The following is a 144,179-nucleotide window of genomic DNA, read 5'->3' on the forward strand; positions in this document are numbered from 1 at the left end:
CTCATGAACCAATCAGTTCACCTCCGAACATTCCTGCTTTAACACAGAAGTTTTGGAGGGACACCTTATAACCAAACCATAACACCCAGCTCTTCTTTCCACTCCCTACATGCAGATAGGTCACAAGTGTACTGAGTGTACTTTTCATCTGTGCATCTTGTCATTGCTGTCACCACTGCTCTGTGGGGTCTCACTGTTCACTGTCCATGTGTCATCTCACCTAGAGGTTTCATAGCCAACTACAACCTAACATTCAAAATGGAACTCTCGAGTCCAAAGCTCCTGTGCCCCCAGCTCATGTTCCCCAGGCTTTCTCATCTCAGTAAATGACCCAGTACAAACTCATTGCTCAACCTGGTCATCCTTGATATCTGCCGCTCTCTTGAGAGCCACATCTTTATGGGGTATTTTCAGGAGAATCCAGGCTAAGTTTCAAACTAGTCTCCTCACCACAGTCAACTATAGGCATTGCTCAGCTATTGAGGTAAATAGTTGCCAATTGGTAAATAGTTGCTTCCCTGAGACCTATCACTACTCCTTGTCTCCATCATCTCAGTTCTTCTGGCCTCTCTACCAATATTCCCTGAACCTCCCCAGGATTTTGGCAACTGAAAGGTTGATGCCTGGTAGTACGGGGGACCTCCAGGACCTGGCTCTGGCAGGTCAAGCACTGGTATTATTCTAATTGGCCAGTACTTGGGTCTTAAGAGTTGTTACCTATCTTAAAGACAAACCCCAATGTTACTTATTTTGAGGAAGTGGAAACTGACATAGGAGAGGTTTATTAATTTCCCCAGTTTCTTGGAGTTCATCTGGTTCCAAAGCCTACTGTCTTTCCAAGATATTTAGTAATAACTCTCTCACTGGTCCCCTTGCCCAAGAGCAATCTTCCAAAGCCCAGTTGTCATACAGTTTCTTTGTTTAGAAACTTCCTGGGGCTCCCAGCCCTTATGGAGGTAAGTTCAAGTTCTTAAACCTGGGATTCAAGGATCCCTCATAATCCAAACTACTCAGTCAGCCTCAGGACAGAACCCCTGCCATTGCATTCCTGAATGTGTGCCACAGTAAGCCCTGCACCACTTCCTCCTCCAGGAACACCCTTCCTGAGTTGCTCCACACCTTTTGAAACCTTGACCTATTTGGATTCATGACTGCCTCAAATGCCAACTCCTCCAGGAAGCAACTCTTCCTTGTCCTCCACTTCCTCCTTGGAACTCCTGCAGCACTTGGTTCAAGTTCAGTGACTCCAAGCCCAGCCTGCCCGTGGTATTGACCATATATTCTTCCTTATAGAGTAGTTTTACTATTCACGTCAGCACACTGACAAAGAGTTTGCACACATTTTCACACACCTTGTATTGTAGATGCTACTGACTCATTTATTGAGTCTACAACCATCAGGAGGTAGAAGTTATGTTTTGCTCCCTCAGTAACCACTGTCTAGCAGAGGCCTAGGAACAAGACGTGTGCTCAGTGTACATCAAGGAACAAATGCACAAGTCACACCTTTGAGGCCTAGCGGGGAAAGTGACTGACACATTTTCTAGCAGTAGTTCCTTTTAGTCAGGATGCCAGGACCCTTGCTCTCTCTTTTTTGTGCTCCCAGCTTATTGGGCTTCTTTGAAGAATTTTTAAAATTTATTTACTTATTAATTTATTGGTACTGGAGATGGAACCCAGGGTGCTTTATCACTGAGCCATATCCCTAATCCTTTAATTTTTTTACTCTGAGACAGGATCTCACTAAGTTGCTTAGGGCCCTGCTGAATTGCTGAGGCTGGCTTCAGACTTGTGATCGTCCTGCCTCAGCTTTCTAAGTCCCTGGGATTACAGGCATGCACCATTTGCATCCATCTCAAAATAATTTTTAAATCAAAGTAGGACATTTAGATTTTTTTTTTTAAAGGATGAGATAAGGTATGGTGGTGCATGTCTATAATTCCAGTGACTCAGGAGGCTGAAGCAGGAGGATTGCAAGTCAAATCCAGCCTCAACAATTTAGCAACACCCAAAGAAATTTAAGGAGACCTTGTATCAAAAGAAAAAATAAAAAGGATTGGGAATGTGACTCAGTGGTAAAGCACCCTTGGGTTCACTCCCTGGTACCAAAAAAAAAAAGAATGCAGAGAAGTCTTATAATAAAAAGTCTTACCCGCTACCAACCAAGTTCTGCTGGAAGGAATCCCTTTAACTACCTCTTGAGACCAGCTGTTTCATGTACAGATCCTCCTTCTGCTTATGGAGGTGAGAGGAAAGGATAGATTGATGTTTTGTCTATAGATTTTTTAAAAATCTGAAATATTGAAATTTGCCTTATAAACTTCAACTCTCTCTTCTTTGTCATAATTTCATCTACAGAATAATTTTAACAATAGTCAAATAATTATTGAATACTCTTCACCCAGCTATTCCAAATATTGATCTTTTGCCCCATTTGCTTGCCCTGTGTATCTATGTTCTATTCATTATTTCTCCCAGAACTGTCTGTAGATGTTATTCAGATTTTGCCAATGGTCCCAATAATGTAGTTTAGAGCATAAGAAAATCCCAGATCATCTGTTGTATCCAATTGTCTTGACTTTTTGGTCTTCTTTTTATGGAATAAAATAATGATAATGAGGTTTTTGAAGAGTACAGTCTAGCTTTTGCTTTTCTTTTTGTTTTTGCTTTTGGATTTGGATGTGTCCTCTTGATTAGCTTCAGATCACACATATCTGCAGGAACATCACAGAAGTGATACTCTGTTCTCATTGCATACTATTAGGAGGTTAAATGTGTCAATTTCTTCCATTACTGGTGACCTTAAATTTTTTCACTTGGCAATGGTGATATCAGTCAGGTTTTTCCATGTGAAGTTACTATTTTCTCCTTTATTTTTAATTATCATTTTGTGGGGGAATACTTTGAGACCATGTAAATATCTAGTTATTCCTAAAACTTTTGACCAGGAGTTTTAGCATTCATTGATGATTTTTTGCTTGAATCAGTGATTAATAAGATAATTGCCAAATTGTGATTTTTTTATTTCTGTCAATCTACATTTCTTAAAGGTTGCTTCCTACTGCAAAGCCAACTTTCCCTTCTCCTTGTTTGTTATATCAGCATGGACTCACAGATTCTTATTTTATTCAATGGATTATAATCCTTTACTATCATTAATTATTTTGATGTCCATATTGTCTCAGATTTGGTCAGTGGGAGATCCTTCAAGTGGTCCTGTGTCCTCTTGATACATGTTCAGAATTTTTTTTTTTTTTTTGATATCAAGATTGAACCCAGGGGCACTTAAACACTGAGCTACATCTCACGCATGCACTTTTTAAATGTTTTATTTAGAGACAGGGTCTTGCTGAGTCGCTTAGGGCCTCGATAAGTTGCTGAGGCTGGCTTTGAACTGTGATCCTTCTGCCTCAGCCTCCTGGGCTGCTGGGCTTACAGGTGTGTACCACCTTGCCCAGTCAGAATGTTTATTTTGTGGCACAATAAGATGCTGAATTCATCTTGTACTGTGCCTGTCCAAACCCTAGAATAAGCCACTTCTGCAAAGATCTTGATTTCTTTTTACTGGAAAACGATATTTATAAGCCAAATCTGGGTGTAAAGTCTACTCTTTTCTATTGGAGCATTCTTATTTCCAGGCCTTCTGAGTGACCAGAGATAGAATGAATTAGAGATATTATGAATGTTTATGTATACACAACAAATACGTGCATACATCATCTATGCATGAGTGTGAATGCGTATCCAGATGGTCCCTGAATTATGAGGTTCAGTTTAATGATTTTTGTACTTCACAATGGTTCTAAAGCAATACACTTATCCAGTAGAAACTATAGTATGAATTTAAAATGTTGATCTTTTCCTGGGTTGGCAATATGCAGTGTCAGGTGCTGGGCATTGGCCATGGGTCACAGCTTCCAGCAAGCCACACAAACACCGGGGTAAATAGTCTTTAATGCTCTAATAGTCTAAATAGTCTCTAATAGTCTCTAATAGTTTTATGAACTATTCCACATTTTATTATACAATAGACTGTTGGCTGACCTTTTTCCAACTGTAGGCCAAGTAAGTGTTCTGAGAACTTAGAACAAGCGAGGCTGAGAGATGAGGTTTGGTAGGTAAAGCATATTAAATACATTTTCTTTCTTTTTTCAATATCATTGATTTTTTAAAAAATTTATTTGTTCTTTTTAGTTATACATGATAGTAGAATGTATTTTGATATATACATGGAGTATAACTTCCCATTCTTATGGTTGTACATGATCTGGAATTACATTGGTTATATATTCATATATGAACACAGGAAAGTTATATCCAATTCATTCTACTGTCTTTCCCATTCCCATCCCATCCCCCTCCCTTCCCTTCATTCCTCTTTGTCTAATCCAAAGTACTTCTATTCTTTCCTCCCCTCCCCACTTCTTGTGAATCAGCATCTGCATATCAGAGAGAACATTCAGCCTTTGGTTTTTTGGGATTGGTTTATTTCACTTAGCATAGTAGTCTCCAGTTCCATCCATTTACCAGCAAATGCCGTCATTAAATGCATTTTCAACTAGTACTTTCAACTTATAATAAGTTTATTGGGACACGATGCCACTGTAAGGAGCCTCTGTGTGTGCACACCGACATACGTGTCTCTCTACCTGCCTACCTACCTTCTGTGTTCTGCCTAGTCCACTGCAGTACCTACAACTGCAGCACAACTCTGCATGATTTAGCCTATTTTCTCCCCTTTTCATATTAGACAGTGAAAAACTTGGCTCTCATTATCCATTTCTAATTTGTTCCATCCTAGAATGTACAGAAAACATTTCAGAATTGCTATCCCATGTGTCTATGAAAAAGAAATCTACTCGATATTTATTTACAGTTCTTTTTTACTTTAACCCGAGGACCTCTAGCCTAAATATAATGCAAAAGTTACTTGGATTAATTCCTTTTTTGTCCCTTCTGTCCATAAATCTTGCACTGTCCAATCTGTGTGTGTCTCCAGAGCTCATTCCTGTCCTTCTTACACCTGTTTTTTCAAGGCTGGAGGCTCTCAGGGTCTCCAGGCTGGTGAGATGTCCTCTAGGCTCTTGCCCTCTCTGTGTCCAGGGCGAGGCCATCTCCTCCCTACTCATTTGCTCACCCTCCCTTCCCCTGCCAGCTTCCAGAGATGCTCCCCTGCCTCCCGTTCTTTTTTGTGACTAAAGATTTATTTCTTTTTAAGATGCCCTTTGCTTTCATTTTAACAGGATCACGGGAGGGAGAGGGAGGCACCTTCCTTGTAGGAGGGAGAAGGAGACTGAGAACCTATGTTCCCAGTCTGCTGCCTCAAACTTGTCACCCGGGGACTCAGGAGGCAGAAAGATCTGCTTTACAAACTGTGAGATACTGGCAAGCTCATTGTCCTGTCCAAGTCCCAATTTCCTCATCTCGGAAGTAGGGGTGAAGAGCCCCACATTACGTGGCTCTGGCAAGGACAGCGTCAGACCACAGATGTAAAGTGGGTGACATGATGCCTGGCACCGCATTCAGTGAATGGCATCTGTGATTGTTGCCTGCATGCCATTTCTGCTGATTGGCCTCTTATTTGTCCATGTCTTCACTCAGGCCCACCAAGAGCCAAGCACCTCACGGAGTCCCTATGTATAAAGGGGCAGGGAAGTCAAAGCTCCCAATGAGGCCATTCCAGCAATCAGCTGGAGCTGGCAGTGCGCTAGGCAAGGGCTGCGTCCCCTTCCCTGCCTCCCTCGGTCCTGGGCTATGCTTTTTGCCTGGGACTTTAAAACTTCTTGCCTGGCCCTGGTTCAGCAGCCGCTGAGAGCCTCCCCCAATTGTGTGCCAGTATGCCTCTGCTGGTCTGTGGCTTTTAAGCCCAGGACACATGATTGTTCCTGATGGGATGAGTGATGAGCTGAAGATTTTGGTAGAGCGAGGCCAAATCCCCATGTGGCTCCAGGAACAAGGATAAATATAGCAGAATAATTGCTCATGCTCTTTTAAGGATTAAAAGTCAGCTTTCAGGCAAGCTGTGAAGCTCTATGACCAGGACAGCAAGGGACAGTTCCTTTTTTAGAGCCATGGTCAACACTCCCGTGCATTACTGAGTCCCAAGCCTCTGTGCTGCTACTCTCACTTGACTATAGGGTCGCACTCCACCATGAGGGTAGGTGGGGGTCGAGGTGTTCCCACTGCACTACGCCTGGCTCATACAGGTGCTCAGAGAACACTTCTACATGAATGAGTGAGCTGGGAGAAGCTTATATTTTAAAAATAACTTTTAGAATAAGATTGATAGTCTAGTTGACAGTAATGTCCCAATGCCAATTTCTTGGTTTTGAAGTACATTGTATAATAGCAATATAAGATGTCATCAGTGAGGGAAGCCGAGTGAAGGGTACATGGGCCTCTGTACTATTTTTGCAACTTCCTGTGTGCCTGTAATTATTCCAAAATAAAAGGTTAAAAAAAACCCACCAGTAATCTTTAGTTAGGATCGTCCAACACTCTTGACAGTTGGAGGAAGCAGTGCCAGAGATGAATTGATTATATCCCTGCATCCCTGCTTACAGCAATGTTTTTGTTTTATTTTTACTGTTATTATTAAATGTAGACATGTGATTTATTTACATGGTCCATGATGTTAAATGATAAATAAGCTACACAGTGTATTCAGTGAATAGTGTACCCAAACCCCTTAGTTCCCCTGCCCATGAGCAACCATTGTAAATGTGGTTCATTCTAGCACTAATTTTAATGATATTCTATGCACCTACAAATTGTGAGTGAATATAAGTATATTTGTGTGTACACACATATGTAAATATGTGCACACACAGTTTTTTCGCTCAACTGGTAGCATTTGATAGACCTCATTCTTTTCTTGGATTTTTTCCACATAACAATATATTTCGGAGGCTTGTCATACCAGTACACCAAGAGCTTCCTTGTCCTTTGTTGTGGTTACACCCCATCTTCTTTTATGACCCCTCAATTAGTGAACATTTATGTCATTTCTAAGCCTCTTGCTTTTATAAACAATGCTGCAATGAATAATCGTGTTCATCTGTCATTTCCCAAGTGTGGGAGTGTGTTTGTAGAATAAATTCCTAGAAGTAGAATTGGGTCAAAGGGTATAAGCTTTGCAATCTTGATAGTGCTAAATTATCCTCTATAGAGTTCATTCCATTTTACACACCCACAAGTCATGTGTTTTATAAAATGTGTGTTTAAAGCAGCAATTTTTTAAAAAAATTACTTGGTGACCTCTTTGTGAATCTGACAAAAGTTATTGGCCTCTACCCAAGAAAAACACAATCACGCAATGTTTGCATACAATTTCAGTTGGCTCAGAGACCCATGAAGGCCACTGATGGATCCCAGGTTAAAAAATGTGACAGAAAGGGCAGCAGTATGAGAAAGAGGAAAGAGTTTTAGGACTAAACCGTCTAAATTCACATATCAGTTCTTATACTCAAGGCTGCAGAAAATTAGCCAAGTCATTCTACTTTGACCTTCAGCTTCTTTTTTGAAGGGAAGATATAGTAATTCTATTTCTTAAGACACTTGTGAGCTACACACATTCTTTTATGTAAAGCATGTAATATGGTGCTATGAGTTTAATATATGGTTTTGCACACATACATACATGTGCACACACTCACACACACCAAAAGCCTTCAGTTCCATTTCAACCTCTGGTAGTAACTACAACTGGATTCATAAGATCAACCTTTGCAGCAACATTTCCCAAAGTAGGGTTCTTGAACCAACCATATGAGAATTGCTCCGTGGCCATAATTCAAGGGCAGATTCCAGGGTCCCACTCTGGTTCAAGGAATTAGAAGTTTTGGAAGAGGAGTCTAAGGACCTTTCACACTTGGGGATTCCAGTGCACACTGAGGTTGGTAAAGTGTGCTAAAGAGCTTGGCAAATCCCTTCCAGGCCCTATGTTTGCACTTCTAGTAGTTCCCACCATGTGGCTCTGCCAGCTGGAACCTGTACCAGCAAATGGACAGATGTGAACACCGAGAGAAAGCTTGGCTGGTACCCAAGGTATCATCCCCCACCCCAGTTTCATCTACAAAAACACAGTTACTCACGAGGGTAACAGGCAGAATGACTCCACCCCTACCAGGATCTCTTTCATAACACCCAGCAAGGGAGACAATCCAAGACTACACATAGAAGGGAGGCCTGGGATGGAGGCCTGGAGGGCCAGGCTCGGTGGATAATGCCTGCTATCGTGGGGGTGACCATTCCATGTCCATGGATGGGCTGTGCAGGTCCTGGCAGACTTCACCAGGAGCGCTTGACGCTGCAGGCCTGGGAGCTCCCATCACTATGCTCTTGTCTACCACTGGTGAATGCTCTCTGCGGTGACAAGGGATGGCCCAGGGATAGGATTCCCTGATTTAGCAAATAAAAATACAGGGTGCCCTGTTAAATTTGAACTTCTGATGAAAAACACACAGTCTTAATACAAACATATCCCATGCATTCTTGGGACATACTTACACTGAAATAATTATGTGCTGTTCCTGAGAGATTCAAATTTAAGGGGGTGTCCTGTAATTATCTGGCAACCTGACCCAGGGCTTCTCAGTGTTTCTTCTAACCCCAGGAAGGACTGGAGCCCCCATGCGGTCATTTTAAGTTTGGTGCGCTCCGATCTTGGCTTTGGGTGGGAATGCACCCGAGGAGGGTGAAGAGGGAGTGCGGAAGGCTTGTGAATGCAGTCCCTCCACACCTGTGCTCAGCCAGGGGCAGGCAGCCCATCCATGCAGCTGTCGCACGTGTGAGATGCTGGCACAGCAAAGCTCTCGAACATGTCTCATTTCGTGACCCTGTGAGCCAGTGAGTTAGGCATTTTCACTATTACTCCCACTTTAGAGATGAGGAGACTGAGGACCCATGATGTTAAGATCACAGGGCTGTTAAGTGGAGGAGTAGGGACTGGCCCCTGGGGCCTATGCCAGGTCTGAATTTAGCAGAATCTCCTAGTCCCTTCTCTCTGGTAATCCCAAGGGTTTAAGGTAGGAACAGCCCCCGCTCCCAAATTCCTGGGACAGGAAACATTCTCAGTTTCTCCTGGCACTGGGCCAGGGTCTTATCCCAGCTCACATGCTTGCTGGAGAATTCGGGCTGGGAGGCGGGTCTGCAGAGTCCCCTTCATCCCTATCTGACCAGGACAGAACCAACCGCATGAACTGCCCATAGGCATTGCCATCTGCCGTGTGGGTGCCATGGGAGAGGTCTGGGGTTAGCGGCTACCTCACAGGCCCTGCCTGCCCTGAGCCCTGAGGCAGAAGGGTGGGCTTCCTCTGCCTGTAGACCCCCGGAGCCAGGCTGCAGAGGAGCTCTGCCTCCAAGTCCCAGCCCCTCTCAGAGGAGGCGGGCGGCCCTCTGCAGCCAGAGGCTTCTCAGCTCGGAGCTCCAGAGCCAGATGTAACATTGACCTTAAATGGTAAAAGCTCCCCAGAGTGAAGAGAGGCTGGCCAGAGGAGGAAAGGGGAATAACTCAGTTTTAGGTAAGTCATTGCTATATCCTAGAATAACCTGCCTCTTCAGCTGAGAGGGAAGCAGAGGGAAACTTCTCCTCCTTAAAGGTACAGGGTGCTGGGAGGGGATGCTTAACTTGGACTTTCCAGGGGAGCTGGCTTTGTCGGGTGGCATTTCAACTGAGTGTTTTTATTGTTGCTGTCTTAAGTTTTAAATAAGAAGTGAACTTTGCTGGTACTAACTTAACTAAATCATGCCCCTTTTGTTTGCTGTTGGAAAACATGCACATGTTGGGGTGAAGATGTGGCTTCTTACTAGAGATCCCCACCCTAAGCTTTCGTGTGGGCCCTTTGTGGCAATAGAGGGGTCCTGAGATTATGCAACTGCCAGGCAGGGTTTTCTCGCTGTTTTTCCTGTGTCTCTCCTTCTGTTCCCCTTTGCCTCTGTGTGTGAATCCTGTGCTGGTCCATCCTATCTCCATCCTTGGCCCTGAGGCTATTTCGGTCCCTGACCCTCCTTGTCCTTTGTTCTGGTCACTGCCCCTGCTTTTATCTCTGCCCCATCTCTCCTTTGGTCTCCAACTATCCCCACCTCCTGTGCCCTTTCCCTGCTCCTTAGAGAGGTACATGTGTCTGGGCCTGAGCCCTGGCCCTGCTCCCTTCCTATTCCTAGAGTGAACTGCATTCAGACTGACTTTCTGCAAAGGGAAAGCCTGGTGAAGCCAGAAGCCAGAGAGAGGCCCAGCTGCCCCATCCCTCCTGCGCAGTAAACAGTTGTAAAAGCTGGAGAGGCTCTGCAGTTTGCGTAAACAGCAGCGCAGGTCCTGGACCCCTGGCTGGCTCTCCTGCCTGCCAGAGTTCCAGCTGCTGTTCTCTTACACTCTTCAGGCAGCTCTCTGGAGTGGCAGGGGGAAATGAAGCAGCCCCAGGGCTTGTCTGAGCTGGGTGTTCTGCAGGGAAAGGAGAAAGCTGCCCAGGTCTGCTAGGCTGGGGGCACGAGGGAGGCAGAACCTGCCAAGAATTGTGTTGCCCTTATCAGGGGGTGATGACGAACCTGTGAGGCAGGTGGAGGTTCCCACCTCTCATCTCAACACTTTTACAAAGAAATAAACTCAGGTTAAGTGACTTAACCAAGGTCATACCACCGAAAAGAGCAGTGAGAACTTGAACTTTGGTCTATGTGACTCCAATTCCAGGGCTCCTGACCTTCAGCACAACTGAGAGTCTCCAACAGTGTATCGTAATTTTTGACCTAAAAGACAAAACAGTTGTCATTGTCATGTTTGTTTGGTCTATGAATCAGTGGCATGTGTGTGTGTGCGTGCACTCGTGTGTGCATGCATGCGTGAGTGATTATACATGCTTTGGGGAGGGGCTGTTTGTATTCACAACTGAGGTCCTTTTCTCTACAGTTGGTGGTAAGCGAGGTGTTTCTATGTACCCTCTAAGATCATCTGGGAAGGATAACTGTTCTAATTGCTATGGCATAATCAATTATCCCCATAAGCATATTGTTTTCAGGGAGCGGAAGCAAACATGCAGTTTTTACTATGCAGTGGACATTGTTCTGAGCCTTTCCCACACACCATTCCCACAACCCTACAAGGCAGGGATTATTATCACCATTCTCACAGCACAGAGAGGTCACACAGTGGGCATGTGACCTCAGGCAGCCCGTCTCTGGAGGTTCTAGTCTTGACCACCTCAGCTCTGTTCACCTCTGCTTGGTTCCATTTCTGAGAGGACAGCGAGAGAAGGACAGACGCTTCCAACATGCTGCATCTGAGGCTGTCACAGGTGGAGCCATGTGCCCCTTACCGCAAGGCTAGCAGAGATGAATCTTTACCTCAGTTTTGCTGAGGACACTGGGGCTGGAGGGTGTGAAGTGACTTTTCCAAGCTCACCCAGGCACCAGGCTAAATAGCATCTTGGGTTGAGTTTATTTAGGGCCACATGACACCTTCTACTTGAAATTGAATCCCCAAGGGGCCCCAGGGGTCTTTTGAGTGAGGGTTTCTGCAAATATGTGAGGGAAAGCTAGACGCCTTACCTGAGCTGCACAGATGGTTCTCAGTTTTCCAAACAGCTTGCATTTCTTTCCTCTGAGCCTTCACAATGAAGATGGATGACACCCCCGTGCCACCAGCAGGAGCTTATAAGTGCTTGGGATCAATTATTTTGGGTTTGAATAGACACATGCTCATAAAATGTGTCCTGGTTAAAGAAGGTCCTGAGTTTATTAAGCATATGTTCCTGAGATCAGATTCTTGTAGCCTGGTTTGAAAGAATGCAAGGTGGGGGTCTCTAGCTATCCATCCCACCCTGCCACCTCTCCTTCGTAGCCCCACAGAACCACTGCCTGCCTCTCAGCCATCCTCCCTGTGGTTTGTGGGTAGCAAGATTCTGTTTGATGCCCAAAGAGGAGCAGAGGCCCATGTGGATGAGGAGAGGAGAGAGCTTGGAGCCACAAGACTCTGCCCCTGAACCTTCAGGAGCTATGTGAGTGAGGAGGAAGGAGATGGAGAACTGAGTTCTAGTGTAGTGAATACAAAAGGAAAGAGGGGAGAAAACTGATATGAATTGAGCTCCTACTTTGTGGCAAGATCTTTTATTTAATTTAATCCTCGGGTTAGAGTCCAGGATGTCGTGGTTCAAAGAGAGGCACGCAGCTGCTGGTGGTGAGCAGGAATTCCAGCTCAGGCTGCCTTGGCTGGCACTTTCTGCATTAGATGTCACACTCTAATTAGGGACTTGGGTCCCAGAGGCAGTTATTGAGTATCACAGTCCAGATCATGCAAGAAGCAAGAACAGAGGGAAAGGGGATATCATGAGTTCAGGACAGCCTCATCTGATGAAACTTCAGACCCAGACTTCACAGGGATGACACTGCTGTGACCTTGGAAGCCCCCACCATCTCTGCCAGGGCCTTCTCTGAGGGAGATAGAAAGCAGGTGACGGTAAATTAGACAGACAGAAAACCTTTTCCAGACAGCAACAGATGTCAAAATGTTTGTTAAGGTTAGGCTTAGTCAGCGCTATTACATTCTTTCTAGTACTTTTTTTTTAATTCCAATTTTTATTCAAAATATTTTTTTGGTACCAGGGATTGAACCAAAAATTTTTTTAATTCTAAAATGCAATCCCTGGTACCAAAATATTTTTTTTTGGAATAAAAAATTAACCACTTAACCACTGAGCCACATCCTCAGCCCTTTTTAATATTTTATTTAGAGACAGGGTCTTGCTAAGTTGCTGAGGCTGGCTTTGAACTCACAATCTTCCTGCTGCAGCCTCCCTAGCTGGTGGGATTGTAGGTGTGTACCACTGTGCCCAGCTCAAACAAAAATTTTTTGGTCATAAAAATAACACATATTCCTTGCTAAACATTCTTGGAAAACATAGAAATGATATGAATAAGAAATTCAAAGCAAATATGAAGATTTAAACTTTCCAGAAAAATCCCATAACTCTTAAAAATATTCTTAATATAGTGTGTTTCTTTCTTTAGATTTCTCTATACAAAACTAAGGTTTCATTGGCAATGTGATTTTATAGTGTGCTTTTTTTTAAACTAAGCTTATAATAATAATAATAATTTTTCCACATCATTAAAGGTTCTTCCAAGCATGAGTTTGCAATAGTTGTATAATATAGAGTAATTTTAGCCATGTAACAGTTTGATCATCCTTCCTGTGGTTGGCATTTACAAATGTGGGTTTCCTTTGAGGACTATCTTACTGACACACACAATTTGACAGCTTCCCAATATGTTTGCAGTATTTGGGGACCTGGTTCTCAGAGGTGGGCTTCTCCCTTGTGGCCATGATGTGGGCTTGTTCTGAAAGATGATTATCAGTGAGACACTGGCCCAGTCTCACACACCCAAAAGAACATGTTGAGTTTTATTACCGTGTTATTTTGTTTAAGTTTTCAGTCCTTCCCGTCAAGGGTGAATTCTCTATTGGAGGTCCAGTAACCAGCTGTCCAGTTTTTTCTGGGAATGAGAGTTGCCCCAAACTTCCAATGCTTAAAAAAAAAAAAAAAAAGACAGCCTAAACAGACTGGGAAGTTAGTTGCCCGCCCCCGAGTCCAATGCGCTTAACAACCTTCTGATACTTGCTTGTCTTCCTTCTTGACAGGAGGAGGGCCAGTCTTGGCATGTAGTCTGGTAGGCAATAGCAAGAATTTAATAACTGTTTTCATTACATTTATTTTTACCGTAACTCTCTATTTGTGGTAAGTGGTACTGATTTTTCCATGTAAGAAAGGGACATAAAGTTTCCTTTTTTTTCCCCTTGGTGCTGGGGATTAAACCAAAGGCTTTGCACATGCTAGGCAAAGACTTCTACCAACATGCTGCACATCCAGCCCAAAGTTTCCCTTTCAAATCAAGGTAGCGGTGATGTTAGCTAATACTTATTGAATGCCTGCTGTGTTGCTAGATGCTGTTCTAATGTTTCACCTGCAATAGGTCATCTAACCTCAAAGCAACCCTCAGAAGTAGTTACCAGCATTGCCCACAGTATACAGATAAACTGAGGCATAGACAGGGTAAGGGACTTGCCCAACAACATGAAGCTGGTAAATGACAGAGCCAGGATTTGACTCTTGGCTTTTAGGCCCCATGCTAGTGAAATTAAAGAATATTAAATAAATAAGTATGTAGGTGGAACACAGATGTGACAAAAATTGTGAGAGCTGTGTGTAAATGACTGGAGTCTAGGACACATGGCTTGATGGAATTGGCACATCAGTGAGAGCAGGTGAGGGAAAAGCTGATCTGTACCAGTAAAACCAAGGGAAAGTTAGGGACCCAAGGGCCAGTGGGACAGGTGGGCAGGGACGAGGCCACACATGGCTCACAGCTCAGCTAGAAGAGCAGCATGTGGTCTCCAGAATGACTTTGCTGCTAAGGGGCACACCGAAGCTGTAGATAGTTCTGCTGCTGACACATCAGCAAGGAGGATGTTTCCAGAGAACCCCAGACCCCTGGTTCATCAGGAGAAAGCCTGAAGATGCCCTTGGCTTTGCTTACCCAGGTGAGGTCAAAGACACACTGGAGCAGAGTGGGAAGACGGGCTCAGTGTTGACCAGCTCTTCCCTTACCTCATACTGGAGCCTCACAGTACCCTGGTGTAAAGTGTGGGCCCTGGACGGACCATGTCACTCCATCGCTGACCAGCTACATACCTCCAGCTGTACCAATCTCTCTGAGCCTCAATGAGGACAGAATCTACTTTGCAGGGTTAAATCCCTTAGTCCAGTATTTATTCTTGGCACCCAGTATACATCAACTATACATATTTCTCGCATTCCTCTGTCCCCTGCCAGAGTTTCAATCAAGAAGACTCCTCACTGGCTTTGAGATACTGATCATCCATAATCTCAGGCCCTACTGGCACCTCAATAGACACCCAAGTAGAATGGGGAACTTATTTACTAGATGATTGATCTTTGGTACCTGGTGGAGTCTTTAAAGAGGTCCAATAAATAATCTCTATACTTCCCTTACGTTTTGAAGCCTATTGAGATTCTGAGAACAATATCCCCACATAACTGATAAAGTGGGATTGAGAAAGTGGGTCACATTGGTAGGCAAGCAGGCTTTCTAACCGTGTATTAAGCAGACTTACCCCCATTCCTCTGTGGTGCCCTGTGGTGGAGGCAGGACCTTTTGGTTGGAGCATGGAGGAACAGAACAGATGTTGTGTTCCCTGTGTGTACTCATTCCCTGTGGAAAAGGCCAAGCAGCTCATGCTCACATGCCCAGGGCTCAGATCCATCCCTCTGGGTGGAGCTGGGACACTCTTGGGAAGTACAGTAAAGACCTGGTCCAAGCTTGTCCTCTCAAGTGACAAGCACCTGGTGAGACTTGTGCCATTCCCTAGTGAGAGATAGGAAGGGGTGAGGTCACAGGGGCCACCATGTGGAGCCCCAGCTCCTGCCCTTCCCACCTGAAGGAAACTTACCCTTTCTCCTCTGGAGATGCTGCTGGGGTGGGAGTGGGTCGACTGGTGCAGGGCTTCCCAGACCACACAAGCTCCAAACTGGAAGGATCTGGAATGATTTATTTATTTTTTTCACAGAAGTTCCATTTCCAGTCAAGGAAGCAAATGGTCTTTTAAGCCCCTCCTTCTGGGTTACTTTATACAGGTAGACGAGAGGGGACAGAAAAACAGAACTACAATTATCTGAGCAAAATGTATGTGCCAGGCATTTTAGATAAAATAATACACTAAATCCATATGTTAGCCAACTAAGGGAGATGTCCATGAGCAAACTGACTCCAGGAGGTTAGGTCACTTATCCAAGATCACTAACAAGTAACCAGTAAGTGAAGAACGGGGAGTTAAACCAAAAATCATCAGGCTTGCAAATCCCCAACTCTTTGTGGCTTACACAATGGGCCACAGAACAGAGTGAGTGTATCTGGCCCTTTGGTCCTGCTCCTACAGGAACAAGTCCAGGAGGCCCCAGTGCTGCTCAGAACACAGGCCCTGAGCTCTTGTGGCAGCTGCCCCGCAAGACATGCTCTGCTTTGCTTCTTTCTTTTGTCTTCTTTCATTCAGTATGTGACAGTCTTCATCAGGTCTCATAAACTTGTTCATGAATAAGCTCCTTCCTCTATTGAGAAGGAAAACACACATCTAGATTCATGAACTTTCTACTGACAAGAAATGCCATGCCCTACATCATGAGTCCGGAATCACTGTCTGTGGCTCACCAAGGTTTTTGTGCTAAAAGTTCATAGATATTGTGAAGGTCACCTGAGGCAGTCAGGAGTAGTGGTTGAGATGGGTTCAAATCCCTGCTTCACAACTTACTAGTGAATGATGATCTAACCTCTCTGTGTCTTACTACCCTTACCTTTAAAGTAGGGTTGATGATAGTACTATGACTGTTCCAAGGGTCCTCATGAAGATGGAATGGATCACTGTAGGAAAAGCACTTGCACAAGTGTAAGTGCTCAGTAAATAATAATAATAATTATTGGGGTCTGGATGAACACCAAGTGTATGGACCCCAGATGGTCAGGTTTCCCCTAGTTGTCTTGTCTTGATAGTTTCAATCTCTTTGGAGATTGGCTCCCTGGGAGAAAGAATGCAATATCCTCCTGGACTTCCCCAGCTGAGGTCCAACTGGTCCTAACATAGGTTGGAAGACAATGATCATGAGGCTGGGGGTTGTCAGGAGGAACCTGGCTACTCAGCTTTAAAAAAGTCTCCCTAAGGAGCATCATCAGTCCTAAGCATCTATGTGCCAATGTATTGTGGGAGATAACCCTGCCCGTAACCAAAAAGCCCAGGAGATGGAGATGGAGATTTCAGTTGGAGGCAGACAGTTCTGATCAGCCATTTCTACCCACATCAGAGAGACACCTGCAAAGCCTAAGACAAGTATATCTCTTCTTGGAAGTATAGATGAGAATTTTTTTCTTTTTGTTTTTGCTGTAGGAAAATACTCTAGAATTTATTTGGTGGTACCTACAGGGCCCTTCCCAGGTAGGACACAAGAAATTTATCAGATTCTACCTTTGTTGGTTAAAACTCTTTGGCTACCAAGTATCAGGAACCTATGCTGGCTAACTCAAGAGAAAGTTTTGATTTTTGGAAGGTATTCCCAAGACTTCAAGAATGAAGTAGTCAGCCAAGCTTCAGGAAGGCAGGACCTGGTGAAGCTTGACCTGCCATGGGAAGTTGCCAACCTTTTCTCTGGAGCAGAGAGTTGCAAGTTTGGGGTTTTTTAAAAGTTGTGCAACTTATTAGTTTAAAAAAATTTAATCATGCACTTCAAACTTATGTATATTTGTTTCAATTTATAAAATATTTTATAAAACAGAATTTTTTATAGAATGAGAAAAATGGAATAATATGGAAAATCATGATTATTTTTTTCCAAACAGTGCCAATAAATTTTCTACTTTGCCCAAAGCAAGAGATGTGATTGATCCTGCTTTATTATTTTGAAAATCTTTGTTTGGGACTTTGGATAACCCCTGGTTTTAATAACTGTCATGACTGAAAGAGACACTTTGTCAGTCAAGTTCCCAGTATGGAACCAAATCCAAGTCAGATGGTTCAAGAGACTTTAATAGACAGTTGATGGAAGTGTGAGAGCCCACAAGAGATGGTACCCAGAGACACAAAACTAGCAACAGCAGGAAGTCATTTCCAGCGCAACTGGGAGGGCAAGAGAAAAACACTGTATTACCAGAAGTCAGTGAGTTCTGGAGCCAGGGAAGAGGGTTTCTCTAAAATAAACTGTGGTTATGGAAGAATACAAGCCCCCAGACCCTCCTGCCAGAGAGGTAGCAAGGAGGGGCAGCAGGAAAGCTTCAACTTCTCTCTCCTTCAATCCTGTTGGTCCACTGATCAAACTCAGATGGCAAGCAAAGAAGGCCAGGGGATACATCCACAGGTGTCATCCTGGAGCCTGGAGTAGGGATGGCTCCCCAACAGGGCAGGCAGAGAGAGAGGGAGGGAGGGCAGAGAAAAACCAGCTCATAAGGAAGAGAAATATGGTTACTTCCTGAATGAGATGTTAATATTTCAATTTTATCTACCCATTTGCAAAAAATTTTTGTAAATAAGTCATATGTAGTTTTAGCACCAGCAGCAATATCTTCACTCCCCTGTTTTTGCAGGAGTCTTCTAAGCACATGCCTGTTATGGTGGTTGGTTTGGTTAAAACTAGGTAAATATATTTCACTAATCCACTCATTTACATACGAGCTGTGTCACCCTACACTAAAAGCAAATGAATACATAGGTGCTATGTCCGTGGTTCCACTGTGGAATTCCCTCTGAGCCGTTAGAGTGTCTCATGAACTGGACATGAAAGTGACCTTTCAACATATAGACTGAATAAGGGCGCCATTGCCAATGTGTTCATTTAATATTAAGCAAGTTTACTTTTTAGTAGAAATAGCAGTTTTAAATTTCTTCCTGTATTTCATTGAACCATCTTGAATTCCTTGGCATGTAAACTCTGCTATGAAGACCACTGCTCAGGGGCACAAGCTAGCTTAAGCAGCCTCCTAATTTCTGTCCTTGTTCTCAGGAGAAAGATCCTGAGAGGCCCAGCTTGGGATCAATAGCCATGGTTAGTGGTCAGTATCACAGGAGACAGATGTGGCCATGGGGTTCATTCCTGGTATATAGGGGTTTCTTCTAAGAAAGGGAAATTTCTAAAAGCAAAAGTGTCTTCAAATTATATCATGACCTTGTAACAGCCCTTCTGACCTGCCTCCTGGAGGTCCAGCAAGACACCCAACTCCTCAGCACATACATAGAAAACCTCTTGTGTTATTTCAACAAATAACCCATGGTGTCCACTTGTGTGTGGGTTTTCCACCTGTGAATGCACTGAAGAGCAGCCTTATTTCCCTGTGGTTGTTCCCATGTATAACCAACATTCCCAACAGGTCTGGGGTTCATAGGATTTTTCCTAACTTGAAGGCAGACTGCTTCTCAGGCCTGATGGGTCTGGTAGAGGAACACGGGTTGCTGATGGACTTCAAGCATCTGGTACATTAGACCCCCAAACACGTGGTAAATTGTCCCTATATCACAGTTTCTACACTTTGGAAAACACAAAAGTTACTCAGGCACAAAGAAAGAAAGACTAATTTTTTAAAGGCCTGCAAGGGAATGTTCCACTTGCTGAAATCTGTAGGGACTTGTTTCACATGACAATAACAAGAGTAATAATACTGTATTTATTATTGTTATTATAAGAGCTACCTTTATGGAGCACCAGCTAAACAACATGTTAAGTGCTTTGCATTTATTATCTCATATGTTTGCAACATCCTCAGAGATAGGCAATAATAATATCTCTGTTTTACTAATAAGAAAAATCAAGTCTTTGTGAGGTCCAGCAGTTCACTTGGGATTACATAGTTGGAAAGTTCCAGAACCAAAGGCTTCTTTTTTAAAAAAAATTATATATTTATATATATTTTACATATTATATATATTTATATATCTAAATATATATATATATACATATATATATATATATATATATATATATATATATATAGTTTTCAATGGACCTTTATTTTACTTATTTTTATGTGGTGCTGAGGATCAAACCCAGTGCCTCACACATGCTAAGCAAGCGCTCTACCACTGAGCCACAACCCCAGCCCCCAAGGCCTTATTGAATTTGGTGCAGAGTGCAAGAGAAATTCGAACTTGGGAGTTTACCAGGCCACAAGGGAGTAGAGGCTGGGCCAGTAAGATTTCAAAAAATTAACTCATGATAGGTTTACAGAGAGGTATTAAGGGAAGCCAGCAGCTTGGCAGTGGTTCCGAACTCTAGACCTGGCTCTGCCTCCAACTCATGCTGTGACTTCAGCATATCAATTCTGCTTTCTGAGACCTCAGTTTCCTCATCTGTGAAACATTCACTCTTGAAGGCCCAGGAATTCACCCCAACAATCACATAACTGAGGTCATTCCCAAGAAAGAACTTCACCAGACACTGGATCTGTGACAAGGAGGGGACTGCAGGTGTGTCAAAAGAGTCGCTGTAATTGTTCATTCTCCAGAAGCCACTGCAGTGTCTTGGGGACAGTGGGAACTGACCTCAGGTCCAAAGCAAATGGAAGACTTTGCTTTTAAGAAAGCATTTCTTGCTGAAGGGAATGTCTACTCATTCTCTTTTTTGTTAAAACAAGAGTCTCTTGACTCTCGCTTTAGATATTTACTGTTTAGATCAGAAATGATGGTCTCATTTTTGTCACTAACAAAGGCAGCTGCTAAAACCTGGTCCCTCTTCCCTTGTGTTATAGGACCAGCTGCTCCAAGTCTCCAGCTCTGGGAGCAGATGGGAGTGCCTTCTGGAGTAGATGGTGGGGACATTGACAGGGAGGGTCTGTGTCTTAGAAGGGATAAACATCATTGGCGTCATAATTTGTGGGGAGGGGGCTTCAGGAGTCCTGGGTGTCCCTTTGGAACTCCCTAGGTAGAGGAAGTCTGGTGAATGTGAGGAAATTCAGGAAACTGCTAAAACAGCTCACCAAAAGTGCATAGCACTTTCTCTGATTCCTCCCCAAGGACCATGGAGCCTGGTAGCTACGTAGCCTTTCAAAAATTCTCTGGATTTTACAGTTTTTTTAAAAAAATATTTTATTTTATTTTTTTAGTTGTAAGTGGACAAAATACCTTTATTTTATTTATTTTTACGTGATGCTGAGGATCAAACCCAGTGCCTCACATATGCTAGGTGAGTGCTGTACCACTGAGCCACAATCCCAGCCCTGGACTCCACAGTTTTGTGCACTGTAAATAGCATAACCACCCCCTGCTCCATCCCCAGACTCCCACTAGCATTCTTGTGCGCCCCGGGTACTTTTGCCTTCATGGGTCCCTTCCTCCTTATGAAAATATTAGAATTTATATTTTATGACTCTGCTAGTGGAAAGATAAATATGCTACCATTACCTATTAAAATGTTTTCTTTGACCTAAAAGCTTGCTTTTTTCTTCAAATTTTGGAATTGAAACATTTTCACAGGCCCTCATCCCAGTTCCTACTGCACAATGGATTTTCAGCCCTGTCCCTGCCACTTTACTTTCCAGAATGTGGTCTAGGGACCAGCAGCATCAACATTACCTGAAAGCTGTTAGAGATGCACAATTCTTAGAGCTGCCTCAGACCTACTGCATCACACCCTGCACCTTAACCAGACCCCAGCTGACCATCTGCACCCTATAGCTGGGGATGCACTGCCTATGCACTGGCCCTGGACTACCGGGAATGCCTGAATCACAGGACACAGACTGCTCCCCAAAATTATAGCAAGAAGTTTCATGATAGAGAGTCCTATATGGGAGACATGGCCATCATTAAACGGCTATATAAATGCCAAGACTTCCTGTCTCCCTTAACCCTTCTCTCCCCTTCCCCAGCCAGTGCTGTCCCTGTTCCCCCAACCCCAGGGGAAAAGTGAGATCCAGGGGAAGGAGCTAATTCCCCTCCTAGCTAATATTTCAGTTTTTCTATAAAACACGTGGCCTTCAGAGCTATCTCTGCAGAGAAGAGGGATGCAGGAGGCACCAGCCTCAGGGTTTCCACTCAGAGGTCACATGGACTATTATCTAGAATTAGTCATGTGACTCCAAGCTATGACCACTCTGCCTTCTCACCTCTTGATGTCCTCCAACCCTAAAGGGTTTAGGGCACCCCAGACTAATCTCCATGTTGTCTACTCCTTGAAAAAACATGTCTGGTCAAATAAGGTTGGAAAACATTGTATCTTGTTGCTCCTTCCTGGAGATTTGTATTGCACATTTCCTTCTTAAAGGCTCTGAGATGTCCTGCAGGGCAGAACCCTGCCTCACAGTGATATCTCCAAATGCAGTGACATACACAACCTTTCTTTTTATGGCTCTTAACAACATCACCAGAACTAGGGTTGTATAGAACGTGCTTTGACAAAAGCTAACTGGGGCATTTGTGCTTGAGTGGATGTAGGGTGGGTCTCACAGCATCTAGGGAGTCCCCCCCCCCCTTGCCAAACTGCCAAGGAGTATCTAAGTGGGTGAGGTCAGCCCAGAAAGCTTCTCCCTGTGTGTCAGACTGTGGGCTGGAGTGGAGAAAGCATGGGCTCTGATGGTTTTCAGTCCCCACTTAGCTATCCATCAGTTCTGTTACTTTGGAGAAGATATAGCTTCTCATTGAGCCTCAGTTTCCCTATTTGCAAAATAACATCTACCTCGTAGGAAAGTGAGGGGATTGAGTAAATGTATCTGAAGTATCAGGCACACAGTGTGCCTTTGCTGAGTGGGAATGTTGTCTCTTTTGCTTATCTTATTCTTTACAATCTCCTGGTCCCAGGTTGAGGGGAGACAAGGATCAGAAACCTCCAATGGGCATGCTGGACACAGCTCCACCATGTCAGGTTTTTGTGCCTTTTTTCAACTCCAAAGAGGTCAAGGGTCTCCTTGGTCCAAGGGATAGTTTCCTCCTAAGAAGGGAAAGGGAACACTCTTGTGATGAATGAAAGAATGGGAGGAAATTCAGAGTTGAAGTTGAACTTAGGGGAAACATTTAGATTTCCCTTTCTACCGACATCAAAAGAAAAGCTTACCCCAGGATTCCAGAAAGTAACAGAAGACTCCCCAAAGGCAAAAGTGTCTTTACTTTGGCAGAATCTGCCCCAGGAAAAACATTTTGATTCTAAATGAGGTGCTAACAGAGTATATACAGAAGTCTTGACCAGTCATCCAGTAAGGGCCATTTTTCTTTCTTTTTTTTTTAGCATTAAATTTTTTAAAAATTTTTATTTTTACAGACTGCATTTTGATTCATTGTACACAAGTGGGGTACAGTTTTTCATTTCTATGGTTGTATACAATGTAGATTCACACCAGTCATGTAATCATACATATGCATAGGGTAATACTGTCTGTCTCAGCCCACTATCTTTCCTTCCCCGCAACACCTCCTGCCCCATTTTCCTCTACACCATCCAAAGTTCCTCCATTCTCCTCTTGCCCCGCCCCGCCAACCTCTAACCACCCCCCGTTATGTATCATCATCCTTTTATCAGAGAAAACATTCAGCAGCAAGATCCATTTCTAAGTAATGGTGGATCCTAGAATAAATTTCCAAAGGTGGTCATTTTCAAATGACCTTGAACAGAGAGGCAAATAGAGAGAAGGCCCCTGTGGTACTGTGGAAAGGGCACAGGTTGGGATATCAATCTTGGTTGGACCTCTAATGGCTGTGAGACCTTGCCAAGTCGCTTCACTCCACTGAATCTCAGCCTCTGTTTCGGAAAACAGACATAATAGTATGACCTGCAGGGCTGTTGTTGGAGTAAATTTAGTACTGGTTGTGAAGTATCTTGGGCCACGGAAAACTCTAAACAGCAAGAGGTTAGTGTCGAAGACCAGGAGCATCCTTTAAGGTGTACCAGGAGGGATGGCAATTAAGATGAAATAGCTCCCTTGGACCCTCCCAGGTGAAGTTAGCTAAGTGAACCCAGCATGTTGGTGAGAACTGGAGATCACAAGAATAAGCAACTTCCTGGTTAACAGAATTTCCATGTGATAACCCCACTCCTAGGTATATATCCCAAATAATTGGAAATATGGTCAAACAAAAACTTGTATAATAATGTTTACAGCAACATTATTCACAATAGCTAAAAGGTGGAAAGGACTCAAATGTCTAACCCCTGATGAATGGATAGGCAAAATGTGGTATCTCCATATCCACACAGCAGAATGTTATTCATCTATAAAAAGGAATGAAGTTCTGCTCCAATGTGCAAAGAAAATGGAAAAACATTATCTAAATGAAAGAAGCCAGACACACAAACAAAATCACATTTTGCATGACTTTATTTACATGAACTATCCAGAACAGTTCAATTGATATATACAAAGAAAGCAGAGGTTGCCAGGTACTGGGTGCCAGGAGAAGGGAGAGTGTATGCTTACTGGGCCTGAGGTTTCTATTTGGGCTGATGAGAAGGTTCTGGAACTGGATTGTGGTGATAGGTGCACAACATTGTGAGTAGTCTCAGTGCTGCTGGATTGTACATATTAAAAAGGTTGAAGTTATAAGTTCTGTGTCATGTGTATTTTGTCATAATTTTACAAAGAAGTTTCCTGGTAAAGAGAAAATATAAACCAAAGTGGTAGCTTCCACTGCTTGAGTGTGGTTAAGGGAATGGAGTGGGGGATGTAGAGTTTGTCAGCTAGAAGTTAAGGACTGTGCCAACAGATTCACCAAGGGACTATGTGGGCAAACCTAGTGCAAAGTCCCCAAGGGAATCTGGAACTGAGTTAGACATGCTTCTCAAGATGCATATAAACAACCCTCACATAGGACAGACCGAGTGGCACTGTATGTAAAGGAGAAAGTTCAAGACAGGGAGGCACTTTTTTTGCTCTGGGGTCATCTGCAAAATCCTCTAGAAGAGAGTTGAGTAGGTAGGTAAGAAAGAGGCGTAAGGTCTTTCAGGAAAAGGGCCAGGCATGAGAACATGGAGGGAGTGTTTCAGAATGGGAGAAGGTCTGTATAAATGGGGCTCAGGGTGTGTGGAGCTGACGGGCACGGTCATGGGAGAGAAACTCTTGGGGCAGTTAGGATCAGATTGTGGCAGGCATTGCAGGTGAAGCTGAGGAAGTCAGGACTTGATGTGTAGGCAGTCAGGAATCTGCCTAGATGGTGACTTTGCAGGTGAAGCTGAGGGAGTCAGGACTTGTCTAGGCAGTGGGGAATCAAGGAGTCCTCTAAGTCAATGTTTGAGAGCAAGCAGTGTGATAGAAGATGAACTGAGGAACAAAAGAAGGAGGACAAGGAGTTGAGCTGTGGTTTCATCTCTGTGGGGTTAAGGAGGGCCCCCCCAGGACAGCAGGAGTGGGGAAGGTAAAGCACCTCTATTGAACTACGCATTAGCCAGGATTCTTGTTTGCACGAACTAGAAACAAATGCAAATTTTATGAGAAAATTATCAGAATTTTCTGATAGTTGAGAACTCTAGGATAATTTCAGATCCTTGCAGCAAGAAGTGCCCCAAAATTTCCAACAAAAGTTACCAAATTGACCAAATTGCATTTGTTGATTTGTTGAATTGCTCTGAGTGACATGCTCATCCTTAATTAATCTGAATGGGGGGTCTGGGGTGTGCTGATGGACCAGTCCTGTGTCAGTGGGCACTCCCACAGTAGGCCAGCTGCCTCTGTCCAAGCACAAGAATGTTGAAGATGCTACGGATACCAGGAGGCAGACTGGAAACCAGATGGGCAAAAGCTGCAGCAGTCCCCACAATGCACCAGCTCTATGCCAAGCAGTTTACACATTTGATTCCTCCTCTCAGCCCACCTGAAATAGAGACTGTTACGTCCATTTTACAATGGAGCAAACAGGCATAGATTAGCTTGCCCCTCCCCTTGCTCCTCACATCCAGAACTTTCTATCCTGTGCTACTGGCATCTCTTAAGGAGGCAAAGTAAGGCCAATGAGTTGCAATACGAGGGACACAGCTAAGAAAATGAGAGCTGACACACATGGTCAAATCACTTTTCTTTAGGCTAGAGACACCCCAACTGCATTTAAATCAGAAAACCCACACTGGGGATATAAATCCCAAGCACTTCATTGTTAGAAAATTGGGGGTCAGTTTCCCAAGAGGTAGAGGGATGCTCTTCTGCATCTCTCCTGCCCTGTGGGCAAGGCAACCTTGGGGGATGGGGAGGAGGGGGAGTGTGAATCTCCGAGTATGCCCTGAACAAAGGTGTCTCCTCAAAAGTATTCACTGCAGATGAACTCAGGGATGTCTCAACTTCCCCACCCTTAGGAAGGCACTATACAAGAGGGCAAAGGGCACTGGTTAGTCGCGGGGAGGAAAGGACATTCTGCACACAGAGCACATCATGAACAGAGGCTCTGAGGCGTGTGTGGAGTGATATGTCTTCTTCGAGAGCAAAGATCCAGGGATCCCAGAGTAATTTATCAGAGAAAGACCAGAACCTGGGGCAATGGCTCCCTTTGGCATCCTGAGCAGGTCAGAGGCTCAGGGTTTCCCCAGGTGACTCTACTTCTCCAATCTTTATTTTTTCCTAATTTCTAGGAATTAAGTCACAACTCAGTGACAGAGCCACCCAGGCCACTTCTCCAAGGGCCTGTTTCTGCCCTTCTAAATCATGTGCTAGGTTAAAGGCCTCTGACTTGGTAATAACAGGCGGCAGGCATAAATCTCAAGAATTTCCCATTTGAGAAGCAGTGCACGTGATGCAGAGTAGAGAAGGACCAGGCAGGAGCAAACAGAACCAAGAGAGCACCATGGTGGCCCAGATGGAAGTGGAGGTCTGACACAGGCACACTGGGTAAACAGGGATGTCTTAGAAATGCTAGCATTCCCAGGGGACAGGCCCAGCCCACGATGGAAAGCAATTTTAGATGCTCTGACTACTATTTTTGGAGCCTGAATCACATTAATTCACTACTGCTCCAAATGGTGGGCAGCCAGGGAGACCTTCAGGAGCCCAAGGGCTGTTTCCCAGCCCAGCAGGGCTACAGCCTTCCCAGACCCTGCAGGCCAGGGTCCAGACCGTCCCCACCCAGGTCGCTGTGCATTTCTTATACATATGCTGGTCCCAGTGCCCAAGGTACCCTCCATCAACTGCTCCAAAGAGAATCCTTCCCTAGCTTATATGCAGGGGGTGAACTGCCATGTTAGGATGGGATTCCAGGCAATTTCAGGTTATCGTTCATCTTGGACTCTAAGTCTGCAGTTGGAAGAGGGACCAGAGTAAGAAATATTCAGAAACTTCCTTGGACTTCTCAGAGTTGGTTGAATTGGCAGGGAGCAGGCACCGTGAGGGAAGCCGAGTTACTTCTGAGCTGAAATTCCCTTTCACGTGCCCGTCAGCAGTAGAGGATCCACAAGGCAGAGAAAAGGGGGCAACATGTGATGTCCTTTCTGGGCTACATCTGGAGGGGATGAGAGGAACAGGGAACAGAATGTGTTCTGGGAATTTTCCAGCTGAAAGCCCAGAGGAGGAGCACTGGTGTGCTTGCGATAGGTCACATTCCTCTGTTTCCAGTCGAGTGCTCACTGATGAAGAAGAAAGCGCACTGGGAATCTCCAGATTGTGGGATGAATCCTGTCTTTGAGCCTCATTCTGTAGACACTCCGGGGTGAGAACTGCAGGATGCCATCCCCATTTTTACCCATACCTGTGAAAACACGACATCGACTTGAATGTCTTTGCTGGCAGAATTCTAAATGCCTCAGATGAGCAATGGTGCACCCCACAAAAATGACTTTGGTTTGGGGAGTGCTGCATCTGTGTGTGTGTGTGTGCCGCTGCAACGTCCTGAACTGCTGTGTGGCGGCTAGCACTGTACACGCCTGTACATACCTGTCACTGCTGCATCTCTTACCTCTGAGCTGAGCAGCCTCATCAGCCAGGTTTACTCCTGTGCACATTTTGTAGGTGGTCAGTAAATAGTTGCTAAATGCGAGAAAGGATAATTGATCTGCACCACGTAGTTTGTCTTTCTTTTCCAGTGAAGTGTTGTGTCCTTGAGTCCACGTGTCTGTCTCTCTGAGCCTGTGTCCCTTGTCCTTTCATTACTTACTAGTTCCTTTAGTCTTTTTCTTGTCTTCTCCTCCTTCCCTTCTCCCCCTCGTGACTCTATCCTAGACACAAACTCCAAATCTTTTCCTCATCTGTTCTCTTGCATTATGTATACTCAGAGATTTCAGAAATGTAAAGAAACTTAGAAATCATCTAGTATAATTTTCACCTTCTTTGTTTGAGAAAACAGTACCCAGTGACAATGTGGTAAGGAGGAATCCTAACTTCCTTCTCTCTCTCTCTCTTTCTCTCTCTCTCTGCTGGAAGCTTTATTTATTTTTTAAAAAGCCTGAGTTCAATCGCTGGTACCGCCCCTCAAACAAGCTTTATTAAAGGCTGCATTATGGCTTAGTGGTAGAGCACCTGCCTAGAATGATGTGTGAGACACTGGGTTCGATTCTTAGCACCATATAAAAACAAATAAATAACATAAAGGTAAAAAAAAAAAAGCTTATTAAGATGTAATTTATATATGGTACATCTCACCAATTTAAAGTGTAGAATCCACTGGTTTTTAGTATATTTGGAGGTTTGTGCAGCTATCATAACTATCTAAAACATATTCATCACGCAAACAGAAACCTCGAGTTATTGATAGCCATCCTCATACTCCCATCCCTCCAACCCTAAGCAGGCGCCGACTTGCTTTCTGTTTCTGTAGACTTCTCTATTCTGGACATTTCATGTAGATGGAATCATGCAACACATGGTCTTTTGTGACTGGCTTCTTTTACTTGGCATAAATTTCATCTTTTCATTCATTTTGAGGTTCATACCTTAGCAATACTGCATTCCTTTTTATGACTTTGTAATTCCACTGTAGGGATATACCACATTTTGTTCAGCTATTAATTACTTGATGGACATTTAGTTTGCATCCACTTTTTTTTCCATCATGAAAAATGTTGCTGTGCACACTTTATATGTGTCATTATGTGATCATGTATTTTCTTTTGTCTTGGGTATATACCTAGGAGAATCAGTGGATCATGTGGTAACCATTTAATCTTTTGAATTACTAGCAAACTGTTTTCTAAGGTGGCTGCACCATTTTACATTTCTATCAGCAATAGATAAGGGTTCTAGTTTCTCCATTTCCTTGTTGACACTTATAATCAGGTTTTTAAATTTTAGCCACCCTAATGGATGGTCTTTGTTTCTACTTATACTTCCTTCATGGCTACTGATGTGGAGCATCTTCTCATGTGCTTTTAACCATTCCTATGCGTTCTTTGGTAATAAGACTGTTCAAATCTTGCACTCATCTTTAAATTGAGTTGTCTTTTTATTACTTAGTTGTTAAGCTCTTTATTCTAGATGTTGGTCCCTTACTAAATGTACTTTTTGAAAATATTTTTTCCTATTAGTTGGGTTATCTTTTCACTTGCTTGATAATATCTTTTGCAGTGCAAGTTTTTTTTATTTTGATGAAGTCTGACTTATGTACTTTTTCTTTTGCTGCCTATGCTATGATTTTGTATCTAAGAAGGCATCATCTAACCCAAAGACACAAAGATTTACTCATATGCTTTTCTACAAAAATGTTTATAGTTTTGGCTCTTCCATTAGCATGTTTGATCTATTTGAAGTAAATATTTGTGAATGGCATTGGAAGGGATCCAACTTTATCCTTTTGGATCTAAAAATTTAGTTGTTCCAGAACCATCTATTGAAAAGGCTCTTCTCTTCTCACAGAATTATCTTGACACCCTTGTTGAAATCTATTGATTATACATGAAAGCATTTATTTATGGACTCTCAACTCTGTTCTATTGATCTATTACTATAGTAATATGTTACTATATCACTGTATTTTTATAGTAAGTTTTGAAATTGGGAGATACAAATCATCCGTTTGTCCTTTTTTTTTTTTTTTTTTTTTTTAGTTATTCTTGGTCCCTTATATTTCCATTTGAAATCAGAAAATTCTACTTGCCATTTTTTGCCAAAAAAATTTCAAACAAACAAACAAAAAAAGGAAGCTCAGATTTTAATTGGGATCATGTTGAATCTATAGATCAATTTGGAGAGTATTGCCATCTCAGCAGTATTGAGTCTTCTGAACACAGAATGACATTCCATGTATTTAGGTCTTCTTGACTTTCTTTCTGCATTTCTGTAGCTTTCACAGTATAATTTTTGTATATATTTTGTTGAGTATATTCCTAAGTAGTTTAGGCTTTTCAATGCTGTTTGGATGGAACTGTTTTCTTAATTTTATTTTCAGATTGTTCATTGCTAGTATATAGAAATATAATTGATTTTTGCTTATTAATTTTGTATCCTACAACCTTACTGAACTTGTTTATTAGTTATAGTTTTTGGGTGGATTCTATCATCCTATCATCTGCCAAAAGAGATAGTTTTACTTCTTCAAGGTAAAGTTCTTGGGGCGTAGTCTAGAGCATTCTGTCTATTTGGAAAAAGCCTAAAGAGCTTTGTTGTTAGCCTGGAAAAACACTAAAGCAGTTATTCTCCAAAATTCATTGATCTCAATTTCAAAGATTAGGTGCTTGAAACAGACTATAATTTTCATTTGATATGGCTGAGAAATTCTATCTATAGCTATATAGATTTGCTAGAACTGTCATAGCAAACACCATAGACCAAGTGGTTTAAGCAATAGGAATTTATTTTCTAATACTTTTGGAGAAGCCCAAGGTCAAAATGTCAGCAGGTGTGATTATTCCTGAGGCTCTCTCCTGGGCTTATCAATGGCCACCTTCTTGCTGTGTCTTCACATGGTCTTTTCTCTGTGAGTACATCCCTGGCATCTCTGGGCATCTAATTTTTCTCTTCTTAAAAGACAGTAGTCAGTGATCATTCTAATGACCTTGTTTTAACTTAATCATCTATTTAAAGGCCCTATCTTCAAATATAGTCATATTCTAAAGCACTGAGAGTTAGGGTTTCAACGTAAGAATTAGAGTAGAAGAAGCAAACTTCAACTCACAACAAAAATCTTCTAGTGTTCCTCTGAGATCTGAGCTCTGATTAGTTGCAGAATTTATTAAATAACACATTCACCATAACTGCCCAACAAGAGTGACCTGTAGCCACTGCTCTTGTCCCTGAGCTAAAGGATCCTCAGTCTGCTTTTGGTTTTGCATTTTCCTGGAGCTCTTTGAAGTCAGGGTCTACTCTAATGCCACATCAGGGAGAGCTGATGACCAGCCTTCAGATTCGAACATGCACGTGACAGCTGGAGACTCTATTTATACTGCCTGCTTTAAAAACCAAAGCAAAATCACCCCAGATCCTGTTGCGTAAACAGCCTGGGGACACACTTGTGCTTCTGTGATGGGAACTGTGAAGTTCAGAAATGCAAACTCTCACTCCAATTTTTCTCTTTTGAGCTAAGGGTCAGTTCCGGGGGTTAAAGATGCAAGTATTCTTGCTCTGCAATTCTTGTAGAAGTCAAAAGCAAATGCTGCTGATCTCAATTGGTTGTCAGCAGAACTGAGACTCCAGATTCCCCTCCAGTTCTAGAGCTCAGGAGTCATCCCACCTTAGCGTGGTGTTATTTCCCTTTTTCCTCTGCTCCCTCTTCCAACCATGATTTTTAATGTCTCTTGGCCTCCAAGTGTTTTTATTGACATATGGCCACAAGCCCTTTTAGGAAACAGGCAGTTATAAATCACCCCCAAGGAAATCGATAAAAGCCAGTTCAATCTATGGTAAAACTGATTTGCCCCCAGATAACCAGGACTTTGCAGGCTCAGGATTCGGGCCTGTGGGGGTTTCTGCAAGAGGGTGGAGGGTAAGGTGGGGGAGGGGGTGCTTCTGAAAAGGCAGAAGGCTACTGACTCCTGGAGGCAGAACAAAAAAATGGGCTTTGACCTCCCTCCATCCATGGCTTCTCATTCAGCCTCAGGGGAGAGCTCAGTGTTTGCATTTCATGCAGCTCAAAGTTTTCCACATCAGTGATTTCCTCATCTTCTGAGGATCTGCTTCAGACTAAAGTATCTTCTTTAAGCCTCAAGGAAGGACCATAGGAAGGAATCGCCACATTTCTGGGGCGGGCTGCAGTATATGACCACAGTGCAGAGGCACCGGAGAGGCAAGAATCTCTACCAAGCTGTTTGTTGTCAGACCACTGCCTGCAGTCACCAGGAGCTAGAGGAGACCAGTCCTTTGACCAGCACTTCAGGGAATCAAAAGTCTGAAAGTCATTGTACAGAAGCTAGAAGCGAGGCTCAGAGAGGGGTGTGACTAGCCAATGTCACAGAGTGGTTTCATAACCATCTCACGTAGAAATGGTCTCATTGTTTTGAAATCCTAGTTCTCTTCCTATAAGGAGTTTTGCTCAGAAAATATGAATTTATGGGTAGGTGAAGCTAAACAAACATAAATCTCCAGAGGAGAACTATCTATCAGTTCATTTATTAGAAATGGGTAGATCAAACCACCACTGTAAGGTTTATAGGGATCATTAAACCATTTGGACCATCCATGTATGCCCTCTTAGAAAATGGGAATACACTAACCATTGAAAAGATAATTTCCTAAAAGTTTTGTTTGTTTGTTTGTTTGTTTGGTCCCATATCCATCAGGGAAAATACTTCACCTGCAAGGCCTGGGTTCCTGGGGTTGGGTAGTGGGAGACAATGAGACTCTAATGCACTGAGACCAACTTTTCTTCTTCCCCAGGGCAGGAGGCAGGCTCAGAGCCAAGACTCCATGATCCATGGTGAATGGGGCCTAGGAATCTGCCTGGCTCACAGCTTTCAGGGGAGGCCAGAGCAGGAGGAGGTCCACGGATGGAGTCCAGGTTCATTGACACTCATGTGAGACTCTCTACTCTGAACCTGCCAACTACTCTTATTTATTTTCCAGCCACTAGCACCAAAGTATCCCATATCCCAGCATCATCGAGTGCCCCAGTTTCCAGAATCTTCCATGTGCTATCAAACCTCAGTTCTACTCCTGCCTAGAAGGTCATTTCCCCCACCCGTCTCCATGGAAGGCTTACTCATTCTTCAAGAGCCATTTCATGATCCTCACCACATTAACCCCTTTTTGCCCCATGATCCACAAATGCTTCCTTTTAATTACCATTTGTCCTTTGTTTTCCCAATTTCTTCAGCCCTAGCCCTCCAGGAAGACTTGCTTTAGGGGCTTTCTGGAGACATGCATTTAAACTAGGGTGAAGAATTATTTGCTTCAGTTCAACATTTGCAAACCCCTAATTGTACATCAAGTGTTAAGGGAACAAAGGTGAAAAACACTGGCTTTTGAAGAATGAGTACAAATTTGCTGTGAAGACCCTTGAGTTGCTGTCAGTCAAGTGGAGATCAACCTGAAAACAAATAATTGCAATATATTAGAGTGGGATTGGCAAACCTGTCTGAGTAATAGAGATAGAGAATATTGTGGTTTTGTGGGTTAGATAGTATGCGCCTTAACTGCTTAACTTCCCTTCAGTATGAAAAAGTCACATGTAATACACAAATAAATGGCTGTGGCTATATTCCAATAAGAATTTATTTACAAAAACAGTCAGTCATTCATTCATATTTGGCTCAGAGGTCATTCTTTGAACTCTGGGTTAGAGGAATGTCATCATAATATGAGAATAAGAAGAATAATAAAAGCTACCATTCCAATAGTTACTCTGCGCTAGACCCTCATTAGTCACTGCATAAATATACTTTACATTCTTATTTTTCTTTACAATTTGTGAGAGTATTGAGATTCAAGAGCCAAAGTCACAGAGCTAGGAAGTAACATGTAAAAGGTTTAGGTATATGTTCCCAACTGAACTATTTTAAATGCTGAAAGGAAATGGGACAGAAGGGATGTATCTGGTGAGGATCGGAAAGTGGCTCTTGAAGAACGAGTACAGCCTTCCATGGAGACAGGAATGGGAAAATGGCCTTTTAGGCAGGAATGGAACTGAGGTTTGACAGGACATGGAAGATTCTGGAAACTGGGGCACTAGGTGATGCTGCGGTGTGGGATACTTTGTTGCTAGTGGTTGGAGGATAAACAAGAGAGGTTTGCTCATATGTAGACAGTAAGGAGTCTCATATGCATGTAAGTGAACCTGGACTTCACCTGTGGACCAAGGGTTCTCCAGTTCTGGCCTCCTCAAGGGCTATCAGACAGACAGATTCCTGGGCCCCATTCCCATATTCCAATTCAGTAGATCTTGGAAGAGTCCAGGAAAGTGCATTTTATCAAACATTTCAGATAATTCTAGTAAGCAGTCAGATTTGAGAGTCAGTGCACGGGAAGCCACTGAAATGTTTTAACCAGAAGAAAATATGACCTCAGTTGCACGTCTGCGTGAAAGACTGGTTACTTTATTAGAAGAACCAGTCCTCCCCTGGGTCTTTTTTCTGGTTAATTATCAGCTACTCTATCAGAGGAAAGAGGCTGCAGGATGGCTAGATTTTGATGAGGAGGGAATTGGGGGTACCTGAGGCAGCAAGAGGTATCAAGAAAGCACTGGTGCAGGCCCAACACCACCTGTGCTGTCCCCTGTCTCCTGTCCTGGGGCTCCTGGACTACCTTGGCCTGCCAGTCCTGCCCCAAGGCTGGCAGAGCCAAGTTGCTCCAGGTGCCTGCCCCAAGCTCAAAACCTGCTGGCCATATCCCAGTCAGCACTTCCAGGGGCAGGCCCCGCGGGGGGCTTTGCTTTTCCCAAACTCTGCCAACCCGATAAAAGGCCCCATGCAGAGGCTCCAGAAGGAGGGATCAGAGGAAGGGGCTCCAGAGGCAAGGCCAAGAAAACAGTGTCCCAGGCCTTTTGGATCCAAGATGCCCCCAGATTTGCTGTCTTTTTCTTAAACTTCTGTTCTACAACCATCCCTGGTCACATTACAAATATTTATATTTCTCCTAATTCTATCCCTATTGTTAATGGGGGGAAAAGTCATTTAATAATTTAGAAAGATCAACCATGGACGTAGGAAAGCAGGAGGACTGGGCCAGTGTACAGAGCCCACAGGCCATCCTGAGGGATGGAAGCTTCCAGGTCAGTCCACAGAGACATCAGGGACGTTGTCCTGCTGAGCATCGGTAACTTTCCAGTGCTTGTGCTCCCCAGGGCTGACACCCAGCCAGGAAGGGGATTTGCTCGCCTGCCTGTCTGCCCTCTCCACCCTGTTGGCCACTGCAGAACTGCTGAGGCATCTCAAGACCGTAACTGGCTCTCACCTCTCATAACTCAGACTTTATGGAGACAAGGGAAAGCTTTGTGATATGACTCAGCTTAACCCCCAGGATGGATTCTGTGCTGTTGACCAAACAGTTAACTGAAGTAGAGCTAGTGCACGTCAAACAATCTGCAGCTTAAAAGAACAAATCTGCAGCCTCTGATGGTCGAGGACAGTACCTTTTCCCTGGTGAATTGGTGAAGGCTCTGCCACATGACCCTCTTCTGCTCCTTCATCAATGCTTCTTGGGGGTGGTGGTTATCACTGAGGTTGTTGGTGATGATGTTTGGTTCTCTGTTGCTCCAGAGGCCTCATCATGAACTACTGAGCAGTTCCTGGGATTGAAGTCAGACTACTCTGAGCTTGAACCCTGTGTATAGTACATACCTAGTAATCATGACGCCTGGAGTAGTTTCCTTCACCTTTCTGAAGTTCAGTTTTGCGGCCTGTTAAGATGTGAATTATGGTACTGTACAGGGCTGATGTAAGGACTCCATAGGAAAAAGGAATGAAAGAGTCAGGTAGGACAGCTGGCTGACAAATATCTGTCCTCTCCTGTGACGCCTTGGAATTACTCCCACACCCTCCCCATCTCTCCACTGGGGAGAAGCAGGTCCCCCAGAGGGACATTCTCTGCGGCTCCTTTCTGTCTCCTATCAAGAAGCAGCCACAGTCACCCGCACCCATTTGAGTAGCAGGATGCTGAAATATATGTTCCAGAGGCCCCTGTTGGGAGGGTCCTTTCCAGGCCCCTGCCTCCACTTCTCCTGGTCTCATTTCTGGTTTACCATAGTCTGTGTTTAACTTGTGTCTAAAAACTCAAATCCTGCCACACTGCGCGTAGATCTGAATGACCAAGGGAACATCTCGGTTTTACTTGAGTATATGGCTTCATGTGCACACAGCTGCCATCCCACAGTTCCACTCAGGATCTACTGGAGAAGCAAAGACACTGGCCAAGATCCGCAGCTACCCCCACCCCACCACTGGGCTTGGTGGGCAAGGCTTGGGCTTCCTTCCTGCCCTACATGCTGGACTCCTCACCAGGGGTCCAAGCAGAGACTTTGAGCCTGTTTCCAAAGCCCGTCCTGGCCTGCGTCTCACCTCAGGGCTGCTTTCGTGGGGAGGGTGAATCCTCAGCCCCATCTCACTTACTCTGAGCTGAGGATAGGTGGAGAGTCAGCCCCAAGAATCAGTGATGTTTGAAAATCACTTGGAAGTTGAGAATTGACTCATGAACATGCCTTGCTGTCCTCCAAACTATTTTTTAGGCAGGAACACAGAGGTTAGTCAAACCCAGTCCCTCCTCTGGGACCAAGCGTTTAGATGGATGTGTGTAGCATGGGGAAGGGGAAGCACCCTGAGATCCAGTGGTTTGGACTGGGGTTTCTGAAGGATGCTGGACTCATCAATGGGAGCAGGGATGCAGGAGGAAGAGCAGGTTCTGAGGACAGGGGCGTGGTCATATTTTAGTTAGGGAATAGCTCAGGACAAGCTCACTTGTTCTGGATCTTAGTTTTCCAGCTTAAACTTTCATGTAAGCAACATAGCAGAGAAGACAGAAAAGTCTTTGGTGCTCTGCAAGACCTGGTACAGTCAGCTTTATAAAGGCTAGGCTGTTTGTACCAAGTGAAATTATCATAAGTGTCAAAAGAGACAAAATGCGCTCTTTTTGTAGTGAAGGAAAAGTGGGGGGTGGGTAGTGATTTGTTCTCAAAACCTCAAAGCCCAGAGATTTCAGGCATAGCTTGATCAGGGCCTTAAAGGCATCCTCAGTTTCTTTTTGGTTCTTAACTGTGCTTCATTTCATCCTTAGACAAGTTCTTCACCATTACAAGAGTGATTCTGGTGTCACCCTTTTAAGTTCAGGATCTGCAGTTAAGAGTAAGACTCTTTTTCCCAGGATGCCCAACAAAGTCTTATTGTATCTCATTGACTGCGGCCAACTCACTTGCTCGCTCTCTAGTCAATCACTGTAAGAGGGGGAATGTGAGGCAAAGATGTCTAAAGGCTACCTCTGGTCCTGGGGTTGCCAGCTGCCTCACTTTTGTCTGCATGATTATTCTTAATAGGCAAGAGTGACCCCAAACTTGTTGGGAAGAAAGTGGCAGGCAGCTTAGGTCAACCTGGACTGTAGAACTGAGGAGTCTGAGTCCATCGTGGTGGAGAACTCATCCCATGTGGCAGATAGTGTCGCCGTCTGTTCTTCATCCTCCCGAAGACCCTGTCCAGTCTTGTCTTTGGTTTGCTGGAGCACAGGTTAAACCAGACACCAGGCCAGACCTAAGTTATTGGACCCAATTCCATGGCTTCTGAGAACTGGGATCCCCAGCATGGCGATGAACAGGGCAGCACTGAACCTGGAGGTGCTCCACTCTGCCTGGAAAGTGCTCACTTCTCTGCCTTAAAGGATCCCAGCTGCTTCCTGTGACCCCAGGGAATGGAGTGGAAGGATTTGCAGTTCCTCAGAGAGGGGCTGCACCTCACCTGGGGTGACTCTGAGGTAGGGCTGCGATCTAGAATGATCTAGATGCCCATCAGGAAGTGCCTCCCAATACCTTATTCTGTCTCTGCTGTGTTTAGAGAAGAACAGAATGAGCCCTCTAGAGGGAGAGAGTGAAGATCCCATTTGGGGAACAGAAGATCCAGATTTAATCCTGACTCTGTTTCCTATACTCACTTTGCCTCTCTGAGGCTCAGTTTCTTCATCTGTAAGATGGAGATATGATATTTTCCTCAGAGCTGAAAGCATCCAAGAGCTCATCTATGGATATGTGCTGGGTGTGTAGCAAGCCAAGTGAAAACTGAGGTCTAATTCCGAGAGTGAACATTTTCAAAGTCAGGACTCACAAGGTACTGAGGCTTGCCCTTGAGCTGTGCTATGTCCCCACAGTGAGGATAAAGACAAAGCTCTCTACTTTCAGAGTCAGCATTCTCAGAGGAATGTGGAAGAAACAGAAACAACTGCTCCGCAGATGGTGGGGAGGTGTTTGGGAGGGAGCCACGTGGTTCTATCATTGACTAAGAGTACACAACATCCAGGAGAGATCTGGGAAGGCTTCCTGGAGGAGGCGGCCTTGGGAGCCTCACTCCAAGGCCCCAGTGCATAGCACAGCACCTGACACATGGCAGACACTCAACAAGCATTTCTTGAGTGAATGGATGATGTAGGCAGGCACCAGGGAGGTCATCTTTATCTTCTAACTTTCCTAAACCATTTCCTGCAGAGAGATCCTGATAGACACTTTCTAGAACAAAACTGGGAAGAGAGGAGGAGAGGAAGGGAAGCAGGAGGGAGGAACCCTTCAAGCTGGCATGATGCATCTGGCCTCCTTGTAATGAGACAGAATGATTTTCAGAGGTCTACCTCACAAGAATGAGTGTTTCCAGGTCATGGAAAGCCAGGATGCCCTAATGTCAGATTCTGTCCCCTTATTCAGAGTAGGAGTTGAACCATGTGTCCAGGTTTGGTTCAAAGACTATGGCTACCTTGCAAACCTTCACACTTCTCTCAGGAAGGAGTTGGTTCCAGGAGTATCACGGCAGCAGATACCAGGGTGCTGCCTGCTTTGACCTGTGCCACCAGCTGCTTGGGTGTGACTAGCTTCCTGAGTGGAGCTGGAGGGGCCCAAGGGACTGCCCTGTGGCCTCCTGCTGGGGTTGAGGTTAAAGTTGGAAGTTCTGATAAGTTAGTCCTAAAAGTCACATTTCAAAGAACTCCTGGGTGGTAGAACAGAGGCATGGAGGTTTCAGAGGAGGAGGCCTTGCTCTTGGTGAGGTTTTAGTTGGTGGAATTCGATGGGACAATTTGCACATCTGTGTGGCAGAGAAGACAGGAAACCCGGTTATATCCCTAGGAGGAAAGCTCAGTGGTAAACCTAAGGAAACTCGATGAGAACAGGGCAGCAAGGCCCCACCTGTGTGCACAGGAGCCCGGCTGACTCAGGTCACGTCACTCCAAGAGAACCAAGTCCTCCTGTTTTATCAACTATTTCACTGCTGTGACTAAATAATCTGACCAGAATAAGTACAGAGGAGAAGAAGCTTATAGTTTCAGAGGTCTTAGTCCATAGAAGGCCGCTCCTTTCCTCAGGACTCAAGGTGAGGCTGGATATCATGGCGGGAGAAGGTGGTGGAGGGAAGCAGCTCACATCATGGTGATCAGGAAGCAGAGAGAAAGAAACTCCACTCTCCAGATATAAAATATATACCCCAAAGCCACATCCCAATCCCACCTTCTCCAGCCACACCCTACTACTTCAGTAACCACTCAAGTAATCCCTATCAGAGGATTAATTCACTGATTGGGTTAAGACTCTCACAACCCAATCATTTCTCCTCTGAATCTTCCTGCATTGTCTCACATGTGAGATTTGGGGCGACACCTCACATTCAAACCATAGCTCCTCCCCACTTCCTGTGTGAGGAACAACAGGCCGTGATGGGGCTACAAGTGGAATCAGCCCTGGAAGGGCCTCTTGGCTCCCCAGGCACCCTCAAAAACCAGGTTTGGAATTCTTAACTTCTCTGTTTTGGGAAGTATGTGAGAGCTCTTTTATTTATTTCTTTTTTCATCTAGTCATTCATCGGTTCAAGAAACCCTTGGAGGTAGACTATCCACTGGTTCCGCCATCCTGGAGCCCACCCCTGGCATGATTCTTCAATGAAGCATGGTTGAGAAGAAGGAAAGGGAGGAGGTGGCGGGGAGAGTGTTCCCCAGCTGGGGGAGCTCAGCAGAGTTAGCGGGAGGACTGTGCCCCCTTTGCACCACCCTGGAGTTTTAGGCCTCTGGTGGTTGATAGACATTTTTTATATACTTTAGAAGGACTGGGTGGCAAACACCATTGAGAACCGCTGGTCCACTGAACAAACGATCACCGAACCAAGTGACAGAGACTGTGGGACCCAGAAGAGGGGCATCAGAGGGGGACATATGGGCAGGTTTCCTAGGGGAACTGACTAAGACAGAGTTGGCCCAGGGAACTCCAGAGAGGAAACTCCCCTGAAAGGCTCAGAGCCTCAAGCAGCATGTGCTGAAATGAAGACCCCTGGTGTACTGCAGTAGCCCATGATCAACTGTTCACTTTAAGTCATTTTTCGGGACACCAAAGAGACCATCTTTTTTCCCTTTCACAATTCCATTATATAGTATGCAAATAAGGCACGATCATTGTGGAAAATACAGAGATATAAATATTTTAAAGATGTTAAATTGAGTTTATTCACTTGAAGATTATCATTCCTTTATTCCTTTTTTTTTTTTTTTTTTTTTTTTTTGCGGCGCTGGGGATTGAACCCAGGGCCTTGATGCTTGCAAGGCAGGCACTCTACCAACTAAGCTATATCCCCAGCCCAAGATTACCATTCTTAACATTTGGGTTTTGACCTTTTGGACACACACACACACACACACACACACACACTCTTCACATACAGTGTATATACATGAAATGATATGTGATTTTTAAGTGAAAGTAGAATCATGCCGATCAGTTTTCTTCTCCTACTAGTATATTGTGGGGTAAAAAACCCCAACTATTTGTATAGCATCAAACCTTTACACATTTTAGTCATTTTGCATGAAAACATTCCGAAAGGGAACTTATTGTCTAGTGTGTTCCAAGCAGCCAGAGTGGGAGCCTTACTTCATTCCTGCCTAACCTGTGAGCTGGGCTGTAATCCAGGCGTGGGCTCTGTGACCAGGAAGGAGTGGAAAAAGAAGCTCACCTGTGCTGAGCACTGTATCTGCTCTTTGGGGTGCTGCCACTTCCTTGGTCATGGTCACTTGCCTCTTCTTATTGCCCCTTCATATTGCTGTGGGTTGGAAAATCAGAAAGCCAAACCTAAGAAGTGCATGGGAAGGAGATACCCAGGTTATAACTGAAGTCTCTGTTGCTAAAGTGAAGGTGACTGTGTTTCCAGTGTTCTCTGTCTCAGAGACAAGTAAAGGAACCCTTCCTAAGTGTCCACTCTGCATCTTCATGGGCTTTATCTTATTTAAGCCCCAGAGCAATCTTTTTAGAGAGTATCTGATCCCCATTTGACAAAAGGAGACTGAGCCCTGAGAAGTTCATTGCTTTGTCAAGGGTCACTGAGCTGAAAGAGACAGAGCCCTGAGGGAGCCTGGTCTGTTCCACTCCCAATCCCTGCTGTTCTCTCGGTGCCTTAGTTTGCTCTCTCTCCCAGGCTGCCTTCAGAAGGATGACATTTGCATAGACATGACCACTGGAGTGAGTGGAGAGGTACTTTGCTTGGAGAATTCTCCGTCTCTCATGAAGGAATGGGGCGGACACAGGCAAAAGGACATCTCCTCAGGTGCCTTTTCTAGGGACCAGACACAAAGAGAGACCCTCCCAGTCACAGACCACCCAGAGAGCAGGAGTCGTGTGGGCAGAATGGGGAATCATCAATCTTTAGGAAGGGCAGGTCTCTGCTTAGCTCACTGGCCTGCCAGTGATAGCTCACAGTTGAACCTACTTGATTTAAATTAGATTCATTAGCAAAGAAGGCCCAGAGGAACATATTTTAGGGTATAAAAAAATTAAAGGAATTCCCTGGAGACCTGTTTGGCCTTCATGATGTTTTTCTAAATTTTTTTGTTGTTATTGTTGTTGTTGTTCCTCTAAATTTTTATGTTAGCTTTAACATTTATAAAGTGGGTGATATTACTTTTAACACCTAGTGCTTGTTCTTTCCTTAGAAAATTAGGAGATCTGGTTAACAAAAGATGGTGTTTCTTCTTGACCTCCAAACAGAATGGTAGCTGCCCCAGTTAAAAGGCACCTGCACTCTCTGTCCACCACTGTCCCCATCTCTCATGGTAGCTCTGCCATTCATTGTGCCTCCGGGCCCTGAAAGGACTTGAGTGTGTTACTTCTGCATGAATCTTATTTTCACAGAAGTCGGTTGACAATTAAAGCAAAGTCTTCTTATCTGTTTATTAGAGACATGCTGTCATTCATTACTAATTAGATAAATATTTAGTGAGGGGTAATTCTATTTTTGACCCTGAAATGGACATAGGTCATGAAAATATGAATATTTATAAGGATGTTCATAAAAATGTGAGTAAGCACAGTTCCTGTTGTCAAAGTGTTTGAGAGAGTGCTGTTTAAAGTACTCTGAGAGAAGAGTCCAGTAGGTGGAGTAATACACCCCTCCTCCCAGAAGTTTACATTGGGGATCTATGGATATTTACCTTAAATGACAAAAGGGACTTTGCAAATACAATTAAACTGAGAATGCTTAGATGGAGAAATTATCCTGGGCTATCTGGGTGGACTCAGGCTAATCACAGGAGTCCTTAGACAAAGGAGATGGAAGGTCAAACTCAGAGAAGGACATGAGAAGGTGAAGGTGAAGGACAGGGAGAGAAGATGCCAGTTCCTTTGCTGGCTGAGAAGGTGGGGAAAGGGGTCACTAACTGGGGCATGTGGCAGTCTCTAGCAGCTGGAAAAGGCAAGGAGACAGATTTTCCTCTTGAGCTTCAGGAGGAACACAGCCTGGCTAACACTTGGATTTTAGCTCTCTCAGACTGAGTTTAGACTTCTGACCTCCCAAACTGTAAGAGAATAAAATTTGTGTGGTTGTAAGTCACCAAGTTTGTGGGGTCCCAGAAGCAAAAGGAAAAAAAAAATACAGGATGGGAATAACATTTTCTGGAGCAAGGTGAAGGAATGGGTTTATGAAGGAGGGTATATTTGAACTGGGTCTTGAACGATGAGTAGGTAGAGAAAGTGGGTAGAAAGCAACCCAGGCGTGGGGAAGAGGATATTTGCAAAGGGTATTTTAAAAAGCAGGGCATATCTGGAGGTTGGCTGTCAGTCTGTTGTGGTTGGAGCACAAGGTGTGTGAAGGCTGAAAGAGGAGATTAAGATGCAGACAGGTTGGGGTTTGCTCAGACTGGTCCAACACTTAAAAATTTTAGGAAAGGGAAGGACAAATACATTTATGCTTTAGTGAGACTGCTCTGGTGTCATTGTGGAGGGTGGTTGGAAGGAGCCAGACCAGAGATAAGGGGACCCACAAAGCTATTGCAGTGACTTGGGTCACACAGAGCCCTGGCAGGAATGACAGGATGGAAGAAGGGAAGCAGTCGGAGATATCTCTGAATTGGGATTGGCAGGGCTTGGAGAGGGATGGAGATGGAGGCATCATGATGACCCTGGGTTTCTAGCTTGGGTGCCATACTCAGAGCACCCAGGGAGTGGGCTGGGGAGGGCAAGAAGCAAAGGGTTCCCTTGGGAGGGTCCATATTACACGTGGGAAGAGTTGTCAGAAGGAAACTGGCATCAAATCTCCATGACAATGCTGTGGCAGGGTGGTGTTCTGCACTCCTTTTGTACCCTGGCAGGAGCGAAGCAGGGAGTCTGGGCGTGCTGGCTGTATGGTGTGCTGGCCATGTTTAACAGCCAGCTTCTCCAATGCGTAGCATTTTCTCCTTCTGTATGTCATTACTTCCATTTATGACCATTCTCTAGCTGCAAAGTGGACATCACTGATGATGGAGCTAAGAGATAGGCAGTGTCCCCTCTACAGTCACATGTCCCCTCCACACACTTGTCCCCTCTACAGCCATCTCAAGAACATAGATCATAGTAAAAGCCAGGAAAATGAGCAGAAAGTGGTTGTATGTTTGTTTCTTTGTTTTCGAGGCAATTTATTTAGTCATAAGTCTGAGTGATTCCATTTTTATTAATGTGTTTAACAACCAACTTAGTTTCCAAGAGTTGGAAACTTTACCTTGGAAACTTTACCTTCAGCCCTTGTGAACTGTACAAGCAGGCTACTGCACCCCACTGGGGAGGCTCCTCCAAAGTGCAAGGTAGAAAGGTCTAGAAACCCGTCTACCTCTCCGCCAGGCTCAGGGTATCACAAGGTCACGGACGTGGGGAGGCAGAATGGAGCCCAGACCTAGGAGCCGATCCCCAGCCTCCATTTCTTTGTGGTGACCCCTTGGGGCCTGCCCTTTATGGGTCTCACAGATCCAGGAATACCATGTGGTCCTTGACCCCAGAGATGATGACTCATGTCACCATGCAGTGAATGACTCAGGGAAGAGGCTGCTGGACGGATGGCCTGGAACAAAGAGAACTGGGCAAGATTTATTTTTGCTTGGAGTTAAATGGGAGGCTCAGATACTTTTCTGCTGTTCCCGGCGCCTTTGAACTGCCTCCGATTGAGCAATTGCACATATTTCCAAGAAGAAAAAAATGTTTTCAAGTGGACTTATTTTTAAAAAAAGAATTGCTGAAGTGAACAAGCTGGAAAGGAAACCTGGGGAGATGTTTTGGCTTATTTCCTGTCATGGCCAGGGGAGGGGGAGGGAGGGAGGAAGGGAAGACTGACCCGGGCTTGACGGTTTCTCCAGGGGCAGAGGACCTGGATCTCAGACATTTCAGGCCTTCCTCAAGGCCCCTCGTTCTCCAGAAGGCATCTAAATTCCAAGGGCTTCCTAAGAACCAGGCACCAGGACAAGGACAAAGTCATCTGTCCTGATTTGACAATGGGCCCCTCACCTGCCTAGCAGTCCTTGGTCTGCTGAATCATCCTTCTCAAGGCACTTGGGGTCTGGCAACGCCACTCCTGGGTCCACAGAAATGATGGTGCTGTCCCCCACCCCTGGGACATGAGGACCCTGTGAGGATGTCTAGAGCTCTGACTAGACTTACCAAGTGGCCACTTCCTCTTGCTGGGGGCTTCTCCCTAAGGCTCTGTCTGGGAAATGGGATACAAGGTCACTTGGTTCAGCTTGGGGTTTTCCCACCTCCCCAGGGAAGCAGGTCCCTTCTGGGAACATCCCTGTCTGCGGTGTCACTGCATGTCCACCTCTCTGTCTCCCTCACCCCACAATCCTACACTAGTCCTGGGGAGAGAGACTTGCCTTTATTTGGGATGTTTTCTCCCAAATCTTTTCTCTGTGTCTTAAGCCCTTTCCCTATCCTTTTGAGACCTAGAAGGTGGGGCTGGGCTGCTTCTGCATCTCCTGCTGCGATAGCCTCCCCAAGGCAATGGGCACAGTATTGTCTCCGCGGGCCTGAGATAAGGGCCGTAAGGAAAAAGGAGGTCCAGGAAAGCGACGGGCCTCATGACTACTTCACCTGGCTTGGTGCACTTCCTCCCTGCCCCCTGCACAGATGAGCACCCCCCGGCCTCCTCCAGGAGCTGGTTCAGCCTCTTCTCCAGTGGCCTGGCCCTGGTCTGCGGGTGTGGACTCTCTCTGGGAACCTATAGCCCACAAAGCCTGTAGAGATCTGCAGCAGTAAGAAGAGTGGCCATAGCCATGGGCCTGAGAGGTTTCCCAGAGAGGGGCAGATCCCAGGGACCTGGGGTGCTGGGGTGCTGGGGTCATGGCCCTATGCTCCCAGCCAGTGTTCCCACCACAGGAGGTGGTGCTGAGGGACAAGTCCTGGAGATTGTGCCCTCTGGTTCCTCATCCTTCCCTCTCCGTTGCCCACACCTCCATCTTCTCCACCCATCCCTGCAACCTCATTCTGCCCTACAATTGAAATAGGCTTTCTGAAAAGAATCTGGAGCCCCAACCAACAGCTGGGCGTGGTGGTGTCCTCTGCAGTCATTCATCTACCCTCTTGTGCTGCCGGCACTGACCCAGAGCTCGTCCAGGACAGGCCCTGCGCCAGCTCCCGCCTCTCATTTGTGTATGGAAACCTCTTGCCCTTTGGGGCCTACCATCACCACAAGGGTGGCAGCAAGAACCGGCTCTGAAACCAGGCAGACCACACTACAGATCTAGGAATGACCACAGTGCTGATCTGAGGCTGACCACAATACAGACCCAGGAGTGACCACTGCACTGACCAGGGCTGCCCACAGCCCTGTGCTCCCTCTCCCAGCCCAGTAGTGTTTGCAGAATGACCCTCCTCAGAGGGCATGGCTCCTGAGGGCTGTAATTCCAGGCATGGCTGATGATGTCTCTGTTTTTCTGTACAGATGTGAAGCCCATGGCCAGGCCAGGACTGTGTCTCCTTGACTTGCAAGAGGCCAGCTGGGGGATTCTGAGCCACCAAGTATGAACTGCAGAACATCTGGGCCATGGTTGGGTCCTGATGCCATGGCTGAGAGAACTCAGCTGCCTACTCTGAGCATGGGAAGGATCGTATGGAGTGCCTGCTGTATGCCAGCACCTTGCATGCACTTCCTGATTTAATCCTCGCGACAACCCTAAGAGGTGGGTACTAGCACCTCCTTTTTACAAATGAGGAAACTGAGGCTAGGGAGACAAATCCGGCAAGGAAGAGGCAGAGGAGAGTTGCGGTTCCATCTCGCTAGCTCTCAAGCCCTCTTGGGACCTTCCAAGATTAAGAAGTGGGCGGATGTCCTGGATGGACCTCCACTAGGGCACATTTGTGGGTTCCAGGACTCAGTTCCACAGTTGCCTAGGTCCAGGGACCACAGAAACACCTCCCAGAACCTTGATCTCGTTTCTAATGCCCAAGGATCTTCTCCAAGTCTGACCTAGGTGAAGGCAGGGTGGGAGCATCCTCTTTCTCATGAACCTGAGAGAGATCTGGAGGGGAAGAAAAAATGGGGTGCCACTTTCTGGTACCAATACATTTGCTTATTCTCTGCTATAAACTCAGTCTCCAAAATCAGACACCAGAAAACTTCCAAGGTGACAGGAATCGGAGAGTTTGGGGACCTTCTCTGATGCTGACAGCCCCCGAGGCGTGGCATTGATCTAGTCCCTGTCCCTGTCTGGGTCTCCATTTCCCATCTGCAGAAGTGGGAGCCGGGTTTTCAATCTCCAGGGGCCCTCCCTGTCCCTTCTGGATTTTCAGAGGTGCTGAGAAAGATGTGTACAGATACCCCAAGCAATCCACTGCCTCAGCTCTTCATCCAGAGAGAGGCTAGACCAGATATTAATAGCAGCCTAATCGCTCTCACATTCTTTATGTGCTAAACGAAAGCAAAAATCTCAAGCTGGAAGAACAAAGTCCTCCCTTCTGAGCAGACTGAGTCACTCCATGAAGGTCAGCGGAGCCTGGGTTAACTCCTGGTTTCCCAGATTGGCCTCTTGGCTCTTTCTCAGAGCCAGAAATTAACAGAGGGACTGAGCCACAAGCACACAGGCTGTGCTCCTGGGACACGGGTTTCAGAGAGGGCTTCGATCTCTTCTGGATAGGTCACACAGCTCTGGGAGAGATCACTGCCTGCCAGGAATGCCACTCACAAGGAATAGGGCCCCACAAAGAGCTGGAGAGTCAGATAGATATGCAGTGCCATTCAGAGGCAAGAGAGATTGGGCAAGTCTTGGGCCATCTGTTTCCTCATCTGTAAAACTGGACTAATCATAGTGTCAACGGTGACAGTACTTATGTTGACACCTCCCTGGTGGCTGAGAGAACTGAGGGTAGGTTCTGTGAAAACCATTTCTTCACCCTGATTTTCTTTTTTTTTTTTTTTTTTTTTTTTTTTGTACCGGGGATTGAACTCAGGGGCCCTCAACCACTGAGCCACATCCCAGCCCTATTTTGTATTTTATTTAGAGACAGGGTCTCACTGAGTTGCTCAGTGCCTTGCTTTTGCTGAGGCTGGTTTTGAACTTGTGATCCTCCTGCCTCAGCCTCCTGAACCACTGGGATTACAGGCTTTCACCACCAAGCCCGGCTCACCCTGACTTTTGCTGGGACAGGGTGAGCCCTCCGTACCTATGAGGCCTGAGGAGCCCCTTTTCTCTACTCCCTACTGCTATGACCCCCACTCCCAGCAATGAGCACAGGAGGCCCCTCCCTTCCCACTGGCTGCGGTGGGCAAGCTGGTACCTGGTGACTATGGCTGGGCTCACCTGTGACTGCACGGCCACTCTGTCAGGGCAGCCCTCACCTGCAGCCCACAGGGACCTGAGCAGCTCTTCTCAGGGTAACAGCCTGTGCTCTTGGCCTAGAGTGGGACTTCCTGGGGTGAATGGTTGGATGAACAAACCTGCAGGCAGTGGTATGAATCTGGGGGATTCAGGAGGTGAGGGGGTGAGTGGATGGCCTGACACAGTGGACGGAAGGATGAAGGAACACCCTTGCTGCTCCACACAGTGGGGTCATGCAACCTCACACCGTGCCCCTCTTTTGCCCTCAGAAGACCCCTGGCCTGGCAACCAAGGTGCTGGTTTGCTTCCTCTCCCCTGCTTCTGGGAGTTTATGCTCTGTTTCCCAGTTGGGTTGTGAGGTCCCCACGCTAGGCTTCTCTGCTACACTCTTGCAGAACTCCTGGTGGAGGAGGCAGAGTGCAATTAGAGGAAAGATGATGGGCCTTGGAGTCAGTCCAGCCTGGTTCATAATCCTTGCCGTTTATTACCTGTGTGATCTTGAGCAAGTTGCTGAACCTCTCTGAGTCTTTGTTCTTGAATATGTTAAATGGAAATAATACAACCTATTTCGTGGGGTCAAACAAAATAGCAAAATAGTACCTGAAATGTACCTGGCATAGGGTCTGATGCTAAATAGAAAACCTAGAAATATCTGATGCATGGAAGCATGAACAAAAGTATATTCCATAAATGGGGCAGGTAACTTAATTAAGGATGGAACTTCCAGCCCTTTTGAGTTACAGAAATGATGGTAAGTTACTCCAGCAGAGGCTCTTGGATAATTTGCGCCAGGTAAAAAGGTTGCTGAAACCAGTCGAGTTGTTTCTTCTCTCTGCACCTCAGTTTCTCTTCCTGTAAAATGGGTCAGGTTCTATTTAAGTGCTGGCTAGAGGCAGAATGAGTGGAGTCCAAAGAGCTGATAGGCTCTTGGAACAGTCCCTTCGAACCCTTTCCTGACCTGACTGGAGAGTGAGCAAGAAGGGCCAGGAAGCAGGTTCAGGAAGGAGCCACAGGGAGACCAAACATCACCAAATGTTTTTTCCTTTTTTGGGCTGGTGCTCTAGATCGCCACTTCCTGCAGATTGTATTCCAAACTTTGCTGTGATGAATGTGAGGTCCGTGTGCCCATGAGCTCCCGCGGAACCCAGATGTCACTCAGGGGGAGGGACTCGGCTTCTACCTTGCTATTTTAAGCAGCCAGTTTATAATAATGGATGGGAGAGAAGGCAAACGGGGCAGGAGCAGCGTGGGAATGGCCCTGCAGGCAGGGCTGCCAGGTCCCCCATGGAGCTGGGGGTTCCACCTTGTCAAGGGTGGGACCTCAGCCGGCATCCACTCTGCCTTCCTCCTGCGGCGGCGCCACGTTAGTGTTTGTCTGACTTCAGTCACTGCTGTTTGCTTTGCTGACCAGGGACCGGCCTAAGGCCTTTCCTGAAGAGAGGGAGGAGAAGGGACGAAGAGGGTTAAGATTGGGGTCTTTCTGATACGACTGTGGAATGCCGTGATTCCAGAATTCTGGGACAGAGCCTCAGGTCTTGTGGTTTTTTGTGACTAAGAAGAGTCCGGGATTTCAGAACAGAGGACCGGAAAGGCCCTGGCAGTGGTTGGGAATCCTGTGGCCCCTGCCCCAGGCTTTGTTGGAAGTCTCCCAGGACTAGGGAGCGCTCTGCCTTAAAGAGTGTCCTGTTCCATCTTCAGATGCTCCCAACCTCTAAAAGCTTTCCTTTGCATTTCTCTGATCTGGTCATGTGCCAGTCCTTTGGGGACAACAGTCTCCAAATGAGTGCCTCTCACATCTCTGTGAAGAGAATATATTTTTTCCTGCACCTTCTCTTGTCCACGACAAAGTCCTCTAGTTCTTTAAACACCAGTTCTTGTCCTCTGAACATCCTACTTCCCCTTTTCTGAACATGTCCTAATTTGTCTGAATCCTTCTTAGCCTATGGAGCCCAATGTACTTTTTATAGATTAAGACATAAAGGAAAACAGGAACAGTTACCTCCCATGTTTTGAAAACCATACTTTTATGAAGATACCCACGACCTGCAAATCTTAAGTGGTTTTCTGGGAGGTAAAACCAATTTTGTTGGTAGAATTGGGGTTTGTGGATACTCTTACTATGGTGCTGTGATAACCCCTGCTGCTAGATACTGATGTCATTGCTGCTGAGTTCCGAGTAAAGATGATAGAGAAATTAATCACAGGGCTCACCTTTGGGAGAACCTCTCAATGTATTCATATGGTAACCACTTGGGATGGAAGACATGGCAGCTCTGGCCTGGTGGCTGTCATTCCCAAAAGCCAGGTCAAATCTGTCCAGGGTGGCCTCTCCTCTTCCTATCTCATCTTTTCTGTCTAGATGGAGTCCATGTGCATTTCAGTGTTCAGGGCTCAGCCACACTATTGCTGATGTAGAATATTCACTAACATTTCGTCCTCCTTCCCGGTTTCTGTAGTCAGGGACCTATTCCTGAGGTTTCTCTCTTCCGAAGTATTTATCCCATTACGCTGTTTTCTGATTGCCTCCCACCCTGGACTCCTTGAGGACCGTCCTCAGCATCTTTGTGTCTCAGCACAGGCTCAGCAGAGTGTTTGGAAGAATGAATGATGGGTCAGGTCATGCTCTACCAGCAGGGGTCGCCCCAACTGTTTCAGAGCTGAGTGGGGCTCAGAGCAGAGAACGACCGGCCCAAGTCAAGAAGGCAGTCACCTTGACAACTCCCAGAGCTGAAGGTTTCTAGTTCTTTAAACCAACAGCCATTTTTGATGAATCTTTGGAACATCTGCAATGAACGAGACACCTTGCCTGCCTCAGGGAGCGAGGTCTGGAGGTGTGGGTTGGCAGGGGTGGGTCTGGCAACTGGGGCTGATCTCAGATTCTGCCTTTCCGAGCCCTTTCTGTGGGACAGGAAGAATACCTGATATTATGGGAAGTGGCAGAGCTTTCTGGCTCTTCCTCCTGTAGCCTCCAGCAGCAGCAGCAGCAGCAGCATCACACCTAGAACCTGCAACAGAGTAGGTGCTCAGGAAATGACAGTGTCCTTTGTTCTCTCCATGGGGAGGAGGTCAGGAACCAAGGAAGGCTGTGTGTTAATGTGGAAAGAATGCCAGCCTCAAATCAGGAAGGTCCGGATGCCAATGCTCAGTTCTTCGTGTGGTTCAGGGCAAGTGGCCTCCACTCTCTGAGGAAGTTCCCTTTCTGTAGAATGGCACTACTAATGCCTACGTCAGAAGTCCTCTTGAGGATTCAATTAGATGAAGGTAGTCATGTTCCTAGGATAGTGGCTGGCACACAGTAGGTGCTCAGTAAATGGTTATCAAATACCAGTCTGATCCCAACAGAGTATCCTTCATTAGCTACATCTTTGAGGGGTTTGAAGCACTTTTCTCCTTTCTGAAATAGCTCATGTTTACTGTAAGGACCAAATTAGATGCAAAAGGTCACCTCTGACTTTGTAAGCAAAGCCAGAGAGCCGGAGGAAGTGCACTTCCAAATGCCCTCTCCTAGCCTAGTTTGACCTCAGGCATTGATGCAAACTCAAGCTGGCTCTCTCTGTGGCTCTTGGCTCCTGGAAATGGAATCCAGCTTGGGACAGGGATGGGAAGGAATTTGACTTGTCCTTTTGGCGTCTCCCCAGCCTGCGGAGCCCAGGCCTCTTGGAGCATCTTTGGGGCTGACGCAGCAGAGGTTCCGGGCACACGGGGCCACTCCAGCCAGGAGGTTGCCATGCCCCACATTCCCGAGGACGAGGAGCCCCCCGGAGAGCCACAGGCAGCCCAGAACCCTGCCAGTCAAGTAAGTGCCCCCCTCCCTGCCCATGGCTAGCCTGGCTGGGGGCCAAGACAAGTGACAGCTCTCAGCTGGTCAGGGGGTTTGCCGACAGCTTGTGTTGTCTGCAGTGGCACCTGGGAAAGGTGTGTGGCTTCCACACAGAGAAACACATTACCCTGAGTTCAGCTGAAGTGACCAGGACTGCATGCGGAACCATCTAGGCTATGTGTGATTGAGGCTTCATGGGAAGTCAAACCACCCAAACCCTGCAGGCTGCCTCCTGAACCGGAGAAAGGCTTAGAAGAGAACCTGCAACACAGAGGGTCCAGTCACATCGAGGTGGTGGGCACCAGCCAAAGGCCACTTAGAGTCAATCAGCTTAAAATGAGGATCAAAATTTCATAGCAAATAGTGAAAAGAGCATTCAGTGAATTTTTATTATAACACAGGAAATGATGAAAATAAGTTAATGAAGAGAGTATCATTAAGCAAATGAAATTATGAAAACGAGTTGTTTTTAGCTGTACATATTACAAAGCATAGATTATATATACTGATTTTCTGATTGAACAAAGAATCAACTGTTGATATGTTTATTTTTTTATATCAACAAAATGATGTGTTCATATTTATTTTATAGCAACTTAAGAGACTATTTAATATTTAAGGGCTTCATCCAAGGATCTCTTCAAATTCTTTGATATTCAAACCATCCCTTTTGAAGAACCTATCTTATCATCATCCTCATTATTTTTTCTTCATTCGTTAACCAATCCAGTGCCATCTGATCCTCACTGGTCAAAGATCGTGCACACAAAGGTCCCCAGCCTTGTTTTCTTTACTTCATGAACTTTGCAGTTGGTTTGCACTGAACTTGTATCGTCCTATTCTGACAGTCGTCCAAACTGGCCGGCTCCAGCTGGGATAGACACTTGCTAAGCAAGGGAGGAATGTATGAGTGAGCGTTATTTTTCCAAATGAGCAGATTCCTAATGAATATTTTCATGTTATGATGATATTTGTTTTCTTACACTTCATGACTGTGGGAACTTAGATAGCACATACTTAGAAAAGAATGGTCCCTGTATCTCCATATCCCAAGTTCATGGGTTTGAGATGTTGCAGAACTTGGTAGCCTTGGGGTGGGAAGATGCCCTTTCCCTGAATGTCTGAATGACAGTGTGTCCAGTCCCATCTCTTTGTCTGCAGACAGAAGCTCAGGTTTTTACAAGCACCCCATGCCCACCCTGGGACATCTCGGGCCAGAGTGGGTGCTACGTATCAGCAACCTTCAAGGTTGCCAAGTTCCAAGAGCTTGGGGACTGAAGAAGGAAATGGCAACAAGGAGAAACCACAATGGGATTGGAATGTGACTGATCCCAGATCCTCAGGTTAAGACTTCCCCTGGGCTCCTCTCACAATGGCCACCCCGACCCCTTAACATTTCACTAACAATGGCAGCACCCTTGAATCAGATCCTCATGTGAAATCTAGCTCCCACATCCTGGGCAGCTCCCCCAAAGAGCTTCCCCAAGAATAAAAGCATTCCTAAAAATAGTAATGAAAGATCAGCAAAGACATCACTCCATTGTCAGGGAAGATGAACTCATTTTCTATTGAATTCTAGTCTTCCTGGTTCTAAAGCTCTTTAACAAAAAGTTCTTTCAAACCATACTCTTAGGAGTCCCAAAGAAAGACCACACAAAAACCTGCTGGCCCTTCTAACCCTCAGGTCTTCAAGCTACACATAGGTGCAGATCCTGAGGACAGGGTGAAGGTGAGCTTCCAGAAGTCTAGCAGAGGAAGGAAGCAATGAGCTTGCTGCAAAGTCAAGAGTAGGAGACCTTTGATTAACCAGCAAGAGTTCCAGATTCCAGTTCCCCATAGACTCATTATCCCTGTGACTTTGAGCCAGAACCAGACTTTACAAAATGATAAGATGAATTCTGATGGCTTTTGGTCCTGAGACCCTGAAATCAAACCTGTTCAATTTTTCATGCCTGTGATTCCTTCTGTGAAAAGTGAACTGCTGCATCCTGGACTCTGCCAGTCCAGCACAGCTGGAGACCATACAGTTGAGCAGTTTAGACCCCCTGACTGAAGACCCATAGGAGATTCAACATTCTTTTACTCTCCTCCCGTACTGCCAGGCTCTGGCCTCTCTGACTTCTCCAGAAACCAATCAAACATCACTAAAGAGCTTCTGCCCCTGTTGTATCCACCAGACAACCCACATTGGGCTTTTAAGGCAGCCTCAGCTTCAGGGGAGAGTCAAGCCTCCTGAGCTGGGCTGGAGCCTCCAGCGGCAGGATCCTGAGTCCCTGGGAGCAGCGGAAGCCAGGCAGCCAGGGAAGCAGGGCTGGCCAGGAGGATGCAGCCGGAAGTCCTGGTACCGTGTGAATTCCCACTCTGCAAAGCAGGCAGAGAACAGAGCATCCTTCTGAGTTTATAGCTCCCCGGGGTCCAGCCCTAGTTCTGGTTGCTCTGGCCCCAGCCCCCATTTCCCATCGCTGGCATGAACACTAGCTGAAACCTCCTCACACACAAACACAAGAGCTGTGGGACGAGATTCTGTTTTTCTTTCTGTGTGCACATGCACGCACATGCAGTATTTACTGGGTTGGCCTGTAAATAGTGAGGCCCTCAAAGGAAAGAGTTTGCAAAGGGAAGAGTTTGTAGCCAAGGGCTCTGGAAGGATTGAAGCTATCAGGACACAGGACTGGGGCCTTAGGGGACCCAAGAATAGCAGACCATCTGAGCTAGCGGATCCCAGATCACATCTAACCTCCTCCCAGACTGGCAAAGCTCTCTATAACATAAGCCCTAAACCAGTCACCTAGGGAACTCAGGGGAACCCCAGGCTCTTGAGCACTGCCAAATCTGTGGAGATGGGTCTTGGGAATCTGTAGTAATGTTTTGATGATAGGAGGCTCACCATCTCACAAGGAATTCTGTGTTGTAATTGGCCAGTTCTGACCTGGTCAAGCTGGTTCCACCTCTCCGTGACTCTTCCTCTGTTTTGCCCTCTACAACAGCCTGTAGCAGACGAAATTCTATATGTGAAGAGAGGTAGTTTCTGAATCTTCCCAGAGTGTCCTTCTCATTGTCCCTCAGTCTTTGCTACAGTGGCAGTCAGTGTCCAGAGCCTGAGAGGAAGTGCCAACCTGTCCGCACTTCGCTATGTAGCCCCAGACCCCAGAGGCAGTCTGACAAGGAATCAGGGATTTCCTAGCCTGTGACCAGCAGCCACGTGTAGAAGCCAACTCATGGGGACAGCATGACATCCTCAGAAATGCCTTGCAAACCTGGGGGAAAAAGAGGCTCACACTAACTGTCGGCCAGGCTTTCACTGGCTCTGACTTCCACTTGAACAACTCTACTCTTCAAGAGTTTCTAGAAGCCCCCAGGGCAGACCAGTTTCTAGAAGCCTCCAGGGCAGGTCACTCATAGGCAGATCTCTCTTCACATCATCTGCTCTAGCATCCCCACTACCACCACCTGCCCCCATATCCACTGCCCACAAAGTCACTTAATAATTACAGCTGACCAGGTGCCAAGTACTATTCTACTTGGCATCTTATTTAACTTCCGCCTGACCCTATGAGGTAGATGTTTTCATCCCTGTTTCAGAGTTGAGGAAACTGAGGCACAGAGAAGGTGACTACCTTCCTCCAAGGTCACAAAGCAAGCAGGTGGCAGTCCAGGATTTAAACCCTCACCACCAGGTCCTGGAGATTGCACTCGGCACTGTTGACTTTGCCTCGGGACCTCCGTGAGCGCTCTGGGGTCTGGACCAAGGGAATTTTATCCTATGCTCCCAACCTGGACTCCTGCAGAACTCACTGTTCTGAGATCCCCAAAGCACTGTAGCTGGGGCATGGCTCACACCAAACCCCCTCTGCTTGCTGTCCTCTCAGTTGTAGGAGCCTGTGGGGCCAGGGGCAAAGCTCCAAGTCTCACATCCTGCTGCCCTGGGACTTCCTCATTCTCCTTCAGCCAGACATAAAGCAGCACCATGAGAAGCCCACCAACTGAGAGAAACACAGACCGCCATGCTGCAGCCTGGTACGGCCACATCCATGAGGCACTCCAGGTCTCCCTACACAGCTCCTATGTGCTTCATGTGTGAGGCTCTAGGCAGATGTTTAGCACTGTCATACAGTCGCATCTTGTGGTTTAAGACAGCACTCGACTAGCCAATGGCCTTCCCCCACCTGATTTTCAATTGTCTTGGATGAAGTTGGAGAAGTAGCCTTTTGTGTGTGGCACTAAAGAGGGGATCTGCTTGCAAGGTGGCTAGAACCTTTACTCATGAAGCCACTCTTTTGGCTCAGAATTGGAGACCATGGTAAGTGCCACCATAACAAATGGGAGTTCTCTCCCTGTTGGTGTGACAGGGTTAGAGACCCATCCTGGGTCCCACCCTCCATCAGTGGACTGGGCCAGAGCCAGTATAGGGGTCTGTCCTCTTAGAAGAGACCATGACAAGTGGTGCTCCCCAAGCAGCCAGGGAGATCTGGAAGGTGCAGGAAATGCTCTGGGTCAGAGGCACACAGGTGTCACAGCACAGCAGAGGGGGAAAGCCTAGGCTCCATGTCCCTGAGGGCAACCCCGGGTATATTAGTCCTCTGCCTTAGTGCCCTCATCTACAGGTCGAGGGTTCCAGTAAGAGCTGTATGGAGGGCTCGCTGTGTGCCAGGTGCTATGCTGGGCTCAGGATAGGCATGACCTCCTTTAAGCACACAAAGTACTTGCATGGTCAGCACTATTATTATTTCCAATTATGTGAAGAGTTTAAGCACAGAAAAAAAGAAAAGTAATTTGCACTATATAACACAACAAAAGTTGAAATTATATTCAAACTCATGAGCTTATCCTAAATTACCAGACTTGTGTTTATATATAATTTATAATAATATATTTAATACTTAAATATATTATTAATATATTATTATATATTTAATATATTTAAATATATTATTAATATAAATATATAAAAATGTAATAATATAAATATATATTTTAGATATTTATATATAATATTAATGTATTAAATTATTAATATATAAATATACATATATATAGAGAGAGAGAGAATGCTAAGCAAAGTGCTTAACTTATAGCAGATGTTCAATCCCTAATAATAAAAAGAAACTGGTTTGTAATGTGTCCTTGCAGTTAATCCTCCAAAACCACTGAGAGGTAGCAGAGCAGAGGTCATCTCCCTAGGAAAGCAGAAGTTCAGAGCAGTGGGTATCTTATCCAAACTGACAAACAGGCTCCTAGTGTTTTCTGGATTAAACTCTTTACACTTATCATCTCAGCTAATGTTGTACCATTCCTATAAGGGAGCAGTGACTATGCCCATTTTACAGCTCAGGAAACTAGTTTTGGAAAGGGTATGCTAGCTGTCCTAAGTCTCACGTAAAGAACTTATAGGCCTGCATTCTAGTGTCCCGCAGCTCTAAATCAAAGAAATGTAGCTACAGTTTATTGCTTTTCTTCTTTCTAGTCCAGAAATTCTCCCTCTATACTGCAGTGGTGTTTGAACACACAGGGAACAGAAGACTTCTCTTACACATGGTGAGCACTTCATAAATACAGAGGAAAAGTGCATTTACTCAATAAATGCTTATTGAAATTCTTCAGTAAATGTTGGTTGAGCATTCACTAACCAGGTCCTGCTCTCAGGGTGCTCATATCCTAGTGGGTTTGCAACTGAGTGTTGATTCTCTGATTTGATTTGCTCTGAGTTCCCCTATGACCTTTTCTGTTCTGGAACTGGAGAATGCTTGCTCTGTGGGATCCTGAGATCACCTAGAGCTTAACAATCCACTTTACTATTTTAGATGGGTGTCTAACTTCTCTTTCCATCTGTTTTAGTCAGCTTTTTCTTTGCTGTGACCAAAGATGTTGACAAGAGAAACAGAGGAGAGGACATTTATTTGGGGTTATGGTTTCAGAGGTCTCAATTAATAGACAACAACTCTATTGCTCTGGGCCCAAGGTAAGCAAAACATCATGGCAGAAGGGTACGGAGGAGGAAAGCAGCTCAGAACATGGCAATTAGGAAGCAGAGAGGACTCTGCTCACCAGAGACAAAATATGAACCCCCAAATCATGCCTCCAGTGTCCCACCTCCTCCACCCACTCCTACCTGCCTACAGTTAGCACCCAGTTAACCATAGGTTAAAGGTTAAATCCATTAGGTTAAAGATCTCATAATCTAGTCGTTTCACCTCTAAACTTTTTGGCATTGTCTCACATATGAGTATCTGGGGTACACCTCATATCTAAACCATAACAGCATCTCACTTCCCCTGGACTGTCCAGACCCTGTCTTCGTTGCCCAGGAAAATGGTTCTGATTGCTCTTCTCTGGAGACTCCTTTGGGAGTGTGTGTACTCACCCACTGGAGGAAAATGTTTTAGGACCCAAAGAACCAATTCTGTCAGGAATGGATGAAGATAAAATGGATAATACATGGAAGACACTTGGATCCCCGTATGGACTGTGTAGAGTAGGGACTTCCCCCAACAAAGTTACCCAGTAAGAAGCCTCATATCATACTTCCTGCAGCCAGGCACTGCTCTTAATATGCAGTAAGCTCAGAGTGACTCCAGGAGGCACATGCTGTTATTATCCCATTTTACGGGTGAGAAAATGGATACCAGTAAGTACACTCTAATCACCATAAATCAGGAAGAAAGTACCTGAATGCTTCAACCTAGGATTTTGAATTCTTCTTCCACAAAGTCATTTCCACTTAACTCATTATGCCCTTTGAAAGAATGATCTATATAAATAAAGTATGATCTATATATAAAGTATGATCTATAATGAAATATCTTCAAATAAGTTATAAATGAAGAATTGGGATCTGGTGTATGAGACATATGTTAGGTAGTGGCTATGTAGTCTCATCTCTCCAAGGTAGATTTTATTATCTCTAGCATATAAAGGAAGACATTGAGTCTGCGAGGTTATATAATTGTCAAAGGTCACATGGTAGTGCATGATCGAGAGGAGATTCCAACCTGTTTCCTTCCTATGTGTTTCTACCAGCTTTGCCTCCTTCTGACTGTACCAAGTAGTAAAGCCAGTGTCTTTTGTACCAAACGCTTCAGGCATGGGGTGGAGGTGCTTAATGCTCTGTCTCCATGGAGAGGAGAATTGGGAAGGATTGAGAGGACAGAGGAAGAGTTACCAGATTATAGCTGTGAGAGTGCCTACGTCAAAGTGGACAGTGTCTCAAAAAATTTTGGTTACAGACAATCAGGAATGCCTATGACAATTATTTGTCCTTAGTTCCTACTGTGAGCAGTGAAGTAGCTTGTCATTCTGTGTTTCTCCGTCACCCATGTGTGAGCTACTTGGGGCCATGTCTTTCACATGTGCATCTGTATCCTCAGCAGAGGCCCTGGCGTGTGGTAGGGGCTTAGGGAAGCATGGAAGGACAGGTGGATGGATGAATAGATAGATGGATGTTTGTGTGAACGGTTGGGTCGAAAATTGGGATGCTGGATTGAAGGGAGGAAGACATGGAAGAAGGAATAGCATTAGGAAGGTGGGGTAAAGATGATACTGGCTGGCTGACTGAGTGACTCCGTGGAATAGGGCCTAGCCATCCTGTGCACCTCCACGTTCTCGAAGGCGATGGGCACGAGGTGAAAACAGTGAAGAAGAAAGCAGGGTCGTCTGGTTATTGATCCCTGACCTCTAGGGTTAGAGTGGCAGGAAAGAGGGTCCACCAGAGGCAGGACAGCGTGGACACACGAGAGGATCCACAGAGTGGATACTGGGGAGCCTACAGGGAGCCAGGGAACTGGTCCCCGTGGCCAGCAGACCTCAGCAGAGGCACTGCCGCCTCCCACGGTGGCCTTAGGCCTTGCCACTGGAATAACCATTTTCTTGCAAGTCCCCTGAGAGTCCTTCATCCTGCTGTTAAAGCGCTAACTCCTTTTTGGGGCTGGGCCCCTGTCTACTGAGGCTCTCCACTTGCCCTCTAGGCCACAGCTAAACCATGCACACCCATCCCCACCCTCACTCTTCCCATCGTTATTGCTGTGTCTGTTTTTATCCTTAAAACAAGTCTGTAAAACAGGCATTCATAGTTCCATAGAATGTTTGAGAACATGAGAGTCAGGGAAACTAAGTGACTTGCTGGAGGTCACCGGGTGGGACTCCCGGCCAGGCCCATCCAACCTCTTCACTACCCGGCCTTGTCTTCCAGCAGGGTCCTCCTCTCCAGGGCTGTCACCCAGGGCCCATCAAAGAGCTAAACTGCACACGCCCTCCTGTGCCGGGGCTAGGGCTATTCCTTACTATTGCCTAGTCTAGTCCTCGTCATGTGACACTGGGGATTCAAAGCTAATATTCCCGTCTATGACACTGGCCTATATTTATCCCTGAGCTCAGGCACTTAAGAAAGTGTTGTGCATTCCTGGGAATTTATGAGTGAAATAAACATTTAAATGTTTCTATAAGATTTATTTAAAGGGAACAAAATATGACCTGTGTGCTTGTTATTGGGTGAACTTGCTGGGAGGTGGTCCAGCCCCGCAGTGCTTGATGGCTTCCGGGAAGGGAAATGGACCTCCAGGGAGCCCAGGCCTCTGGACCAGTGACAGGAGCGGTGCTCAAGGCACCTCTGGCCCCAGCTGGCTTTCCTCCAGCGGTATATTCAGTCCCATGCTGGCTGGAAGGCTTCTTGGAGGAAGAGGCACCTTCTGTGAGGAAGTGTGCAGCTGGGAAGAATAAGAGAGGAGTATCAGAGGCATTCAAGGAACAGGGGAGGTGCCACCAAACTGCTTTCTGACAGCTGTAAGAGTAGGATGTCCCAGTGGGAGGGACACAGCCAGTGTTTCCTCTCCTGTATTGTTTATAAACCACAGAGCCCCAGGACAAGTCAAGTTTTATGTTGATAAAGTAGGGATCAAAATAGGAGCTGGGTGGGGCGTGGTGCATGCCTGTAATCCCAGTGACTCAGGAGGGTGAGGCAGGAGGATCACAAGTTCAAGGCCAGCTTCAACCACTTAGTGAGACCATACACAGTTTGCTGAAGCCCTGTCCCCTGTCTCAAAATAAAACAATAAAAGGGGCTGTGGATAAGCACCTCTGGGTTCAATCCCCAGGACCCTCCCCCCCCCGAAAACAAAGAGGGAAGAGATAAGAAGCATGTAATTGCCAACTCTATGGTACAAGCTTTGCTTTTATCTTCTCATGATTCTACCAGATTGGGAGGTATTATCACCTCCAATTTCTAGGGTGTCCTAAGGCTCATTCGCAGAATTGCTGGGAGGATTAAATGGGAGAGCATGATGGGATCTGGGATAGGGCCCAGCTGCAGTGTGTCTGAGTAACTGTCATATCACTTCCTTTTACCACCATGTTTCTTTGCTTCCCTTCTCTGGGACCCACACCAGGCATCTATTGTTTGACAAGCAGAAGGTGAGAGATGGGATGGACCAGGTGAAGGGCACTTGGGGATGGGCCTCTTGGGAGGCTTTGACTGCTTGGGCTTGTGTGACCAGATGCCCCAAGGAAGATGCTCTATAGCTCATGACCAGAAAGGGTGAGTAACTTGCTCAAGATCACAGAGATAGTAAAAGAGAAGCTGTATCATAATAGTGTGGATCTGAGTCTGAGTCCCTTGAAATTTCAAAGTAACTTGCCTGGAAAACTCTAAATTCAGTCACGTACATTGCCTGAATTTTTCTTGAAGGCCTGCTTCTGTAGGAGCAGGGACAGGTATTTATGATGCATTAAAACCTGGCAAAGTTCACCCCAGAGGGATCCTGGAATCCTCCCACACTCTCTTCTCTAGAATACTCTTTCCCTAGTCCCTGCTAGAGTCAAAAACAGTCCACACAAGACACAAATGTTCCCACAAATACTGTTTCTCAGAGAACTAGAGTTTGCTGAGGGGTACCCAACCATTCTGTGAGTAATTAGGGAAGAACGCTTTGATCGTAATGCTTGTGTATCTTGCACACATAGGAAGGAGAGAATGAAGACCTTTCCAGGATATTCCATCAGGTGATTCAAGGCTTTCCTCCTGACTGCTTCACACCTCTGGTTTTTGAGCAGCTGGAACTGTGCGACATGCTTGGCACTCACCACCTGTGGCGTGGGTCTGCCTTTCTGTGCTGGCATCTCTGCCCCAACCCTCCTCCAAATGAGGGAATCTGCTGTCCCAGGCAAGGCACTCACCACAGGAGAGCTTTGCTGCAAGTGGCCTTTAGCCAATAGGCAGAGAAAATTCCAACCAGAAAGCTGCTCCCTCCAGCGCCTTGCAGGCCATTTATCCTGTAGGTGCCAACCCTGAGGGCACTATCAGGTGTGGGGACAGGGACTCTTTCCTCTCTCCATCCCTTGGTGCTAACAGGAAGCACTGCAGAGGATGCCTGGCTTGACTTTGTCTCCCAGACCATAGCCTAGACCATGTCTACAACAATAAATGTTTGCTGGAAGAATGGAGAGAATTAAGAGCAATGATGTGGAAGTGCTGGCAGACTTCATCCCGCTCCTGGAATCCAAAGAGGATTTCATCACTGCCACCCAGGGCCCCTCTCTTCTCAGAGAAGGTCTTCCTCTGCAAGACTCTTGTAAACTGGTGTGGGCCAGTCATAAGAGCAGAGGTTCAGGTGATCCAACAATCAATAGTTGGAAGGAGCCGAGGGAGTAAAAGCACACCCACGTGAAAGAGAGAGAGAGATGGATGCAGAGAGAGGTGAAGAGAGAGGGAGAGGATTTGGGTGGGAAAGGTAAACCAGAGTCATCAGAGGAAAGAGTATGAGAAAAGGAAGGAAAGAAAAGGAGGGGAGAGGAGAAATGAGGACAGGCATCAAGGTTTCTTTCCCTTTCATGTCTGTTAAGAGGTGAGAGTAAAGAAGGAGTTTCCTTTTCTGTCTTTTCTTTTTCTTCTTTACTTTCTTGTTGAACAGTTCTTTAAAGCAATCCTCTCAGATCCTGGACCACGTGGTTCACAGCTTCACTGAGTTTCAGGTCACACAGTCTAACTTCAGAGCCAAACTGTAGGTGGATGATTAGAAGGAGCAAGTGCTTCTCTTTGTCTGTTTTGGATATCTATGTTTATCACATCATTCCCCCGTTTTTATGGACTCCTGGTTTTAGGTCTTATATTTTGTTGTCAGATGCTTTAAATTGCTTGGTGAAGTAGGTCATCTGTCAACAAATTAAAGTAAAATCTGCATTCTTCTTACTTAGAAGGTTGATATATTCGACTCTTGGAGAGGGATATATACTCCACCCCTGGCATGCTTGGTCCTTCCCACCCCTCTGCATAGATGTAGCTCCTCAGCATCAGTGCACACTGGGAATTTGTGAAGGCCCCACCACAGGGATGACAGGAACCATATGAGATCATGTATGTGAGAATGGTATTTTAGTCAATGTGTTTCTTCTGGTTTACCAGAGAACTCATAATAGAAGGGAATTCTCTAAAAATATGGTAAACATAAAAAAAGGCAAAGTTCACAGTCAGGATAGCATCCACCCAGAGAAGGAATCCCATGCACACTGTGAGCATAGCCAGAGTTTTGCTTAGTGTCCTTATAGTAAGAGTCATGTATGAGCCATTGTTAGTCAGCTTTGTGTCGCTGTGACCAAAATAACTGACAAGAACAACTTAAAGGAGGAAAGGTTTTGTTTTGTTGGGTTTTTTTGTTTTTTTTTTTTCTCATGGTTATCAAGGTTTAGTCCATGGTTGGCTGGGTCCATGACTCTGAGCCCAAGGTGAGGCAGAAATCATGGCAGAAGGGCCTGGTGGAGAAGCACTACTCACCTCATGGTGGCCATGAAGTAGAGAGGGGAAGGGGCCGCAAGGAAGATGAGCCCTCCCGGGGAACACCCCTAATGACCTACCTCCTCCAGCCACACCCTACCCACCTATAGTTACACCCATCAGTCTATTCAAACTAGAATGAACTGGTTACGTTACACCTCTCACAGTCCAGTCATCTCACCTCTGAACACTTCTGCATTAACACAGGAGCTTTCAGAGGACACCTCATATCCAAATCATAACAGCCATCAAGATGGTATGCGTGCGGGATATTTAAGGCACAGCCTCCCATGCTCCAGAAAACCAGGCCACAATAAGAATCACTTGACATGGGGGCCAGTAACTCAGATGCCTTTGGGGCCAGGTACCATAAATGATTGAAGCAGGCTAGTTTGGATAGTAGCTCAGACCAAGGGATACTCTGCAGAAATGTGGACCTGAGATTGCTTGATCTTTCAGTTTTAGGAAAAGCAGGACATCCAGACTTCCATGCAAATTGTTTCCATTATAAACCATTGGTGGGCTGGGGATATAGCTCAGTTGGTAGAGTGCTTGCCTTGCAAGCATCAAGGCCCTGGGTTCAAACCCCAGCACCACAAAAAAATTAATTAATTAATTAATTAAAATAAAATAAAATAAATCATTGGTAACTAATTTAAAACCTCATAAACACTTCCCCTAGAAAAAGGCCCCACAGGTCTCTGATTTGCACCTCTGAGCTCAGAGATGATGCTACAGAGGATGCTCATTCCTTGATTGACATTTAAGAGACAATATCCACCAGACAGTCTTTTAATGATATGAGAGGAAACAATGGAAACACTTCAGCCCTTCTGGCCCGCCAGAGAAGTCATGCAGTTGAAACCCACTCCTTCCTCTCCCCTGACTTTCTCATTTAGCCTAACACCCACTTCTGACCCTGCCTTCCGCCACCTTCCTTCTGCTACCTACTATTTGACACACTGCTTCTGCTTTGTGACCTCCCTCAACACTATTCCACTGCATGTCCTCATGCCCCCACCATGACCCAAAATCTTCCTGCATCCCTGCTGTACCCCAGGGAACCCATACCTCTCTGCTGCTAGCTGGCCTCTTACCAGGGGAGGTCAGTGGACAAAAGATGGGGAGAACTGGTTCACTCAGAGTAGAGCCACTATTTATTTTAAGAACAACCATGATGAATGAGTATTCGTAGATCATATGATGACCATCACTGTGTATATAAGTGCATTATTTCATTTTATTGGCCTAACCTTCATCTGAGACAGAGCAGGCCTTTGACCATTTTATCACTACGGGAACCGCAGCATAGCACAACAAGAGGACAAAGCAGTGGCTCTCTCCTCACCAGCCATCAGGCGATATTGTCACGAGAATGAGTAGTTGCTTTCTGGGAAACTCCCTGGATATCACTTTCAGGAAGATGGGTATCTGTGTTCTTGGAGGGACTGGAGCCCTGGGGTCATGAGGACAGGTGTGCAAAATTCATGAGATCATGAAGGTCATGAGATCTGCAAAATTCCTATGTGGGAGGATGGATGCTTTAATAGCTCAGCCTCTTCCATCATCTCAACCACTATGAATCATGGGGATTCACAGGTGGCTCTGCTGTCAACATTTCTGCGCTGTAGATATGTTAATTAGCTTAATTGTGATAATCATTTCACAATGTAGATGTATATCAAAACATCACATTGTACACCTTGAATATACACAATTTTTATTTATCAATTATGCCTCAACAAAGCATAACCCAACAAGTACACTGCATTGGTCTACTGATTCCGATGGCACTGAGTGCCATGGTGCAGCTGCAGGCCCTGGAAGCTCCCACCAGCCCAGGCCTAACCCCTTTTGTGTTCTTGTTCTAAACCACCAGGACCCTCCCTCTGCAGAAATATTTCACAGTCCACCTACAATTGTCCTGACTGGGGATGCCAGTTCACCTGAAGGAGACGCTGACAAAAACCTGGCCAACAGGTACACATCCCAGGTGCCTGATCCTTGTGCTCTGATGGGCAGGATTTCCAAGAATGTGGGAGTAGATAACACTATTTCTTACAAATCATTTTTTTCTTGCATCACTTTATTGATGAAAATGTTTTTCACAATGGAGAGACAGGTTAAGGTTTTCCCATTATCTTTCCCCCACTTCCAAAATGGTGTTTCTCTCCTTGCTTTGGCCCTTTGCATTCTGCTAGTCTTTAAGTAAAAGCAGGATCATAACAGAAATTTTCTCATAATAACTGTCCAGATTTTGCAGACAAACCTGAGAGTGTATCTCTGACTGCAGAATCCTACCCCTGGCCATAGTGGGTCCTATGTGCAAGACGGTCACTTGGGAGGGACCCTGCTCACATGCACAGGGATGTCACTGTGTGTTTTACACAGTACTGGCCCATGCATTGGTCTAGGTGGAATGAGATTGTCTAGGTGTAATTTCCAAAAAATCAAAGAGAGAATTATCCTATAAACACATAGTGAGCATATGTCAAAGACTTACTTCCCTCAGGGAACCAGCAGGATAGCAAAGTGGACTCAAAGAAGGATACAAGAAATGGATATACATAATATTATACCATACATAATAGTCAGAGGACCCCGGACATGCATGTAAGATGATGCTCTAGGATGTCATGGAAGGAATAATCTGGCAATTTTTCCAGGTTGTTTTCCTAATGAGTTGACTCCCTTCTGACTTTCAGAGCTCACAGTCCCCACAGGAGGCTGTCTCACCGGCACCTGAAGGTGTCCACGGCTTCACTGACTTCTGTAGGTAAGGGCTGGACCAGTTCGAAGTTGTTTTTGAACAGTAAGATTGAGGTCTGGCGTTGGCCATGCAGCACCTTCCTGTCCTGCTCCTCAAGGCCGCCCAGCCCCATGAGCCCAGAGGGCAGAGTGGACCAGTCCCTCATGTTTGCCTCCAGAAGTACCATGTCTGATTTCAGTCTCTCGTGGTAAAAAGACAAGACGGGGATATGAAGAGGAAGATAAGGAAGTCAAGGAGAGACTGTTGGGTGATGCTGATTTCTAGGGCTCAGGGGGCAGAATCCTTCAGCTCTTCTAGAAAGGCCCACATCTAGGTCCAGGTGTGTCTGGACTGACTGACCCGGTCACCTGCTCATTCCCCCGAGGTTTCTCCCAGTCTTCCCTGGGACATTGGAACATAGATGTGCTATGGTCTTGGCCTCTGCCTTCATACTGGTCACGGGCTATGAGGAGACAAGAAAGTGAACAGATGTAATCAGGACACAAGATTATAATGGCCATCACAGAAAAGCTAGGAAAATCAAGGCAAGAAGAAAGGCACTGCAGGTGAAAGAAGGGACATGGTAGGAAATAGTCACCATACAGAGCACCATGTTGGCAACTAAGTGCTCTGCTGTCTTAGTCGGACATTATTAAATGATGGGAATCCAGTTCACACTAGGTTACATCAAAATAATAATAATAATAGTAAGTAATAAGTGCCAGGGATTGTGGTTTCAGGTAGTGCTGGATCCAGGTGCCCAAACTGAGGTATTAGTCATTTTCCCAGTCCATCTCTCAAGTCTCCTTTCCTGTGTGTTAGTTTTCTTCTCTGGCAGATCCTTCATACTTGGTAACAAATAACACTAGCAACTCTAAGCTTTCATTCTATCAATGAAAGAGAGTTTCTCTTCCCCACAGCCCCCCACCCCACAATTCCCATGACTGCCTTTGCTTGGTCTCACTTGTCCATGAGCTAATCTCTGTGTACACATGGATAGAATTCCTTGGTTGACCAAGACCGGTGTTTCCACTCTTTTCCTTGGCACTTGGGGCAGGGTTGTGGGTGGAGGTGGTTAGCTCCTTCCTAACTAGTGTAGCGGGGAACCAGAAGGGTTTCACCAATGAAAATGAGGAGCTGCTTCCAGAAATGAGAAGGAAGGCTGGGGAAGCTGGAGGAAGTCCAGTACAGAGGGCTCGGTGGAGATGCCTCAGCAGGAGTAGGTGGAGTCAGTAGATGGGCTGGCTGGACCCAGCTGGGAGTTTGGATGTTACCTTGAGGACCTTGAGGAGTCCCCATGAGATGAGCAGGAGAATGGCATGGTCAGCTATGGGAGCTAGAGAGTCACCCTCACAGGAATGAAGGATGGAATGGAGGGGATGACCTGAAGACAGGGACCTATGAGGTGGCCGATGTGTTTGTTCAGGTAAGAGCTCCTGAGCACTCATAAAGATGAGGAGTGGCTCAGTGATTTCACAGGTGAATGCCAGGACTTGATTGGGTGGCTGGACATGCGGTAGGTGGGGAGAGGAGGTGTGCGGAGCCACTCCCATATTACTGAACGGAGGTGAGAGGTGGTATCCCTCTCCAGGGGAGCTGCTAGAGAAGGGGCAGATGGGGGAAGGAGGGAGGTTGACCATGCGAGTTGAGGAAAGAAGAGGGAAGGTGACCATGGAATTGATCCTTGCCCTTCTTCCTTTTTCCACAACTTCAGCTCACTAGATTGTTTAAAAAAAATAGAGCCCAGGAGGAAGAATACATCAGGGGGAGTGGAGAGCAAGGAGAGGGGAGCCTGGGTGTCCTTCCTTGAACAGCAGAGTTTAGGGCAGTTTGGAACCCCAAGGTGGCTTCATGACTACTTGTGACATTTGTGACGGAGGACTCATCATAGCCATAGGCTACACAGAGAGACCAGGCCAGCTGAGGAAGCTGCTGTCTGTTTCCAAGCAATCCTCTCACGCACCAGTGCTGAGCTGAGGTTCTTCCGGCTGTGTTATCTCTGGGATGAGGTGTGGGGTGGCAGGGCCTCTCAGCCCAGGACCATGAATGCAGTGGCTTTCACTCCAAGCTCACTCTCCCTCTGCAGACCCTGCGGGGCATGTCATTGACCTGGTAAATGACCAGCTGCCAGACATCAACATCTCAGAAGAGGACAAGAAAAAAAATCTGGCCCTGTTGGAAGAAGCCAAGTCAGTGAGTGAGCGATTCTTAACCCGCCGTGGGAGGAAGTCCAGGAGCAGCCCTGGAGACTCCCCATCAGGTAGGCAGGGCCAGGAGTTTAAGTGGTTCCCTGAGCCCCTGTGAGACAGGGTGCTGGCTGGGTGGGTGGTGGGTAAGGAGGGAAGATCCAGGCCCCAGCTGCAGTGGAGCCCTGCTTCCAAGAGGGTAGGCTGTGATTCACCTGTCCTCAGGCCCCTAGGCCTCGGAGGGTCCTACATCTAGGAGTGCAGCCCTTGGGGCTTTACCTGCTGAATAAGAGCAGGTACTCAGTTTCTGGAAGGTACTCTGAAGTCAGACTGAGGAATGTGATCTCCCCACTCCCCAAATGACTGGAGGGCCCCTGTGCTGGGCTGGCAGCAGAGAGAGTTGCTCTGTAATAGGAGCTTTACATGGCAGTCCAGAATTCACCCCTGACCCTGACACTGCAGGCCTAGTCCCCAGGAGTGAGAAATGTCTGAAAGGACATTTTATTAGGTGGAGGTCCTAACCCTTCACCAATGCCAGCCTGTTGTGTCTATTCCACAGCCGTTTCCCCGCGCCACAGCCCAGGAGCTTCTCCCACACACTCTAGGAGCAGCTCACTTACAGTCCCCACCCCACCAGGTGAGGCCCGCTTTCCAGCCCATCTCTCTCTGCCTTTGGCTCAGCCTGACCAGGATGCTTCCCACTGGCCTTTGCCAGCCTGCAGCCATCCCATTCAGGGGACCCAGTCAGGTCACCCCAAGGAGGCAGATCATCTGTTGGGGTTTGGGACCGGTGTGTGGAGGCAGGAATAGTCGAAGACACCAGGCTAGGTGAGGACAGGGACAAGGTTAGGGGAAGGGGGCAGTGGTGGGCACTCTTTGCCCAGAGAGGGCTCAGAGAGAAGTCATCACAGAGCTTATTTGGAAAGCCCTCTTGTGTGGGCCACTCTTTGCATTTTGGTTTCTTCCCTTTCCTTTGGTTGTGTCCAGAGCCACGCCCTCAGACCAGCAGGGGAGGGAAGGGTGAGGGGTATTGTGCCCCAGAAAGCAGAACCGACGCTTCCCGTCCATGTGACCTTGAGGTCACTCTATGCCTCAGTTTCCTCATGGTTTCTGCGGGGATTCAGTGAGGACCCACCTCAGAACCTGGTCAGCCTGTGAGAGGCACTCGACAAATGGCAGTGTGTCTGGTTCTCAGGCCTGAGATTGCTAAGGGACAGCATCCCAGGGAGGGCTGTGATTTTGCTAAGGGGACAAATGAGAGTCTGGGGTGCTGACATCACTTCCTGTGTCAACCATTCCAGGTTTGGATGTGTGTGGTGGCTCACAGTCCCCTCTGCCAGGAGCACCACCACAGGTAAGTGCCCACTGGCTGTGGTGTTTCCATGCCGACAGACCTCTCCCCTCGCCTCTTCACTCCTGGGAGGCCCTCCATGACCTTAGCTTGGGTGCTGGGGCGGGGAAAGGCATTCACACCACCGCAAGGCCTCCTGTGGCAGTTCAAGAGGAAGCCAGCCTCTTCCCATCCAGGCTGACCTGTGTTCACTTCCTTCAGCAGAAGGAAGATGAAGTCGCTGTCTCTGAACCTCACCTTGTCGAGCCTGTGAGTTTGAGCTACGTCCCATTTGGATGACCTCAGCTGGCCCCCGGGCAGCCTGCGAGTGTGTGTGCATGTGGGCACGTGAGTGGAGGGTGGAGATGGGCAAACAGCAGATTCCTCTGTCCCATCATGAGGTGGAGCCGGTGGGGAGACAGGATTCAGTCAGGCTGCTGGTCAGAGGCAGGTGGAACTCCAGGCAAGACTGATGCTCCTCTCAGCTCCAAAGAATGTATAGAAAAGTCCCAACCCCTGATTGGGGTCCTCCTGGAGACATCCAGGAAGATTTCATCTCTGTTGATGAGCAATAGAAGTGCCCATGCCTGCTCAGAGCAAGGTGCCCGAGCACTCCAGGCAGAGTGGAGGACAGGCTAGAATACAGTCTTGTCTGGAACTAGGCCTGGGATAGAGTCCTCTGGAGATTCAGCACCTACACAAGACAGCACAGATACCCACACACAGACCCTAATGTTCCCTGCAAAGCAGGCAATGAAATGAGGGTGCAGAATCTTGGAACTTCTGAGAAGTAAGATGCCACTTTGCAAGGACCCTTACCCTCTTTTGGTTCATGGAATGCTCTGAGAAATTATTAAAAACTGTGAATTTTCTTCCCAGAAAAATATTGAAATCCACAAATATTCACGTACATTTGCATATAATTTCAGAGTTCATAAACCTGGTGGGGAATGTGATTCCTGAGGGCCAATGGCCTTGCCAGGCAGAGCCAGGACTTGAATGTGGGGCAACTGAGCTGTAGCCAGAGCTCCCCTATATTCCACTCTCCTCCTTAGCTCCTAGACCTTGACATGTTCCTGACTGGCTTTAAATTGCAGGTCCCCTTGTCCTCACTGTTTCTCAAATCCCAGGCTTGTTGTGTGGCCCCTTTGCTGGCTCAGACCTTATCCACCTTATCCATACCCCACGTACACACACAAATGTGCCACTTGGCAGGGTCTCTATCTCCTCCTCGGCCTGCTTTCAGGGTTCCAACTCTACCTTGTCTCTTTCAGAATGTTCCCAAAGGGCTAGCTGACCGGAAGCAGAATGACCAGAGGAAAGTGTCTCAGGGCAGGCTGGCCCCTCGCTCTCCCACAGTCGAGAAGTCCAAAGAGCTTACAATAGAACAAAAGGAAAACTTTGATCCCCTTCAGCACCCTGACGCTACACCCAAGGGCCCAACTTCTGGCACAAGCAACAGTGGGAAAATGGCCCTGAACAGCCCCCAGCCTAGCCCTGCGGAGAGCGAGCTGGGGAGGCAGCTCCTGAAGACAGCCAGGGAGGGCAACCCTCTGCCCAGAAGTCCAGCCCAGGGCTCAGGAGGGGTGGCTTCACCAGCTCCCCAGGGAAAAGGTTCAGCTGGAGAGCCCCAGGGATCCAAGTTTGGCTCCAAAGCTGAGCTGCGTCCCCCTGTGTCCCGGCCACCCCTGATACGGGGGCTGTCCTGGGACAGTGGCCCCGAAGAGCCAGGGCCCCGACTGCAGAAAGTGCTTGCCAAGCTGCCTCTGGCAGAGGAAGAGAAGCGGTTTCCAGGCAAAGCCAGTGGCAAGCTGGCCAAGACTCCTGGGCTTAAAGACTTCCAGATACAAGTACAGCCCGTGCGGATGCAGAAACTGACCAAACTCCGTGAGGTGGGTTTCTAGGTGCCAGCTGGGTGGGGTGTGCATGCTGGGTGCCTCACAGGCTAAAGACCTCTGGGCAGAGCATGGACCCTGGGGCAGGGTAGCTCTGACCTGGATGTAGATCTCAGGGGCCCTAAATTTCCCTACTCTGAGAAGCCAGGCCCACTTGCATGACATTTTCTTCATAGTCCCAGTTTCAGGTACACTTTACACCTATTAATAGGCAGAAGTCACTTTAGGATATAGCTGCCAAACAAAGCCATATTTTAGGGGAAGGTGGGTATGTGGAGAGACACATGGACTGTCAGTCCTGGGCTGTTTTTCTTCTCCAGCTAGTGTCTCATAAATGAGCCCCTGATGGAGGCTGGTCGTGCCTAGGACTGGAGGAGGCTGGGATTAGAAGGGTTTTTCTTTTGTAAGAGCACCCAGTCTTTCTTATTTTTGGCAGTACTGGGGGGATTGAACCCAGGGCCTTGAGCTTGCAAGGCAAGCACTATCAACTGAGCTATCTCCCCAGCCCCAGTCTTTCTGATGCCTGGATCTGAGGCCCTTGGTTAAATATGATGAGGGCAATGAAGGCTGCTCCCTCCATGGTGAATTTCTTCCAATGCCCATGGTGCCCCCAACTTCCTTTGGCCATCAACCTAGGTACAATGGTTGTCCATAGGCTGCCACACTATGTATGCAAGGAGTGATTAGGATGTCCAGAGATGCAGGCGAGAGAGGGCCGAGGGAAGGAGAAAAGAGTTAACAGGATAAAGAAATATGACCCAACCCTCTCTTTTCCAGAAGGCCAACCCAGACACAGACCAAAGCAACTGGGATTCCACGGGGTGGGGCCTAGAACTGGACAATGTTTCCCTGGTTCCCCTAAAAAGAAAGTGTGGGACGGGAAAGGAAATGAAGAACCCAATAGCACTCCGGCACAAGTGAGGGCATTTCTGTGCTAGAGGGACACATTCCAGTGCTGACCACTGTCTTACTCAGAAATCCTTCAGGTGCTCTAAGTTGGAGGCTTCTGGGAGCTGGGGCCTGGCTGCCAGTGTGAACATTTTACAGAGAAAACCTTACCTAACCAGAAAGACCTAGGAAACCAGTGGACCTGAACAGGCACTGGAAGAGCTACCCATAGTGGGCCACAGTTCCACATCTGTGGGGGCAGGTGGAGCCAGAGGTTCCACAGACAGGGATTTGCCTTCATGAGCCTCAAAGTCCTAGGCAACAAGCCACTGCGCTCCCATCCAGCAAAGAAAGTTGCAGACAACCTGGAGGCCCCATGCCACTAACTGCTACCCTGGCAGCTGAGTACCCCACCCACTGCCCCGGTTCAGGGTGCTGAGAGCTGATGGACTGCGGGCCTCCAGCTTCCTAAGGAAATAGGTAAAGGGCCTGGCCCGACTTCCCTTTGGATCATGAGCACCCTCTGCTGGCCCCTTCCTTTCCTTCTTTGCCCTGCTTTTAATAACTCAAGTGAAAAATCTATTGATGGCACAAGTCAAGCGGGAAGGAGCTCTGCTCCAAGTTTCCAGCCGAGGGCCCTAGTCTGGTGCTACCCGACTTGGAGCAGGTGTGGGCCTCACTACGCCACATACCTGTGGTCAGCATCCCAGCTCTCCCCAGCTCTGCCCCCGGAGGCACCAAGGCAGCAATTCTCAGGCCACCTTTGTCTGGAGGTGCCAGAAAGTCCATTGAGGAACGGATGGTAGGACGGGATGACAACTCCCGAAAGTGGTCCTCCCTGCCTAGAACAGCAGGGCGGGAAGGTGCCGTCAGCCATGAGATCACCAGGGAGCAGGAGCAGCCACATGTGCACTCAGGGAACCCTCTGTCCCCAAGTCCCTAGTTCTTTTGTCCTCCAGTGTGGCCGAGCAGTTCAGTTACCCTAAGGCCCACGGACTTCTTAGAAAAACAGACCACACTAAGGGTAGTACAAGACCCAAGGAATGTGGCACTAATGGGGTTTCAGGCACCTTCAGAGGCTGGGAGAGGAGCTGGTGGCCCTCAGATCTCGTCATGCCATGCCTGTCCACTCACCTTGCTGCTGCCCCAGGGTTTCCCAGCCTGGTTCAGAGTCACAGAACCACAGAGGGAACCCAGGATGTCCAGCCTGCTGCCACCATCTGAAATGCTGCCTTTCTTTTCCCACAAAGGAACACATCCTGATGAGAAATCAGAACCTGGTGGGGCTCAAGCTTCCTGAGCTGAGTGAAGCGGCTGAGCAGGAGAAAGGTAGGTGGGTAGGGCAGGTGCGCTTCAGGCCGGTGCTGAGCTGTCCGCCCCATCAAGTCTGGGAACTATGTGAACACTAGACTTCCCGCCCAAGGCCTTGGTCCATCCCAGGGGTGGTTGTGCGCCAGACACAGAGCAGGCCCTCTCTCAGTATTGCAGACGAATGAGGGAAATGGATGGTGTTTCCTGCCCAGGCAGAGCACCCCAAACCTGTCTCTTTCCCGCCAGCTGCCTGAGCCCTGTGAGCAGCAATGGGTCTGGAAGGGTGCCCCAGGCCTGAACTTTTGACCCTGCCTTTTCCTCTCACACCCAGGAAGCCTCCCCAATAGACCAGTTCCTCTTTTCAAAGGCACCAGAACCATCTCTTGCTTTCTAATCTGCTGTCACCACAAAGTCCATACCCCAGCCTCGCCCTGCTGAGTGCCTGCAAGTCCCTTCCTCCTGGCCTCCTGGTCTCCACTGCCCTACCCACCCCCATGCCACAATCATCCGAAAACAAACCTTTCCATCTCCCACCGGCCCCAGTGGAGTCCTGACCCTCTTCCATCTGCCCCTGGGATCCAGTCCTGCTCCCAGCATTCCCCTCACCCATCTTTGGGCCTGTTCTTTAGCACCCATGCACTAAGCCCCACTGCAAGTCAGGACTGTCCAGCTCAATCCTGGCTCTGCCACTGCCCAGCCACATGGCCTGGGCAAGCTACTTGACCTCACCATATCTGATCTCCCGCACAGCCACGTTAGAATGGGAGTAATCATGGTTGCCTCAAAGGTTATTGAGAAGATTAAAGAGCTGCACTTGTGAACTACCTGAAACAGTGCTTGGTAGCTAAGCATTGTCTGGTGTCAGCTGTTACCCCTGAGTCGAAACCCCCAAGGGTGGGCATTTGTCTGGAACTGTGTGTGTGTGTGTGTGTCTAGTGCGAAATGCCTGGCATTACTAGGTCCTGAATAAGGTTTTGTTTGTTTATGTGGTGCTGGGGATTGAACCTAGGGCTTTGTGCATGCAAGGCAAGCACTCTACCAACTGAGCTATATCTACCAGTCCTTGAATAAGTAATTTTTAAATAAATGAATGAATGAAATCGTATAAGACATGGCAAAAGTTGTCACAGGGAAGTTTGTGAGACAGGTGCATAAAAATAATCTATAATCATAGTGCCTTGAGGTGGGATGGAGGAACAAGGTGTGCTCAGAGGGGTCAGTGTTTCCAGCAGGCCAGGCTCTGACCTGCCCTCTTCCTGATACCTCCTCCCAGGGGCCACTCACCCTCTTGCATCTGTGTGGCTGTCCACACCATTTCTGCCTCCTGCCACCTCCTCTCCACTCCCCATCATATCGTATTTGTTCCTTAAAGCAGTGGATAAGTCCAATCAGCTCTGAAATACCCCCTGCTTCCTTGCTTTCTTTTGGATCCACTGCCATATCCTACTTTGATTGGCCCTTATTAATTTTTTATAGTGGTAAGTACAAGTAATATAAAGTTGACTATTTTTGCCATGTGAGCTTACAGTTCTGTTGGCATTAAGCATGGACTGTGCTACTGCCACCACCATCTATCTCCGGAACTTTTCCATCCTCCCAGACTGAAACTCTGCCCATTAAACACTAGCTCCACTCTCCTGCCTCACCTAGTGCCTGGAAAACACAATTCTTTCTGTCTCTGAGTTTGACAACTCTTATATAATATTATATCCTACCTCGTTTAATGTAATCATAATAAACATTTTTCTAATGTGCCTTCCAGAGTATATGTCATTTTGCACTTATGATTTTATTCATTCCCAATAGACTAAAAAGGCAGTGATTCTTGCTCTCATCTTACAATTGAGGAAAGTGAGGCCTAAAGAGCTCCTGAGTTCAAATTGCATGGTTTTGCCATTGCATGAGCACTTTTGAAATGTCTTCATAGCCATATGATATTTCAGACAAACTGATACAGAGAAAGCTACTAAGCTGGGGAGAGGTCTGTGGGCTGCTCCAGGTGCAGAGGAATCCTCTTTGTCCTCTGTGGTGCTAAGGCACCCCAGTGGACCCCAGGTGTCACAGAGTGACCACTGCATGCTGTCCATGGTTAGTGACAGCGCAGAAGCCTCCGTTCATGGATTGCCATGTGCAAGTGTTCTGGGTATCACCAATGAGTTGGAAGCCCCCAGTCTGAAATAAAGTAACAAACACCCACCTATTCAACATGAACAAAGAGGTTTCAGGAAAGAAAAATTCCTGACAACATTTTTTAAAAATTAAGTTTTTTTTTAAATTTACCATCATTAGATGAATCTTTTAAAATGAACATTTCTCTCCTTTGAATTTAAAAAATTTGCTTATTAAAGCAGACTTGAAACACTAGGAAAAACATCTTAAAATTTCACCCACAACCCCTTTTCAATTCTGAAAAGGCAACAATTGTTATACTTTCCAATATTTACTCATATTTATAAGTCAGTATGATGGTATACATATACTTTCTACTTTATTTTCACTTAATTCAAAACTAATTCCATATAACTTGACTTGTCCTCATATTTATCATTAATAGGCACATATTTCCTGTTGTACTGATACATCTATTGTTGGGCATTTCAGTGTTTACAGTTCTCTTAACTATGATTAACGACCTTACTATAAACAATTTTGTACTTGTAGGTTTTATAGTTTTCTTCCTTGTTTTATTGTTACTCCCTTGGCACATGCTCAGACTTGAGATTCACTGGTTCAAAAGTGTGGAAATATTTGCATTTATTAAATTGCCTCCCGTGTGTAATGCTATCTCCAGTGTATATGTATGTCTCTCTCCTAAGCAAGACCAGATCTTTTTTGCTTTTGGTTCTTATTGACCAGAATACTGTATAGTAAGAACCAGCTAATCAATAAGAAGAATGACAATTACGGTGTATTGTTATTACCAGTGTGAAATGTCACTTCATTATTATTGAATTATTTGCTAGTAAGTTTAAATTTTAAGCTTTGAAATATTTACTTTCTTTTTTCATTTGGGGCGAATCAGCTCCTCATTTCTTTGTCATGTATCCATTTGTGTCCTAGGCTTTGTTGTTGTTGTTAGTAATAAATGCAACCTCTATACATGACAGGTATGAACTCCTTGTTGGCTATATTTTTCTCGATAATTTTTACGTTATCTTTTTTTTTTTGCTTTTTAATGAATTAGAGAAGTTACAGAGTTTTTATATAATCATTTTTGTTTCTTTTGCTTTGAGAAGTCCTCCATTTTTTTAACCATTATAAAAATACTCTGTGTGAGAACATAGTTCTATTTTCATTAGGTTGATTTTTTTTTTACCTATATCTTTGTTAATATCACTGAGCCTCATTTTGAGATATAAGTATTTAAGGCTTAAGATCTTGTTATTGTAGTCATATTTTTAAGTGTTTATGTTTCTTCCATGGCATATTTTATATTCTTTTGGATACATAACACAGACTAACCCCAGTTCCTGATCAATGCCACATTATAATCACTGTTTTCATGATAGTGTGCAGTGGGGTTTGATCTCCCCCATTGCTCTTTTTTCCCAGAATACTTGTGAATATTCAAGAATAGAGTCAGTGAAAATAACAGCAAGAGTAACTAGACAAGGACTCAGGAGGTCTGAGTTTGTGTCCCAGCCCAGAAACCAATTAATGGGTCTTTAAATATGTTCCTCAGCCTCTTGAAACTGATACCATTTTGTATAACATTTTTAATTGTGGTTGCTCTAAACCTGTACATTGGATTCAGAAGAACTGCCCACATTTTGTTTGTCTTACAATTTATAGACCTTTTTAAATTTGCAAACATGTAGTTCTCTTCCAGGCACAGGGTTTGTCCTATTAATTTAGGTATTCCTTTCTTCTGCCCCTAAAAGTTTTGAGGTTCTTCATGTGCATCACCCTTGTGTCTTAGGGAGGCAAATTCTATGTGAGTTATACTTTGCCTGTTTATTTATGAAGAAGACTCTTTTTCATTAGATTGTCTAGCTGATAATTAGTGGCATAGATGAATGCTGTTCAGTGTTCTGTTTCTTGTATAATAAACATTACTATTAACATGGTGGAGCAATTACTACAGTGATTAACTGGTGTATCGTTATATACCAGTTACTATAACTAGAGTGGTTACTATAACTAGAGTGGGCATGTGACAATGTTGAACTTAATGCTTGTAATAACCTTGGTAAGTGCCGTGGCCTTATGCTCCTTTCTCAAATGAGGAACTTGAGGCTTAGGGAGATGAAAGTCATGTGGTTACTAATTGCTAAAGCCAGATTGAAACCCAGACGTGTCTAACTTCAGAGGCCACTGGGCAGAACACATTTCTTTTTTAATCAACCCACCTGCTGTCTTTATTCTATGCAACTCACCCTTTGTCCTGGTTGTATGTGCATGTGTATACGTTTCTCCAGTTGTGCCTGTACATGTTTTATTACTTTGTCAGCATTCTCTAATTTGATAATAAGGTGATAAGGAGAACATTTGCCTTGTTTCTCTTTTTTGTTAAATTGGATATTTTTAGTGTTTTTTTTTCCTCAAGAAGCATATTAAATAACTATTATTTATGTTTACATATGCTACTTAAAATTGTATTTATTATTTGATATTTATATTATTTGATATCATACAATATGTAATATTAATAAAATATAAAATATGACATTGTTTCATATTTTATATTATTTTATGTATTTTTTTCCCAAAGTAACATTTTTCTCTTCCAAGTTTCAAGATTTATGTTGAATTTTATCAAATGTCCTTTGGATGTCTATTGAAAAGAATCATAAATTATTTTATGTAATTTATTTAATAATTTTCCATAAATGGAAATAAACCTTTGGTACTAGGGATTGAACTCAGGAGCACTCAACACTGAGCCACATCCCCAGCCCTATTTTGTATTTTATTTAGAGACAGAGTCTCACTGAGTTGCTTAGCACCTTGCCTTTGCTGAGGCTGGCTTTGAACTCGCCATCCTCCTGCCTCAGCCTCCAGATCTGCTGGGATTATAGGCAAGCGCCACCGCTGGAAATAAACCTGTTTTTTCTGATGTTCTTATTTCTGGGTGCTGGAATGAACTCATTTTATCATGACATGTTTTCTTTTATATGTCCTACCAAATTCTATCTATCACTATCTCTTTTAAAGTATTGTGCAACTTTCCTGCTTAGGTAAGATAAAATCTAAATTCTTGTAACATAGAGAACCCCGATACAATAATGCATTGGAGAGTGAAAGTTGTTTTACTCTGGTGTAAAGTTCCAAAGTGAGCTGTTCAAGTATCAGCTGGCTCTGCTCCAAGCAAGCATTCTGGGACCCTGGTTTCTTCCCAGTTGTCATTTTGCCATGGCCTGTGGTGTTAGACTAGTCACAAGGTCAAAGCTGAATCAGATTTGGGTTCCCACTACATGGAAGGAGAAAGAGTGGAAATCCAGAGTAGACAAATAAATAAATGAGCAGGGTAGGGATTGCATACCTCCTTTCAGCTGCAATTGTATGGATGCTGTTGTCCCGTGACCATAACCAGCATCAAGGGAAGATAGAGGTATTTGTTATTTGATATTTATATTTGATATCATACAATATGTAATATTAATAAAATATAAAATATGACATTGTTTCATATTTTATATTATTTTATGTATTTTTTTCCCAAAGTAACATTTTTCTCTTCCAAGTTCTTCTTGTAACAAAGAGAACCCCAATACAATAATGCATTGGAGAGTAAAAGTTGTTTCAAGATTTATGTTGAATTTTATCAAATGTCCTTTGGATGTCTATTGAAAAGAATCATGAATTATTTTATGATTCTAGCTAGCTAAACAACTGATACTATGCACAAATTAAACTCCATCTGTTTGGGTAGATTTTGGTGGGTGACTGGGTACTTATCACATTGTCTTTTTACTTAACATATACTTACATCATTTCCCATTTAACATATATGGAGCTTATAAATTTTTAAATCGTTTTGTAGTATTGCATAAAGAACTGATATAAACATGTATGTTTTCCACACTCAACTCTTTTAAATTTTTTTTAAATATACAAGACAGTAGAGTGTATTTTGACATGTTTTACATACGTGAAGTATAACTTCCCATTCTTATGGTTGTACATGATGTGGAATTACACTGGTTATGTATTCATTTATGAACATAGGAAGGTTATGTCTGATTCATTCTACTGTCTTTCCTATTCCCATCCTCCCTCCCTTCTTTTCATTCCCCTTTGTATAATACAATGAAATTCTCTTCTTCCCTCCCTGCCCCCTTATTGTGAGTTAGCATCCATATATCAGAGAGAACATTTGGCCTTTGGTGTTTTGGGAGACTGGTTTATTTCACTTAGCATGATAGACTCCAGTTCCATTCACTTACTGGAAAATGCCATAATTTCATTTTACTTTATGGCTGAGTAATATGTATATATGCCACATTTTCTTTATCCATTTATTTGTTTAAAGACACCTAGGTTGGTTCAATAACTTAGTTATTGTGAATTGATCTGTTATAAACTTTGATTCCACTAACCTCTTATTAATATCTATATTACTTCCAATTTTCCTCTATTACTAAATAATTATATAATGAACATTGTTCTACATGTATCTTTATAGAAATACGTGTTTTTCTAAGGGATATTATCCTATAAATGCAATTGATTTAGCAAAAGGCATTTACATTTAAATGTATAACATACTGCCAAATTAGTTTACAAAAGATTATGCCAGTTTAGATATCCACTATGAACAGCAGAACCTCACTATCCAATATTAATAAAGAATAAGCTGGATCTTAGAAGTAAAATTATCAGATAAATGAATGATTCCTTTTAGCACCAAATTTAAAAAAGAAAACCATGGTAGGTTTTTAATAAATATACTCTTTCTCTTGATTTTCTCTTAATTTGAGAGTGTGGATGGTTAAGAAGTCAAGCTTCACTATTTACCAGATGCAAAACCTTGAGCAAGTTTCTTATTTCCTTGATGCTTCAGTTTGTTCATCTATAAATTGGGGGTTATATCGCACCTGCTTCATTGATCTGGTATAATGTTTTGTGTGATACTAGTCTTTAGTTCAGCAAGCACCTAAAAGTCATTGTGATTTCTATCATTGAGGTGTGGAACTCTATCTTGTTGACCAAGTGAGACATTTTTTTTAAACTCTGCTCCCCAGTGATAGGACAGTGAAGGAAATGTGGACAACTGTATGTGTTGGATGGCCATTTGCAGAATTCCTTCTCTCACATTTTGAAAGCCCCTTTCCCTACCCAGAACAAAAGGCTTTGGGAGCACTCTGAGAGCTGGCCCAGAGAATATTTACAGGTTCTAAATTCAACAGTGCATATGAGCTCATGGGGAAACGCGAGTCTCTTAAGATGCTTGCTGGCTGTTCCTTTGGGAAATGGGGTAGATTCTTATCAGAACATTCTGGAGCCTTCAGAACTTTGGCTCTCCTTCAGATTCTGAGAACTGGGAGGCTCTCTTCCCTGCTGCATCTGATCTTTCCAACAATCCAACCAGTTCCTTTGTTTTTGTTTGCTCTTTGATTATTTGCAGGCTATTTCAGGACAAAGATGTGGGGCTAATGTGAGCCAATTCCTGGGCCATATAGGTTATATGATACAATGCATTATTTAAGAAAGGCTTAAGCCCTACTCTCAAGGGGAGGGCCTCATCCAGCTATCATCCTAGTCATCTCAGCTACCTCAGCAGCCTCCTAACCAGCCCCTCAGCCTGCACTCCTGAGTGCCTCACCCTAACCAGTCCCTCCACCTGTACTCCTGACTCACTCACTCACCTCAAACCATGACCACAGAGCCAGAGGAATCTATGAAACGCAAATCTGTTTCAGCATGTTCAGAGGCTTTATTCTGCTCTTAGAATGAGCACTTGAATCCTTAGTGGAACCTGCAAGGCCCCATGTAGTTCACCCACTCCCCTCCCAGCATCTTCTGGGGCCACTCTCCCCCTCCTTCCTTTAGCTACTCATTCCTCAACCTTTTTAGCCTTGGCACATGCTATTCCTTCTACATGGAATGTTCTTCCTGTTGGCCTAATGAGCTCCCATTTATTCATAAGCTATCTGGTCAAAAGTCATTTTCTATGGAAGACTTTTCTGGCACCTCCAGATCTCTTCTTTGTAAAATTTATCACAATGTGAAAGGAAAAGTTTAGATTTTTCTCTGATTAATCTCTGTACCCTTAGATAATAAACTCTCAGAGAACAGTGCCCAAGTTTTCCTGGGACATAGTAAGCACCTCAGTAGATTTTAAATGAATTCATGAAAGAATGAGCTCACCTTCACTAAGAGAGGAAGCACAAGAGTAGACAAAGTCCCCACAATACATTGCAATAGACTTAACCAGAATATAAAGTACTTAGGAACAAAGGGGAAGAAGCAGCCAACTCGGTAGGGGTGAATCAGGGAAGGTTTCAATATGAGCAGCTTCAATCTGGGAAGGGGGATCAGTGGGAATGAAGATATGTAAGTACAATCTAGGGCTTGGCATGTTTCAGAAACAGAAGGAATCCCAGGTGAACCAAGTGTGGGTCATGTGTCCCCAGAGATGGGCAGTGGGGCTGGAACAGTGGGAGGCCGAAGGCTTTGCTGGCCAAAGTTGATGAGTTTGAACTTCATTTAGGACACTTTGGAAAACCAGAAACACCTGAAGGTAAGGTAGCTCAGGATCCAATCCATCTTTTAGAATAATTATGGACAATTACAAAAGATGGCTTTGAGACAGAAGAGGCTGGAGGCCAAAGGACACCATGTAGGAGGACCATGAAGGGTAACGAGATGATAGGGATGTAAGGAGGACAGCTTGAGAGCCAATTGGAGGCAAGCTTAGCAGGACTTGACAAGGGGTGAGGATGAAGGGGAGACCCAAAAGACCCCCAGGTATCTATGTGCATGGCCATGTGGGGGATGTTGACATTAAGGACTGGGAGCACAGGAGGGGAGCTTGCTTGAGAAGATGGTGTGTTCGGGTTTGAACAGGTGGAATGCCCATGAGAAGCTGGGATGCAAACGTCAGGCAGACCTGCTTTTGCATCCTGGCTCTTGCACTAACTGGGTCAGCCCAGGGGAATCAGCTTACCTGAGTTTCATGTTCTCCAGAAAAAAGAACTTATTCACTTTGCAGGGCTACTATAAGGAATAAACAAGAAAGAGCATCTAATATGTAGCTGATGTTCAATAAATGGTGGCCATTGAGATTATTTTATTCTCTTTATCCAAGTGGTCATGTCTAAGACGTGGTTGGATATCTGGACCTGGATTTTGAGAGAGGTGTGGGCTGAGGCAGAGAAGTAGAATTGATGGGCAGTCCTTCCACACACCCCTAGTTTGGGCTCAAAATCTCAGATCTCACACAGGGGAGAACCCTTCCTGAGAAGATGGATGTGAAGAAAGTTTATCCCAACCAGTAGCTTTGGCTTTGGAGAATCATCCTGTGTTCAGAACATCTTTAACAAAGCCCCAAAGGTTATTTTCCTCAAATCCTTGAGATGTCCAGAAACAAATGTTTTTTATTAGAATGAGCAAGCATAGGCAGATGTTTTGAACCATTAATGTTCATGCTCATTATCAAGAATTTCAACTAACAATGAAAAATACAAAGAAGAAAGTAAAAAGTAGCTTACACCAAATGCCCCCTCCCTACCAACACAAAAGAAGGAAAGGAGGGAGATTAGACTAGATGAACTTTTCTCAAAATAAAAAGTATTACAACTTAATGGAGTTGGAATTAAAGTGAAGTGAAACCATGGGACTTGCTGAATTTTGGTAATTGCTTCCTCTAATGAAAAGAAATTAGTTTCTAAAAGTTTTAAAATTGTATTATGAAATTCATTAGGGGTTTGGAGTTGTTATAGTAGGTGTTTGCATGTTTTAAATCCAGATGGCTGTTCTAAACTTTGTACCCAGTGCTTGCTTTAATTAGGTAAGACACACAAACCAGAATTGATTCTCAGGAAGGAAGAAGTTTATACTCATAGATTACTCCAAACAGGGGACACAGCACGCCTTGGCACAGGGACACCTGGGCAAGGACCAGAGTTGGTCAGGAGGCAGAAGAGGGAGGTGAGAGTACAACCCAGACCTTTATGGGAGTTTTCATGGGAAGGAATGCACAAGGTCAGGGGAAGGGTGCCCTGAGTAAATTTAGGATTTGCTAACTTAAATACCGTTGGCAGGTTCGGCTAGAGGGGAGGTGTCTAGTTGTCAAGTCCCTGGTCCAGGGGTGATTTAGGGCAGGGGAAATATTGGCTTGGAATGTGCAAGTTTGCTAAAGGAGATGGTTAGGGGTAGGTTCTGGGACTGGTTAGTTTGTATGTCAAAGAAAGCTGGCTTCTATCTCCAGGAATTACCTAGCCTTGGAAAGGCAGTCTCTCCAAGATGAAGGCCCCAAATGCCTGACATCAAGAATAAAGATGAGAACATTTTGTCACTAGGATGGTCCTACTGACTTCCTGGGAGGAAAGATGAGAATGGCAGCATTTCCTTCCACTTCGTACTGCTTCCTGTCTCTCTGTGACTACCTACAAGCTTGCTGAATTCTTCTTTGTTTATTGTCAAAGCTACAACTTTTACATTCCATCCTGCAGCCGTGGTTTTCACAGTTGTTTAGCCTTGGACTGATATGTAAAAGAATGTAATGTTCACCCTGGTCCCTTTATCATGTTTCATCATACTCAAGTTGATTTTGATTTTCTTGCTTACCTGGGATTTCATTATTATCGTTTTCTCAGGAGGGTTGAGAGATGCTGTATCCCCTAGTTCTAACATGTTTGAAAATGTTGTCTAGGTCTTAAACGACAACTTACATAATTGTAAAATCCTTACCCTTAGAGCACTGCAGATTTGCTCCACTCTTTCCACGTTGTAGAGAAGTCTCAGGTCAGCTGTTTGCCTGCACTCCTTAGCAATCACTTCCCCCATAGGCGTCCTACTTTTCTGTGAGGGTGGCTGGAGAAGCATTTCTCTATCTACCTATCTTATTATGCCAAATGCCCCTTTCCTACAAATATAGGCAGAAGGGAGGAGGGAGATAAGACTAGATGTACTTTTTCAAAAGTTAAATACATTTTTTTTAATATGAGGTCAACTTACAACTTCAGTTTTCCCCTCATTTGAGGAAATTTTTTCTTTTGTTATATCTTTGAATATGTTCTTTGTTTCATTGGTTTGCTTCACTATTCCGGGAGAACGTAATCTATACAGTGGCCAACAGTGTCTCAACTCCAGGCCCATATATACTTCATTCTTTTTTTTTTTTATTTTTTTAGTTGTAAATGAACCCAATACTTTAATTAATTAATTTATTTTTATGTGGTGCTGAGGATTGAGCCCAGTGCCTCACACGTGCAAGGCAAGTGCTCTACCACTGAGCTACAACCCCAGCTGCAAACCTCATTCTTTCTTTTCTTCCTTGCATTTCTTGTGATCATTCAATTTCTCTCAGCTTCCTTACTAATCAGTTTAGAACTCTTTATGTTTTATTTCATTTTCCAACATATTGATTGCTTCTATATTTTTCAATTTATTGATTAGTTCTATTTTGGTCTTTAATTTCTGTATGATCTTTTCATCTCATCCCTTATTTTAGTTTTTTTCAGATTCTAATTTCTCCTAGAATCAATGTGTTTGTGGCATATATTTTGCACAGAAATGCATTTTTGCATTTTGACGTGTTTTTTTGCAGATATGTTTCCATCCTGACATCTGTCTCCTACATGTTTCCCTTTTTTCTTCCTTTCTACCTTCCTTCCTTCTGTTCTTCCTCTTTTGGCTTTAGTATTTTTGTATAGTTGCCACACCATTTGTTTTTGTTTTCTTTCTTTCTGACCTGGACATTTCTACTTGGATTTTCTTTTGCCACATACATCGGGTGGGTTGATTTTCATTGACTTCTTTGTGCCTCATCTGAGATCTTGTCACCCTCCCTTCAGTCCTTTAGTTGAAGACTGGGCATTTTGTGTCTGTCTGCTTGTTACTGGTGGGGAAAAGGGGAAGTTCAGACAGAGCTGTGAATAGTAGTGTTTGCAGAACTGTTTTCTGCTCTTTTTTTATAGCCCCAAAACATGAGTTTGTTATACCAGATTGGGGATGTATCTGTTTCCTCGGTGGGCAAGAGTGAGCTTTGGACTACTTTCTCCAATTTGGAATTATGGAGACAACCTGCCCTGGTGTTTATTTTCAGACTAGGCCCATCCTCCCAGAAGCCACTCACTCTTCTGCTAAGCAAAGGAAGGAAAAGACAGACAAAATCCAAGGCATTTGGTCACTATGCCATTTTCAGAAGTGGGGTGGAGGAGGGGTTGGCTTCGGTTGGGGCTTTCCATGTCTCCTGTCAGTCACTCCATCCAAAGGGCTTGTTTTATTTTTACTCTTCCTTTCTGGTAAATCCCTTCATATTGTTCAAGACAAGCAACTCTGATAGAATTGTGTGCAATCGTTCTGCTTTTCCTCTCCCTTCCTAACCAGTAAGAAATGCTAAATGGCAACACAGTTATTCCTCTCTTTTTCCTTCCTTAAAGTGTTGGTGTGGTGGGATGGAGACCCTCCTTCCTGGAAAACCAGTGAATGTCCTCTGTAGGCAGCCACCCCCCGCCCTTTCACTTCCCTGCTGTTCTGGGTCATTGCACTTGATCAGAACCTTTCCTCTCACATCTTTTCAGAACTCATTCTTCAGGGGAGGAAGAAAAAAAGAGCTGTCAAGGGTGGGAGCTCAATGTTTATTGCAGTAATTTCTTTCTCTAGACATTATTTTTAAAGTGTGTTGCCATTTCCTGTATTTGAACATTGCTGGTGTATTTCGGGTTGATTTTTAAATTTTTTGTTTCTAATTTGGTCACATTCAGGAGGAGGGTAGTTGGTTCTGAGACCCACCAATTCTGGCATTACTCTTCAGGGCGTTATTTTAACAAGGGTTAGAATCACTAAGTAGTTACTTTTGTCTTTCCTTCTTTTCTCCTTTCCTTTGATACCCCCTTCTTTTTCTCTTTCTTTCTTTCTTTCATTCCCTTTAACCTAAGGGATTTTTCTAGGCAAAAGCCCCTGCTACAGTTTCACTCAATTATTAGGCTTCCTATTGTTCAATCAATCATACAGAGTTATCAGGAGCCCACAGCATAATTGATTCTCTGCTGAGTGTGGTGCAAATATAAAAATGTGCAGTGATGCCAAGGGTAACACAAGGTTGGCCATCTGTCACATAGAAATATCAGCGAGCAATAATTGCCTATCGATCTAAGAGTAGAGAGGTAGCTAAGATACTAAGATATATCTAGTCATGTTATACATAAAAAAAAAAGATTGCTGATGATCCCATCTCTGACAGATGGCCCTCCAGTCTTTGCTTGGATACCATGAAAATCAGGGAACTCATGAACAACATTCTGTTGTTAGAAAGCTAAAGGTATTTAAATTTTCTTAACCTTGAGCCCATCTGTACCCTATTCTCTGTGTGGTCTCCCTTGGTGAGGCTTCTGTTCACATGGTTTCAATCTTAGCTCTATTTAGATGGATGCTACAACTATGCCTGCAGTCCTGATCTCCAGCCTGGCCTACAGTTCTAGAAAATGACCAAGCAGTTTGGAAAGCTGCTAGGTCAAAGTCCATGACAGACAGTCAAATAGGGATAAATATAAGTTCCTGAATGCAAATGGAAAACAATCATTGTATGGGAAAAGGATACCTGAACTGAATAAAAGAAATTGGAGACTTTGACTTAACCCTGGTCAACTTTGAGCTCATAGTAAGGCATAGCAAGTCTACGCTGTGTGAATAACAAATGTCAATGTCAAAGTATTTGCTAGTGTCCTATGCTGAACTCGTTAGAGCACACGTAGGCCTGAGATAACAAACCAGGATGCAGGCATGGACCTTGGATCATGGTAGGCCACAGTGAGCAGCTGGAAGTGCTGGAGACTGCAAAAGAGAATCTCTTGATACAAGAAGTGTCTTCAAACAGGGGAAAGATGTATGCGATCACAGCACAGATCCAGCATGGTTTCAGGGTATAATAAAGGCTGTTCATTGACTCTGTTGGCTAGTAGGCACCTATATTTTAGAGCTATGTAAAAGAGCCTTAAGGTCTCGGACCCTAACTTTGCCCTAGACATGTCTGTTTCTTTTCCTATCTATGAAACTATGAAACCAAATGCTGATTTCTAGGTAGGAACTGAAAAATAGAGCTTTTGAATATATATGAGGAAAAATAACTGGAAATGAGACCTCCTGAAAAACTACCAAATAGAGAGTTTTTCCCACTCATTCTTTATAGCCAAACAGCTGACAAGTTTTCAGTTGCCAGAAACCAACATCTGTTCCCAGACATAAGATCACATTTGACACTGTGGGGAATTATGGGAAGAAAGAATTTGGAACAGGTAGACCTAAGTCTGAAGTCTGTCTATGCCATTTACTCTGCCTGTAATCTTGACTAAGTTACTTAACCTTACTGAGACTTGGATAAGTTATCTGTAAGACAGGATGATTTTCTTCTAGCTCACTGGATCTTTGTGATAAATAAGATGATAATTATTAAAGCCCCTGGCATCTAACTAGGGGTTTATAAGTGTTAAAACTCTTCCTGGTCCCCCTGAAAGTAGCTGCCAATAGTACTACTGTGATTTCAGACATTTCATAAGAAAGCACCTTTATTTTCCAGGGCTCCCTTCTGAACTCTCCTCAACTATTGAGGAAGAAGAGTCCAAGAGTGATTTGGATGTCATGCCCAATATTTCTGATGTGCTGCTGCGCAAATTGCGAGTCCACAAGTCCCTCCCTGGAAGGTAAAATCAGAACATGGATTGCAGAAGACCCTGTGTTGGGTGGTGCCTGTGTTAGATTCTAGGAGGGACACAGAGGAGAACTAATCTTCGTTCTTAACCCCTGAAGGGCCACAGTCCAGTGGTCCAGGAAGGGGTTATGAATTCAAAACAAAAAGAATAAGGAAGGCTGAACCTGGGAGTTTCCAACTCAAAGAGTACGTGGGATTCACAGGTGGGCACAGCCCTGAAGGACACAAGGGCCACCAGAGACTCATTATAGAAGAGGGTGGTGGGCTTTGGGACAGGAGAGATGGGTTTCAATCCAGGTACACCACTTACCTATAACTGGGAGAATCCAAGTCTTTTATCTGCATAGATGAAGCAACCACATGAAGAACAATTGCTTGGAAAACCCACCAGACTTCCTCCACTCATGGGGGGTAGTACCTTTGCTTTCTGAGTCTTAGTTTCTGAGGTGTTAAGTACTCTGTCATTGGTGGAGTGTGACACAGGCTAAATGAGATTATGTGTGATCAGGGAGTTGAGACAGGGTTAGCACATAACAGGCCCTTGATAGCTGAGTTAGAAAGTGAACAGTTTGGGTCAGGCACAGTGGCACGTGCCTGTAATCCCAGCAGCTCAGGAAGCTGAGGCAAGAAGATGGTGAGTTCAAAGCCAGCCTTAGCAAAGGTGAGGTGAGACCCTGTCTCTAAATAAAATAGAAAATAGGATTGGGGATGTGGCTCAGTGGTTGAGTGCCCCTGAGTTCAATCTCCAGCAAAAAAAAAAAAAAAAAAAGGAAAAGAAAAGAAAAGAAAGAAGGAAGGAAGGAGAAAAAAGTGAACAGTTTAGTTGTTTGAGAAAGTGAGATTGCTATGAAAATCATGAAATGGGGCATGAATAGAGAATGACGTGGGAGAGAAACATTGAGCAGGGAGTCCAAGAAGGTCTCTGTGATAAGCTAATAAATCTGAGACCTATAAATGACAAAAACAAGATATCCAGGCAAAGATTTCGGTGAAAAATCTTCCAAACCAAAAAAAGTAGTAATTTCAGCAAATGGTGGTGGGAGAAATAGATAGTCACATGCAAAAGAGTGAACTTACAATCCTACCTCACACAGTACACAAAAAAAATTTAACTCAAATGGACCACAGATCTAAGGGTAAGATATAATGCTATAAAGTTCTTCTAATGACTTTTTTTTTTTTTTTTCTTAGTTTTTTTGCAGTACTGGGGATCGAACTCAGGGCCTTGTGCTTGCAAGGCAAGCACTCTACCAGCTGAGCTATCTCCCCAGCCTGCTATAAAGTTCTTAGAAGAAAATAGGAGTAAATCTTCTGGGCCTTGGGTTAGTCCATGGTTTTTTAGATATGATACCAAAAGTACAAGAAAAAAGGTAAAAAAAAAAAAAAAATTGACGAATAGTACTTCATCCAAATAAAAACTCTGCTGTGCTACCAAACAATGCCATCCAGAAAGTGAAAGGCAGCCCACAGAGTGGGAGAAAATATTTACAAATCCTTTATCTGGTAAGGGACTTGTTTCTATATTAAGAGTTCTTAGAATGCAACAAAGACAAATAACCAATTTCTCAAAATGACCAATGATTTAAATAGATATTTAAAGAAGACATACAAGGGGTCACATGAAAAGACACTCGGTCCCTTCAGAGGTGTGTGGTTCTGCCTTCTAGCTACCAATGCCAGTTTACAAGGCCTAGGTCTACATCAGGAACTGGCCTGGCCTGGAACTAGACTTAAATCACACCTCTTTGAATTCCTCCTGTGCCCACCTGTGAATCTCACGTACAGTAAAACAAACCAACAAAATGCATTTGGATGTGTTCAAGAGCAAAAAAGCAGTCAACAAAGTAGTTGTTTGCGAGTCAGTAAAGTAGGAGAATAAAAGAATGAAGTTAGGTTAATTATTTATGAAAATATGCAAATTTCACATAATATGCAGAGCCAGGAGTCAGAGGCATGCTCAGTGAGTTTTGATAAATAGTGTGGAGAGTATGTGATGCTCCACAGGAGGTATGAGGTAAGAGTGTGTGGGCCCTCAGGGGAAAGGGCCCTCTGGGTGGGGCTGTGACCGGGGCTGTAAGCAGAGCACATCTTTGCAGCTGTTTATCTCACGTTCTGCTCCCAGCTGACTTGGTAGCTGTGGGGTCTTGTGGCCTCATCCTAACAGGAAGGCTCTCACAGTCCCTCATGGAGGGTGAGAACCAGCCCCTTGCAGAGATGGCTGACCCTTACCTTTGCTCTCAGGTCCCTCTGCACCCGTCAAAGGGAGGAAGTTGTGTTTCCTGTGAAGCTTATTGATGGCAACCTCTCTTGCCAAGTCCTGTGACGTTGGTTGGACCCCTCCCGGTCTCCCCACCCAGCACAGGAAAGGGCCTGTGCATTATTTACATTAATCTGGGCTTCAGAATGGGGCCAGCTTTAGTTATTAGCAGGAACAGAGGTGGCAGCCACACAGTGTGGGCATGCAGATAAAGGAACTGCTTATTGGGGACAGGCTGCGGGGCCTGCACTAGAGAAGCAACCTCTCAGAAGGACTCCTCTGTGCTAGCTGGGACTCCCTTAACACTGTGCTTCCAGTCATCAGAGGGGCTCACTGGGGAGAAGAACTCAGGATACTCTTTCCTATCTTTAATTCTTTGGCCTCATGGAACTTTGTCACAGTCCTCAAAAACAAAAGGGTCAGACTTTGCAGACTGAGGTAGTCCAAGGAAAAAACTATAACAGCAACTTGGTCATGTACAGAGTTTGTAAATTACAAATGCACTTGCTTATTAATTCCTCACAGCAAGCCTGTGAGTGAATAGTGACAATAGCTAACATTTCCTGGGTACTACTGAATGTGGATGTCATTTAAAAGTTGGCTCTCAGTATTCATGAAGAATTGGTTCCAGGACCCTGCCCCTTCTGTATGGATACCAAAATCTGCAAATTCTCAAGTCGCTTGTTTAAAATAATATAGTGTTTGCATATAACCTACACACATCCTCCAGTGGACTTTAAATCATCTCTAAGTGACTTATAATATCTAGTGCAATGGCAATGTTATGTAAATAAGTGTTATACTGTATTGTTTAGAGACTATAACCAGAAAAGTCTGCACATCTTCGGTACAGACACAATTTTCTCAAATATTTTCAATCTGCAGTTGGTGAAATCCAGGAATGTGGAACCCACAAATATGGATGGTTGCCTGTATTAATAGGCACACACCTATATTTTATATATATATATATGTATATATGTATATATATATATATTCATTATATACATGTATATTCATTATATATCTATATTCCTACTTCTGCAAGGTAGATAATTAGTCAGATAAGCAAGCTAGCACTTACAGAGATTAAATAACTTGTCCAAGGTCACAGAGGTAGAGGTGACATTGATGGAGGACTGACCCCAGTATCTAATGTTTTCCTTCATGCTATCTCTGCAAGGGTCAGAATCCCACAGTAGACAGAGAACACAAAGTATTCCCATCTCACCAACTCAGCTTACTCTGTTCCTGAAAACACATGGTCTGCGGGTCATTCAGAGTCACCTTGTACTTTATTTCCCGGGCTGGATAAAGTTCATATGTGCCTTCTTTCTTTTTCACAGCACCCCTCCACTCACTGAAAAGGAAGTTGAGGTAAGTGATTCAAGTGTTTTATGAAATTGAGTGTCTGCGATTAACTGGGCTTATTCAAAACATCCCTTTCTCCAGCCTCTGGTCCTGACTTTTTTACACAAAAATGAGAATGAGTGACCATGAATAACATGGACATTCATACCCAGCCACTGAACCAACACGATTCCCACTCTTGGCCCAGTTAATGGAGGATTTGGACAAATTTGGTCAGAGGTAAGAAGGTAGTTGGAAATGTCATGTTCCTTCAAGGATTATCTATGTTTTGTAGGTGAATATTTTTGATGCATGAGGTCAGCTAGAAGGCTGCAGAATTATATCAAATTTATTTTTAAAGGAGTAAAAGGTGGTAAGATTTCATGTTTCAAACTTTGGTCTCCAGGGAAAAGGTGCTTGCCTTCTGAGGGCTTCAGCTGCAAGAAAGCCGGCTCAGCTGCCTGTAGCACAGCGGCTCCTGGCTTGACGTTTAGTCTTCTGAGGCCTCCCTGTCCCAAGGTGGGTGGGGAGTGAGCTAAGAGGAATTTGCATTTCATTCTGGTGAAGGCACAGATGGACAAGGAGAACCTCTCAGAGGTGAGACAGTGCAAACCACTGGTGGGGACCAGACAAGCAAAGGAAGACAGACGAAATGAAATGTCTGCCACAGATGCCAACAACAGCCTTGCCCTAGACACACCACTCATAGCTTGAGCACGCAGAGCCGTCCTTTCAGCTGATCCTCCCAACAGCTCTGAAAAGCAGGTGGAGCAGGAATTAAAGAAGAAAAAACTGACCAATCAAATAATTTGCCCAAGGTCCCAGATCCAGTACTTAGTAAAACCAAGATTTGGGCCCAAGTGTTCTTTCTGAATTCAGGACTTGATACCATTAAAGGAATAACCCAGGTACAGAGAATGATGCATTGAGCATTATTCATAGACCATGGAGGCTGAGTCGGACAGAGAATTGGCATCGCAAGGCTGAGAGCTCAAAGCCCACTCACTGACATTTATGAACAAAAGCCATGGGCAGTTGGTTTAATGGCCGAATCCTGTCCTCAGATGTCTTGCAGTCAGCTCCCAGCATGATGGAAGTAAAACAGACTTTGAAAGCAGTCCAAGAATTAAATCCTGACTCCGCCACTCCCTGTCACCTTGTACAAGTTAATGACCTCTCTGGTCTCTTTACCCACAAAATGAGTATATCAGTCCCAGAGGATTGTTGAGGGATTAAATGAAGTAAGATTTATAAACTCATGGCAGTCCTGGCATAACATAGATGTTCAAGAAGGAGTAGTTTTCAATATTGTCATTGTCATCATGTTGAGTCAGTTCAGTGCCTTCAATTCTGTCTGGAGATATCTGCCCACCACAGGTATGTGACATGGACTTCAGAAACTCAGGCAGAGTTAGTGACCACTGGATGTAAATCTGCTACCGCTGGACTCAGGTCAGGCAGATGAAGGCTGTAAAACTGAAGACTCTTCCTCCCTTCCAGTGTGGAGTCCCTCTGTCTACTCTCCCCAGTAGTTTCCTATTTCTCCAGGATTTCCATGTCTGATCAATACCACCTTTTAAAATGTATTCATGAACGCCATGATGCATTTTTGGCATAGAATATTTATTCCAGGAAGCTTATTCTAACAGAACCATACCTGGCCTTATTTAATCCTCTGGCAGATACTTAAAGCTGCTATTGATGCAGGATTTGCAGCACTCAGGCTAGATGCTTGTTGAAGTTTGCCTTAAATCAACAAAACTTAAATCTCAAATGAGGCTTCTTTAAATACAGAGGTTTCATGCAAAAATCTCCAAAATCCCCTGAGCAATAAATCCTAGCATAAATCCAAACTGCTTACACAATCAGCTACACTGGCCTGAATTTAAACCCAAATACAGGATGTTACTTTCTTGAAATCTAGGGGGAAAGCAGAGTGTTATTCTCTTATTACTTTTTGGTAAAATGCATTTGGACTCCTGGTCCCAGAAAGGGCCTGGCATGAACTTGGGGTTACCATTCTCCATTATTTGTGTGGTTTACCATGTGGTGGGTTCCAGTACACATGGCTGCCTTGGTGCCTGTTTCTGGGGTCTGTTGTAAAATGCTTGAGCAAGAAACACCTGCAGCCTTGTTCCCTGCAATAACTCCTCCTAGCACCTCTTCCACACTCTTGTTCCCAACAGAACGTGTTTGTACAACTGTCCTTGGCCTTTAGAAATGACAGCTACACCCTGGAATCTAGAATTAACCAGGCTGAAAGGGAACGAAACCTGACAGAGGAGAACACCGAAAAGGAACTGGAAAACTTTAAAGCTTCCATTACGGTAATTTGTGGAGTCTACTTTAAGGAATACTTGCAGGAGGGACTATCTCCAAGGGTCATGCTAAGTGTCACACATCTCTTAGTCACTAAGTAGAATCTCCTGAAATGAGAATTCGAGCCAAGATCCTGACAGGGTTTTCTTCAGAGAGCTGGAGGAGCTGAGGCAGAGAACCTGAAGCCAGATTACCTTAGGCCTGTGAATGAGGCCTAGGAGTCCTTGGGAGCTTCTCGGGAGTGGGCAGAATGCCTGCATGTGACTCCTTTCAGGCCAGCCAACTATAGAGTATCTACATAGGGTTTCTCCAACTCCCAGAAGATGCTGTGGCCCTATCCCTGCAGAGTCCTCTGGTGTTAACCAAAATGAGCCCAGGGTTTGTCTCATGAGTCTGTCATATCATTAGGCATGGTATGTGCTCCAGTCAGCTCAGGCTGCTGTAACGAAGTGCCGTAGACCGGGCAGCTTAAACAACAAGCATTTATTTCTCACAGTTCTGCAGGTTGGAAGTCCAAGATGAGGGTGCAAGCACGGTCAGTTCTGGTCAGGGACCCTCTTTGGGCTGGCAGGCTGACATGGTAGAAAGAAAGCAAGGGACTCTCTGGGGTCCCTTTTATAAGGACATTAATCCCAATCCTGAGGGTTCCACCCTTGTGACCTAATCACCTCTTCAAAACCCCATTTCCTAGTACTCTTACATTAGGATCTCAGCATATGCATTTTGGGGGACACAGACACGGGGTCCACAGCATTACATGAGGACCCTGGGTGCTGTTCCTTCTCACTTCTCAGTCCTCAGCACCACTCTGGCACCACTGTGAGCATCGTGAGACCTACCAGAAGCTGCTGGAGGACATCGCGGTCCTGCACCGCCTGGCTGCCCGTCTCTCCAGCAGAGCTGAGGTGGTGGGGGCCGTCCGTCAGGTGAGCCCACCAGCCCCAGTTTTGCTGACTGACTCTGTTCCACCTGTGGTAACTAGCACAATGACCAGCAGGGACAACTATAGACACCACCCAGTGATGGGTTGCTCCATATTGGGAGTCCTGTGTAGGTTATTGAGAGCTGTTCAGAGTATTTTTATTGACTCACAAAACCCTTGAGATGCTCCCAGGAAAAAGATTTCTGTGGACACATAAGTTTGGTGATGATTGTTTACTGTCTTTCTTCATGGAGATTTTTAAGTATATTGGTGTTGAGAAGTCCTATAGGAAAAAAATGGGTACTGAAAAAAGAAGACAATGATTAAGGAGAAGGAGAAATCCTATAGGAAAAAAAAAAAGAAGTTTAATTTTACCTATGTACTTCCCAAATGTATTTGACTAAAGAACCCTCCCTCTTTATTTTTATCACAAAGTGCCTATTTAACTCCCAAGGAACTAGGATTGGGGGAAACATCGTTTAGGAAAAACTGCTTTGTTTCATTTAATTCACCCCCTAACCCTGCAAAGTATCTGTGCTTTTCCCCAGATGAAGATATGGAAGCTCTGAAAGGCACAGGTTGAGCATCCCTAGTCTGAAAATTCAAAATCTGAAATATTCCAAAGTTTTTGAGCTCTAACCATGATACTACAAGTGGACAATTCTATACCTGATTTCATGTGACAAATCACAGTCATAGTGATTTAAAAATATTGCATAAACAGTCATAGTGATCTAAAAATATTGCATAAACTTACCTTCGGGCTACAAGTAGATGGTATACATGAAGCATTAATGAATTTCATGCTTCAACTTGGGTTCCATTACCCAAGGCACCTCATTTTATATATATATATACACACACACACACACACACACACACACACACACACACACACAAATATTCCAAAATCTGAAAAAAATCCAAAATCCAAAGACACTTCTGGTTCCAAGTGTTTCAGATAAGGGATACTCAACCTGTGATAGCACCAGTGAGTGGCAAAGTAGGGGTACAGGCCCAGGTAGGGCTCTCTCTTGGCCACATTGGTCCACCCTGGTCCAGCGTGGTGTTATAGGGCCATACTGTCCAAGTTCTAGTTCTGGTTCCACCCCTCACTTGCTGTGAGACCTCAGGATGGTTACCTAGCTCTCTACGCTTGTTTCTTCAGCTGTGAATGAGGATGATTATGGGTCTGCCACGGGGTGCTGTAATCCTTGTAAAGTACTTAGATGTCGTCATTGCTGGTACTATTTCCGTGGACCCACATCCTGCTGCACTGGATGCATGAGAGGATGTTCCTGGGGTGTGGCCCTGAGCACCGCCTATGAAATGAAAGGACGAGCCACAGGGCTGACCCACCCTTGTGTCCTTTTGGATAGAGTTCCTGACTCAGCAGCGTAAACCAGGAAGTCACCCAGCTGGGAGCAGTGACATAGGGAGGGTGCTAGGGAGTGACTGGTCTCGGCCTCACTGGGCAATGGGGACCTCTTCCAGGGAAGTTAATGGGGAAGTCCCTCTGAAGCCAGATGGGGTATGAGCTAGACCCTCTGAGGGACCCAAGGTCGGTATACACAGAGAAAAACCATCTTCCCAAACAGGTTTCTATCCCCTGGGTTGCTCACTCCGTCTTCACACTTCTTTAAATGGCTCCCCACCCTGGCTCTGTCTCAGTCCTTGCCTTCCTCTCTGGTTCCACTGGACTAGCTCAAGCGCTTGTCCTTTCTTTCCCTGTTGCTCTCACTGCCACCAAGGTTGCTCCCTTTCACCTGTCTCCACTCATATCATTCAGTGGTTCCACTTTTTCTTCAGAATAAGTCCTAATTCCTCCGTTTAGCATTCAGGGCCCTTTGCAGCCCAGTTCTAATTCACCTGTTTTTCTTACTGCTTCTTCCCAGCTGCTGGCTGACTGTTGCCCGAGGGGGATGACTGTACAACTCTGGTTTATGCCTATTGTCCCAGCATAATTTGTAATGGCACCCCCTTTTCACTCTCTGAGGGCTTCCTGTCTGGAGGATAACTCCTCACTTACATAGAAGCCTTGTGAGGTCCTTCCTCTTGACTTGCCTTGGGGCTCCCTGGCCTGCATGCACTTTGTCCCTCCTGCCTGTGTCTGTATGTCTACACCCTGCATCCATGACTTCATCTCATCTCCACAGACCCTCCCCTGACCCATTCTCTGCAAACAGAAATAAATCTCTTCCTCCTCTCTTTTCCTGCTACATGAGACTGTGCCTTTCTCATTCTCCCTGGACACAGGTACCTGAGTCCACCTCTTGGTTCAGACAGCAGTCTCATAGGGGGCAGGGTCACCTCTGATGGGTCCCAATATCCCTTGCAATCTCAGTGCAGAACCTAGCTCAGAGCAGACAAGTGCTAATGGCACCTTTCCTCCAATTGCCCCCTGAACACATGCTCTCCTTCCCTGTAGGAAAAGCGCATGTCAAAAGCAACAGAAGTGATGATGCAGTATGTGGAGAATCTGAAGAGGACCTACGAGAAGGACCATGCAGAACTCATGGAGTTTAAAAAACTTGCAAATCAGAATTCAAGCCGCAGCTGTGGCCCCTCTGGTAAGGGACTAGGCTTCTGCCCCTATCTTGCTCTCAGCTAGGACCAGAGGGATCAGGACAGCCCCAGGACCTATTTCTGATTGAACAAGGCTCCCTGCCCCTGCCCAGTGTCACCTACAGAGCATTTGCAGCAGCTGCTCCAGGGAGCCTGGGGTCCTGGGACCAGGAAATGTGAATGACCCCAAAATGACCTCCTGACTTCCAACACAATTAACCAGAGTGGCTGACCACAGACACAAAGACTACGGGCAGCAAGAGCTCCCTTTACTCTGCGAGAGTGACCCCAGGATCCATAAAGCTTTTTGCTTTGGGACCCCTTTTTAGGCAACATATACTAAGGAATTCGGGCTTTATTTTGGAAAGCATTAGGGATTGAACCAAGGATTTTAATCAGGGAAATGACTTGATCATTATGTGTAGTTTAAGAAGGTTCCTTCTAGCCATGGTGCATCAATCACATTGCTGGGGCAAAGCAGAGCCAAGGAGCACCATGGAGAGGATATTGCAACCGTCCAAGTGAGGGGTGAAGTCTAGCAGTCAGGGTGGAGTGTGAGCCTGGCCGATGTGGTAATGCAGAGATAAAGAGCAGACTTGTAGACGAGACTGTTTTAAAGAAGTCCTCTCAGACATATGTTTTAAGTTCTACACAATTTGCTGTTGGAGCACAGAGTCGGGGCCTGCCTGATTCTGTTTAAGAAAGGCAAGGAAGTCTTCACAGAGGGATGGCATTTACTCAGTACTTAAAAATAAAGCTAGGAGTTCTGCAGTCGAGAGGGGCAGACTCATTGCAGGTGGAGAGAACAGCATCAACAAAGATGTGGAGGTTGAGGGTGAGAAGCTGAAACAGTCTGATGTGGTTGCAGTGCTGCTGTGTGATGGGGCAGGTTGAAGGTGATATACCTGCTAATCCAGGGCTACCTGCCAGGCCATGATAATATCAATGCTAGTCTTTGTCTTCCAGCCAGAGAGAAGTCACTGATGAGTTTGTCACCTGACATGACCAGATTTTATTTCTAGAAGATTACTTTGACTTCAGTGTGTTCAGTACATGAGAGGAGTATATAAGTGGAAGTAGGGAAGGATGAGTTAGGAGGTTCTCGCTCAGTGCAGGAGGCAGATGTCAGTGCTTTGTATTAGAATCTGTCCCTGGGCCCTGCCAGGGCCTGGGCTGTGCTGATGAGGGTGGCTAATGGAGAAAATGGACATTTTAGCGTCAGGAATCCCTGTGGAATGCAAACATCCGTGTTACCAAAAGCAGGAGGAGGGAGAGTGCAAAAAGTATAACAGATGGAGAAACCTTTATAAACAGGAGGTTTCACAAGTTTCCTGGGGAACGTCAGTGACACTTCCCAGAGTCCAAAGGCAGTGTACATATGCTCCAGGCTGTCTGCTTTGGATCTTTGCAGCAAGGCTTCTGACCTGTAGGCATCTGGGCTTTTAGCAAACCACTCTCAGTCAGTGGGAGAGGAGAATGGGGCCACTGAGGAAATCTTAGTACCTGGGTTATCACATTATTGTTCTACAGGTTCAAGGTCTCCTGAGGACCACCTTACCCACGATTCATGAGATGAACAGTTACTCCAGTCTTGTTCATTTGTTCTACACTTATCAAGCATCTTCAGTGTGCCCCACATGATATGGAATATAGATACTCAAAGGAGTGCCCAACTGTGGCCAGTGCCTTGGCAGAAATAAGCAGACCTCCACGTCTGCTCTGGCGAGATGAGAAAATGCTTACAGTAGGAAAGGACATGAGAGCTGAGTCCTGACTGATGAATTAAGATTTGGGAATATTTGGCTCCCTTCTAAGTTTTTTTTCTAAGGTGTGCCATCTCTTGAGCTGGTGACAAGGGGTCAGCACTCATCCAGCAGGTGTGTCCATAGGTATGCCATGACCATTCCCAAAGACTTTTTAAGACTTTACATGACTTCTGACCATCTTTGTCTATGGCTGAGACTTTGAAGACTACAGTGAAATAAAATAGCCCTGATTTCAAAAGAGATGATGAACATTTAAAAAAATTTTTTTCTGAATATGCAACATGCTAATTATCTGTATATTACATTAAAATAGATTTTTAGTGGTATAAATACTAGCTCAGGGAAAAGAAATATTTTTAAGGATCTTAAAGCAACTTATTTTCAAATAACTTATTTCCATTGAACGGATTACAGTGGGGTTCAATTCATTGTGTCACTAACACCATTCTTATTCTTCCTTTTTAAAAATATGTATGACTTTGATAGGCTCCAACAATTTGATAATTGTTTTAATTTGTATTCCCATGCTTTTACAACTATCCATTAAGCATTTATATCTCCACTTTTGTAAATTTTCGAATTATGTTGTTTGCCCGCTTGTAAGATTGGTATTTTATTAATTTATATGAACTCTTCATACGTAAAGAATATTTTTTGTTTCCGCTAAATGGGCTGACTGGAAAACTTGAAAATTCTTTGACCACAAATACTTAGAAATTTCTGCTGGATAAAATCAAGCAAGCAATCTTAAAGAATAGCTGAATCCACAGGAAAAGAAATTGAAATACCCAGATACAAGAAAAGAAAAGAGAACTGAAACCGAGCTTGCCCTGCAGCTTCCTCGGGGACAGAAAGCCCAAGTTATCTGGGGGCCAAGAGTTTGCATCCATGCCCATGGCCTTAGCCGCTCACGACAGAGTTGGCACTGAGATTCACACAGAAGGCAAAGACCATCCCCAGACTGTATCTTTATAGAATTTGGACGAGGGAAAAACAATCACCCACCAACAGAGAAATAAATAAGGAAGTTTGTCTGTTCCATCCTGCATTCTAGAAGGAAAAAAACACTTTCTCCTTCCTCATAGGAAAAGTACATGCCCAGGATGAGAGCGGTCATGATGCAATATGTGGGGAGCTGAAAGAACAGCAGGATGAGGTCTTTAGGAACACTGTCAGCCACTCCAGAGAGACACACCCTGCACCCAGGACACACAGGCTCCCGCTAAATAGCACCTCACTGAAGACAAGTTCACAATACAAAATGATAAATACACCATCAGAGAGAATCATCAGACCCACCGAACAATAGGATTGCATCCTAAGAACGTCACGTAGGAAGATAATTTATTTAAAGATACATTTAAAATTATTAGAGAGATGAAAGGATGAATGGAAGGTATGACAGTGAAAGGATATAGTTATTGAAAGAAAAGAAGAAGAAAATAGAATTCCTCAAAATGAGAAATAGAGTCATGGAAATAGAAAATTGAGTAGTTGAGGTGTGGTAGATGTGGTCGTTACGTAGTTGAGGTGATTCCTCAGTATTCCAGGTGTCTTCCCTCTGGGCACACTTCCCCATCCCCTGGAAGTTAGGCTAGGTCATGAGGCTGGCTTTGGTGCATGAGACGTGTCACATCTGAGCTGAGGCCCTTAAGATCTAGGGTGTAGTTTGCCCTGCCTCTTGTTCTCCTGACCTGATAATGGTCACTGCCCCAGAATACTAAAAGGTCCAGCTTGACTGGTGATAGAGTGAAGATAGTTACCCAAAAGGCAATGCAGAGGCATACAATGATTAAAGAAATAAAAGGAATATTATGAGACATAGGATGCAGAGTACAGAGTAAGAAAATCTGCAATCCATTTATCAGATGGTCCCTAAGAAGCAAATTAGAGCCAGAACATATTCAAAGGAAGAATAGCTGAGGATTTTCCACAACTAAGGAAAGACCTAAATCATTGAATTCAGAAGGCATAGTGAATTCCATGTGGAGGAAGTAGCACACAAAAGAGAAGCTTCAGAAGAACAAAGACAAAGTGAAGATCTTAAAAGTAACCAGAGAAAGAAGATAGTTGACAAAGCAATGACAAGTCTCAAAAGCAATAATGGCACCAGAAGACCATGGAGTAACCTCTTCAAGGAGCTGAGAGAAAATTACTGTCAACATAGAGATAAAAGTGAGGTAGAGGGCTAGGTCAAGACATCTGGAGACAACTAATGAGAAGGTTTACCTCTCACAGGTCATTGTTCAAAGAACAACTAGGGGAAGAATGAAATTGAGATTTAAAAAAAATGAGTAGGATGTGAGAAAGAACAGTGACCAAAGTTATTTGTAAGCATGTGGGCAGATCTAAACAAACATTCACTGTAGAAAACAACAACAGTAATAAAAAATTTTGGAATATAAAATAAGGTGAAGTAAAAATAGTGAAAAAATATGTAATTAAAATTGGGGGATTGTTATTGTTTTAAAATATCAGGAAAAGAATAGAGATCTTCGTTAATTTTAAATTTAAAGTTCAAAAGTTAAAGGAGTACACTAAAGATTAGAACTACAATGAATAATTTTCAAACCAACATTAGGAATGGGAGAGGAATTAGAAAAAACTTAATGCATAAAGTAGGGTAAATAGAAAAATAGAAAGTAAGATGGTGGAAATAAAAGGACATGAACAATCACAAGAAATATAAGCAGCATAAACCTATTGGCTAACAGAGAACTTCAAATTAGATTAAGGGAAAAATATGTAGCTTTGCACTTTTTAAGAGCACAACTAAAATATATAGATTTGAAGGCTATGCAGATATACAGGTTAAATGATATTGGTCAAACTGAATTCACCTTGCAAATACCTTTCTTTGCACATATTCAGATGTTTCCTGGTGGCACTGTTATGCAGGTGTGATGCTCAACACTTTACATAAGTTATGTCAGTTCATGGATGTACTAAGAAGAAAATCCTAGGGTGGTGGCTTCCTTTGTTCTGAATCACCGGGCATGTGACATTTTGAAACTACTTGTTTAGCAAGTTTTCATTCTTACCAATACCACACCTTCCTTGCTCAGAGTTTCTCTGATTGTACCTCCCTTAAGGGAGCATAAAAGACCCAATAAGCTTTGGTGTTGCTGTGAATAGATTTCACACACGCTCCAAGAGAATGTGTAGTGGTGTTCAATGAAGATCAAAGGTTCCAGATCGGGACTTCTTATTAATATCCAGTAGATCTAGGATAAAGGTTTCATCCAAAAGAGTCCCCATTCTGCAGATGATCATCTCAGAGAGGGAAGGGCCAAACTCAGTGTCCCAAACACCCAGACCCTTGGGCCATCCCTTGAAGACCAGTTCTGACCTTGATTTAGTTTCTGCTGACTGTTATATGCTGAAGCCCACTCTGAAACTTACATGAGTTTTTTCTGTTTCCTCCTGTTGTAGAAGACGGGGTCCCTCGCACAGCGCGGTCCATGTCCCTCACAATGGGAAAGGTACGCATGTTCAAGGACTACCGGGGCTTCCAGAGAAAATAGGACAGAAACTTTTATGGTTACTCAAGAAGTTATTCACTCATGGATCATAGGATCCAGAGACTCTCTGAAAGTTTTCCTTTAGCTTCCATATTTGCTAGCTTAGCCACTGGAACCTCACCTTTCTTGTACATATGTAGTTTTCCTGACTATACATCCCTTAAATGAACATGAAATGATGCATAAACCTTGGTGTTGCTACAGGCAACTTTAATACACTATCCAAGATATTATTCAGAGACTAGGGGGTCATTTCCATACTGTTTCTCCAGGATTTCATAATCTAAAGTAGGAACATGCTGAGAGATCCCTCACCACCAATAGAAAATTTGAGTCAACTTGACTCACCAATTTTCACACCAATTTTCAACACCATCAGTATCCCCAAACCAAAATATCCAGTTAATGTCATTATAGCATTAGGAACTAGTAGTAGGCTTTTTCCAGGCCCTTCATAAATATGACTGTTATTACCTCCAAGAAAGTGGGCCTGGTCACTTCTCTTCCCACAGAACATGCCCCGCCGGAGGGTGAGTGTTGCTGTGGTTCCAAAGTTTAATGCCCTGAATCTGCCTGGCCAATCTACCAGCTCATCACCCATCCCTTCCTTACCCGTCCTGGTGAGTATGATGATGCCTGCCTCCCAGCCCTGACTTCTCCCTCACACTCACAGCTACAGAGGGAACCCAGGTGGGGGTAGGATCAATACTGAGAAGAAATTTTCGGAACAGAATTTGGGGGGCGTAGGCCAGGTCACATGTATTCCACTGCTCTAAGAAGAGATCTCAGGGCCCTTGAGCAAGGCATAAGCAGCTCAGAAAATATTCCTTACAAGTGGTAGCTTTTCATGCTTGAATCCCAATTCTCCAATGTGAGTTCCCCACCCCCCACTCTGCAGTGGGTGTAAGTAGCTGAAGGTCATAATGTGTGGTGAGTGGGAGAGCTGAGCCTTAAACCCAGGCTCTCTCATCCCAGAGTCTGCATTTTTACACCCAGTGTTATCCTGCCTTGATTCACTGCAACACTGTGTGTCACAGTGAAACACTGGAAACAACCCAAGGTTCATGCATAAGAAATTGGTAAACAAATTATGAATGCGACTATAAAGAGCTTCTGTAGAATAGAATTTTTGTGTATAATTCATTCTGAATAATTAGCAATTATATATACACACACGTATGTATATAATAGTGTATATAGTGTGTAATTTTGCACTTTTAAAAAATGTTTCTATGTGGACATAGAAAATTCTGGAAGAAAATATGTAAAATTTAGTAATGATTATCTCTGGGCAATGGTAAAACAAAATTTTTATTTTCCTTTTGATTCCTTTTAAAATTCCTATTATGAGCAATAATCAGAAAAAAATCCATTTCAAGTTCTTTAAACACGGTTCTTATAAAGAAGTATTTTCCACATCCCAGGCCTCTGTGTATCTGATTAATTCTATCTAAAACACCTGTAATTCCTTCTCCAGTGGTTTCTCTATTCCCTGTCAATAACTAGTATTTCTGTATAAACAATTTGTGTAAGCAATTGGTAGTTCAAGCTCTATTGTCACAGCATTAGATAGTAATATCTCTTCAGTTTCTTTCACCTCTTCCTACCTTAAGCATTATAATCTATGAAATGATCCTAAACTTCCAAATCACTAACACAAAGCAACCTGAAAAAAAAAAAAAAAAAAAAAGAGTTTCAAAGGATGGGAGGATTGGTTAGTATGTTTTAAAAGACCTATTTCTTCCCATACTCTACCTAAATGTGCAAATGTGGTTTCCAAATATATATTTCTTTAGACTAGTGGTTAGCAATCGGGGCTGTGCATTAAAATCACAAGAGGATTTTGAAACCATTGAATGCCCAGGCCCCTCCCTCAAGACCATGGAGTGGATCTGTACTTTTAAAAGCTCTCCTCCAGGCCACATGTCTTCCAGGTGATTCTAATGTGCAGCCCCAGTTGAGAACCACTGCTGAAACCAAACCCACTGGGACAAAGCAAGGGCCTCCTGGGGAAGGGGTGTTCCTGCTGGTGGGCACCTGCAGTAATGGCAGGCATCTCCTGAGAGTTATGCTTGGAGCTGTAAGTTTAGGGGCAGTGGTGGGCTTGTATGAGTCCCTCCCAGGGCATTTGGGACCTGCACTGCCCTTTGGCGTTCAGTCATAGTCAGGAAATAGTATAAAGCAAACCTGAGGGCTCCCCTCTAGAAAGGAGTCTTAAAATGTAAACTCTTGGGCTGGGGAGATAGCTCAGTTGGCAGAGTGCTTGCCTTGCAAGCACAAGGCCCTGGGTTCGATCCCCAGCACCACACACACACAAAAAAAATGTAAACTCTTCACTCAAGGAAACAAAGAGGAGAAGGAAAAGGAGCAAGTTTTAGATGCCCCCACATGGAAAGGACACTGAGAAAAGGGGCAGGGAAGGCCCAAGGGAGAGGGTGAACACCTGCGCTCCCGTGCAGGTTGGAAAGCTGGGGAGGAAATGAGGGAAGGGAGCGGAAACAGCCCCTCCCCCACATCATCAGAGGCTCAGCAACCCTGGTTTCTGTTGCTCACCCTCAATCCTCTGTCTCCTGTTTCCCATCCAGTCGGAATCACCCAATGGGAAAGGCAACCTACCTGTCACCCCAGCACTGCCTGCACTTTTGGAAAAGTAAGTTTGTTGATTTTCCTCTTAATGTTGGGGATCCCTAAGGAAAGTTTCCCCAGCTCACCCTCTTTCCTCCCATTCTCAACCTCGAAATGCAGTGAAAAGAAAATTTAAGTTCTAGGGGAAACTAATGGGACTCAGATCCACAAAGATTTCAGATCCATTTTGTAAAATTCTTGGACCAGGAAGATGCTATGACTAAGGCAAAGTTCACCTAACCTACGAAGAACCCAGGGGACATGGAAGCTCTGCTGCTGGTTAGGATTTTTGGGCTACAGATACAAGAAAACCCCAACTCAGCAGGGCTTAAAAATAAGTGCAGAGGTGGGATGGGCAGTTTCCTTGCCTCTGGCCACTCCATCATCAGGCTTATGGTCGTGGTTATGCTAGTTCCAGGCATCCCCTCCGGACAGGACACTATTTGGGGAAATGTAGGCACCATTTCTTCCATAGGAATGCCCAGAAGGTTTTCTCAGTCTTCCCTCTCATCTCATTGGCAAGTTGGGGATGGTCCCTTTCTAAACCAATCACAAGCTTTAGGATTGAGATCGCCATTGTGGGTTTAAACTATTCCCTGGAGTTGAAGAGACAGCTTCCCCGGAAGCACAATGACTCCGTGAAGAGGAGTAAATTCCTGAACAGAATCGTGTTGCTGTTAGGAGGAAGGAAGACAGGGCTGCGTTGGCAGCCAGCAGGCTCTGTTTTGTCTGACTTCTCTAGGCGTCTGTGCAATTCGCAGGTCTTTTATCCTCAGCCAGAGCCAGACAGGCTGTTTCTATGTACTCAGGGGAGTTTATAACTTACTTTTCTAATTCTTCCATTTGCTTGCTGGAAAACACCTGGATCACAGCTGGCACCTTTCAGAACTTTCCCCTTGCGTCTTTCTTATTATTATTCTTTCTTGTTCCTTGCCCCAAAACAGCTTTAGTCCTTCATTTCCCATTGCTGTTAGAGAAGTTTTGCTTGACTTGGCAAGGAATGTGTATGTTGGGCCCCTTTTCAGGTAGAGACAAGTTCCCAAGCTCTCCACCTTCAGACTCGGCCTGTTTTCTTCACCTCTTGGTCTGTGCAGTCACCACCTTGTTACGCTCCGACTCCCCCCAGGTTAGTCTTGCAGTTTGCCCAGCATTCCCTCCCTTTGCTGCCTCACCCCACAAACTCACAGGTCCTTCAAGGTAAGCAGTGATCCTCCCTCTCCTCTCTCTTCTCCATCTTTGTAGGGAAACTGTAAAGGAGTGACAAATTAACCACCATAAGAAGTAACCAAGGCTACAGAATCTTACCAAGTCCCTGGAGTCATAGTGCCTAGTCCATGGTCTCTGAATCTCTCCAGATATGGTCATTTGATCTCTGAATGAGAAGTTATATAAACCCCTGTTAACCCTCCCTTCACCAGTTCCATTTCCTTCCCAACTCTAGGCCTGAAGAGCCAGACAAGGCAGATATGGGTCCCCATGCTCCCCCACTCTCTGATCATGATGGAGGAGGGCCTAAACTTGGTAGAACTAATGCGCAGGCCAGTGGAGAGCATCTGTCCACGGCAGTGGAGATCAAGAATGTGATAGTAGGAGAAACTGGGGTACAAAATCAGGGATGGCGGGCAACAGCCCCAAATCTAGAATGTCAATGAGTAAAGATCAATGATGGTGTCAGCTTTGCAATGGTTTAGAATCAGGAGAGAAACAGCCAGTTAACATCAAGGTAAGTTAAGTAAGAGGTTCCCAGGAAGGCATCTGCAGCTCCCTCCTGGGGCTGACCAGAGAAATGGCCACTGTGTGTGCTGTGTGCTGTGGGCTGACTCCCCTGTGGGCAACCCATCCTGCAAGGATGCTGTAAAGAGAGGAGGGAGGAATCAAAGGAGAGTCTCAGGACTAATTGCAGCTTTTCCTTCTGGATTTATAAAAGGTGCTAAGTGATTTCCATCTGAATTCATGAAACTGGAAATATTTTAAACTAACATTGAGATAGTTGGTGAGTGAAAATGAATTCACACCTTCTGTTCTAGACACAGATGCAGTCCATTCTAGCTACCCTGTCCAAACTATTAAACAAAAATAACATGGTATAACTTAGTAGCCAGTGCTTTCTAGATTGCTGTATTCAATTTCATGTTAAAATAATTCCACATGCATTCAGTAATTAAGCAAGAAGGGATCTGGCTGAACATGGGATAGGAAGATCGAATAACCTGTGGCTAGTTCACAAATACTTGAGAGCTGACTGCACTGCACAAAGTGGTTTGAGAGAATTCTGGGCTTTGCTCTTGTAAGTCACCTGGTGATAAACTGTTCTTCATTTAACAAGGGCCTAGGAACCCATAGGCTTAAGGAGACACAGAGAGTTATATTCAAAGGTAGAGATTTAAACAGAACCAAGCACAAGCGTAGTTCCACACTTAGGAAGAGCTGAATATTTGTAGTCTTTTATCCTTTCATTCTTTTGACAATTAATCACTGAGGACCAGGCACAGAAAAGGCTCTAAAGGAGCTCCACTCTAGTGGGAAAGGCAGACAGGAAACAGCCTATTAGTTCAGTGTGATGGGTGCTACTGGAAGAAATTATAGGTTGCTAAGGGAATAGCACACAAAAAATGAGCAGCTAACCCAGTTTAGGTATAGAATAGGGGGAAGGAGGGGCTCAGAAAAATCCCCATTAGGAACTTACTTTTCATGTGCCTCTTAGGGGGAACATTGCTTATAAAGTTAAACCTACAGGTTATATCATTAACAAGGTAAACAGGAAAGAGGTTCTGTGGCAAGAAGGTATGGCATATTCAAGGAATGATGATGATGATGATGATGATATGATGATGATATAATGAAGATAATTACTTTAACGTACTGCACATTTGTTGCATGCCAAGTGCTTTACTAATTGCTTTACATAAGAATCTTATTTAATCCTTACAATAATCCCATACTTACTTTATAGGTGAGGAAACTGATGCTCAGAGAAATCTTCACTTGCCTGAGCTCCCCCAGCATAGCTCATACTCTTAACCTCTTAATAGAATCTTCCACTAGAAGAACAGAGGAAGTTTAGTGTGACTATTGAGAAGAGGATGGATTTAAATATATATATATATATATATATATATATATTTTTTTTTTTTTTTTTTTTTTTTTTTTTTTTAAAGAACCTGGTGACTGGATAGACTTGCAGAGGAGGGAGAGTGGGGTGGGAGACATGGTGTGAGTGGAACTAATAACCAGGGGATCAGCAGAGCCAGGATGCGGATGATGCACAGGGTTAGTTGCTCAAAGGGGCCTTTTACTAGTGTACAATGGTAGAGTGTTAACCAAAATCTCTAAAATCACAATCTTCTAACACTTTTGCAGCAGCTAGGGTAAACCAATCAAACATTTTATATGCCATTAAGTTTGTAGAATAACCCCTTCCCCTTGCTGATAATATTCTGGAGTAAATTATCTTCCAATAAATGTGTTGGACCCTGGACCCAGGAATCTGGGAGTGAATAACAGGGAGTCTACTAACTCCTGTCATCCGGGCTGGCCTTATCAGAGGGAGTCATGGCAATAGAGGTGACTTAGAAATATTGCTGAACCCAAGAAGGTAAGATCTGTCCTTTAGAAAGGATTGTAGTCACTTTCAAATATTGTTTTAACATGCCATGGAAATTGAATGTAATAAACCTGCCTAACAACACATTTTGACTAAACAGCCCTTCACTTTAGTAAGAGATGAGGATACCAACAAAAACTTTTGACCTGGTGGACATGTGAGAACAATGGGCTTCATTTTAATGAATCACCCCAGAAAGAAGATACATAGGATTTCAGGCTGGGGATGGATGCCAAGATTTGTGCGTGTTTGATCCAAAAATCCCTGTGGTAGGCAGAGGCTATGCTCAGCTCTAGTCTACAGACATGGAAATATCCTTAGGCCCAACCCAAACACTGGGTTCTCAGGAAATACAGAAAGGACCTGCCCATTTCACAAGATTGATAGACAGAGACTGGATACATCATAAAGAAGACAGGGCAACTCAACGCACACCCAGTGGTACCTATTGTGCACTAAGCATCATGTTGACTCAAACACGACCCTCCCGCCGGCAATAGTCATATAGAGGAATGGGCAGGAATGTAAAAATGCCCTGCTTTAGTCATGCTGTCATGGGTGAGGTGCTGTGAGAGAGCCCAGGGAGAAGGAGAGATCAACTTTAAACAGGGTGTGGGGGAAGGGAGAACATCAGCAAAGTTTTCATAGAGGAGGTTTTGAGCTGAGTCTTAAAGATCCTTAAGGATAATCTTCTAGGGAGTTGGAGAAGATATGTAGGGAACTGCAAGCCTAGTTTAGAGGTCAGGAGATGACAGCAAACAGCTTACCTACTGTGCGTTTGCCCCACCTCCAAATCCTCTTGATCCCGTCCCACTTTAAGCAAAGGCCCTCCATGTTCTGAACCTGCAGCCTGAGAAAGAAGCGCAGCATGGCCGGGCAGTGCTGCACCAGCCTGCAGGTGGGAATGGCTTAACTCAGCAGGTACCTAGGAGCCCACTCAGAGCTCCAGGGAAAGACTCCTACTGAAAGGAGATTTGCGGAGGCCTGGAAATGCGTCTTGACGTGAAGTTAGAAGACCAAAGTAAGAGTCCCAGCAGCAGTAATGTGACCTGTAGGCAAGTCACTTACTCAACCCGAACTTGGGTTTGTTATCTGTCAGAGGGGATGATGCCTTGCATGGTGGCAGATTGTGCAGTCAAAAGCATGGGCAGGTGTTGGGCTACCCAGGGTCAAATTCGATTTGGAGCTATCATTTAACTTCTCTGAGACTTGGTTTCCTCACCTATCAAACTGAGAACGGTAATCCCTTATAGGGTCATCATGAGTCCCAAGTGAACTCTTAAACAGAGCCTGATACATTCTTAGTTCTTCTTGTCATAAGATCAAGGGAGAGAACACATGTGAAAGCCCCATAGGGGAGCTGAAATGGACAGAAGGTCCATTTATTTGAAGGGCAAATAAAATGGGCTTCCTGGCTCTACCAAGGAAGTTTGTCTCTAGAGAGCAGTGACCCAAGGATGATAAAAGATTCATTTATGGTCATATGGTCAGCAAAACTCTAATGTGTATGTGTGTGTTATGGTAAGTGATAGTCATGCACTGAGAAAATTTTAAAGTAATCTTAGGTTAATTCATGTAAATTATACCATACCTAACATTAGTTCACATTTAGGGTTCCTATGACTTTGAGGTGTCAGAGTAACCTATATCAAGTTCTCCCTTGAAGATGTAAAATTTGCCTGATAATTTATCAGCTTCAATTTTCTTTTACTGGGTCAGGTTTGAAGGAAGTTCAGTTTGCTCCCAACATTTACCAATACATCGACTAAATAACAGTAACAATGATTTTCAGAGATATCATTTGTCGAGTACCATATTCGAGAAAGTATACTTACATTTCTTCATTAATTCTACCACCACCACCATTAGGTACGTATTGCTGCCCCCATTTGACTGCTGAGGAATCTGCAGTTCAGGAAGGTTAAGTAACTCACAGTGTTGGAGCTGGGATCTGAACTCAGGCTTGCCTCAATACATTCTTTTCCCCTATACCGCATTGTCCTCCTTCAAATTTGTTTAACATTAATAAACCTCTAAGGTCAATAGCTGTACAGAAAAGAAATGAAAACTGTGATAGCAGTATTTCTAATATATAAATATATTTCATAAAAGAATTACTGTCCCTGCCCTTGGCTGTAGCTATGTTTTTCTTCTCTTGCTCCAGTCATTTGGACAAATAGGAAACTGCACATTAGGCAAAGGTCACATGGAAGGGAGTGGATAATGTAATTTGCAGAAGAAGAAATGTTATGAATAGCTGGTATTTTTAGAGTGTTATCTTCCTTGTCCACAATGGGTTTTGGTTTCCAGTCTGATGAAATGTAAATTCTACAAGGTCTAAGGGAAAACTAAAGAGATGGGAAACTGATGCCAAGAATGAGGAGCAGATACAAGGCTCACTCATAAACCCTGCCTGAGAGGTCAGGGAGGAATGGCAGCTGTGATCTCTCAGAGTCCTGGCTGGAAAGCCCTGCTCACAGTTTTGCCTTGTTTGAGGACTCCTCCATGACAACATTCCTCCCACTGGGATCCTGGATGCCTCAGTGGGCTGCAGGATGTGTCGGGAAGGCATGGCCCTTTAAACCCGATCCATCCGCACTTCAAATGAAGACCCAGCACTGCTTAGCCAACCTACCATGGTTTTCTAATATGTTTATTTTCCTACTTTGCCACGTGACTCTTATACTTTCTACTTCCTCCAACCTTTATAGGCCCCTCTATCTCTCACTCTCAGCAGATAACCTTGCCTTCCACTTTATGGAAAAATTGAGCCTTAGTTGAAGCCTTCTCATCTTCCTTCACCAGACTCCCAAGATGTCTCCATCTTCTTCTTCCCTTTGTAGTAACCAAGGAGAGGCATCTCCACCTTCCTAAGGTCTTTGTTCACCTAGCCAAAGACATCCCATTTTTTTATCCCTCGACTGAATCATTCATGTTCAAATGTGGTGTCATCTCTTGGCCCACCTCTTCAGCTGAGTGCTTCCCCCAACACGCTCCTTTCTCCTCTTCCTAGTGAAATATCTGTGTCTCTACCTGTCTCACCTCCCTTTCCTTACTAAGTCCACTTGATATGCTCCTAGCTCCCACCCTTACCTCAAGGCTCTTCTTGACCTCTGTACTGTCATATCTAATGGTCACTTTGTTCCACAGAATCTCTGAAGACACAGTGAGATACAGTGACCTCTTCCTCCCTGACACTCTTTCCTTTCCTGAGTCCCAAGACTCCAGACTCTTCTGTCTTCCTCCTGCCTCTCTGGTAACTACCTCTGGATCACCTCAAGAGGCTCCTCCTTCTCCACTGAAGTGAGGAGATACCCTGGGTTTGGTCCAGAGTCCTCCCTTTTCACCCTTCCTACTGCTGTCTCTAGGCAATTTTATCCAGTTCCCTAGGTTTAAATATCATCTATATTCTGATGATGTCAAATGCATATCTCCAGCTGAGAACTCTTCTCTGCCTCACTTTGGCATATCCAACTGTCCTCTTGACATCTCCATTTGAATACCTCACATACATAGCAAATTTATCCTTTCCAAAAGTTAACTCCCACCATGATGACTCTTTGCAGCTCCTCCGATGTCTCTGTCTCAGCACTTTTGTGCTGAAGTCTTTATATCCTGCATCCTCTCCCTAGGATGATCTTTGTGTGCTATAGACACAGCTGACCTCCCATCTTTCAGGCCTGTGCTTTAATTTCATCACTTCAGAGAGGCCTTTTCTGACCCTTTACTCTAAGCACATTCTCTCATTTTCTATCACTAAATAGTTTCTTTCATAAGTATAAAATAATAATTTCATAATTTGTAGTAATTTACAAATTTTTCCTTTTCCTTTTTTTGGGGGTGGGGTGGGAATAGGGATGGGAGTCTTTCTCTTCTGAGAAGCTCCACATTGGCAAAAACCATTTTGTTATTTTCTTTTTTGGGTACCGGGGATTGAACTCAAGGGCACTTTACTCCTGAGCTACATCCCCAGCCTTTTTTAGTTTTTATTTTGAGACAGTCTTGCTCAGTTGGTGAAGCTGACCTTGCACGTGTAATCTTCCTGCCTCAGCCTCCCAAGTTACTGGGATTACAGGCATATACCACGCAACCAGCTCTCATTTTGTTATTTCCTAATGTGTCCTAAGCACGTTGCAATTACCTGCAGCTTAGTTATATCAGTAGATGTTTGAAAGAATAAGTGGGGATCATGAGAATATTTTGATTCACCCTCACTTTCCTCATCTCAGTGCCATGAAGCTCTGAATATTTGTCCATTCACAGCACCTCCTGGAATAAGAATAAAGGTGGATTTGGGAGCACGAGGAGGAAGGGAGCAGTGCATTTTTTGATGGTCTAGGAAAAATTCATGGAGTCAGAACTTCATAAAATCTTGTCTCAGGGTAGAAGGATTTTTAAAAATCTAAAAGCTACTGAAAGAGCTGATTTCCTTACTTGTAATCAGGAATCAGGCATCTTGTACTTCCTCCTTCCCTCTAGTGGAAAGACAAATGGGGAGCCAGATTGTGAAGCCTCTGCTCCTGTGCCACCCCCGGGCTGCCTGGAGGAGATCAGCCAAGAGACCAAGGCCAGGGTGGAGGAAGAAGCCTACAACAAGGGGTGAGTCAGACCTTGGCCAGCCCTAGGGCACCTGGCAGATCTCAGAAGACACCTTCCCACAGCCTTTTCTGTTTTTTAGCTTTGGGGAGGCAACCAGTGGCCCCAGGGCCTCCTGGCCCCAGAAAGGAACTACATAGGAAGAGAGTAAGACTATTCCACAGGAAGGACAGAAGGAAGCTGGGTGGGATGGTGTGGTTAGGCAACAATAGACTACTCTCTTTTTAGGTTTGAATGCTACTGCTGGGTATGGTCTGGAAATCAGGGGCTCGGAGTAGGTTCCTCTTGGTGGTGCTTGAGGTTTCCCAACACACGCTAGAAGCAGCCGTGTTGCTGCCAACAATACCCAGGGGCAGCTGCAACTCTGTTTCTAGAACGGCCCCATCATCCCTTCCTCCTCTAAACTAGAGTCCCCTTGCTTCCAACCAGCCTCTTCTCTAACTGAGCTTCAGGAGCATCTAAGGCCAACTGTAAGTCACTGGGGAGATGGCACTGAGCAGGCCCAAATCCCAAGGTAGAGAATCACCTCCACCCTGGCTTGATGCCCCTACAGCTCCTGAAGGAGATGTAGCTCCCTGCCCACCAAAACCCTGGATAGTGGCGGGGCTGCTCCAGCCAAACTGCTAATGTTAAGCACCATGCTATAGGACACGTAAACATATGTTCAGGGTAATCCTGATCCTGGGAGAAGGAAATCAGAAGGTTCTCTCTTGGAAAGCCTATCTTTTCACCCACAACTGTCATCTACCCTCAGAATGTGCAGGGACAAACTCCTTCATTGGCTTTGTGAACATTTACTGCCAGGTCAAGTCCTGGCACTTCTGAAAACTTTCCTGTGCCCTGTGAGATGGCGAGCACCCTCTCTGTTTTACAGATGAGAAAATGAAGTTCCAAGGTTACACAGAGAACAAATGCAATCTTATCTCTACAGAATGTTTTGTAGGATAAGAATCCAGGAGACCCTGTGCCCACATTTTTTTCCCTGACAAATTGTCACATTGTCACATAAACAGGAAGGATGACTGAGGAGTGAGGGGAAATTGTACTGACATGAGCCACATTGGGGTTCAGTGGAGCTTCCCAGATTTTTCCTGTTGTGTGGGACCACAGGAAGTGCATCATTATTGGAGGTGCCTAAGTCCCCTCCCCTAGGAACTCAGGAAAGGATGCTCCTCCATGTCTGACCCTTCCAGATTCAGTTTTTCCTTTTTGCCTTCCAGATACCAGGAAGGTCTAAAGAAGACCAAAGAACTTCAAGAGCTGAAGGAAGAGGAGGAAGAACAGAAGAGCGAGAGTCCTGAGGAACCTGAGGAGATAGAAGAAACTGAAGAAGAGGAAAAGGACCAGAGAAGCAGGTGGGAAGCCTGTGTGTGGAGACCTGAGATTACTGAAAATGGATTACATTTATTTACTGAATTGCACAAAATCTCTGGAAGTGTCAGTCCAGGGCAGCAGTGGGTCCAGGGTCAAAGCATGGCCAACAGAGAACAAGAGGGCACTCATGTTGGAGAGGAGGTAGAGGAAATCAAGAGCAAATATAGTTAACAATGGAATATTTGCAAGAGTCGCGGGGTCAGAGGTGGTCATGGGTAGGACAGACAGTAATCAAGAGCTCTTATGAGTCAAGAAAGAGTAAAGGATCCTGAGTAGACTCCCTTCCAGCCCAGTGACACTTAGCTCATTTTCCAGCCCTTCCCATGAACAATCCAAAATCAAGGGACGATTCAACCAAGCGGGAGGGCTCAGCCTGCCTGAGTCAATGTCATTGTTCAAGGGAAAGGGCATCCAGGAGAACTGGGGAAATGCTTCCCCTCTGCTGGGACACATGCCTCTCCTGAAAGAACCTGAAGCAGCTGGATGCTGTTCTCCTTGTGGCTCATCCCTCTTGGGGTCCTCTGCTCTTATTATTCAGGCCATCACACTGCCTTTCTTCCCTTTAAAATCATCAAACCCTGGTCCAGACAAAAGCCCTTCCTTTGGCATCCTGAATACAGTAAAGACAGGCTAGAACTTCTAACACTACCAAACACTGAGAAAAAAACAAAAGAGAAATAAACAGAGAGAGTACATGCCATATAAACAGTCTGGTTTACAAAGCACGGGACTTATCTAACTAATTTGATCTCAGGCAATTGTCAGCGCCCTCCCATTTCAGGAAATTCCAGGGGAAAGAAGGCTTTGCCTGGGTCCATTTCTGCCAGCTAGTTATAAGCACCTGGCAATGACCACCTGTGGCATCCATCACCCAAGAGTGTCCTCTTGATCCTCCTGATCCTGAGAGAGCTTGTTCTGTCTCCCTCTGCTCCCCCTTGGATTTGCTTTTTGGTTTTGAGAATATAACTGTTCCTCAGGTGACAGACACCAAGCATGAGCACATGAGAAGGGTCTACATCCTTCAGCACAAGGATGTAGCTTCACATTTTCAGGCCTACCAGTGTGGTGTCATCTTCTCCATAAGGGCTGATATTGCTAGCATATAATCTGTCCACTCATGGTAATAAGTTTCCTTCCTCCCCTGTAACCCAAGCCACATTGGCCTCAAGAGCTGTTTTCTTCAATGCCAGTGATCCTTGTCCACATGAGCCTCTTAGACACACAGTTGCCTGTAGACACCTGCACTCAAACATGATCCCCCCATGAAATTTTGGTACCTCACTAATAAGCCATGTCTGAAGTTATTAAAAGTTCCATGTCCTATTTTAAAAACATTAAGCTAAGTCCAACAGCTGAACCTTTATTTAAGGGATTCAACATCAAACACTAATGCCCCCACTTTTTTTTTTCGGAGTTTCTACTTAGTTATATGTTATAATGTAATCTGTTACAAATATTGCTATCTGGAGGATTGGTTTAAAGGAACTGTGGGTGAATCAATCCAACATCTTAATAATATTCAAACAGAGAATACAGTCTTCTGGCATTTATATTAAACACTGAACAACTGAGACTCACAATATGTGACATAAAACTTTGTCTTTTTTCCTTCCACCTGTTTAAACTGCTCTAAAGGGCTAAAATGATATTTAGGCAGGTTCCTTTACTTTACCCTTAACTCTTAGAAAACAGAAGCTTATTTACAATAACCAAAAATTGACTTCCACAGGAATTCTATTTCTAACCTAATTTTTTATTGGTGCACCTCAATTATGCAGAATAATGGGTTTATTACACATACATGAAAACACAATTTGATCTTTCTAACCTAATTTTATCTCTAACCTCTCTTATAGGCTGGAAATGGATGACCACCTAAGGGTCACAAAGTCAGATTTTTATTTTTTTCCTGCTGGGGATTGCTTTATTTTGAGACAGGTTCTCACTGAGTTGCTTATGGCCTTGTTAAGTTGCTAAGACTGGCCTTGAACTTGTGATCCCTCCCATCTCACCCTCCTGAGTCACTGGGATTACAGGCATGTGCCACCACTCCCTGCTACAAACCCAGGACTTGACCTCCTTTGTAGTGTCACTTAAAGTGGGATCAGGGTGGGATTTTTCCCACTCTAGTAGCCTGTTTGGGGGCATGGAAATATAGTTCCAAAGAATGACTCCGTTTTGGCATCTAGTCATATCTCAATAGAATCTAAAGAATCTAAATAGGATTGAAAGGAAATAAAGCTTACATTTCCAAGCTCTACCTTCTTGACGGTTGTGAAATTAGCTAGTAATTTTCACATCAGCTAGTGTGCTCTTTTTATTTTTTTATTTTTATTTTTATATTGCTATATTGTGCCTGAAATGATCTGATGGGGTTCCCACATAGACAAGAAACAAATCAATTTCCTGTGGCCATACTTAGCAGGGGAGGCAAGCACTCTGAGCACTTGGCCCCTTTCAGAGGAGTTGAGTTTTTCAATACGTTCCAAGTTATCCACTCTCTACTAACTGTATTAGAGCTCCTACTTCTCAGCAACAGGCCTTATGGTGGAAATCAAGCTGCTTCTGAGAACTTGGCATAATTCTTCCACTCTGGACACAGTCGAAGGTGGAACTGAGAACAATGAATTAAGCTTCTCAGCACTGATACAGGGACAGTTTAGAACTTGGAACTGATCACTAATACATCTAAGAGCAATGGCATACTGGTGCCATCTGATCTGTGGGAATATGGATCAGCCAAACTTGTGCTCTGGGGCTCAAGAGAATATAGATATCAGTGATTATCCCATGAATAGACAGAAGAGAGCATGTGTGAATGGGTGAATGATCAAACAAGTAACAGAGTATTCCTGACCAGAAGCTCCTACCATCAATGCTATAGACCAGAGATGTCAAAACCATCTAGAGAAATGTGACTATAGAGTCCTAGATCATAAGAATAATCTGGAGATTATTAAGAATCTGGAAATTCTTATTCAGTAGGCCTGAATTATTTTGAAAAATTGCTGCCAAGCTCCTATGCACAGTTGAGTTTGAGAATCACTGCTCTGGACAGCATAGGCGGAATCCCCAGATAGAGAAATATGGATCTGGGAATCATACATTTGCCAATATACTAAGCCCTCCACCTGTTTTTTCATTGACAGCAAACTTGAAGAATTGGTCCACTTCTTACAAGTCTTGTATCCCAAACTGTGTCAGCACTGGCAAGTGATCTGGATGATGGCTGCAGTGATGCTGGTCTTGACTGTTGTGCTGGGACTCTACAATTCCTATAATTCTTGTGTGGAGCAGGCCGATGGGCCCCTTGGAAGATCCACTTGCTCAGCAGCCCAGAGGGACTCCTGGTGGAGCTCAGGACTCCAGCATGAGCAGCCTACAGAGCAGTAGGAAACCTGATTCCTAGCCAATGCCCTGCTCCAGGACATCAGCCCACCACCTCATCCCCAAGTCTAGTGCATCAGGTTCTGGTGTGGATGTACTGCCACCCCTCCCATTTGGGGATGAGGAGGACTTCTTTTCACACTTGGCACCACTGTGGGAATTATTCAGACACAGTACCTTGCTGTTCTTGGAGGATCAACAAACCTGCTTGGAAAAGCATATGGTGGATAAAAAAGTGACTGTCACCAAGGAAGTCTGGCAAAGGGAAGGTGTCCTGACCCTAGCTCACCTTCACTGGGGGACAGTAAGAAGCTCACTCTCCCCTTTTCCTTTCAGCAGTTGGGTACCAGGAAGAAATATACTTAACAGCTAGCATTGGCCCTAAGAGTCAGACCTGGAATATGGAGTCACATGTGAATATCTTTCCAATTCCCATCTCATTTTCCATGACTATCCTTTGGCCTCCCTTTCTCCCCTTCAGAATCAGTTTCTTTTCACAGAGTAGGATTCTCAGAAAAATGTACAGGCCAAATTTAGCTCAGTGCTTATAATGAAATGGGAAGATAAAAATTTAGGTCTGTGCATCCGTACACAAACACAACACACACAACACGCATGTGCACAAAGCCAACAACCCTCCAAAAGTGTGCTCTGAAGAAATAAGATGCGTGTCAAGCCAACCCATAGATTTTCACTAAGTGTGGGGCAGTCACAGCACCCGTATAGTGAACTATCCACATGGACTGAAGATGTTTGAAAAACACTGAAAACTTGTGGCTTCAATGGCAGACTTGCTGGTCTCCATATCAGATGCCAATTCTAAGCTGCTGCACAGCACAGTCTGTTTCCTATTAGTTCTCTCCCTTTGAAGGATTTAAACCACCTCTCAGGTGAGCAAGGAGAAATGGTGTGCTTTCAGCTTCAGGCTCTCACTCTGAGTGTGTCCACACGCAAGGGGGAAATTGCACGTTAGGGTTTCAGTTCAAATGGAATTTCCAACCCTAGCATATGCTCCAGAGCATTCCCAATTGTTCAGTACAGAGCTGAAGGAGCAAATCTCCAATTTGACATCTCTCCCCACCTTTTCAGCCTCTGCCTTCATCAGCCTTCATCAGTTTGGTGGTGGGGGGTGGTGGGGTTTGGCTTCTGTATGGGTGGTTGCTTTGGGTTTTGTTTGCTATCATTTACTTTTATGGCCAAAACTCATATAGAACTTACTCTGAGCCAAGAACTATTCTCAGTATTATATGAGTATTAATTCATTTAGTCCTCAAGGGAAAAAAAAAAACCCTGAGGTGGAGATCATTCTTTCTGTTTTCAGATAAAGAAGCTAAAGCACAAAAAAGATAAAGACAAGTAACTTGTTAAGGACACACAGCTAGTAAATCGTGGAGTTAGCTCTCAAACTGGGGTGGTCTATTTCCAGGGACTCTACCCCTAACCGTATACTATATTTCTTCCTCCAGTGGTCTCCTAGCTGAATGCCTGCCATCCCAATCTTGCTCACTAAACTGGTCATTCAGCTCCTCCAAATCATCTCTGCTTCCCAAACTAAATTTTGGCTTGATGTTCTAAACCTCCACTTATTAGGTTTTTTTTTTTTTTTTTTTTTCCTGCTGTTAATGTCTTTGCTTTTGTTCACTCTTGAGGGCCAAGTGAAAAATCGCCCCTCCATACAGGCTTTAATGACCTCATCCCACACTCTCCTCATACCCAACATAATGGCTCATACCCTCTGTGCTTTCTGACACTTAAGTATTTTCATTATTTACCTATACCTACAGTCTATTGCCATAATTTATTTGTATTATCTGTTTCTCCAATCATTTTTCCTCAAAGACAAAAACCATGTCTTACCCATCTGTTGGGTAGGTGCCTAACATGGTAGCTGATGCTTGGGAGGGTGTCATTAAATACTGATCAAAAGAACAAGTGAACATACAAGGTGGTGGAGAGCAGCCTGGGACTGCTGACATTCTGCAGTTTTCCCAGTTCCAGCACCAGCACCACCCCCATCTCCATGAGAAGAGTCACATTTTTGTTGACCTCAGCTTGTTCTAATATTTCTCAGGCTATTTTGTGAGAAAGCAGGAATGCAACCAGGCTAGCAGCAACACCATTTCCAAGCTCAAGGATGGGCTCAATGCAATCACTCCCTTCAAATAGTCACCCTTAGACTAGACCCCACTTTAAAACTGCATGTTTATTGAAGGCAGTGTCCTTCACAGAGGCTAGAAAATAACTGAGAGAGAAGCCCAAGCCAGGGTTGACCAAGGATGTGCCATTAAGGTAAAGAGGTACAGATCAAAGCAGAGGGACTTTGGAGGCATGGGTGGATGATTTACCTGGCCTCTTCCAACAGGCACAGATACAACTGAAGGAGCTTTAGTTACACAAACCCCTCAGAGACAAAGATAGGCTGTGAATGGAGATCCAGAGAGAGCAGCTATAGAGCAGGACTCCAAGTGACCAATGTTCAACCTCAGCCCCCAATAACGGAGGACAAGGCTGAGTTGGCCCATTACCCACTTGGCACAAGCTTCCCAACCCTGTTTTCAGGTCAGACGAGGTAAGGAGAGCTGTGCGGAGAGCTCCTGCACCTCCAGCTTCCCCTGCAGAAAGGCCCTCAAGAGAACTTCAGGCAAAGGCCCTCACCCACTCTACTCCATTTGTGAGTAAGGAAAGTTGAGGAAGAAGACACTCCAAAAGGGAGCATAAGGGTAGCCATATTTACACAGGGCATGGCTGAAAAAGTACTCATCCGTCTATTTTTTTCTGGAAGCAAAGATCAACCTGAAATAGTTGCATCTGCTGCCAAAGCAGTTGTGAAAGGGAAACAGACCCTATATTTCTAATATGATATTGATCTGAAATAAAGTTTCCCTCAAAATGCCTCTGACATTGCTGCTTAGCCCTAGATGTCTGGTCGCCTACTTTCGGTTGCAGAGTGATGTGTTGTTTGCATCATTGCTGACTTCACCTGCTGAAAGATCTTCACTTTCTGGCTGCTGCAAAGTCATATGTATTGCTCCCCATGTACAGCCTGACAGAGGGAACGGGAAGGGAGACGCTGTATTTGTGTATCACTGGTTGTCAGTTCCTAATGTTGTTAAGCCTCACACAGGTGTGCTAGCATTGAACTATAGAGTGTCACATACCTGAGTTTGAAAATAAAAGCACATTTCTAAACCTTTGGCAGTAGCCAGATGCCTCTTCATTTTATGGAGCTGAGCCACAATCTCATTCCAACCCTGAATTAGATTCCTTTGGATATAAGTTCCTCCCAGAACCAAGCCAGAAGTCCCCAGCTGTGTTAGTCAACTTTTTGTTGCTGTGACTGAAATACCTGACAAAACAACTTAAAGAAGGAAAAGTTTATTTTGAGCTCACAGTTTCAGAAGTTCAGTACGAGGTCAGCAACTCCATTGCTCTGAACCCGAGGTGAGGCGGAACATCATGGCAGAAGAGTGTGACAGAGGAAAGCTGCTCAGCTTATGGCAGCCAAGAAGCAGAGAGGAAAAGTCTCAGGAGCAAGATATAATCCCCAAGGGCACACTCCCAGAGACCTACTTCCCCAGTCATGTCCCACCTGCCTACAGTTACCACCCAGTAGAGTAGGTCTTTCAAATTATTAAACTATCAATAATTAATTGACTTATTAGGTTTTTATTCTCATAATGTAATCATTTCACCTCTGAACATTCCTGCATTATCTATCACATGAGCTAATTGAGAGACACCTCATCTAAACCATTATACCAGCCATCATATTATGTATGATCATGAATTTATCATATACTATGTACCATCATGTACATATGATCATTATACTACAAGCTTCCTCACAGAGGCTGGATCAGTTCCTCTCCTTCATTCTTTGCCCATTCCTGGTCCCAGTTTCCTGTTTCTTCCTGGTCTATGATTTTTTTTTTCATTAATATTTTTCACTATGTGATAGAGACTGAGTTTTTGCCAACCCTACTTCCAAAGCTTGCCTGCATTTTTTGGTCTTTCTTGCAGTTAGATGCAAGGGAATATGGACTTTGTGGATCCAGTCTCCTAAAAACAAACTCTCCAGCCTAATATTCCACACTTCGTTCATTCCCTTTTCTACTGATCAAAGTCAGAGGATTCTGAAGAAGCCTCAGAAGCCTGGTAGAATCACTGAATGGATCAGGTCTCTGGTGTGTGCTCACAATGTCAACTTGTGACATGAGTAAGAAGCAAAATTTTAGTGTGTTAAGTCACTAAGATTCAGGAAAGTTTGTTATAGCAGCTAGCCTATCCTAACAAATGTATGTATTTGTACCTGAGATGCGGTGGTTTAATAATAAAATTTTAAAATCCGAGAAAGTGATTTAACAGTCAAGTATCAGACAAAAAGCTAATATTGGGAGCTGGAAAAATAAGGGCCCATGTTGTGAATAAAACAAAAACATTTGGTAAAATCCTACCTGTGCTAATTTGAAAGGCATTCTGTGAGTAGCTCATAACTCTAGAAGAAGTAAGTGGAAGAATTGAAGCATTGGAGTATGTGAGCCACTATTGGTTGCCTTTGACAAGATATTGCAAGAAAAAGAGTCCTTGGGAAAAATTGGCTATTTTGAAGCAGAAATAAAAAAACATAGAGAACATGTAGGGATTTAAGGGTTAGAAAACCTGACTCCTTCTAAACCCCAAACAAACTGAAAACAACTTCAAGAGAAAAAGAACCATAAAATTTCTCAGTTGAACAGATCAACTTAGCCTTATAGCAAAGAATAGATGCAGATGTGGCTTTCCCTTTTGTGGTTCCAAATGAACTTAGTGTAGTCACCATTAAGTTAGAAAGAGAAAGGATTGGGACAGGGACAGCAGAAACAGACTTAGAGAATGATGACTGAGAGAGAATTGGGGGTATGATTATTGGCACATGAAAGCAAAGAGATCATAAATCTACATTTGTGAGGGAATCATATTTACAAAGAAACATAAACCAGGATGGAAAACTTCAATTGTGCAAGCTAGAAAACCATCATTGAGATCCAGAGCTTACACCGGGGGAAGGTGTGCTCCCTAATAGCTGCTTCAATAACAGTCAATAAAGATACATAATGAAAGGCCTCCCAGAGGGAAGACAAAGGCCACAGAGAACAGTGGACTTGGGAATGTCTCCCAGAAAAGAGAATCAGGAGCTAATCAAGGACAGTTCACCATGGTAGGCAGAATTTCTCAAATGGGCTCCCAAAGATGCCCCACCCCAAATCCCTGGAGACTTTGAAAACAAGATATAACCCTTACAATTATATGGTAACTCTCACATTATGTGGTAAGTTGAGTTTAACACAGGAGATTATCCAGGCAAGCTCGGTGTAGTCACAAGAGCCTTTCAAAGCCAAGAGCTTGCTGTTTCGGAGTGGAAGTGGGAGAAGAGGACTCAGCATGTTACACTGCTATGAAAATGAAGGGCCTCCAGGAAACAGGGAACTCATTTCTATAAACTCAAAGAAATGAATTCTGCCGTCAACCTGAATGAGTTTGGAAGTGTGTTCTTCCCTAGCATCTCCAGTAAGAGCCTACCTACCCCAGCCGATATCCTGATTTCAGGTTGGTGAGAAACAGAGCAGAGCTCAACTATGGCTCAGATGTGAGCCACAGGAACTATGAGATAATAACTGGGTGTTGTTTTAAGCCATTAAAGCTGTAGTAATGTGTTATGTAGCAAGAGAAAACTGATACGATGACTGTGTTAGTCCACTTTTCACCACCATAATGAAATATCTGACACAGACTACTTATGAAGAAAGAGAGTTTATTGAGTTTATTGAGCTAACAGTGCTGGAGGTTCAAGGGCATGAACATCAGTTCATTTCTGGTGAAGACCTCATGACAATGGCAGGAGTGTGACTGAAATACCTGACAATCTGGAGAGTAGAGACTCTTTCTCTCTCTGTTTCTGATCACCATGATGCAAGCTGCTTCCCTCTGCCACACTCTTCAGCCATGATGTTCTGCCTCACCTCGAGCCCTGAGGAATGGAGCTGGCCTTCTATGGACTAAGATCTCTGAAAACATGAGTCCTCAAATAAACTTTCCTCTTCTATAACTGTGCTGGTCAGATCATTTAGTGACAGCAGCAAAAAAGTTGACTAAAACAATGATCCTTTACACTCTGTTTCTTTGGTTGCTGGCTCAATGTGAAGATCTGGGGGAAAACCCAGAAGTACTAGGTGATAGTAGAGCTACCCAAAGACCGATGGCAGGAGCCTCAGCCTCTAAATAACTGTGTGCGACTATCTCCCCACCACACAGACACCCAACATTACCACCACCACCATGCATCAGTCATTGGATTGTGAGATTAGAGACATTTTTAATTTATTAAGTCATTGAGATTTGGGGATGTTTGTTACAGCAGTTAGACTACACTAAGACTTTTTTTGTTGTTGTTGTACTAGAGATTGAACCCAGGGGCATTTAACCACTGAACCACATCCCCAGTCCTCTTTATTTTTTATTTTGAGACAGGGTCTTGCTAAATTGCTTAGGACTACACTAAGTTGCTGAAGCTGGCTTTGAACTTGTGATCATCCTGCCTCAGCCTCCTGAGTCAATTACAGAGATTATAGATGTGTAACACTGTGCCTGGATAATAAATGATCCTTGTAATGTTAGGTACCATGGAATTATATTGCTATGTTATTTTCAAGTTTATAGAATTTAGGTTTCGTTCTTTGACAGATGATAAAGCTGAGGCCCAGAGAAAAGTTATTGACTTGCTCAAGGTTACACACATTATTAGCATTTGAATTTAAAACTAAAATTAAGATATTACCCTCAGTCCAGTACTCTGGATTATACCTTATTTCCTTTCTTTGTGCCACATTTCAAATTTTCTGTTCTGCTTAAATTTGTATTTGCATGTGTTGGATTAAATAGGTAATCCAAGGTCCTATCTGGTTCAAAGTTCATGACCTCTGAGATGGATTCAGTCTTCCTTATCAGGCCCAGTTGTAGCACTTTGTGATCTGGTGACCTATGAACTTTTACTCTTATTTTCCACATGAAGAAAATAAGAAAACTGGTTTGGATATTCCATATTTCCTGCTCTCCTTTGAAACTTAATGGCTATCCTCTTCATTTTCTTTTTTTTGCACATCTAATTGTGCATCTTTTTTCTTTAATTATTACTTCTCCTTGATGATAGTGTGAACTACTACTTAGAAGCAGACGTGGTGCTGCTGGTTCTTTTTCCTTATCCTAAACACTCTCAAAATGGTGAAGAGAGATTCTGCACTAGATTCTTTTCTTTATGGCTCTCCACTTGAGCTTTTTAGCTTTTGGCAACAAGTTCTTTCAGAACTTAACCATAGGTGGGAGACCTAGAAACAGGCTGAACATATTCTCACTTAACAAGAGAGGAAGCAAGCAACCAAGAATTTCCATTCACTTTCCAATGGCAGCTTAACTTTTTTTTCTCTTTTTTCCTCTCTCAGAACCTGATGATCAAGCACAATTATGCAGACTCCCTTTATTCAATAATTATTCAACAATCCTCTTTCTGGACATTTGTTTCAAAAATCAAGTATCTTCCAAAAACCAAACTATGGAACCAGCCTTGGTGTCTATCAACAGATGAATGGATCAAGAAAATGTAATATATATACACAAAACAGAGTTTTATTCAGCCAAAAATGAAAATAAAATTATGTGATTTGCAGGAAATTGGACAGAACTTGAGAGCATTATGTTAAACAAAATAAGTCAAACTCAGAAGGTTAAGGGTCATATGTTTTCTCTCATATGAGGAAGTTAGAGAGGAAGAAGGAAAAGAAAGGTGGGGTGGGGAGGGTCTCATGAAAATCAAAGAGATCAGTAGAGGAAAGGAATGGGGGTGGGCAGAGGGAGGGAAGGAAAGAAGGAAATACTGCAGAGTGATACTGGCCAAATTACATTGTTATATTGCATGCACATACTAACGTGTAACAACAAATCTCATCATTATATACAACTATAGTGCATAGTGCATTATAATGCACAAATAAAAAATGTGGGGCGAAAATCAAGTGTCTTCTCATTTCTCACAAGCTATTTCTCCTATGCCTACCCTGCATGATTCATTTTTTTCTCCTTACTATTTTCTTTCCTTTTTCCTTTTCATAACAATTTAAAAATTCTTAAAAACTAGCTATCTTTTAGGCACAGTGCTAAATGTTAAGACATGATTTTCTCTCTTCCTCTCTGTCTACCTGCCACTGCAATGAGAGGCACATTTGCTTTTTAGGTACTAGGAGCCTAGGACTTGTGCTCAGCTGAGGAATGAGTTTATATTGGAGATATTTAGGGGAGATTTCCCTGGTCTCTTGGAAGCTTGTGCAGAACAGATTCTCTTTTCATTACTGGGTTGTTTGTTTTTTGTTTTTGTTTTTTTTTTCTGCACAGATATCTAACTTTATGATCAATACTGCTTCTATAGAAAAGAACTTGTCATCCATGCACTTCATATAAAAGACATTCATTTTGAAGAAAAGTTATAAACCTTTGCTCAAGGCATTGCTTGCAAACCAGAACCTCATAATTGCCGTGGAAGGCAAACCCCTGAAAACACAGCTGGGAAACCATCAAGTACATATACTCACTTACATTCAGGTAGGGTCTGAATTGAAATTTGGTCCATCAGACTATAAAAGAAGTTATTATAGGGAAAGTTATATAAAGAACTGCCTGTGGTGATTACTATTAAGTCGAAAATTCTTTTGTAAAGTGTAAAATGACTAACTTTGTAAATTGCCCCCTAGTTGTGTTTCATAGATGTGGATTTTTATGTGTGTCTGATTTCTTTGAGAAAGGAATCCCCTGTAGTGGTGTTGAGATTTCCTGTATACAAAAGAAGTCTCAAAGAAAGGCATGGTATGTAAGTGGGCATTTACTTTCATTGTTTTCCCCACACATTATAAGGCATTATTTTCTGCTGAGGGGGAAAATCACCAAAAGGAAAGAAGCACACCCACGCTCAATCTCCTTTTGACAGACACATTCCTAGGAGTATGTGGATGAATGGGCTCCACAGCAATAACAATGAATGGTGTGAGAACGGAGCTGTGGGGGAGGGCAAGTGGCAGGGAACATGGGAATTAGGAAAAACTTTGGTAGTTCACCCTGTGCTATCTGCCTTCCTCATTTGTGTGTTTTCTGAGTCAGCATTAGCTAAATTTTCCAGAAAGCCATCCACAAAATACAGCCTGGGCGTTCAAAGGACGTCACTCATTTCCCCCAGTGGCCTTGACAAGTCAGGAGCTTGAAAGCAGGGAAATCCGGATGTCTCAGTTATGAAGAGGAGCAGGGGCCTCAACATATTTCCAGAACTCTCCATCCAGCCTGGTGATTGAGCTTCTGCCTTCCTTACTGCCAGTGGCCATCTGCAGCGCTTACCTGGCTCTGAGGGGTTTGCACAATGGCCAAGTGCTTCAGCCTGGTGTTCCTTCTTGCCTCATCTGGACCTTGAGGTTCTGGTCCAAGGCTCTGTCCAAGTACAAGGTAGGTTTCTTACTAGATTTCCAAACAGAGGCGAGGCAGGTCTTGGAAGCTGTCCTAAGCCCTCTATGCTCTTGACTAAGGACTCTGGGAATGTGGACAACACTCAGGGTCAACAAAGATCTAATTGGTAGGATTGCTCAGCCAGAAGTGTTCTCACCATATTGTCAACTTCACCAACATGATCTATGTTTACCTTTAAATCACTTTGAATTTTTTTTTTGGTTATGGAATATTTTAATAATAATATGTTTAAATCAAGCATTGAGGAGAATAATTTGTTCTTAAAAGTATTTCATTCAAGAAGCAAACTATGACTGAAAAATTTGAAGCGATTACTAAAAAATGGATAAATGTCACTAAATACTGTCCTATTTTATATTTTTAGAAGTGTTGACATAACTATTTTTAATTTCAAGTATATTATGCAGTAAATGAAATATTATGTTTTTACTATGCATTGAATTTAATATGCTGTAATTTACTGAAAAAAAAAACTGTGAAATTGTAAAGTTTGACAATTCATCATCAATTCCCTACCAAAGGGAATGATTTAAAGTGATTTCTGGGCTTTTGAGATGTCTAAATGGAAATTTCAATCTGTACTATAGGCAAGAAAAAAAAATGTTACCACAAACCACTTATTATAGCTCTGGGCAAATGAAATCTGAGCACTTTTATAAAGGGAAATAGTTTTTTCCTCTATTGGAAGATGCCCTAAGACATAGAATATAACAGTAAAAGTCATTTGGAATTCACTCATATATGTATTTTAATTTTATAAGGGAATTTAGAGTTACATGATTGCTATTTTTTTTCCCCAAATATCAGAACTGTTTTGGGATCTTTTTGTGTTGTGCTGGGTATTGAACCCAGAGTTGCTTTACCACTGAGCCACATCCCCAGACCTTTTTATTTTTTATTTTGAGACAGAATCTCACTAAGTAGCCTAGGCTGACCTTGACCTTGGATCTTCCTGCCTCAGCCTCCCAAGTTGCTGGGATTACAAGCCTGTGCCATTGTGTCCAGCAGAAATGTTACTTTTAATAAGCTTGGTCCTTTCTGAAACCACCCTAGGGAGACTCTTCACTTTTTCCCACATTGCTGCCATTATTCAAACTGTTTTGGAATTCATGCTTTGATAATAACTCCATTGCACTCTGTGCACCATCCTCAATAATGGCAAATTTTTCTAAGGAAATTAACTTTTTGGAAACAGCTGAAAGTACCTTAACCACAACTGTGGAACCAGGGGGTGATGAAGGTGAGTGGACGGGATAGGAACTTTTCTGAAGGCTCATTTGTAGAGATTTGGCTTTGGGTAAGAATATATAGATAAGGATTCATTTAATCCTCTCAAGAACAAATTTTATGAATGAATAAACAGGCTCAGTGATGCCAAATGACTTGCCCAATGCTATGCAGGAGGTAAATGCTAGAACTTGGGGTTGAAATCAGCTCTGATTCCCAGGTACATTTTGGCTGTTTCCTAAGAAATCTTAAGGGAGAGGTTACGGAGTGCCCCTTAGATTCCACCTCCCTATTTCTATCTCTAAATGAAATAAGAAAGCATGAAATTGCTTAATATTTGTTGATTGCTTTCTATGAATCCAGTCTCTGCTAGGTATAAACTCTCTCATTTAATTCCAAATAAAAATCCTGGGACACTGTAGCCATCTCCATTTTACAGACAGCAACACTAACTTGCCCAAGGCCCTAAGGACAGTTAACAACAGAAAAAAATATCTAAAGCCAGATCTATATGCACAGAATAGGTCTATCATGACTCTAAATAATAGCACTTCTCTAAATTGTAGCAAGACCACTTTATAGTGTAACAAAGACTCTCTGCAGTCAATTTCCAAAGAAGGAACCATAAGAGGTCTGAGCAAAAGCAAGCTTAGAAGCCAAAGGAGCCAAATTCAAGGACAAGTGGACAACTATATGTGTGTGTGTGTTTGGCTGTCAAACTCCCAGCAATAAAGTGGAAGGCAGAACAGTGTTACAGTAGAGAACTGGAATTTCAGAGTCAGGCAAAACTGAGTTTGTGACCCTAATCTGCACCAAGTTTCTGTATGGTTTTGGGTTTAGAAAAGATACTCTCCCTGAGCAAGTTTTAAGTTTTCTCTTAAAAGAGGCAGGGTTTGGCACAGAGTAACGTCAATGGATGGTAGGTATGGGAATTACTATTGATTTTAGTGTTGATATAAGCATTGGCATAGGTGTGAATATTAGTGTGTACAGTCATAGTTGGCTCTTTTGCCCCAGGCACAACATTGGTACTGGGCTATTGACTCTCTGGTCTCTGGTGACAGCAAAGTCTGGATGCAAACAAGCCCATCTGCAAATACACATCCCTTCCTCTAGCTCCTGCTTCAGAACACAGCAAGATCACAAAAGGACCTTAGTGATGCACCTTCTACATTTGCAAGAAGAAACTGCCTTCAAATACTAACCCAGAAAGTGATCAAGGCATTTTTGCACCCACTACACAGAGCTCTGTACAAGCAGTTACTTGGGAGATTGAAATGCTCTTGATGGATTTTCACAGATGAATCCCAACAGGAATAATGTACTTGAATATAATGCAACATGGCATTTTATATAGTCTATAAATCCCAGAACCAGAGGGGAGGGGTCAAATGAGCTCACAAGTCCATTAGATTTTGGGTTAAAAATATTAGCTACATCTTAACAGATCAACTGCTTCAGCTGCCTCAGGAAGATCAATCATTAGCAGACTAAAACCAAAATGCTTTGACGGTAAACATAATGGTGACATGTTTCAGTACGTACTATATGGTTGGCACTATGCTAAACATTTTTATTACACTTCATTCTCTTAATTCTCACTATCCTATGCAGTAGATACTGTTCATATAAATAAGGAAACTGAAGCTCAAAGACAGTAACTAGCCTGAAGTGACAGAGCTAGCAAGCAGCATAGGTTAGGTCTGAGCCTAGGTCTGACTCTAAGATTCTCTTTCCTTCATTTAGTTTCTCTGCCATGCACGATATACTACGCAGGAACTCCAGGAACTTCTGAGTAAGCCTGCCCCCCTATGGTCAGAGAAGACCTGAAACTGAGGGAGCCCACATTCTGTTAAAATGAATGCAACATTTTCAGTTCATTTCAGAAATAGCAGGGTCCCCACTCCACTATTGATTGGGAGTGTTGCTAACATTAATAACTATTCTACTAACCCAAGGCCTGAATTCTGTCTTCCAAAGTCTCAGATGCTTCATTTTATAGACTCCAAAAAGGTTGGCAGCAGCTGTATCACCTAGACCATACCCCAGGAACTAGCAGCTAAAGGCCCCAGGCAATGAACAAGGTTCCTTAATAGAGAAGATAGGATGGACTTGGATCTGGTGAAATTTGCATGTTGGACCAGAGCAAGTATCCATCTAACCCAACAGGCTGTCCTTGTAGGAAATTCCTGGCCTGTGTCCTGTTATTTCTAAATTCAATCCCAGACACCAGATCTCACTCCCACACTACAACAATTCTCGGAGAGGAGGAGAGCCTAAGGTTGTGGCAAAGGCAATAAACTGAGCACCTCTGTGATTTCTCTGCAGAGCTTTTCCATCTCACTGCCATGCGAATTCTGGGGGTCCACCCTTGTGAACAAAAAAGGTACACCGGCAGATGACTTCACAGAAGCCAAGAGGCCTGCAGGCTACTGGACTAACTCTGGCCAGCAAAGACCAGGTGGAAGCAGCATGGAAGTCTGGCTTTGAGACTTGCAGGTGAGGAGCGACTGGATTCACTACGCTGCTGGAGCTCCTTTGACGCCATGTTCTTATGCAGCACTAGAACGGTGCTTTCTAATCCTTGTCCATTCAATGAGTGTGTTCTTTACAGTTATGGATGGGTTGAAGAAGGGTACACTGTCCTCCCTCGGATTCTCCCGAACCCCAAGTGTGGAAAGAATGGCATAGGCGTCCTGAGATGGAGCGCTCCAGTTAGCCAAACGTTCAGGGCCTATTGTTACACTCATCTGGTGAGTCCACCCTGCAGCTCTCCACATGGCACGTCCTTTCTGGTATCTCCAGCTCTGTGGCCTGTTTGGGAAGAGTAACCCTGAGCAGCAGTAGAAGCAGCCATGGCAATGATCATCCAGTTTTCCCAAAACTGTCTCTGACGGGCTAATGGGACAGTGTGCCCCCCAGAGGCAAAAGTTAGGGAAAATATGATTGAAAGGCAGCCCAAGAGAGGGCGTCCCAGGAGGCATCTCCACCACCCCTGCTCCTAAAGATAAACAGGAAGAAGGGAAGGAACAAATACACAGGTATGTGGACAGAGCTATGCAGGTTAGTTGTCCCTGAACCTCCACAGCTACCACTGTGCATACGCTTTATCACCCCCAGTACAAATACAGAAATTCAACTTGCAGGATGTAAAAAACACATCTAAAGTCTCTGTATTAGTCATTTTCCATTACTATAATGAAATACCTGAGGCTGAGTAATTTATAAAGAAAGGAGGCTTATTTAGCTCACAGTTCTGTAGATTCAAGGACCATGGCGCCAGCATCAGCTCAGCTCTGGAATGCTTTGTAGAGAATGGCATCCCAGCGGTGGAAATGCCTGTGTGAGAGCGATCAACATGACAGACTGCAAGCCAGGGCCGTGATTCAGGATGGCTACCCTCTCTGACCAGGGTCCCAGGGAAATGTAACTGATTCCTTTAGAAGGAAGCACCTTCAATGACCTCCCACTAGGCTCCACCTCTTAAAGTCCCCACCACCTCTTAACATCAACACACTGAAGACCAAGCTTCCGGCACATGAACCTTTGAGGATAAGCTCAAACCACATTCAAACCATAGCAGTCTCACCCCTACAAAGGTTCCAACTCAGGTCTAATTCTGACACCTTGCTCTTTCCACTATACCTTAAGAGGAGAGGAAATGCAGATGCTACATTTGACATTTTTAAGAACAAACACAATCTCCATTTTATGGCAGAAGAAATTGAATTCCAAGTAGTTTACCTAAGAATTTCTCAGAGAGTTTTTTCTTTAAATTCCTACTCACTCTTAATTGTCCTAGGAACCACTGTCTGACTCATTACTTTTCACACATACTCATATGTTTGACTTTAAGATTAGGTGCTGGTGGACCCATACAAGATAGATTCTAAATTCATTCCCTAAGATCCACAAGATAAACATTGGCCAATCAACATTAGCAAAAACCCAGAAAGACAGGAGGAAGACAGCAGTTCTTGAACCTGAAAAAGCCCTCAGGGAATCTTGTCTAGTTCTTTCACTTTTTTTTTTTTTTTCCGGTGCTGGGGATCGAACCCAGGGCCTTATGCTTACAAGCACGCACTCTACGACTGAGCTATCTCCCCAGCCCCAGTTCCTTCACTTTATGGATGAAATGACAATGGTTCAGAATGGGGACAAAGCTAGCACAAATCTATAGTTAGTGGCAGAGGCCAGCTGGAGCACAGGGCCTCTCTAACATTTCTTCATCACCCTCCTTCTCTACTCTGCCTCTTTGGCCTGTCATGGTTGTCTAGGAAATTGATGATTGACATTCCTGCTTATCTCATAACCAGCCCATGCCCTTGGCCTTGCCTTTTTAACTGCCTCACCTTCCTGCCAGCTGTCAACGAGACGATGTGATACCCAGCCCTCCGACTTGGATCTATTTACTTGTGGTTTCCTTTAACTTGTACTCTCATCCCCTGTGTTTCCTGCATACTGTAAGTTAAGGGAAGAGGCTCCATTAGACTCATGTTCAATATTTTTGGCAAACATATTTTATAGATGATATTATGATATTGTGCATTTTGGATTGCATCACAACAAAAGGCACTTAATGTAATTATGCTTTGATCATTTAATTAAGATGGTGACAGCTGGTTCCCTCTAATAAAATTATAATGATATGTCTTCTCTTTTGCAATTAGTAGGTAAACTATAATGTAGTATTTTTGCATCATGAAAATAGTTGGACCACAAAGTGCCTTTCACCTACCAGTTTAACCAATCATTGATGAGCTTTGCTGAAATCAGTTATTAGGTAGGGGGTGAAAAATGGTGATATTTCTAAATCTATCCTTCCTTCTACATTTATTAGCTGCCATCTTTGATAAAGAAGAATCACACTGGGTATGATGACGCATGCCTATAATCCCAGCTACTCAGCAGACTGAGGCAAGGAGGATTCCAAGTTCAAAATCAGCCTGGGCAGCATAGTGAGAACCTGGCTTAAATTTTTTAAAAAAGGGCTAGGAACATAGCTCAATGGTAAAGCATGCCTTGATTGAATCCCCAGTAGCATACACACAGAGAAGGAGAAGGAAAACTCCCTAAGATTAAGAACTTTCTCACACACACCAACACTTACAAATACATACTTTCTTTCTCCAGCTTATACTACCATGACACATGACGTATTACTTATTCATAATGTTTTCAATGTTATAGTCAGTCTTACAATTATTATATTTTATTCTTTTGGAGGCTCAAATTGTCCCAATTTTGGCAGGTGTGAGCACTTTCTAGCTTACTATTTTTCCTTTATCCTATTTATTTTCTAATATATTTTAATTAATTAATTAATTTGTTTATTTATTTTACTATACTGGGGATTGAACTCAGAGGTGCTCCATCTCTGAGCTACATCCCCAGGCTTTTTTATTTTGAAACAGGGTCTCACTAAGTTGCCCAGGCTGACCTCACACTTGCAATCCTCCTGCCTCAACTTCCTGAGTCACTGGGATTACAAACATGTGCCACTGCACCGAGCTTATCAAATTATTTTCTGAGTAATTCCTTGCTCCCTAACACTATAATATATCCCAGGCTCACTTTGTACTTTCTCTGTCTCAAATGTGGGAATAGTTACTCATTTTTACAAAAAGCCCTAGTTCTTTTTAGTGGAGAATGTTAATTAGAAACCAAGATCTGCATACAAATTTTTCTAATTACTACTGGAGTTTTCATTGCTTCTTTGTCCTTTTTGAATGAGTAGCTAGGAATGCACACGCACACACACACACACACACACACACACACACACACACATACACATGAATATATATACACATATATACAAAGTCATAATTTTATATATACATATATAAATTATAAGTTTATATTGATAGTTCCATCTATCAATATAATAAATTTAATAACTTATTATTTCTTAGTTTACTTTTTAAATATTTGTATCTTTTTTCTATGTTGAAAAAAAATCTTAGTTCCCAGTAAACTATATATTTTCTTATCCTACAAGTTTCAAAATTATAAAACCAATAGCAATAGGAATAACAAACCTACTAAGTGGAATTTAAGATTTCTATGCAAACCTTTTAGTCCTTAGAAGATATCCTTGCAAGGATGTAGTCAGGGAATTATGTACAAAAGTGACGTGGAAAAAAAGTCACTATTCTATGAAGTTGTAATATCATTTTTAAATAAGGTGAGTTCACTTGCTTCTGTTTGTGATGAATTAGGATTCGACTATTTCCCTATTTTTTAAAATAGATAAAACATTTACATGGTTCGATGGTCCAAAATATGCTTTTTTTAAAAGTATGATGAGAGAAGTCTTCCTCCTAACCTTTCTATACTGTTTCCACTCACCATTTTTGTTTCTGGTTTATCCCTGATTTTGTGTATAAAGGGAGGTGTGTGTGTGTGTGTGTTTGTGTGTGTGTGTTGTGTGTGTGTTTCGTTTCCCCTTTCTTTCTTACAAAAAAACTAACATACTGCGTATACTATTCTTCACATGGCTTTTTTCACCTAAATTCTAGAAATTACTTTATATCTGTTCATAGAGATATTTCTCATTTTAACAGCTACATAGTACTCCACTGGGTGGTTATAGCATAGCTTGTTCATTCAACCACTCTTCCATTGATGGATATTTGGGCTGCTTCCTAAGGTCTTCGGGATTCCAGGTGTTTCTAGATTCTCCTCTTTCTGTGCAATTGCAATAACCTCCTCCTTTTCCCCTGGATTGTGCTCTCTCCCTCTGCATTTCATCCTCCACACACTTCCACTGGTAACTGTGTTCCTCCTCTGCTCACAGGCTTGGATGACTTCCCATTTGAGAATGTAAATTGTGAGATCTTTTACACATAAAAGTGGACATATATGAGAACCTCTGTGAAATGTAGGAGGTTTAAGAACCCCAGTTGAAAATTCCCTCTCTACAGAATAAAGTCCAAATTCTTCAACATGATAATTATGACTCTTGATACCATGGCCCCACCTATATTCCCAGTCTTATAAGCTGCTCATGGTCTATCATGTTCCCAACCTCTTCCACACACACCATGTACTCCTTGTCATTTGTCTAACATGACTATACTCTCTAACTTCTGGATTCTTGGATCACGCTACTCCTGTTGACTGGGATATCCGATTCTGCCTTTGATACGGGGTGAGCTGTGCTCTCTTTGAGTCTTACAGGCCTTCGTATTCACCACACGGGTGAGTTCATTCAATTTCTGGCTCTCGTACCTTCTGTTCTCTTTATTGAATGTTATTGCCCTAGATCTTCAATGACTGGCCACTTTTCATCATTCAGGTCTCAGCTTAAGTGCCACCTCCCCAAGAGACCTTCTCTTATCACTTCACCCAAAGTATCTGTCCCTCTTCCTCCACCCTTCTCAATTGAATCCACACCCTGTTTCATTTTCTTAACACCATTGACCATCCTCTGAAATTCTGGCTTATGTTCACTTATTTATTACCTCTATCCTTCTGGTATACTGGACACCCCTAAAGAACAGGGACTTGGTTTCATTTGCATCATGTCCTTAGCACCTGGAGCAGGATCTGACACAGAGTTGGTACTTCATAAATATTTTCTTTATGAACACACTAATCCTCCATGCTCTGCCCAAATGCTTCTCTGAATCCTCGATGATCACCCTTTTTCTTATCCAAATGCTTTCTCTGTCCTAGAAGCAAGAACCATGCCTTGTTTGTATTTAATATCAGTACCCAACATAGTCCGGTGAGCTGAGTGTTTTCCCCTTGATATTCAAAACTTCATTTTCTATGATGTCTATTTGAATGGAGGTAGGTATTTTCAGTAGAACTAATAGAAAAATAGCATGTGATTTCATGCATATGTGGTCAAAAATGTTTTATCAGTTGTGTTTATGACCTTGATTGGCAATTCATTTAATTTTCAAGCAGATCAGCTTAATGGAATAACTTTTTGCTCATAGCTAACATTCAGGATGCCATCCACTTCTGCAAATAAACAGGGATTTAAAACAGTTGCAAATTGATATTATAATATGTTGCATGACTCTGCCATTTACTAACTGTGTGACTTTGGGCAAGTTATTCGATTTCTTAGAACTTCAGTAATCTCCTGTATAAATAAGGGTTTAGTCAAATTGTTAAATGAGTTACCTATTTAAACACCTAGTACCACGGTCAATTCAGAGTAAGATACCAAACAAATATTAGTTTCTTCTCTACCATGTTCAACAGATTGAAAAATAAATGTGCATGCTTCCCATAGTCCCTCCTGCCTTTTTATATTTTGGTTTTTAGTTTTAGTTTAGTTTTTTTTTTTTTTTTTTTTTTTTTTTTTTAATGAGCACAGAGAAATTTGGTCTTAGCAGATTTTGTCCTGAATTGTATCACAAGTGTATCTTGGTTCCTCATCTACTCCTTCCATCGTTTCATTTTTCCTTTTTACTTTATCAAATATTTATTGAGCCAGGCACAGGGACACACCATGATGACCAAATAAAACAGGGTTCCTACTTGCAGGGGGGAGGGTCACAGCCCAGTAGGGATCAGTTTAATGAGAACTGTGACAAGAGAAGTAGACAGAGGTGCAGGAACATAAACGTCTATAGACCCAATATTGTCCCCAAGTCTGCCTGAGAAAGTCAAGGTCAACCTGACACCTGAAGGACAGGTAGGAGTTAGCTAAATAAAGAGCAGGCAGAAAGCCTTAACCCATTCCATCCCATCATCCCACATGCAGAACACCTATAAAAACTCAAGTACAGTACATAATATACAATTATAATAAGATGAGCATAATCACATTATTATGTAATAATTATAACAGAATAAATATAAGCTCTACATCATGATTTGCCACCTATTTTATTGCATCTGTGTCAATTTTTTTGGAATATTTACAGAATTGAAAACTTGAACTTAATGAGTTAAGGGTGAAGGAAGCTCATGGGGGAGGCTAGGCTGTGGGAGAAAGCATGTCAGTATGGTAGGAGCCACGAGAGAAAAGCTGAGCTGATCAATCTTACAATGCGAGCAGGGCCAGACCATGCAGCAAAGCCATGCGGAGTAGAGGCAGACTCTGCAGGATGCTAAGGAAGGAAGTGATATGATTAGATTTGCATTTTGGTGAGACCTCTCTGCTGCAGTTTGGCGGGTAGTAAGACTAGAGAGAGGAAGAACAGTTTAGGAGGCTGTTGCAATTCTTACTTCTTGTTTCATTTTTCCCTCTCTGGGCAGATATTTGGGTCAACTCATGTGTTCCAGAAATTATCACCACCGATGACCCCATGTTTGACACTGAAACTGCAGCACACACATCAGAGTTCACTGACAGTGACAGCCCCTCCTCAGAATCATCCCCTTATTCCACGACACCTGTGCTTGCCACTACTCCTGCTCCAGCCACCACTTCTTCTCCGCGGAGGAAAAAATTGATTTGCATCACGGAAGTGGTCACGGAAACTAGTTCAATGTCTACAGAAACAGAGTCATCTATTAAAGGGGAAGCAGCATTCAAGAATGAAGCTGCTGGGTTTGGAGGTAAATGCTTTTTGTGTCTATGTTCTGTGCTTGTGTGTGTTTATGTAGAACAGACAATGCACAGAATTCAGTCTGCTCCAGAGTAGGCACTTAGTACCTGCCAGATAAAAAATAAAAGCTGAACACAAATTCAGTTTTCATAAGGGCATATAACTTAAGAGTTGTAAAGAACCCTAATGATTAAACTACAAATCATGCATCTGAAAGAGTTGCACTGATGAGAACTCGAGATTGGTAAAAATAAATTATCATATTATTATATGTTCAAAAATAATTCCTTAACTGCCTATTACTTTTTTTCTGACATCTCTTTGTCAAGCAGACTTGTTAGCTAGTTTGGGTCACAAGGCCACAGGAAATGAACTCTACCTTTTGCTTTGCAATGGCATAGAATCGAGTCTGAGAGGCAAGGTTGAGGAGTCTGTAGGCAGGAAGCAAAGAAGTTGGTGAGGACCAGAGAGAAAGCTCTTCTCCTGCACTGCACGGTCCCTATCATTGCATCATGAAATGCACAGTAGGCGCAGGTGAGAGCGAAGGACCTACAGGCCTCGTCTGTTTCCTCCAGGTGTTCCCACGGCTCTGCTAGTTCTTGCCCTCCTCTTCTTTGGTGCTGCGGCTGGTCTGGCAGTTTGCTACATCAAGAGGTAAGGTTGTTGGCACATTGCTGGTCTTGTCATCTTTGTCACATCCGTCCCTTGTGTTTTTCCGGGGTTGTTATTGACACTTTATTGGTAAAAATGGAGATGCACTATTCTTATACTATAAATTTTCTCCCTTACCTGGCCTCTCCTCCCTACCACCTTATCTCTCCTACTGTTTCAGCACAGGCATATCATCCAGGCTATAAATACCAGTCAATGGGTGTCCCTTTGAAACAAAATACTACAAAATAATATTATAAAATAAAATTTTATTTCCCCAGGGAATAAAAAGGAAAGATTGACATCTAGGGAAAATTTTTATGCTATATTGATTTTGGGGTTCTTGTTTTAGGTGGAAGAGTTGAGAGTTCAGCCTAAAGCTGGACCTGTGAGCATACCATCTGATTTAAATGACTCCATTAGTGGGGATGTATTAATGTATTTGGGCGTGCCTTAACATCAGTATGAAATAAAGGTACCTGGTGGACTGGGCCAATATGCATCATTGTAGGCAAAGTACTATCTATTATGATGTGGGCTACAAAGAAGTCTTACTCTTCATGTTTACACTTACAGGTATGTGAAGGCCTTCCCTTTTACAAACAAGAATCAGCAGAAGGAAATGATTGAAACCAAAGTAGTGAAGGAGGAGAAGGCCGATGAGGGCAGTCCTAATGAAGAATCAAAGAAAACGGATAAAAATCCAGAGGAGCCCAAGAGTCCGCCCAAAACCACAGTGCGATGCCTGGAAGCCGAAGTTTAGATTAGAAAGAAATGAAAAGCCACACCTGAGGCTAGTTTCTTTCCTGAACCATCCCAGCTACAGGTAGGGAATCTAAAAAGGGCCAAAGAACCAAAGAAGAAAGTCCACTATTTGTTCCTAATGGGAATCAGCTCAGGGCTGCCTTTGGGCTGTGGTGTTCTCCAAAGGGACCCCTCTCCTTCTGTACCCCTTTCTGGACTATCTTTCTACCTCCAAAGCGTCCCATAGCCTCTCCAACCTGCCTATGTCCTAGTAATATCCCACTGGGAGAAAGGAGCTTTGCAAAGCACAAGGACCCAGAAGTACTTGTCTGTACACATTTGTAAACAGGCTTCTGGGGTTGGCAGAGACTAGGGAGTTGCAGGCAGAGGAGTCACTGAAACCAGGCTGGTTCCATAGCCCAGAGCCTTTCTGCAGCTCTGAAAGGGGAAACGATTATACTGCCTGACTTGTCCTTCTGAGCCAGGCACACAAGGTTTGAGACCCAATCTCTGGGAAACCAAAATAAATAGAGCAATAGAAGGAGGCCAGGATCCTGACCGTGCCATTGTCAGCAGGGACAGAGGGCCAGGTGTTCTTCCCTGAGTAAATAGATTGGAAATACTTTTTAGAATATTCTCACACTTTCTTTTCTCTCTACTACTACTAATTTTCTGTAGAAGAATAGATTTTTACAAGAAACAAAAAATACTTGTACAAATTTCTATTTTTATCTGGGTTAAGAAATTATTATTGAGGAAAATTACTATTGAAAAGTAACAAAATCAACAATTAGTTGCCAAATATCTACTGTAGGTTGATTATTCTTTATCTTAAATGCTTGGGACCAGAAGTGTTTGGATTTTGGATTTTTTTAGATTTTGTAATATTTGTGTATACATAATGAATATCTTAGAGATGAACTCCAAATCTGAACACAAAATTCTTTAATGGTTCATATACCCCTTATACACTTAGACTGGGGTAATTTCATATAATATTTTTGATAATTTTGTACTTGAAACAGTTTCATGGTGTAGAATTTTCCACTTGGGGTTATCATATTGACACTCAAGAATTTCTAGATTTTGGAGCACTTCAGATTGGATTTTTGGATTAGAGATGCTGTATACGTACATGTCAACCTGTATATGTCAGGTGCTTTGCAAGATATTACATCCTGTAACTGAATGTTATTTGTCAAAAAATTGCATATAGTTGAGTGCTGTCTGAAGATAATTTTTTTTCTAGTTTTGATATGCTTAGCTTACCTACTTCCAAACTAATTGTGGATGTGTTTTTTTCTTTTTGTTTGTTTATTTTGGTTTTGCTAAGACTAATCCGTTCATTTTCTTTAATAGGGCAACTATTATAACTTTAATTTATTATTAACATACCTAAAAGTACATTATTACCTCTGTATATCAAAGCACAATTTTTAAAATGTCATTAACAAACATATCACCAGCTCTTGTTTTTCTAGCAAGAGCTACATGACAGGTGCGGAAATATTTGTGCCAAAAAAACAAATTAAAGCATTCAGAAAATTTATTTGCTCTCTTGTATACCTAGATGAATTATCTTCCATGCAAAATTAAAATAGGACCAAATTATAATCTGTAGTTTGCAGAAGTGAAAGAGACAAACTTGGTTGCTAAAATTCAGATTAATGTGAACCCAGCAGTATTGTAATCACCTTGTGGACTGTCCTTGCTTCAGATGGTCTCCTTTTAAGTTGGTCAGGCACACTCACATTAGTCCTTTACTTGCGACATCCCAATCCCCACAGGGTTCATAGGGGAACCAGATTCGGGATAGCTCATCTGCCTTGGCTCTCCAGCTTTCCCTAGACTCCTATCTCCCTCCCTTCACCAGTGACTCCACAGCCCCAGTCCTTGCAGCCCAGAGGTCAGAACCTGGGGTTCCTCTTTTGGATTGACCTACAATTAAACAATTGACAATTAATTCAGTTGTCAAGAATTAAAAATCTGGGGCTGGGGTTGTGGCTTAGTGGTAAAGTACTCACCTCGTACATGTGAAGCACTGGGTTCAATCCTCAGCACCACATAAAATTAATAAGATAAAGGTATTGTGTCCATCTAAAACTCTCTCTCTCTCTCTCTCTCTCTCTCTCTCTCTATATATATATATATATATATATATATAATTTATATATAAATTTTTTAAAAGAATTAAAAATCAAGAGCTCTTTTATGTTTATATTTCTAGGTTTCATTGGAAAAAATGGGAAGATCTAGAGTAGAGAATCCTTATTTCCTTGGTGCATAAATAATTACCCGAGATGGAGCAGTGCTGTCCCCTTTGAGGGGACAGGCTCTCATTTCACCATGCCCTCATCACTGTGTTGCATCCTCATGCAAAAAGAAAGGAACCAAACCCAAGTATCTCACAACACTGTTGCCTTTGTCATGTCCCGCCCATGTCCCTCATTTGTATTACCTTCCTGGCCCTGTAAGTTTATGAGTTTGAATCTCTGGTTCTTCAGCTTTATCAGCTTTACACAGTTCTTGGGGAGTCAAGAAGAAAAAGTAGAAAGCTTAAATAGTGGCCTTCTCCTGTGTGTGTTAGCTGAAAAAACTCAGATCTTCCACACATTTCCCATCCTGTGGGCATCTACTATATATTAGGATGCCATGGCCTCCTTCTGTTTTTAGACAGGTATATGCTCTTCCAAGGAGGAGGAAGTAGGAAAGGAGAAAAATCCACCCCGTCACATACATGGATAGTTCCCCATAACCACGGTTCCACATCTACTGTCACTGTGGAAGTGACAGTCACTTCGTATGTTGTCCAAATAATCTCCACACCTTCCCTGAGAGGTAAGGATTATTACTGACATTTTATCAGTTAGAAAATTGAGTTTTTAGAAGACTCAAATCACTTTCAGAGGTCACAGGTCCAGTTAAATAGTAAAGACAGGATATGATCCCAGGATGACTGCAAAATTCTCTTGCAAATGACATTATAAGGATGAATGGGAATTCTTTCATTATGCAAGTTTAAAATCAATCACCTGCCAAAAACAACAGGAAAAATAAGGAAAACAACTCAGGACTCCTGTGTCAACTCCAGAGATTCTTTCTTAAATCCATTGACAATGACAGGGAGGAAAGAAAAGTCACTAAAGAACTGCGCGAAGTGCTTCCTCATCCATACCTGGCCCAGCTAGTATGGGCTGAAAATGTGGGACTCCTAAGAAACTCAGATCAGCTTCTCTAATTCTTTTTTCACAGAGTAAAAAATACAAAGCCTAATGTAACAGATAGCTAAAGGTGACACCTAGGCTAGAAGTCTCCTTCAACTCAAGTTCTCTTTACTCTCCATGAAACAAAAAGAAGTTGGAAGAGTACATGGGATCACCCCAGTTTAGACTTATAATCCAGTTCCCTTCCCAGAAATGCCTCTTCTTCATGCCTACCTCCTTGGTTCAAACTTAGTAGATTCATTCCTTTGACCAAAGATATTCTGTACCAAGAAGTCTCCTGTAAAATTGCATGTTTTGTCTACAGCCAGGATGCTATCAAATATTAACATGTCATTATGATGTCTAATGACAAAACTGGAGAAAAGCCAGTGACTTTAGGCCCAGCACATTGCTGTACATAGCCTATAAATGTCCATGGACTTGAACAAAATTGATAATATCCATTTCCAGACCAAAGAATTCTACACTTTGTTGTCTCTAGACCTTCAGTAAGTGCCCAAAACAAAACCATTCATTCTAGGAAAGAATAGCTTTGAAAGGACAATAATAGCAACATGCTAATAAATTTATAAATATATAATATATATAATAAATATATTGTTACAAAAAAGAAAATGTGTTAAGCTTCCCAATGTGAAGAAAAGCAATTATTTGTCAGTTTAC

At 43.9% G+C, this 144,179-nt stretch overlaps 2 protein-coding genes and 1 long non-coding RNA gene across 16 annotated transcripts; 2 read left to right on the forward strand and 1 right to left on the reverse strand.

Annotated features, from left to right (window-relative positions):
• Positions 1-9,302: 9,302 nt before the first annotated feature.
• On the forward strand, positions 9,303-119,986 carry Irag1 (inositol 1,4,5-triphosphate receptor associated 1). Of its 14 annotated transcripts, none has more exons than XM_047518281.1 (22): positions 9,303-9,521; positions 45,708-45,945; positions 51,219-51,376; positions 65,038-65,138; positions 65,864-65,934; positions 67,994-68,167; positions 68,653-68,730; positions 69,395-69,447; positions 69,646-69,693; positions 70,698-71,315; positions 73,457-73,535; positions 88,201-88,324; positions 91,936-91,966; positions 94,126-94,266; positions 95,053-95,184; positions 97,609-97,750; positions 102,944-102,993; positions 103,545-103,652; positions 105,618-105,682; positions 113,741-113,860; positions 115,078-115,212; positions 118,381-119,986. In XM_047518281.1, the coding sequence occupies exons 2-22, from the start codon at positions 45,876-45,878 to the stop codon at positions 118,622-118,624; spliced, it is 2,742 nt and encodes a 913-aa protein (XP_047374237.1). In that variant the 5' UTR covers positions 9,303-9,521; positions 45,708-45,875; the 3' UTR covers positions 118,625-119,986. The 14 variants fall into 14 exon arrangements, with proteins under 14 accessions (XP_047374237.1, XP_047374236.1, XP_047374238.1 ...); XM_047518280.1 differs by lacking the exon at positions 9,303-9,521 and adding an exon at positions 9,528-9,599; XM_047518282.1 differs by lacking the exon at positions 9,303-9,521 and adding an exon at positions 9,528-9,599 and having other exon boundaries at positions 69,649-69,693.
• LOC124959842 (uncharacterized) lies at positions 95,061-106,880 on the reverse strand. The gene is made up of 3 exons (XR_007103992.1): positions 106,843-106,880; positions 102,914-103,019; positions 95,061-95,483 (listed from the first exon to the last, which is right to left on the reverse strand). It is a non-coding gene; the product is annotated as an uncharacterized LOC124959842 (long non-coding RNA).
• Positions 119,987-127,852: 7,866 nt separating the features above from the next.
• On the forward strand, positions 127,853-141,841 carry Lyve1 (lymphatic vessel endothelial hyaluronan receptor 1). The gene is given in 9 exon segments (XM_047519269.1): positions 127,853-128,089; positions 128,091-128,127; positions 130,123-130,130; positions 131,713-131,799; positions 131,801-131,881; positions 131,997-132,131; positions 138,600-138,907; positions 139,473-139,551; positions 140,125-141,841. Coding segments are annotated over 9 exon segments (960 nt in total). The 5' UTR covers positions 127,853-128,051; the 3' UTR covers positions 140,312-141,841.
• Positions 141,842-144,179: the final 2,338 nt, after the last annotated feature.

Source organism: Sciurus carolinensis, chromosome 11 (assembly GCF_902686445.1).
Source record: "Sciurus carolinensis chromosome 11, mSciCar1.2, whole genome shotgun sequence".
Classification (NCBI taxonomy): domain Eukaryota; kingdom Metazoa; phylum Chordata; class Mammalia; order Rodentia; family Sciuridae; genus Sciurus; species Sciurus carolinensis.

Bases quoted from the DNA above. Each gene is read 5' to 3' on its own strand.
- Irag1 (XM_047518281.1), top strand. From the start codon at position 45,876: ATGGAGTGCCTGCTGTATGCCAGCACCTTGCATGCACTTCCTGATTTA. The intron at 69,694-70,697 runs GTGAGTTTGAGC...TGTCTCTTTCAG, and splicing joins AACCTCACCTTGTCGAGCCT to AATGTTCCCAAAGGGCTAGC. The intron at 103,653-105,617 runs GTGAGTATGATG...TTTCCCATCCAG, and splicing joins TCCCTTCCTTACCCGTCCTG to TCGGAATCACCCAATGGGAA.